The following is a 144,179-nucleotide window of genomic DNA, read 5'->3' on the forward strand; positions in this document are numbered from 1 at the left end:
ACTTTCATCTTTGACTAGCCGCATGGGTACCCTCTCCAGTTGTCGGACTCCAACCTGGTTACCATGATCCATTCACATGAACTCCAGGCTGCACTACTGCAACTTATCATCATCCATGTGCCCTGGAAAACAATGCACCTGGTGCACCGCACAGCAAGTCCTTCTGCTGAGCAAGAAAGGTCACCATGAGCCCATCCACTCAGGGCTCTGGTCTCCGCCCTGCTCGCCTTGAACTACAGAGTCCAGTTCGAGGTCTCAGCCCTGATATTCAAAACCCTCCATGAAACTAACTGGAGCCATTTGAGTAATAGCCTCTTGCTCTGCAACCCTGGCCTCTGACAATAGCTACATGCCACCAAAACCACCAAATGGTCAATTAGCAAGGGAGTATGGGACACAGATCTTTCACCAGAGCCTGAGCTAGACTACAGGGCTCCCTAGCACATGAAACAAGAATGAGTGTGGGCCTAAACCACCTTCAGAAGGAAAGGCAAGAACCTCATTTCAGCATGGCTTTCCCTCAATAAACAGTCCTCATGCACTGAGACACACAAACACACCCTCTCCCACATCCAAGCTAGTCCTACTATTTCTCTAGCAGCCAGGTGCACAGGTCCTACAGAGATGGAGGGGGGGGGGAAAAAAGACTAAATTGTTCAGGACTCCCTTACACAGCACCAGACGGAGCTTAGAAGTTAGGAAGTCTTATCTCAATGCTGTTGCTGCTTCTGTTCACGAAGGGGGTGCAGGGAAAGATGGCTGGGCCCCAGCCCGTTAATTAATAACTTGCTATTGACCAATTACTGAGCAGGGCTGGCCTTCCACTAACAATCCAATGGATCGCATTGCCAGCCTGGTTTGAGAGAAATGGAAAATGTGGCTCCATGTGGCTTGTGGGCTAAATGGGATGTTGACCATCTTTCACCGTAGAACCGCCCGTGATATTGCGACTCAAGGCTCAGAGAAAGGCACCACCAATGCTAAAGGTGGACCAGAATCAGTTCTGGAATAGCACCAAAGGTGAAATTCACTCCTGTGCAGAGAACAGCTGTCACGTTGGTCATGAGACCCAACGCACCAGGGACTGAACCAGGGACCTCTAGAGTAAAGGCACAAGCTGCTACAGCTGGAGATAAAGACCAAGGCTCCATGCCTGGGGGCTGGAACAGCTCATCCCCTTGGCGGTTTGGCGCAGAGGGAGGCCTGTAACCCACACTCATCAGGGGGTTAGGGCAGCCAGAGGCCCAACCATCGATCCTTCAACCCTCCAGGGTGAACTGGTGCACAGGCTTCGCGCTGCCCCTCTGCACAGGGTGGATTTCATCCCCTCTGCTTAAACTAGGAAACCATTATCAGGAAAGAGAGCGCAAGATGCATATGGGGCAGTTACCAAGGGAAAACACTAGGAGTTTCCTCCGTCCTCCAAGTTACTTTCTACTAAGAATGGTGGAAGAGGTGGCATGAAAGTACTTCTGAGGTTTGCCATAGCGAATAATGGGAGCTGAAAAGGTCTGGAGAAAAGGGAAAAAAAACAAAACCCCAAGACACCTCCTCACCCCACCAGCACCCTTGCAACATCCCTCCCATTAGAGAAGAGATGGAGCTTAGTTATAATAAAGATAAAAGGGGATCCTTTCTTGAGGCTGCTAGATACACAGGGTATGCCTACACTACATTGTAAACCCAGCTCAGTGTTCAGGCTTGCCACGTCCATACTAGAGCGTCCACACTGCATTGGTAACCAGGGTTTACAGTTGCTGGACCTGGATCTCACAGCCATGTTAACACATCCATACTGTATTACACAGACCTTCTGACTCAGATCGGTGGCTTGCCCTGCATCCACACTGCAAAGTGACAGGGCTTGGACTTGAGGGCTCTGACTCTGCTCCTCTCCCAATAGAGTGTTAGGACCTGGGTGAGATCAATGTGTGTGGACAGAAGGGGAGCAAGGGCTCAAACCTGAATCAGGCCTGGACTTAGTGTGCAGTGTAAACATACCCTCAGGCCCTACGGTTCTCTCCAGCTCCTAGATGAACACTACCAGTGCTGCCTAGAGTCACAGCACAGGGTCTCTCTAAGCTCTGGCCTGGATTAGGAACTCACTGAAGGTCTGCTGGCCTAACTCACAGCAACCATGAATAGGAACCGAGTCAAGGTCAAGGTCTCAGTCTATCTTCAAGGCACTGATTGGCCTGGACCCAGGATAGCCTAACGCTCTGGGATGAAGAACATGGTCAACAACTTTATTCTTAAGGTAAAATGGAACCATCTACAATAAAGGTAAAAGCTTGCCTGTGCCGGAGACTGAGCTTTCTTGGGGGTTGGAACAAATTCCCCCAGGAACGAAGGGCCATCACACACCTCACTATCTTCCATTTCAAATGCAAGGCACATTTCAGCAACCTGTCTTCTCCAATATAAACACAGAGCTGTGTGCAAGTTTTTTTTTTTTGTTTGATTGTTTTTAAAGAAAAAACCTAGCAAAACAAACCAATCCACTGCACACAGAATTCTTCCTTCGGAGAAAGGATAAAAGAAACATGTAACAGATGCTAGTCACATCACTTAAGGCATTACTGGAAGGCATTCAGATACTACTGTGATACGTGCAGGATAAGAACCTCTTCAGAATAGAACAAAACAAATTGGTGCTTGAAGACAGAGAAGCTTTACTAACATGCTAGAAGCATCTCCATGGACCAGCAGACACTCAGGGAACACAGTTTAAGAAGCTCTGATCTAACCTGTTTTCTGAGATGGCACATGCACCGCAGATGCAGACTTGTAGTAATTTACCAAGATGAATCAGTCTGGTCACTGTCAGTCCTACAGTGTCTTTTGCTGGTAACATAAAAAAAGTTATCAGCCTTGCCAGATGGAGCACAAGTAGGCGTAGGGTTTACATAGTCCAATTCCCCATGTAGTTGTAGTTGAACAATACTACATAGCATCATGATGCTCTAATCATTAGTGTAGGAATACTGAGACCCCATGGCATCATAGGTTCAAATGTCATCAGGGTCAGCTGCATCCTTCAATCTCTTTGTGAGTGCATTAGAATTCAGAAATGACCTTGACAAATTGGAGAATTGGTCTGAAATCAACAAGATGAAATTCAATAAAGGCAAGTGAAAAGTACTTCACTTAGGATGAAAAAAAATCAAATGCACAACTGCAAAACCGGGAATAAGTGGCTTGGTGGTAATTCCACTTATAAGGATCTGGGGGTTATAAATTGGAAGGATCACAAATTGAATATGAGCCAACAATGTAATGTAGTTGCAAAAAAGGCTAATATGATTCTGGGGTGTATTAATAGGAGTGTTGCATGTTAGACATAAGAGGTAGCTATCCAACTCTACTCAGTCCTGGTGAGGTCTCAGTTGGAGTAAGGTTCCAGAACTGGACACCGACACTTCAGGAAAGAGTTGGACAAATTGGAGACAGGCCAGAGGAAAGCAACAAATCTGATAAAAGATTTTGAAAACCTGACCTGAGGAAAGGTTAAAAAATGGGCCTATTTAGTCTTGAGAAAAGAAGACTAAGGGGAGACCTGATAATGGTCTTCAAAAATGTTAAGGACTTTTATAAAGAGGACTGCGATCAACTGTTCTCCAAGTCCACTGAAGGTAGAACAAGAGGATTCTCTGCAGCTTGGGGTCTTCAAAACCACAATTTGAGGACTTCAATAAATCAGACATAGGTTAGGGGTTTGTTACAGGAGTGGGTGGGTGAGATTCTGTGGCCTGCGTTGTGCAGGAGGTCAGACTAGATGATCATAATGGTCCCTTCTGACCTTAAAGTCTATGAGTCTATGAGAAGTGATGGGCTTAATCTGCAGCAAGGGAGATGTAGGACAGACATTAAGAAAAACTTTCTATCAGGATAGTAAAGCTCTGGAACAGGCTTCCAAGGGAGGTTGTGGAATCCTCCTCACTGGAGGTTTTTAAGAACAGGCTGGTCTACGTTTACCCAGTCCTGCCTTTGCACAGGGGGCTGGATTTGATGACTTCTTGAGGTCCCTCCCAGCCCTACATTTCTAGGATTTTGTGTCCCCATGGGAACTGCTGGGTGCTGGAGACGTTTTGTGGTCACCTAACATTTATATTGCAATAGCACCTAGGGGCCAACTGGATTGGACCCCTCCCCTGTGCTGGGTGCTGTACTGAGTAAACAACAGCTCCTGTCTCAGGGAACTTCACCTGCTAAGAGACTAGATACAACTGGTGGATGGGGCACAGGCAGGCTGGGGTGAGAGAGACGAGCTAACACAAACAAGAGGATGTGCTGCAATTCTTCGCCAAATAGGAGCCGCAATCACAGCTCATCAACTGCCTCGCTGATACCTTTTTGATTATCTGGCCTTTATGGAGGTGCCCACCTGAGAGCCGAGCTCTTCTAAAAAAAGACATCTAGCCCGAAATGGGGATGCTGAGCACGTGAGAAACCTCTCCCCTCCCTTTAGAGATTTGTGTGCTGTCCAGTTTTGTATCTGCTAATTAAAAAAAACCTGGAGAGTGATGACTTCTACAGAATCCAGTGAGGTTTTTCAGGCTGGAAGAAGCAGGATCCCACCCGAGTACCCACAGCACCTCCCCACCGCAGATGGCCCTGCCCCCAGCACTCACAGTACCCCCCAGACTGCCGCCCTCAACATCTGCACCCCCCCCAGCACCTGCAATCCCCCCCACAAGCACCTGCAGCATTCCCAAGTTTTAGTCAGGGGTATATAGTACAAGTCATGGACAGGTCACAGGCCATGAATTTATGTTTTTCCCCCCATGACTTTTACTAAAAATATCCATGACTAAAACGTAGCCTTAGGCATCAGTTATGAAAGTTAAAAAAAAGAAAAGTGGCTTAAAGCACCAGCGCCTCTTTCATCACAAATGAAGCCCTGCACACCACAGGTCTGAAAGGAAAACGGCATTTGGAGGAAAATCCTGGGCGAGAACCTGAATTCTTTTTAAAAGCGCTTCTCAAAATGTACAGTGTCCACATGCCTTCTGAGGGCGTGTCACGTCTACACTGCAGTTAGATACATGCAGGCAGCCCCTGTCAGCTGATGCAGGCTTGGGCTACAAGACTATAAAATTGGGGTGCAGGCTCAAACCAGAGCTGAACCTCTAAGGCCCCATGAGTGAGGGAGGGATAGCTCAGTGGTTTGAGCATTGGCCTGCTAAACCCAGAGTTGTGAGTTCAATCCTTTAGGGGACCATTTAGGGATCTGGGGCAAAAATCTGTCTGGGGATTGGTCCTGCTTCAAGCAGCAGATTGGACTAAATGACCTCCCAAGGTCCCTTCCAACCCTGGCATTCTGAGCCTGGCCTCTAGTCCAAGCCCAAATGTCTACACTGCAATTTCACAGTCCTGTAGCTCAGGTCTTCCAGGACGTACATCAACTCATTTAGATATTTGCCTAGTTTTACAACAGGCTACACAAAAAGCACTAGCAAAGTCAGAACAAAGTAAAATGTCATACAGACAGTGACTTGTTTATACTGCTCTATATACTATACACCAAAATGAAAGTACAATATTAATATGCCAATTGATTTTATAGCTATATGGTAAAATGAGAAAGGAAGCAATTTTTCAGTAATCGTGTGCTGGGACACTTTTGTATTTTATGTCTGATTTTATTAGCAAGTAGTTTAAGTGAGGTGAAACTTGTGGATACGCAAGACAAATCAGACTCCTGGAAGGGTGACAGTCTGCAGAAGAAAAGAGTAAAGTGGGGGGGGGGGGGAATTTGATAGCAGCCTTCAACTACCTGAAGGGGAGGAGTCCAAGGGGGATGGAGCTCGGCTGTTCTCAGTGGTGGCAGATGATCGAACAAGTAGTAATGGTCTCAAGTTGCAGTGGGGGAGGTCTAGGTTGGATATTAGGAAACTATTTCACTAGGAGGGTGGTCAAGCACTGGAATGGGTTACCTAGGGAAGTGGTGGAATCTCCTTCCTTAGAGGTTTTTAAGGTCAGGCTTGACAAAGCCCTGGCTAGGATGATTTAGTTGGGGGTTGGTCCTGCTTTGAGCAGGGGGTTGGACTAGATGACCTCGAGGTCCCTTCCAACCTTGATATTCTATGATTCTATGACTGTGGTTCATACCACCCAAACTCCATTTTAACACCCCATAGCAACCAGTTCACAAGGTGCCTTTCCTCCAGGTGGCATTGTGCTGGGAAATACCATGAATACATCTTTCATGCACCTATGAGTCTCAGAGCCATTAAAGGTTGAGATCCTCCTCTTTAAGGCCTAAATCCCATTGGGGTAGAAAATTCAGAAGTTGGCATTTAGTGCCAGGCTAGCTTTAGAAGTCTGGTTGAGGAACCCCACGAATAGACAAATATGTTAAGGGGAAAGTGGTCATCAGCCATCAGATAATCTGTGAACACAGCAGCAGGGTGAGTTACAAGTTCTTTTCCTCGCCTTAATGGGATCAGCTTTTCAAGTCCTTCTCCATTCAGTCAGTCAGTCTTGAAGCAGTTCCCTGGAAGTTCTGCAGCTAATCAAATCCTTTTGTATGCCATCGATCCATCTAGTTTTGGATCTTCCAACCCTTCTCAAATTTAAAAGTGGAGGGTAACAACCTATTTCCAAAATACTCTTCCAAACTCCTTTTCACATGCCCAAACCATCTAAACCCAAATTCCCTCAGGTTCTACAATTGGTACTTCCGTCAACATTTCATTAATTGCAAACATTTTCATTTCCACTTGATCCAAGAGCTGCTCTCATCTCTTCCTCAGTGCCCTGCGTTCAGGCCTGCACTCTTGTATGATTCTATCTACAGTCTTGTAGATCTTACTTTTCAGCTGGATAGGCATTCTCCTACAACAGATCACTCTGCTTGCTTCTCTCCATTTAATCCACAACTTTTCTGTTCTGCTTGCAAGTTCTTGCTTGAGCTCCAGCTTGTCCTGTACTATTGAACCAAGCTACTTTAACTTCTGTACCTTTGGTAGTGGCCAGCCCTCCAGACTTACTCTCATGGACTTCCTGCAAGTTATCATTGAATCCATAGGCCACATATATGCTTATTTCTGCTAACTTTTATGCCATTTGTTTCAATTATGCACCTCCATCTCTCTAAATAAAAATGAGAGATTGTTGTGTATTATTCACTTGGCTGAGGGATTTAGAGCAAGACAAAAGCAAATATGAGAGGGAATCATCTCACGTGAGGGCTTGGTTGGGACAGTATGGAGTATGTGCCTGTATGAGTCTTTGCTGTATTTTAACTTTCGGTAAGATGCACAGGAGATAAACTGGAGTCCAAGCAGATGTGCAAAGCTAATATCACCCAAGGGTCCAATCCTGCACAACCTTAACTCTCAGGGGTTAGCTCAAATGGGTGGGAGAACAGAATTAAACCTTAATGGACCCTTATGTCTTCTGATGTCCTAGGGGAGGGGCATCCAGCCTGTGGTCCTTGATGTTATAAATTGTTACCTTTGAGGGCTACCAGATTTAAAAAAAGAAGTGCTTCCTAAGCCATGCTCCGATTTTTAAACTGAAATGTTTGGCTCAGCCCCATCATTCCAGAAAGGGAGTAGGGCCTTCTAAACTCCATCCCACCCCTCCAGCCCCAAGAGCAGCTCGGACATGAGCTGGGAGCACCACGTAACTACTGCCCCTTCCTTGATATGGCTTTTCAACAGCTCCCCGATGGCCACCCATTGCATGGCAAGGGCAGCCTGAAACGAGTGGCAAATAGGAAAGAATCTGCCCCCAAAGGATGGGTTGTGGCCACTTGACCTCTTTTGAAAGGATCTGACACCACTGCACCAGCAGAGATGATATCAGACACCAGCCAGCCCAGGCAAAGAAAGGGGAACAGATGTCATGTATAATTTAAAATACATTTATTGTTTCATTTGTTCTGGCTTTTGTTATACAAAGATGTTAAATAACTTAAATACATTCTCAACAGTCACTCAGAATCAGATTTATACCTACAAGCTGTACATATGAGGTAGAGAAAAATAACTTAGGCTCCCATAAGACATTAAAAAAACCCAAAGAAAATACTAATCCTTCATATGTTAGTGTTCAGTCCCCCATCTCCCTTGCAAGAGGAAATGCCATTCTCAAGTGCACAAAACAAATCCTAGACTCCACATTCAGACCTCACAGGGAACCGTAGCAAAATGGGAAGGGAGGGGAGGGGAAGTCACGTGCAGAGTATAAAAAGGCTAGTTTGGGTTGTTGTTCTCCCCCCCCCCCCCCAAATGAAGACAGGAGAGCTGGCAAGGCTGGGATAAACCTAACAGGTAACCCAGCTTCCTGTTCATACCTCTTTGCAAATTCTGTTAAGTGCATTTCTCCAACTCCTTGAGACTAAGTGCTTCTACGCTCGTGACTGAACGGAGGCCAGCCCAGCATAACCCTACGAATACAGGATGCACAACGGGAGAGCGGGTCCTGGTAAGATAGTGACTTTTCAAAGCTTGGCTCTCGGGAAGCATTGAGCTGGGTGCATTTGAACACAGAGGGTGAGGGGATGCATTTGAACTGTATTTCCATGTATTGCATTAACTTAGGTTTTCCACTTAAGGTCTAGAGAAAGAATGATCCCTTTAAAATAAGAGCTAGCATAAAATGGCACCCAAGTTAAGGTGCTGTCTACATTTCTATTCTACTCCTCTCTACAAGCTTTGGAGCTATACAACTTCCCATCCAAGATACTCTTTCAGCTTTAACCTTTAGCGTTAGGCTAAGAAGTGACTGGAGGTTCAAGTGTTCCATATTGTGGACCCTTTTCCCTCTAGGGAGCTGGTCCAAATCTAGCCCCACGTTGTACTCTAAATCTAGTCACCAATTCAGCGATCTGGTAACCTACATGGAAGTAAATTAGTGTCTCAGCCCAGGTCCTCATGGACAGATGTCTACAGGCTCGCTCCTGCAAGGTGCCGAGCATCCTCCACCTCACACTGACATCAATAGGAGAGGAAGGCACTCAGCACCTCACAGGTGAAGCCCATTTTACAAAGCCACCCACCATGCATAAGCCAAGGACTGAATGGGTGAGGGAGACAAGAGACTTTCTGCATTAGCTATGAAGCTGCTGGAGATGAACAAACAGGGAAAGAAGCTAGCAATGGCATTGCCCGGGCTGCAGCTGTTCTGTGGGCTACTGAAAGGCCTCAACTCTCCTGGGAACATTTCACAAGCATTACAAAGTAGTGTTTGCAAGTGACCAATACCCTCTAAATGCTCCCTTCCAAGCAATGGCCCTTTAGACATCTTTTCCCTCATCAAGCTTGTACTCGGATACTTGGCAAAAAGGTGGAGAAATGGCTAATGCCCATGGCAAAAGTGGAGCAAATGAAAATAAGTTTGCAGGCCATCACCCTCCTGGTATTGCCTTACCGGAAGGAGTGTAGATGGCCGGCTGAGGACATACTAGGTGTTAAGTCTCCCTCATCCACGTTCCTTTCCAAAGGCGCTGACTACGGTAAGTCATGGCTTTTGACAACAGGTCCCTGACTCTATCCTTTGCCTCCAAGGAGGACTGCCAAGCATCCTTAGCTGCAATGGACAATTCCAGCCTCACATGCATGCCACTACTGAACTGAAGTTAGAGAGAGCTGTGTATGTTGGAGGCCAGAATTGGGTCCTGCATGTTTAAACCCTTCCATGGCTTCTCATTCTCCTCCCCGCCACCCCCCACTGCTTTCATAATAGCCACCGCTGCTGCTCCAACTAAAAAAAAAACCACAGGCAAAAGCCTCATTCATTTCAGGGACAGTGGTATTGGCCCTGAAATCGTTCTATTCCGCCCGCTACAGCGCAGATCTTAGAAGTTCAGTTGACAAAATTTTAGGTGTGGGCATCTGTAAACGTCTGCTTCCCTCCACCTCTGATCAGAAATTCTCGTTTCAGTTTGAGGGAAGGAACAGATGAACAAACACGGTCGTCACCTTAAGGTAAATACTACTGGGTTTGCCAAGGTAAGGCCTCTGAAGTTGGAAGAGAACAGTACTGTAACATTTAGGATTTGTTTTGTACTTCACATCCAATATATGGAAGTCAGTTGCAGAGTTCAGAAGCTTGTTAAAGATGATGGGTGCAACAATTATTTGTGTGGGATTTTTTATTTTTAGTAGAAAATCTAAGATAAAACAGCAAACGTTTTCAGTTTGCCTGGTTTACAAAAATATTATCTTTGACATAGCTAAATGCACAGCTCAAAAAAATATTTTTCCATCGGCTAACTTCTCTATGATAAAAAATTAAAATAAAGTTATATAAATAATGGTTGCACCCTTCCATTACCTTCCAAGTCTAGCTGGATCAGATAAAGAGAACCAGCCCTTAAACACCGGAAGGGGGAAGGGAAGGGGAAAGCAGAAAGCTGCCCATACACACACCTTGCCATCCCTCTCCAGTTATATCTGCTGCAAGGGTCCATTTTAGAAAGAAAAAAGCTTAAAAACTTTGCTTGCTTTGTAAAATGGCACCATGGCAGAGACAGGGTCCAATTCCGCTCTCATACCAGTTTTATAGAATGAGTCATTGCAATGAGTCATTGCAATGGAGTTACACTGGCACTGGCATAAGTGACAGCAAAACCAGCCCTTATGGAAAAGTAGAACTTAATATGGATGAAGCCAATAGATTCTCTAGAGGTTACTCTAAAAACCTTATCTTTATGTCCTATACAGGTTTTTTATTGAGCTACCCTATAGAGCAGCAGGGATATAATTCTCTGGCAAGTTCCATAAGATCATTTAAAAAAAACCTACAGAGAAGGGTTAGAGACTATTAAATTCTCTTTAGAGTTCAGAGGAATTTCTGTAAAGACACTACTGGATCCATCCTAATTAAGTTTGATAGGACCTTCCCATAAGGGAGAGACCTAATTTCCCACCCCCACCCCTCCGAATCCATTTATTTTCCAAAAATAAGGCAAACATTGGAAAACCCTGGAATTTAAAAAAACAAAACACAAGTGTGTATGTTATACCTCCTTAGGTCAAAAAGGCAAGTTCTCCTGATTTCAGGGTGTTAGTATATTTTATACACTGCCTATACATTTAATGCATGTGCCTCGCTACTATTTTAGTTATTTATAGTTTTGCTTAACCACAGGAGAATAAACCTTACTATTTACAATATATAACAGGAAAGTAATATCTCCAAATTAACATAAATACAATTTGTTTTTAAATACTTACAGAAAGCATCCAGGCTTCAGTGCGTGAATTATAATACACAGAAGAGCTCTTTCACTCAGTAGTTCATTCACTCTTTGCCTTTTACCTCTCTGCGATCGTTTAGTTTGCCTTATTGCCCCAGCCTCTCTCTCGCCATTGTCAAACACATTGCTTGGAAATCTACGCCATGTGCAAGCTACCCTATTGATGCGTCCCATCCACAACCCCCAAACTCTGTCAATTCCACACCCTCTCCATACATATATAGGGCCTCATTGTCCTCTGGCATTGATGAAGGCGTGGTGTTACCCCCGACAGGTCAATGCAGATGGATACACAGGTTAAAAGGAGGGAAAAAGTCAGGCCTCAGTTACAAAAAAATAAATGAAATCCAGCATGTAACTGTCCTGCGTTTTAAGTTTGTAGATAGGGGTCTGGACCCAGCAGCTCAGATCTAAAATTTCTCAAGTTTAGGGTATGTTTGGATCTGGGTTTAAGCCCCTTTGGAAAAAAAAGTGATATGAAAAAATTACTGCAATGAGTTTGCATCTGAGAGAGAGAGATTGGACATAATACCACATTGAAACCACAAGGTCCTTCTGAAAGGCTTTACAATAAATAAATGTTCATTCAATATTTATATATAGTTATGCATATATATCCACACTGACTAATATGTTTCTGTTCAGTCTATTTAATAAAACAAACCACCAGGTAAACTGCTTGTGTGCGACTTTCGACTGGCGCATCTGGCAGAAGTCGCAGAATCCTCCTTATACCTCGCATTCAATGCGTCGATGTGCATTTGCTACGCAGAGTCACCAGAAATGACAGCTGGTGCCCCAGAACTGTCTTCCCGCCCCCCCCTCCCCAGTGCACCCAATCTCCCGAAGTGTACAAAAAAAGCGCTACTATGTTTCGTTTTGCAGGATTGTAAAGCTATTTTTTTAAAAGGGAAAAAACACCTTCCCTCCCACACTCTTCCCCACCCCGCCACTCACCCACCCAGAAGAAAGTACACCAACAGGCCAGGCTGGACTGCTGTTATCTGTTGATTAGGAGAAGAGATCCTCTCCCAGTAGATGCACATAAACAGCTTAAATATTAGTGGCTACTATTTGAGAAGATGCTCCAATGATAGTCCCTCTTGGAAGGTCATATGGCTCGTTATGCAACCAACCATCTACTTTTCCTTGAAAACAAGAATTTTTTTTTTTGCTAGTCAACCTTCCTCCCTTGAAAGCCAGATATGGGTTATAAACTAGCGACAATCACTACTACTACTAGACAAAAAGACTGCTACCTCCCCCCACCCCGAAAAGCCCTCCACTCTCCAGTGTTTCCTTAGAAAGCTTCGTTAAGGCATTTACCAGCCGCTTCTGATCCCAGCAATGTTATATGACCAAAGAACATTGCCACATCAAGTACTACATTGTAAATATCCTCTTTAAAAAAAATGGCGGTTGTCATTAGTTCACAGCATTGGAGCTCTCTGCCATTGCATTCAGCTTTTCTCTCTGTCCACCCTTGGGTAGAGCCATATGTTGGCTAGGCATTTGGAATCCCATGGTTTGTTACCTTTAACAATATGGTTCTCAATCTAGTGGTTAAAAAAGCTTAAGGTCATAGGGTCTACATTTAGCTTGTGCCATGTTCTAGAATAAATGGAATGCTGACTAGTAAAATAAAATCTTTTCCTCTAAAAGGTCCGATCCAGTCCAGAACGGCTGCTATTCAACGTGAGCATCAAGTCAGCCTCGCCTTCCGAGAGGCAACGGAATTGATATGGTCATATGCCAGCTATCAAAAACAAATAGATATTTGAATTCAGCCTAGATAAGGCTAAAAAGAGTCCTCGTTTGGGTTTTTGAAGCAGCTGCCACAGGGTGATTCTAATCAACAAGAGATGAAAGAAATTAACCCTATACAAAACGAAAAGTGAAAGGTCTTCTAGTGGTTTTATTTTTTAAATTAAGACAGTGATCGTGCTAAAAAAACCTGCATCTGAAGAACATGTGAAGATGAGTGTCCAATCAGGCTGAAGGGGGGCAGCGGTGTCTTTGAACTCTTCCCAATCTTTTTGTTGTCTGCAACATGGCAAGCTGGAGGGACCCCAACATTGCTGAAGCTATGTTCATGGATCCAAAAAAAAAAAAAAAAAACAGACCCATTTTTGAGGGTAGCCCTTTGTCAGAGCTTTTTAGGCTAGATCTGCAGAAATTCCACTAGAGGAACAATTGGTGCTCTATGCTTAACCCACCCCCTATCTTTAGGGAGCCACAACGTTTCAAGGCAAAAAGATCCTAAGTCAGTTTATCTCATTCATTTGCTTGGCTGTCTGGACAGCCAGGATTGGTGAAATAATCAAAACCTCAAGAGAAGTGAGTGATCTATCAAGCTGATGGGTTCATGGACGGCTTTGGTGAGGGTCTACTGGTACCTAACCCCAATGTGACAGGCACTTATTTCCACACGGTTGGACCTCATGGTTAAAATTCAGTCTACAGAAAAAAACAAAACAAAAACAAAAAAAAGCAACACAGCTGGGTCACCTGTACCCTACAAAGTGCTTATGTCTCAACATAGCTTTCAGATCCTAGAATGTCAGTCAAACCCTGTTTGTCTCCATGTGTAGTTCTCATAGATCATAATCTCCCACCACCGAGGATCTCCATTAGACAGAGCATGCATTAGTCTTTGCAGGTATAAACTTCTTCTCTTTGAGTACACTGCTTGCACTCTACGTAGCAGCACCAGCGAACCTGGCACTGGCACGGCCGTGTGACCACCCTGCTCTGTGTGTTGTGACCTCGGCCGCAGCAAATGCTCTCGCAGTTCTTGTCCTTGTAACATTTCCTTCCTGAAGTCCCAGGCGAATACCTGCTCATCAGACAGAAACTAGGGGAATCGTCAATGTAGACAAGATCTGTAGTCCTTGGGATTTGATCGCTGTGGCCAGGGGCGGATTTCTTGGGTGGTGAGATGTCCCCTTCCCCCGTGGCCTCGTTGGTGGTGCTGCCCACTTTGAGTGACGTCTCATATTTCTGCTTCAGCTGCTTGCCGATCTCATGGAACGGAGAGAGCTGCCGCCAACAGGTTCGGACAGTGCAGGATCCGGACACACCATGGCACTTACAAGTAGTCTCCACACCAGCTTTGATGACCTGCAAATAGAAGAAAAAAGCCTAAGAGAGGCACTTATGGGAGCAGGAGAAATTTAACCACAGAGCAAACAGACAGTCTGCAGGTTACCCTGTGAAACCAGGAAATCAAGGCAATGCAAAAAGTGATCTCCTGGCTGGAGCAGGAACGTGGGGTGTGTACAGTTCTTTTCCTGGCTTTATCTCACTGATTTTAGCCAAGTCATTTAACTTCTGTATCTTAGGGTAGGTCTATACTTACCTGCCGGGTCGACACGTAGAGTTCGACTTCTCGGAGTTCGAACTATTGCGTCTAATCTAGACGCGATAGTTCGAACTCCGAACGCGCTCCCGTCGACTCCGGAACTCCACCGCCACGAACGGCGGTGGCAGAGTCAACGGGGGAGCCACGGACTTCGATCCCGCGGCATCTGGACGGGTGAGTAGTTTGAACTAAGGTAGTTAGAGTTCAGCTACGCTATTTGCATAGCTGAACTTGCGTACCTTAGTTCGACCCCCCCTCCCCCCAGTGTAGACCAGGGGTCAGTTTCCCTGGCCTCCCAGGGGAGTTGCAAATAAATATCTGAAGTGGTTAGCGATCCTGTGGTACTAACCTGGAGTTTTATTGTTACCCATTATATTTGCACAAGTAGATTTTTGAAGCTGGGATAATCAGGAGTTGTATATTGCAGTGGGATCATTCCTGTGTTGATGGTTAATATAATGTTCACCTTGCTTGTTATCATTCACCCTTCCGGGGTAAGTTACCAGAAGCTGCCAATGGCTAAGCAAAAAAAAAGTATTTCTTCATCTGGGTGGGTTAAATGTAATCCTTTGTTACAAGTCTTAGATTCGTACCTCTGGTAGCCCTCTGTTGGGTCAGAGTTCAGTTTTTCTACAGTGGTGGTCCACAGACCACCAGTGGTTTGCACATCACTTGATGGTCACGTTGTGCAGGCTTTCCTCCATTTCCAGTAACTACATTGCATTAAAGACAGCTAAACACTTTCTACCATTTAATCACAGGCAGATAAGCTATCATGAATAGAGGGGGAGCACCTACAGGAGTTGATGGCTACACTTCAAAAAAGAGTTTGAGCCTATAGTGCCAATTTCAGATGCGTCACTGACAGCAATTTTAGTGCGACGATGCCCATTTTGAGACAGACAGCCCAAATTGGCAGCATCTGGGAACACCAGAGAAGCAGCTCACTAGGTCTCAGACCATGCTACACACTGTCCTACTGGTAGGCATGAGGTTCTGGAGGGATTTAAGACCTAGTGCAGTGTCTTGTTCTCAGGAGGAGCATATGGCGAATGAGTTACTGTGTTTTGAAGCATGAGATGTAAAATCTGTAGCCCTCTCATTACGCTCCATGCTGAGGCCACTCAAAACTTCACGACTGGAATTCTGCCTCTGCTACAAACCTTCCTACTCCAGAAGCATAGGGTCCTCATCACTTGAGTGCACAGAACCGCATTAGCAGGCAGCACCTATGGAAACACAGCTGAGCAGTTCAGACTCCAGCGAGCAGATGCCAATAGTATACAGACACCAGTCAGGTGAGTGCGTCAACAGAACACCTTTGCATACAACTAACGTCAGAGGGTTCCCTCCAGTTCATGATCCTATTTTAGAGGTCAACAGCTCATCCAAAGAGCTGCCAGAACTTACAGCAAGAGGTCATGAGCGCATACGTTCTCACAAAGTATCACTGCTTACAGGCCAAGCACAGGCTTAATGATCCATGCTGTAATTTGCTATGAAACTGCAGGATGCCCCTTTGTTCTCGCCTCTCAAAAAGGCGAGGTTCAGATGGGAAAGCATAGAATACATTCGTGTATGTGAACACAATGATCTCACTGTCAGCCACAGAGCTGGGCCAATAACTGATTTTTTGGTTCACTGGCAGTTAAAAAAGTTTGCTTCGAGTCAAGCTGAAGCCAAAAATTTGGGGGAAGGAAGCAGAGGGTTAGATTCACAGGGGAAGTAGGCACCATTAACAAAATGGAGAAGGAGGAGAGGTCCCCCATCCCCATCCCCAAGAGCCCAGTGGTTAAGGCATTCATCTAGGATGCAAGACCCAGTTTGAATCCCTGCTCTGAAGTCAGAATTGGCCACTGTTGAGCACTGGGCTGGGTGGTGGAAAGGACTAAATGAACCATTTCAAGATTTCTGAACCTGGCCCCTTTCCCAAAGCAATTTTCCAAAAGAGACACCAATTGGCAAAATGTTTCGGTCAACCCAAATCAGCATTTTTCAGCGCAAAAAAAGGTTTCACCCAGCCCTAGTCAGCACATGAGGTTAATAATTCCCCTAGTCAATGCTACAGGCAAAAACCTACAGCCTTCAGAAGCAATTCTGCATGTCACCAGGCTATGTCATTACCTGTGCAGGGTCAGAGTCCCTCCCAATTATACAGTATATGGTACTCCATGGACCTCAATAGTGTTCTCAAAATCCGGTTGGTGTAAGAGGCCCATGGGTCCAAGCCTCAGTCTGAGTGATCCCAAATAGCAGGAACTATGAGGAAGTTGAGTGGGGTAGGAACAAAGGCCTTGCCTTTAATCCAGAAGCCGGTGGCTTCATACAAGAGACATATTAATGGAGCTGGATACTTGTTCTCTGTGCACATTGAGGTCATATGGAAAGAGCCATCATGAGGAGAACCTCCAGTCCTATCCCAAAGCACAAAGAGGCCCACTACAGATCAGTGGGATGCAGGATACACAGGGCCTATACCAGGGGTTCTCAGGACAAATTTTTTGGTGGCCTCAGAATGCAGCCACCAACTCTGCCTGGTGGCCACTCTCTCCCGTTTTCCTAAAACATTTAATTAGCTTTAGGGGGGCGGGGGGAAGTCAAATATGCACATCGAAATCATTGTCATGTATTTACTGCTCGCCAGTAAGTCTGCTTTGAGAAGTGATATTAGCAAACAGACAAGGATCACTTCTCAAAGCAGGGACTTCCTCAGCCCTGGCAAGCCTGGGGACAAATGAAGCCCTGGGGGAGGGCCAGGGGAGTTAGCGAGAGCTGGAGCCCGAAGCCCTGAGGCCAGAGCCCGCTGTCCTGCCGCTCCTGAGCAGAAGCCCAAAGCCTGAACCCCACTGCCCCGGGAAAGGGGTGGACTCACTAGGTGCCTGCTACACCAGCACTGTGCCTCAGGTGACTCTGGGGGAGCAGGGGCAACCCCTCCTGGCAGCCCCAGCAACCAACACTAAGGCAGGAAAGTGGGGGTGGGGGTGGGGGAGAGGAAACGACTTTGCCCTCCCAATCACAGTCTCAGCTGTGGCCAGAAGAAAAACCCCTGGTGGCCACATTTGAGAAACACTGGCCTATATGGTGTTTAGCCTCCACTCCACAGCAGAACCACCGTTTAAGCTCTTCTGGCCCTTCCAGGGATAGGATCTGACCCAGAGGACGACGGCAAGTGAGGCCAGGAATCAAAGGCCACTCGTTTGCAAAGGGTCTATGACTGAGTGGCAGAGCCATGAGCTTGCTATGCAGGTCTGCTGAAGACTTCGATGCACGAGGGACTTGCATTGCCTCTTTTGTCCTTTAGCATGCCCTGGAGGGGAGTGGGAGATGAAAGGGAGACTAGTTAGGCAAATCTTGGTGCCTCGTCCCACATAGTAAGTTATAGAGCGAGTCTATACAATCTTGTGACAAAAAAGGTCAGAATCATGATCATCATCATAATTATCCCCACTGTAGAGATGGGGAAACTGAGGCAGAGAGTGAAATTACTTATCCAAGTCGCCCAGCAGGCCATTGGCAGAGCCAGGAACAACCCAGGTCTCCTCAGTGGGAGTCCATTGCTCTACCCAGAGAGTCACAACCCTGGGGAAGCCAACTGCTTTCGAAAGAAGCCACAATTGCATGATTTCAATCCTCACAAAGGAGGGGCAGTTCCACTTGAGTCCTTCAAACTCAAAGTTGGGGGGGGTGAGAAGGAGGAGGCAGCTTAGAAGCCCTGCAAATTGAAACCAAAATAGACACCTTCGTATAGGGGTTTCGTGTCAGATTCTTCCCTTGTTTAAGCCTATTGACTTCCGTGGGGGTGCAAGGGTAGCGTTTGGCCTGGAGGAGAGTGTTTTTATTTCTTTACTCCAGTGTCCCAATCTTCCACCATTACGTTCTGTTGCTGTGGAAAGGCAGAAGTCAGAGAATGGAGACATTGGATGCAGAATATGATTTCTAAGCAGGGCTGGGGGAGGGGACAGACAGGAAAAAAAGACCGATCTATTTCCAAGGTGTTTGCACACCCATCAACCTAGGGAGTTCTCCCTGTTCCAGCTTTAATTTGTACATGGGTTGTTCTTACTTCCCGCACGTCAAAATAATTCAGAGCTAAGTAGGAGTAGGGGTTGGGCAACGGAAGGAATGTGTTTTCATAGGAGGTGGGGGCGGGAGGAAAGATGGCAAGCTGCAGGTGCTGCTGCATGAGTGGCCTGGTTTAACCGAAGAAGCCAGGAGGCAGCTGGTGCTCGGTGAACGCAAAGGAGAGAAGAATAAGGGCCAAGTTCTCAGCTGGAACAAAAAGCGCCATCGCTCCACTGACTGATTTATACAAGCAGAGGATCTGGGCCAATTTAAAGGCATTATTTACCAGACTGTCCCAGAGAGACTTCCTATTACTGGAGCCCGTGCACCTTAGAAAGGGCTCGCTAACCTGCTCCTCCACCCATCCTTTTACACAGGGAGGGTTGAGCCCTGCCACTTCTTTGGGGCTGCTGGGAAAACCAAGTGGGCACCTTAAATGGACAGTCGTGGGCCGCCTGTACTTTTCATGGATTGTAATAATTATATTTTTATAGTTCTAGTTCTTCCCCACCCACCCCAGAGGGCAATACAACGCCAATGCCACATTTTCCACTAGAGACTGTTTTTACTCTAAAACGGACAAGCAATAACCATCCCTTAAAATAGCAAAGCAGAACAGTCTGTTTCATAAGTTCCCTCCCGTAAAGGTACCACTGCTGAGCACTCTTCCTTGGGGCCATCTGGCTTTATTCAGTATCTTGAAATCCACCTTCACGTCCCCCTCCCGCCCATTATGGTGTCAGCCTATGTTCCAGTCCCACAACAGCAGACGACTGGCTCAAATCCATTTCCCCGACCAACGGGTTCTTAGTTACTTGGCAGCATGAATCCCAAGCACCACATGCAAATTTGCAATAGGTCATGGACTTGGGAGCTGGGGCCCGGCCCAATCCTGATATTACACAGTCATTTTTAGAAAGATGCTCCGCATCATACGGCCTTAAGTAAACCCCAGCCAACGGTCACACTTCATTCCTGTGACAGCCAAGACCTTCTCAAATGCAATCCAATAATACACAGTAGCATTCAAACAAGTGACGGGTTACAGAGAGCGATGTGTTACTGCTTACAGTGCTCGGCCGGGCCAGCTTGGTTAGAAGCTGTTACACGCTATGTGCCAAACTGTCTAGCCAACTCTGCAAGAAATCCCACAACGTTAGACAAGAGCACACAGAACACATTTCAAAACACTAAGAGAGACCCTATGCTTGCTCTTGCTCTCCTGCAGTCACAAACTGGTTCTCCCCCGGCACCCCACTCCACCAGTGAAAACTGAAACAAGTTCTTATGCCTGACTTCATGCCCAGACCACCAGTGTGCCGGGCAAAGCCAACAAGAGAGGCTTCATAAGGTCCGCACTGCAGTCACTTCGTGCTCCTGGATCAAACTCCTGAGGCTGCTGGTTCTCCTCCTCGCGCCTACAACCCACTCCCTAGTGCTCCGGCAAGCTACCCAGTGTGTGAAACGATCTAACTCCGGCAGCACCTCACTGTTGACTTGGCTGGAGCCTAGGATCCTATATAAGAAGGTGGCTCTAAATACAGCTGGCATGGCCATTTCAAAAATGCTTGTTATGACACTGTTCATCCCATCTGATACTGCAAGTTTGACCACCTTGGCTCATCTCGCTGCCAGTGGCACTTGAGGAAATGCAAGACTGTAGGGTGCCCCCTAGGAGGACAGGCAAGTGCAAAGTAAAGTACTGTATGCAGGCTGCAAGCTCTCACTGCAGTGTCCAAGGTGGGAGGAGATTTAGTGTGTCTGGGTGAGGTTGTTTGTTTGATGGGGGCGGGGGCCGTTGGAGAAGGAACACGGCAGTTTATGAACCATAAGTATTAAAACCACCAGACAAACCTGGCAACATTGTCCTGATCTCCCTGCCAGCCCCACGGTTACCCACAGCCAGGACTACTCAGCCCTGGCGCAGGGTGGAAGCCAGCATCAAGTTTCCACTCCCCTGCTTTTAACGAGCACACCAGTTCCTCCGCTCCAGAACGGCGCATTTACACTGCCGGCGCATAACAGGGACACAGACTGAGCTCCCCATAAAAACGCCTCTTCTGGGGCTTGTGAAGACTCAAGAATCTTACAAGGTGGCTACAGTGAAAATCCTAGTGAGCTTCTTCCCGCAGCCACCCTCCTTCACTGCCATCAGTCACAATTCAGCTGCTCACGGAAGCCTTCGGAAAACCATTGTTTAGAGGTCTCGCCACACCGCGAGAGGTGGCCAGGAGAGAGCATCTGCTGGTGGACAGGTCTGTGTGGTGCTGAAGAATGCTTCATACATACTAGCTAGTCGAGCGGAAGCCTTGAGTCACCCACTTTGCCCCCATCCCGCACACAGACTTACTCTGATCTTGCATCTATCACTGGGGTCCTTTTACATCAGAAATATTTCAGCTGTGACACTATGGTGATGCAAGTTCACACAGCAGGTCAGAGCAAAACCAGGAACAGAAGCCCAGCCGCTCTATGCCCAGGCCTTTGCTTGACCTACTTGACTATACTGCCTTCAGCACCACTGGATTTACTTGTTTGGTGGGGTGAGGGGGGAGAAGAGACAAAAGGTTTAATAGGAGCTTTATCTCCTTCCTCTAAATCAGAGATGGGACACTGGGCAGGGCAGAGGTGGTGGAGCATTCTCTCTCTCTCTCTCCAGTGCTTGGCTGGCTGGTTCTTGCCCACATGTTCAGGGTCTAACTGATCATCCTATATGGGATCAGGGAGAAATATTCTCCCAGCTCAGACTGGAGTGGCCCTGGGACTTTTGCCTTCCTCTGCAGCATGTGGTTGCGGGTCACTTGCCAGTATCAAGTCAGCATCTCACTTAATCCCCTTTAAGGACGCATGGGAAGCTGATTAGGGTACAACACTTCAAGAATTTAGAGCATCTCTGTTGCTGTGAACAGAGCAAAGCCAAACTGATTAGCCAGCACTGGAGGACCCCACTTCCAACATACTCGGGGAGAGGGATCACAGCAGAGCATCACTATGCAGTGCAGCAGCGTAATCCTTCCCCACAACAGCAGCAACTGTAGCCTGTGCTTGGTAGCCAGCTAAAGCCCAGTCTAAAAAAATTAAATAAATCAGTTTGGGACACTCTGCAAACACGCTCAGTTCTAACCGAAACAGTGAGCACAGATCCCCATTCACCCCCCACTGAGCAATCAACCATTCAATGGTTTTAAGCCAGTTCCTGGAATTGTCTAAACTCGGGAGCTAGACACAGTCATGGGAATTCATGACAGTTTTATTCTTCGAGCCCACCCTGCAGCTCCCTTAACTCGGATCAATAACCTGCTCCTCACTTTTTTCCAGGTGCAGATTCAGACTTGTGTTCAGAGCAGGGAAAGGAAAATCCAAGTGGTACATGCTAACAGTACAGAACCTCCCTTTAGATGGTCATTCTAGAAACAACAACTGCATCCGTTCCCCCCTCTTTTTTACGAAAAGATCCAAACACATTCAATTTGAGACTTAAAAGAACGTAACCCAGCTTTAAAGCTGTGTTTTGCAGGGAAAGTTTAGCTTCAAGATTCTTCCTGGTTTGGTTAACTTTTGTAAGCACTTCTGAAGAGGAAAAACGCTATGTACGAGCTAAGTACTTTTCCTGATGGGATAACTTGGAAAGAATTCCAGTGGCAAGTTCATTTTCAGGCCTTCCTTTTCAGAATGTTTTTTGCAAGGCAAATCTGAACCTGGAAAAAACGAAAATGTGCGCTTGTAGCTTTCTGCCTGCAGTTGCCTTGCTAGCAGTTTGATTTGTGGGTATAGATCAGGTAATTAACCCTCTAGATGCCAGTATTTTGCATGAGCGATCTGTTGTGGATGGAAAAATGCAGGTACAATTTGCAGCCATACGTACCCCTAAAGAATTGGATATGCAACATGCTCGTGTCTCATGCCTTGACTTGTTGAAAGGAGGGATCACTACATATCCTTGTGTGTGTTTAGCATTAGAAGCCCTGCCTGACAGCTCTGGAGATGAAATCTCCTTGTCTGCAGGGAAGAGACAGGTAGAAAAAGGAAGGGTTGTGCAGCGATCTGGGCTGTGGGAGACCGGGCTCAAGTCCCTGCTCTATCAGACGTCCTATGTGACCTTGGATGCGTCACTTAGTCTCTCCGCCTCAGTTATCTTACAGATGGGGACAGTAGCACTTCACCCCCCTCAAAACGCAGTCTGATCAGATAGATGCTCCAGTGATTGGGGCCAGGGACAGTACCCCATAGAGGGACAGGCTAGACTTCCACCTCATGCCTGATATGGAGAGGTCACCTCAGGGGCAGGAGAGCTGACCAGCCCAACCATTCAGTCCTAGAGCTCCCTTCTGGTACTGACCCAATTCTTCTTTTTTGGCAGTTGCAATGGGGCCCAACCACACCCTTCATGCTGACAGCCAAAGCACGGCTATCCTTAGTTGCTATCAACTGGGGTCTGATGAACCCTGTGGGCCTCAAGGGGAAAATGGTGACCTGCTGCTAAAGCCACTTCCTCTAGTACAGCAGTCCCCCAAACTTTTCATGGTCATGCACCCCTCCCTTACCCTGATTGCACACCCCCCCAGGAACAGGGCCACAGCTCTTTGGGGTGGGCCTGCACGGTCACCGGGCCAAAGCTGGGGCCACAAACGGGCTGGTCTGGGGTCAGGAACCGAACCGTGGCCAGGGGCTGAGGCCGGAAGCAGAACTGTGGCTGGGTGGTGCTCCTGCCCTGATCTCTCACCCCCCACTTGCCCCCCCATGTTCCTCCATGCCCCTTAGGGGATATGCCCCACAGTTTGGGAGCCACTGCTCTAGTAGGATTCTCCCACCCCATTCCTGCCCTTACAAACATGAGCTGGGGTGGGGGTGGGGGGAAGTGATGCAGAGACCTGAAATAAGCTGGATCCATTTTATAGCCTTACAGTGGCTGGCTTGGGAAACGAGCCTTTAGTCGTCATATATAATCTCACCAGGCCAAAACCCCTCAACTGGCCTTTCAGGTTACTCCAAAATAAATTGAGGAAAACTTAAAATTACCGCATGAGGGGGGAACAAGTTCTTATAGATTTATTGTCTAAAAAGAGACTGGTCAGGGAGAATTCACTACTTTGCTGTTTTTTCTGCCTCCTTTGCTCTCTACACCCTCATCCTCCCTGGTGGAACAGGCCTTTGAATGCACCACCCTGCAGAGGCAGCTGACCATCACCCACAGTCCTGCACCCTTCAGCTCATTGGGAGGCAGGGAGAGAGGGCTGGGAACGATGGTCCTCCCCGGCTAGCTGCATCCCCTCTAGTAGTGCCCCTCAGACTGGTAAGGCATGCTTGACCAAACATGCCTCAGGAAAAAGGTCAGGCCTTTGTGGGATTACAGGAATTTAGCAACGCTCCAGAGAGAGAGTTGCAAAGTCATGTTTAATGATACTTTGCTGAGAAACATGGACAAAATTTAATTAAAACATCACTTACTCAAGCCCAGTGGAACTAATTGAGTGCTCTAACATTCTGACTTTTCATTAACGGGTTGCAAAAGAGGGGGTGAAGAGGGTGGTGGAAGAGCGTCCAGCCTCGCTTTGTAATAGAACTGAGCGGCTTCCACTTCGCTGCCAGCCATAGAGTTTTACTGAGTTGACTTCTTTCGGCAGGGGGTGGTGGGTGAGGAGAATAGCTGAGTGAGCTCGAGTAGATTTGGCAGAGGAAGGGAGATTGCTTTTTTAATAAGTGGGCTATTCAGAGCTCATGCTTCACAATAAGAGAGGATGCTGGAGAGGTCTGAAGTCTAATTACCTCATCCTCACACCAGACAAGCTTGCCCTTTCATTAGCAATTGAGGTCATGTGGGAAGCACTTTGCAAGGCTGAATGGGCATAACCGGCTCAGTGATGAGTTCAGCATTTGCGGGAAGTTACAGTCAACTCATCGAGGGTGTCAAGAAGAGAAGCCAGAACTTCTACCAAGAGACAAACTAGGATTTTTGTTTTTTTTAAATGGAGTGACAGAATAATACCACCTAGAGCTACATGGCGCGTTTGATAGCTTCTGTCCATGGAGAAGTTGCTCTGTTGACCGGAAGGAGGCTACAGTTTGTTGCCAGCCCAGTTCCCTTCTGCTGCATCTCAGGGCACCCATTATATATTCTGCCAGGACTGGGGAGTAACGTGCGGGGCGGGAGGGGACAATCCCTGCTGCTGAGAAGTGGGGAAAGACCATCAAATATTGTGCTGCACCTTTAACAGATTGTTCCAGTGCTGGTCCGGGGGGGTGGTGGGGGGGGAAGTATCTGGGTAGGGCTATCTCCTAAAGCGAGCTATTGGAGGAAGGAGTCTTCTTGCCCACCCCAAGCCAACCCAAAAGCAGGCTCTATGGTGCACTGCACTGATGCATCTGGTCTACACTGGTTTAACTAAACTGAGGCCTTTAAGCCAGGGCAACCCCTAGTGTGAACAGTTGTGGCCCAGCGTTTAGGGCCCTAGCCTGGGACTTGGAGACCGAAGTTCAATTCCCTGCTCAGCCATAGACTTCCTACGTGACCCTGGGCAAGTCACCGGCTTTCCAATCTGTAAAATGGGCATAACACCTCCTACAAGTGTTGAGGGGATAACTACATTAAAGACTGGGAGATGCTCAGATGCTACAGTAACAGAGATCCTACACGTACCTTAGATATTAAAAGGGAGCTTTATTGCAGTCTCTCAGGTTGGTTTGTACTAATTCCAATGAAGAGTTCCCTATTTTGAAACACAGGGGGATTCTCCCATTTCAATTGGTCTAGTTAAAAGTCAAGATGCCAACTGGTTTTCAGGCAGCCCTCCCCTCACAGCTATCGATTTAGCTTTCAGTGCTAGTCAATGGTTGGAGAATCTGGAGCACAAAAAGCCACGTCCAGTTTCTTTAGGAAGAGACGAAAAGGAGGTTGCCAAGAAATGTGACCTTGAACTGGATTAACCCTTTATCCTGCTACCTTCACAGAGGGGAATGCCAATAGAGAGGCTGCCAAAGCAGAGGGTTCCCACACTTCCCTCAACATGCACACCTAGCACTCCTTGTTATCCCTGGGAATTAATGCTCAGCTCTGCGTACAAGTGACAAGATGGACGCACGGAAAAAACAGGTTACAGAGAACGCTCCTTATTCTACCTGAAAGGACATCTACAGCCACCATACCAATGGGTTCAGCCACCAGGTTTCAGCACAGTTCGGCTTATTGTGGCCAAAACAGGGGTAGCATTGCTTCGCCAGCCAGAGTGAAGCAAACCAAGCCAAACAACAGACTCTTGTCTACCTCTTTGCCCCACCATCACTCAGCGATAACTGTAAACTATCCTGGCCACGTTAAGCTACATGCTTAATTATAGAAACGTAGGGCTGGAAGGGACCTCAAGGGGCCATCTAGTCCAGCCCCTTCTGTGAGGCAGGACCAAGTAAACCTAGACAATCCCCAACCGGTTTGTCCAAACTGTTCTTAAAAGCCCTCCATTGATGGGGATTCCACACTCTCCCTTGGAAGCCTATTCCAGAGTTTAGAGAGAGTTTAGCCTAATAGCTATGCTAAAATCTCCCTTGGTGCAGAAGGTGGGAAGCTTCTCACAAGAGCTCTGCAGGGGACATCTTAGTCCTGACAACAACAACACAGTGCAATTCTGTTCCCCCTGAGGGGAGGCGCTCATGCACCCTAGTAGTGGCCATGGTATTAACATCAAGAGATAGCCAGATGTTATCAAGTAAAGAAGATGGGGAGGGGAGACTTCCTCTGATTCCAATTCAGACCCAACTCTAGGGAGGTGAAAGGCAAAGTGAATTAACCCAGACCACCCCTTCACTGCCCCAAGAGCCGATTTCCACATGACCCAGATCGGGCAGCTGGAAGGAGCAATCTCTCACCTTCATGCCCACAAGGTTATTGTGAAAGTCCACCCTGGCTCGCAGGTCCTTGTTGGATTTCTTCCCTAGGAACTCCTTGACAAACTTGTTGCTGTACTTGAGGTTGTCACCACAGCCTCCCCACTGCCAGGCCTCTCGGTTTTCCAGATCGGGGGCCTCGTCGCAGGTGCAGCGCTCCATGCGCCCAGCACTGCAGGCCTTGGCCATGGCGTGGGTGAGCCCGGCCGAGGAAATGGCATAAAGGAAGGCTGTCTCCTTAAAACCTAGGAAGAAAGAGAAAGAGGATGGTGTTAACTGTGTCCAGCAAAGCAGTCCTGCCATAAAGTATCTCCAAAGGACTGGACTGAAGGGATTAAGTCATGCCAAAAGCATTACTCCATTTATACAACATGGGGAGAAATACTGGAGAATAGAACAGAGAACAATCTCTTTCCATGGCAGAGAAGTGAGGAGACGCAGGACAGATCAGAACTCACCCTGCAGCTCTCATCCTGTGTGGGGCTAAGGCTTTGTCTACACGTGAAAAAACTTTTGCTGGTGTAGCCATTCCAGCAAACCCTCCTAGTGTAGATGCAGTTTATACGGGCATTAAAAAAATAAAAAGGCTTCTGCTAGTATAGCTCACTCCAGTTCCTTAAGAAACAAGCTATGCTGGCAAAGACACTTTTATACCAGTATAAACTATCTACAGTAGGGCTTATACTGGCATAAGTATGTCAGTTAAAAATAAACAAAAAACCACTCATACCAGCATAGGTATGATGGTTAGAAATTTCTAAGTTTAGACTAGGCCTATGACTGAGTCAGAGGAAGGAGGAGGGAAAGTTTGTGGGGGAGCATCCGTGAAGATCCCCAGCCTCCAAAACCAGCAGAGGAACAAGTCAAAGCCATCATCATTAAGTAATCTACATACAACAAATTTGAGGTCAGCAAGAGCTTCATGGTCGTGATTGTGTTGCACAGCAGAACCACTTGCAGTTAAATGGTTACAATAGGGAATAGGAACAAGACTTTCTGCTCCAGAAGCACATGAGCGCAAGAAAACAATGAACTAGGTATATGTGAAAAGTGACAAAGAGTCCTGTGGCACCTTCTAGACTAACAAGTATTGGAGCATGAGCTTTCGTGGGTTATTATTCGTTATAAATATCCAAGACACGGTTGAGCAGGGAGGAGAGCGACCTACACAGTAGCCAGCCCATTACCAAAGGCACTGCCACATTTGAAAAGAAGTCTCTCGTAAGTCTTGTGTACGTACACACCCACACACACACACACACACACACACACACACACACAGTAGAGAGTATCAGAGGGGTAGCCGTGTTAGTCTGGTTCTGTAGAAGCAGACAAGAATGCTGCCACAGGAGTCTTTGCTGCTTACACAGTAGAGACTATCCATTTTACAGTCAAACAAACTGAGGCACAGACAGGTTAAGTGACCTGGCTTGAAATTACACAAGCTGATGAAGACAGAAATGGTTCCTAGGTTCCCTGCTATCAAGACAAAGCTACTAGTCTCCCTGAAGCTGTAGTAGCAGGAGAAGGCTTCAGGGAGACCAGTCTGCTGTCAGAGAGACAAGGTGGGAAGGAGGAAACTCGGGGGGGGGGGGGGGGAGAGAATGAGCCCTGGAAGGAGGGTGAACCCCAGAGGAATTGTGAGGAAAAAAACGTCTGAGAAGGCAGAAGCCCAGGGAAACAGCAGTAAGGAAGGAGACTGTAGGGGTTGGCTGCTGGTTATAGGGTCCCTGGGCTGGAACCCAGTGTAGAGGGTGGGCCTGGGATTCCCCTACCAGCCACTGGGAAGTTACACAGGACTGTTGGAGGTGCCTTCCATATGGTTGGTCCTGAGAAACTGATATTCTGGAAGTGGGGACCATGTATGACCTAGCCAGAGAGCTGAGCTGTGAAGAGAGCACTGAATTATGGGAAGAGACCACCATCACCACAGTAGAGTGGCCATCAGCAGGAGGCACCACATGGCAAGAAAGCTGCTGTGCCATGCCTAGCCAGGAGGTGCTCTTGTGGTGGGTGAACCCCATCACCCGTCATTTATTGCAGCCCAAACATCTCTACACAGGGCCATCCTCCCCCACCCCCAGACAAATGCAGAGGGGTATGGCACCTACTGAAACCCCCAGTTCCACACACTGCAAAATTCACTGGTACCAGGCAGGCTAGACTTTAGATGCGTTACAATACCCAACGTTCAAAAGGGTAGCAGCTGTCGCCCATGCCACATAATCATCACACAACCCCATGATTTGCCCCAAGTCAGACTTGCTCAAATCATGCCAGGGGTGCACAGTTGCCATAAGTGACACCCCCCCCTTCACACAGGAAAGATTGCGTATTACAGAACGGCCACTGACAAATGTAAAAAATAAATCAGTGGGAGCATTCAACACTCCATTATGGGCTCGTGGCAACTCTGTCCTGCTCACTTTCAGATGGGAACAGGTCAGAGGGTAATCTGGATTTGGCAGAGATTACTACGTTTGTAGGATGAAGCAGTGTGCTCCACCGGAGGGATTCCAGACTGCTCAGCTGCGTGTCATAGGCTCTACATAGCAAGAAGTGGTTCTCTTTAGATAGAGATAGAGGTGAGGGGAGTGCTTTTGGAGTAGGACATTGTGATCTCTGCAGTGAGGGCTATTGTAACCCACACATCGCCTGTGTGTGGTGCTCTGTCCCACCTAGTGGCACTGAGCCCACTTAGAGATTAATGAGTCTGCGACAGCCTTCACTAAGGACCATGTGGCTTTTATGCTCATGCAGTAGAGACTCATGCATTTAGCTCCAGAGGTCCCAGCTTCGATCCAGAGGTCTGTTGGTGTTACACTATAAAGTAAAGTAGTGAGAATTTGCAACAGTATTGTAACCCTTCTGCCAAGTGACGCCAGCAGCAACCAGGGCTGATTCAATATCTAGGAGCTCCTTTCCATTGATACAACACAAATGGCTTCAGCCCCCACCCAGTAACCTGGGAAAATTACACACCATCCCTGGATGCCTCTGAGAGGCAATACTGCCCCACTCACAAGCACAGACTGAGTGTAGAAAAGAAACTTAATAAAAGGAGGGAAGTAACTCAGCATTAAGTTGGGGAAACACCACAAACAGGGTTCATAAACACAAGCCATGAATCAGAGACCCACCCCACCAAGTTGGGCAGTGTCCTTTTCCCCTCAGGTTCTTAACTCCATCAACCCAGAAGTCCCTTTCACATGCTTGACCCTTCTCTGCACCCTACTCACAGTTGCTGTCCTTGGCCAGTGCAGACCCAGAATTCAGAAATGCATCTGCAGAGTTCACCTTCCCCCCACCCCCAGCATGGAGGGTAAAGAGGCATCTGACTTGCTCTGCTGGCCGGGCCACTCACTGGTCACTTTTGTCATGCCCCTCCACCAGCCAGTTGCTCATTCGCCTTCTGCCATTCTGCTGTGACCTCTGCACAATCAGTCTCAGTGATTTTCAAATCTTTTGCAGGCTGGGCAGAAACATTGCCCCATTTCAAGTGACTTCAGTTCTGATTGAGCAATTAACACAAGACTCCTAATTTAAGAGAAGCCTATTTAGTTGTTTTCTTAAGGGAAAAATACATTAAACCAGTCTAGAGAGAACCCCTAGGGGGGTTGTGCAGTTTCCTGACCAGAACACCAAAATTCCTGTCTTCACCGCTTTTACTTTCCCTGGGCTCTGAGATTCAAGTCCCTGCTTAATGAGGTCCTTTTAACTGAGGGTGCACCCTCTCATTTGGGACAGGTTAAGTAGTCCTGCTTTCCTACAAATAATTACAACATCGATAACCATATTTCAGCACCCCTGCATTCAGTACTAAGGTCATTTGTACTCAACACCAGCCAAAGTTGATCCTATGACAGCTGTAAGTGATATGTAAACAGAGCAGGAGCAAGCTATTTACATAAACACACCCACAGTCTCTTCCCCTCCCAGTTAGCTGTCAGGGAAGCATTCATTCAGACCCTGCAATAAAGCATGAAGCCCTTATTGGAACAGAAGATAAAATACATTCTGTGGCTAGAGATCCTGAAGGAAACGGCATCAGCCATCAGTGTTAAACAGCCAGCAATACATGTGCTAGAAAGGCAACAGGCATTTTTGCATCTGGGTTCTTGGCCTTGTCAATACAATGCTACCCTGGATACACAGCGAGTGCAACAGGCCCCAGATAAAATAGCCCAGGCTCTGTGCACTGCATGGAGTGTATCCAAACGCTGCCTGAAAATGAAATTTGTGAGAAGGGATAGTTTGTCTGGCATGCTGCCACGACAGCGCTTAGTGGCAAAACTTCAGCGTAAGCTTGCTCCTCTTAGGTCGATTTCACAACCAGCCATTAGGTATAATAGCTTATTCTCCACTTCTCCCTCCTCCATCCTTCGAGACTCAGATTCCCAATGCCCACCGGCCTGCGTATCATCTCACTCTCCGGCAGCTCAGCCAGTTCAGTCAAGTTCATGTGACATTTGGCTCTGGCCAGAATTAGAGCCATCTCTGCAGTGCACTATTTGATTGCACCAAGATATTTTGTAACAAGATAATAGGCTCTAAATCAATGCAGGCATTCTAACCTCAAGTGTCTGGAGAGCCTGCCATCCACGGCGATCCAGTTTCAGCCGTTTCCAGATCACTTGCAAGTCTCCAAAAAGGGCATCCAAAGAGGATAACAAATACACAGTTAAAGGGATTTTTTTTTTTATTGTTAAAAAAGGAGCACTTATCTGGAAGTTACAACTCAGTGATCAGGCATTTTTGGTGACCGAATGCAAGATACAGAGAAGACAGGCAAGTTTCTCTCCTCCTTCAAAGAGAAAGTAGTTCCAAGGAAGCGCGCACACAAAAAAAATCCCCATGCTTGCACATTTGAGTAACTGCAGATCACTAGATAACACACGTTCCCCTTGCCCCAGGGTAATGGCTCTTGCAACGCGGAGAGAGGAACCAAGAACTCCCCTTGTGGAGAAGTGAAAGATTCAAAGGGCCGCATGTTATGCTACAGGCACATCTGCAGGATTTATAACCTCTGCGGAGGGCAGAGAACTCCAAAGAAATAAAACATGGAACAACGAGGCAGCCGGCAGGCTACTGGAACCTGCAGGGTTGTCATTTGTTATGCCAAGCCATATTTTTAGGCAGGTAAAATTGAAGCACCTTTAATGTGGTAATGGCTGTCCAACAAGCCAGCTCTCAGCTAGAAGGAACAGGCTGTGGCCTCCAGGTGTCAGTATAAGAAAGAGCTTGTGTTCTGTAAGCTTGATTAACCAGGGGTAGTTCTGGCAAGTGGAGATGTTTTTAAACATCTTATAGCTCAGGTTCAGCGTCTAGGGTTTCATAGGACTTTCCTCATTCCACGCAGGCAAGGACAGACCATCAGTTTAGACCCAATGCTTCAAGTGATTACATTTTATACTACCTGAAGATGGTGCAGAGAGAAAGGAGTGTCTCGTGGTTAGAGCAGAGGCAATGCTGTGCCGTTTGTGTATGCATGGCACGTTGTATGCCCCATAGCTGGCCAGACCCACAGAACGATTCCATCTAGTCCCTGAACACGGTGACATCTTCTGCACAGAGTGACCTCACGTGCCCTGTATGTGCAAGGCCATGCTGCATGGAGGATGTCATTTTGCAAGCAAGTGTACTCAAAATGTCACAGCATACCCAGGGGCAGCTCCAGGCACCAGCGCTCTAAGCGCGTGCTGGGGCGGCAAGCCACGGGTGGCGCTCTGCCGGTTGCTGCTAGGGCAGCAGGCAGGGTGCCTTCGGCAGCTTGCCTGAGGAGGGTCCACTGGTCCCGTGGCTTCGGTGGACCTCCCACAGGCGTGCCTGCGGAGGGTCTGCTGGTCCCGCGGCTTCAGCTGAATCCACGGGACCAGCGGACCCTCCGTGCTTGGGGCGGCAAAATGTCTAGAGCCGCCCCTGAGCCAGTGTTTGAGTCAGGATGCCGGGGTTCCATTCCTAGCTCTCATTGATGGGATGACTTTCCCTTAATGTCTCTTGGGTCTCAATCTGGAAGATGGGTATAGCATTACTCAGCCACCTGAAAGGGATGCTGTGTGTCTAAAGTTAGTTTTTGCCTTTCCAGAGCCCCACTTTTCACCCAGGGATCTCTAAGCACTTTGCCTAGAAACACCATCTTATTTTCCATTAGGGAAACAGGAAGAGGGTTTTTGCCGCTTCCAACTAGCTTCACTTGTATGGAGTATTACAGTCAGACTTGGTTCCCGCCCTTCACACAGGGTTAGGTGAGTTACAAGACTCACCACCAATATTCACTCCCCTTTTCTGCTCTACAGAGCAGCTCAGAGACAGTGTAAAGTAACCATCCATATTGTCCTCAGCCTCGAACCATTCCAGGCCAGGGCAATTAGGGTCCATTGAAATGAAGCTTTTTCAACTTTTACTTTGCACTAGGACCTGGCAAAAGCTGAGACTCTGCATATCCTCTATGTCCCTTCATTAGTGCTTTGTTTCCCTGTCACAAAATAAAACAGTTCGGCACATCCTGCTCTTACGCCTTCATTTTAAGGAGAAGATTCAAAGCATTTTGGTCTGAAAGTTGAGTACTGTTTAGGCACCGCTCCAGGTTTCACAGTTTATTAAAAGTGTTTCTTCCCTTAAGGAGAAGTCTAGGGGCAGATTGGGGCAAATTCCACCCTCTGTTAAAACTCATGGGTTTAGAGACAGAGCAGAGGGCAGATAATTTAGCCCAATGAGTCCATCTGTGAAACTCCACTGAAGTCAATTGGTAGCTGGAGTGTAAGTGAGCATACAACTGGATCCATGGTTACCACATCCCCTTTGGTGACCCACCACGTTCTAGAGAACAGGGGCTCTCAACCTTTCCAGACTACTGTACCTCTTTCAGGAGTCTGATTTTTCTTGTGCACTCCCAAGTGTCACCTCACTTCAAAATGACTTGCTCACAAAACTCAGGCATAAGAACAACAGCTGTGTTCCCGTACACTACTGAAAAATTGCTGACTCATTTTTACCATACAATTATAAAATAATCAGTTGGAATGTAAATATTGTACTTACATTTCAGAGTATGGCATATAGAGCAGTATAAACAAGTCATTGTCTGTATGAAATTTATTTGTACTGACTTTGCTAATGTTTTTTGTTGACCTAGTTTTACAATAGGCTATATATCTAGAGGAGTTGATGTACCACTGGGGGCTTGCGGAGGTCTTCTACGGGTAAATGCACCCGTGACTGAAAACTATTGCTCTAGAAGGCCGAGCAAATCCCGCACTGGTCCCCCTCGCTTACCTCTCTTCAGCAGACTGGCTCTGTAGCGCCCCTCGAGGGTGCAGTTCCACCGTTCGAAGCGGAACTGGTACTGGCACTCCAGGGCACTCATGCTGATGGCCTCCACGAGGGTCTCGGCCACCCCTGGATCCCGCCTGCACATCCTGCGCTGCTTCTTCTCCAGCTTCAGGCGGTCGCACACTTTGTAATGGGCCTTGACGGCAGCTTCCTCCATTTCTGAAGTCAGAGGGAGGATGGTCAGAGGTTCATTCCCAGTCAGCCTGTGAAGAGACCAGGGCACAGGATTGGGGATGGGGGGTGGGGAGGAGAAAAAGAAAAAGGACTGGTCAGAAAACAGCTACCATGCTCACAAACTACATTCTAGCATCTCTAGCCGGTGCCAGCCACTGGCTGGAGACGCCCTGCCTCACAGAGTCAGGGGTGAAAGGAGAGATACACACAGAACATGGACTACATTATGGTTCTGCAATCATTGGGTTCTATGCAATGAACCACCCCCCTCTCATAACTCACCTACCTTTAGGCCTAGGCTCAGGTGATGCAGCCAAGAGACTTTAGTTTTCAGGTTTGTTACAATAAAATATATGGAGAAATACCTATCTCATAGAAATGGAAGGGACCTTGAAAAGTCATTGAGTCCAGTCCCCTGCCTGCCTTCACTAGCAGGACCAAGTACTGATTTTGCCTCAGATCCCTAAATGGCCCTCAAGGATTGAATTTACAATCCTGGTTTTAGCAGGCCAATGCTCAAACCATGATCTATCCCTCCCCTCCCAAAGTTCCTCTCAGTTAAAAGATTTGAGAGCTTTAAAAGGAGGGGGGGGAGAAGACTAGGTGTCCCATCTCCTTCAAGCATAAGGTCCTTGACTCGTACCATGTGCAACAAAAGAAGCCAGCCTACCGTTCCCGGTGTCGAGTGATGGGCTGCTGGACGCTGACCCGGCTGGCACCAGCCCTAGGGAGTAAAGAAGCTGCAGAAACATCTGCTGGAAGCATGAGCCGTTTGTTGGCTTTTCTACCAGTAACCAGCTCTCCTAGCTCTGCCCTCTTCCAGCCAGGTGCCAGGGCAGCCGGTCAATGGGAATCACTCTATGGTGTTTTAAGGGCCCTGAAGATGCATTTCCCCCAGCCAAGAAAGAAGAATTGCTAAAGCCAGAATGAAAAAAAAATACTGGAATGTTTCAGCCTTGCACAGACACAGAGTGCAGGGCTGGGGTGTTTTTACTCTGTTGGTTTCAGACTTCTAACAGGGCAAAAAATGGGAGGAGGGCAGCAAAGACAGGGCCATGAAAAAAAAATGGATCATCACTTCCAGAATTAAAAATAAGGTTCTAGAACCTTAAAAAAAGTTACACTTTTAATTTTTAGGAGGAATTCCATGTTATACACAGGGATTCTCCCTACCAAGCAGGCAATCAACCCCCAGCCAATAGCTGGAATGCTGGAACTCAAGGAAAGTGTGGGCCCCTTACTGAATGAGGGAGGCAACCTAGTGACAGAGCATGTGGAAAAAGCTAATGTACTCAATGATTTTTGCCTGTCTTCACAAACAAGGTCAGATCCCAGACTGCTGCACTGGGCAGCACAGCATGGGGAGAAGGTGACCAGCCCTCTGTGGAGAAAGAAGTGGTTCGGGACTATTTAAAAAAACTGGACGAGCACAAGTCCATGGGGCCGGATGCGCTGCATCTGAGGATGCTAAAGGAGTTGGAGGATGATATTGCAGAGCCATTGGCCATTATCTTTGAAAACTCATGGTGATCGGGGGAGGTCCCGGATGACTGGAAAAAGGCTAATGTAGTGCCCATCTTTAAAAAAGGGAAGGAGGAGGATCCAGGGAACTACAGGCCAGTCAGCCTCACCTCAGTCCCTGGAAAAATCATGGAGCAGGTCCTCAAGGAATCAATTCTGAAGCACTTAGAGGAGAGGAAAGTGATCAGGAACAGTCAGCATGGATTCACCAAGGGCAAGTCATGCCTGACTAACCTAATTGCCTTCTATGCGGAGATAACTGGGTCTGTGGATGAGGGGAATGAGTGGCTGTGTTATTCCTTGATTTTAGCAAAGCTGTTGATACGGTCTCCCACAGTATTTTTGTCCGCAAGTTAAAGTATGGGCTGGGTGAATGGACTACAAGGTGGATAGAAAGCTGGCTAGATTGTCGGGCTCAATGGGTAGTGATCAATAGCGCCATGTCTAGTTGGCAACTGGTTTCAAGTGGAGTGCCCCAAGGGTTGGTCTTGGGGCCGGTTTTGTTCAATATCTTCATTAATAATCTGGAGGATGGTGTGGACTGCACCCTCAGCAAGTTTGCAGATGAGACTAAACTGGGAGGAGTGGTAGATACACTGGAGGGTAGGGACAGGATACAGAGGGACCTAGACAAATTAGAGGACTGGGCCAAAAAGAAACCTGATGAGGTTCAACAAGGACAAGTGCAGAGTCCTGCACTTAGGACGGAAGAATCTCCATTCACTGTTACAGACTAGGGACCGAATGGCTAGGAAGCAGTTCTGCAGAAAAGGACCTAGGGGTTACAGGGGACGAGAAGCTGGATATGAGTCAGTGTGCCCTTGTTGCCAAGAAAGCCAATGGCATTTTGGGCTGTATAAGTAGGGGCATTGCCAGCAGATCGAGGGACGTGATCATTCCCCTCTATTCAACATTGGTGAAGCCTCACCTGGAGTACTGTGTTCAGATGGGCCTCCCCACTACAAGAAGGATGTGGAAAAATTGGAAAGAGTCCAGCGGAGGGCAACAAAAATGATTAGGGGGCTGGAGCACATGACTTATGAGGAGAGGCTGAGGGAACTGGGATTGTTAGTCTGCAGAAGAGAAGAGTGAGGGGAGGATTTGATAGCTGCTTTCAACTACCTGAAAGGGGGTTCCAAAGAGGATGGATCTAGACTGTTCAGTGGTACCAGATGACAGAACAAGGAGTAATGGGTTCAAGTTACAGTGGGGGAGGTTTAGGTTGGATATTAGGAAACACACTTTCACTAGGAGGGTGGTGAAGCACTGGAATGGGTTCCCTAGGGAGGTGGTGGAATCTCCTTCCTTAGAGGTTTAAGGTCGGGCTTGACAAAGCCCTGGCTGGGCTGATTTAGTTGGGAATTGGTCCCGCTTTGAGCAGTGGGTTGGACTAGATGACCTCCTGAGGTCCCTTCCAACCCTGATATTCTATGATTTCGTTACAAATAGATTTGTATTCCAAGTCCTGATCTGAGCCCCCACACCCAGCAGAGTGGACTGAAACATTAAATGCCACTTCATAGAAGTCAATGTTTCTGTGGAATTCAAAAACCCATTTTGTTTTAATTGTTTGTTTTGCTGATTGTTTATGGTTCTCCCCCCAAACTCTGGGGCACTTTTGAAGTATTGGGATTTTTAATGGCTAAAGGAAAAAGGGGATAAAAGAAATAAGGTGGCACTGAATTGTTTTTAATCACTGATATTTTTCACTTAAGTGTGTGAAAGTATTCAAAAAAGAAAAGCAGTTTTTCCACAAAGACAGTTTTTTTTAAACAAAGGTTTTTTTTAAAACCACTTTGTTTGGAAAGTTGACATCAGCTCTACTGCCACAGCTCATTAATTTGGATGCAGATAAAACACATGCTCAGGGCCCTTTAATTACCAAGGAAAAGGGGCATCTGACCTAACTGAGGCAGGGCTAGTTTACATGAACATGCAATATTTAAGCGCTGCAACAAATTCTATGGGCCATTCACCACGTGTATCCATCAGCACACTTGCCCGAACGGTTTGTTCCTTGACATTTCTACAGTTACTATTTCGGAGGCATGCACAAATCTAAGAGAAAAGAAAAATATGGAAGTGAGGGAGTATTTTCTAAATCCACAGTCAGTCTCCATTTCCTCATCTACTTGATCTGGAATCAGTGCAATATTCCAGAAGATTTACATTTCAAGGATTGTGCAACAGTTGGATACTACAGTGATGAGGGGGGACATACATATACATGGACTCTACAGCTAAGATTTTGTAAAAAGTGACCGGTGATTTTTGGTGCCTCAGTTTTCCAGTGCCCAACTTGACACCTTAATGAAAACAAATTGAGGGCTGGTGCTCAGCATCTTCTGAAAAGGAGGCCCATTCAAAGTGACTAGTTGAGAAAAAATAAAGATCCAGGCTCCTGAAATTAGTCACTTTTCAAAAAGCTCAGACTTTAAAGAAAGTACTGAGATAGCAACACTCCAAACCCTCAGAGTCAGTTCAGGCCTTTAGCAGTTGCTCGGGATTAGTGTCTGGAAAGCCAGAGAAATGGTAAAATATCAAAGCATTAAGTGGATCAGTTGTAACCTGACTGTTTTCACTGCTCTGTGCAAAGAGGCTATACAGGATGCTGTCAGAATTGACTATGGGGGCTTGCAGTTGATAGCCAAGGTGATAGGACAACTCTCATTCATAGGTTTCCACCATTGCCACTGGTTCCTGCTCACCCCCTTAATATTTTACAGAAAGGTGCCAGACTGACACCTCAGAAGATGGAGACTGTCCACCATCAAAGTATAACAGCTCATTAGCTCAGAGTCCTGACCATGGAAAGACCAGCTCTAGTGAGGAGTACTTTGATTTCAGCCTGCTTGCTGGCCCTTCTCTTTGCTCAGTAGCCCAGGCTTCGGCATCACTTCCTGCCATACCCTTCAGAAGTTACTTCTGACCTTAAGGGCTTGTCTACACTACAGAGGCTACAGCAGCACCATAGCTATAACCCTGCAGCATGCATGCTTTTTTCCAGCACTGGAGTAACTCCACCTCCTTAAGCAATGGTAGCTAGGCCAAGGGACGCTAGGTCTACACCTGGGGTTAGTTGGGCAGAGCCATGGGGTTTTGGGGTATAGATTTTTCTCCACATCCTTGAGCTACACCAACTTAAAATGTAAGTGGTGAACAGGCCTAAGCTTCAGAAAAAAATCCTCCCCCCCCCACCCCATTATGCTCAGTTCAGCAAGCAAAGACTCATCCAACAAGCATGATAAGCAAGTAATGGACATTTGTCACTCAACCCAGCTCCATGGCTTTTTTGGTTCAGGTCTGCTTGAGGCCAAAGCAAGAGAACAGGTTATAAAACCAAAGCACGTTTACAGGATCAGTAGCAGTTGCTGCTTCTTGGCCAACAAAGAACTCTCCCATTCAGGCAAAAAAAAAAGGGGGGGAGGGGAGAAAACAAGTAAAATGAAGTGTGCCTCTCCTAGCTGTTAAACAGAACCCTTCTTCCAGATGAAGAATTCCTGTGGAGCAAATGATGCAGAGTAATATGCATCTATGGCACAAGATCTATGCCCATTCCAGAAGGGGCACCAACCTAGCAGTATCAAGACTTTATTGTGACAATTCAAAGGGCCGAGGTGGCATTTTCAAAAGACACCCCCCCCCCCCCCAGGGAGAGTCCGTGCCTGTGCCTGAAACGCTGGCTTAGAGCTGCCACGGCATGGAACCCTTATAATCCCCCATCAAGCCCTTTTATGCAACCTAGGCTGAGTGAGGTCTTGTGAGGCCATGGTGTCAGAGTCTGATGCCCTCTCAGGTCCGCACACAGAGGCTGAGCTGTTCCTGCCAAAGAGTCCAGGGCTCTGTAGGGGTGAGGGAAGTGCAATTATCCCACCCTGCAAATCCTTGGCTTTGGTGATGAAAGTGCCACCTAGGAGGCTACATGTGATTGTGTTCTTTTGGCTTGAGGGGGCTGGGAGGGGAAAATGCCCATCCACTGAGGCCTGCATTGAGCCCCACTGCTTGTTTATCAATCAGGTGGCTCTAAGGAAATTACTTCTCCGCCCTGAGTGGGACGGTGGATCAGGCACTAGACTATGAGTCACAGACCTGGGTTCTATTCCCCGCTGCCTGCTGTGACACTGAGCAAGTCACTTCACCCTACTATGCCCCATCCCCTCCTTTGCCAGTCATGTATTTTTAGACTGGACTTGCTGTGCCCCTCTCTCCAGCACCTGGCACAATGGGGCCCCAATTTTGGTTGGGGCCTCTGAACAATAGAGATAATTCCAGCAAACAATCTAAGGTGCATTTGATGGTGGAGGCGTTCCCTGAGCAAACCCAGCTCCTCCCACGAGGTGGTTATTGTTGGTGGGAGTGGTTTCTAACACTGAAGGTGGACTTAGTCATGTTTCACCACTCAGTCCGCATCCAACTGCAAAATGGAGCTCTTAGTTGGGAGCCATTAAAACTAGTCTCTTCCTTTTTGAAAGAGATGCCGGCATTATACCCACTTAAAATATTGCAATAATCTGTTGGCAAGTGGTACTACCCTGGATGCTCAGTTGCGCCCAGCCCTACAAGGCAAAAAAAGTTTCCCTCCAAGATCAAATTGCAGTGATCCATGCTTTAATAGTCAAGATCCTGCCCTGCTCTCACTCAATCTTCCAGCTTAGTTTAGTGTGCCCCACATGGACAGCAGCAAAGTCCCTACGCAGCTCTGTGTTTGTGGCAATATGGATTTGCCTGAACCTCTAGATAGATGCTACCCCTCAATGAGCCCTGGTTTTAGTCAGGCCAAACCTTTAGTTCCCTACCTAGCAAGTTTTTTGGGGCAGGTTTTTTTTGGGTGATCAGTCCGAGCAGGATGAGAGGGGCAGGGTCTCTGCAGAAGCCAGCACGTGCACAAAATCAGGAGTTGCCTAAGCCCTGCCAGAGCCAAGCAGAGCCACATCACTGCAAGAAAATTGCTGTGCTACATCTACCTGGAATGCCAGGCCTGGTGAAATCCAGCATGCCGCTCTCCTCTTCCAAAGGATCTTTCAATGGTAAATCTGTACAACACTCCCCAATTGATATCTTCCCTTTTTACATGGCTACTTTGCCGGCAGTTCTACTGCCTGCACCAGCCCCTCTTTTCCTTCTGACCTTCTTTCTTCCAAAAATGCTTTGAGGAGCGAATCTACTGTATCCAGTATGAGTGTATGTCATGGCCCAAGGCATAGCCCAATGACTCAAGTGAAGGAAGCCAGATACTAGTTCCACAGAGTCCAGACTGATCATCATAGCTGATGTCTTTTTCCTTCCAGATTTCTGGCAATTCCAAATTGGGATTTTCCCCATAACTTTCCTACCTTGGGCCCACATCATGCCCCCTTCTACAAAGTAGAAACACCATGTGGAGCATAATGGGTCCAATTCCCCTCTGGGACAATTCCACATACTTCAATGGAGATTAATCTGGACATCGGTTTGATGCCTGGTCTAGTCTTTGACGGCCAGTAATTCATGAAGCAGTCACCACACTTTTTCCACTGGTCCAGTGCTTACAGAAAATATGACAGTGAATTGTAACCAGTTGGCTATTTAGAATCCATAAAGAGGAATCCAACATATAGCTCTGTTGTAGATCTCAAAGGTTCACAGAAGGTTTGTATTGGTAAAATGAAAAGTCATGGGGAACCTCCCATTAAGTTATTTCAGATTTCCAGAAGTATCCATGCAACTAGTGTGTTCAATAGATTCCAGCTTACAGAACAGGAGATGCGGATACCAGACTGTTGATGCTCAATCCAACTTGGACCAAAAAGCCACCAGGAAATCCATCACCACAAAAAGCAAGCAAGTCAAACTTCCACCATTCTCTGAACTTCAGCACAAGACTGAAGTCCCCCCCCTTTGGCTACCACAAAAAAAAACCCACCCACCCCTTACCCCCATGCCACAATAAGATTCCCTCCAAACCCCAGCCCAAATTTGTTGGCCTTCTGGGTGTCTCAGTGCAAGACAAGCACCATGCCTCAAGAGCATCCTGTCAGCAGCTCCCTCAGTTATAAACTAAGGGAGAGCTAGGTGGAAAATCCCTGCTGATTTCTCCCTGTGCCACACTACCACAGAAGGGGGCATTGCAGGTAGACAGATCCTAGGCCGCTTAGAGTTTATGGTGTTTGGTTCAGACCTCTAAAGCACCTATCTGGAAACTGGCAGCTACTGGTCTTTTCAACATTCTCTTGCCTCTAGTGTGGTTCATACCAGAGGTTGACCAGTTCCCTGCCACATGTCGGCTTTGGAACCGCTGATGCATTCTTCTGTTTTGCGATGATTACATTCATTCTCTCCTTTGGGAGCTTCTGGGTAGCTTGGCACCCAGAGCTCCCAGTGACCTAATTCCCCTGGAACAGACCATTTTGTTTGTAAGCGAGCTGGGTTTTGCCCCCCCCTTCATCCTCTCAGGAATGAGACAAACCATCCGCTAGATTTATGGAGGATTTTTACTCAACTTAAAACCTGCTGGTGAACTCTGGTGCCAGTGGAATGCGTGGGCCAGGGAGCTTTCACTCACAAATTTAAGACAGCATTAGCTTCACCCTCCGCAGTTAGTGCCAGGAGCTCTTCTCGCCTCAGACTTTCCTCTCACCCGCATTGGCCGTGCAGCTTCATGGATAACCCCCTCTCCACCCTCCCGGAGAATTCTTAGCAACCCAGGACTGTTAATTATTCTACTGACTACTTTTTTTGGCTTCGTGTCATTTCTTCTGGCGTGTGTCCCACTAGATCGTAGGCAAAGCGTAGCTGTGGAGTGTTGGTACAGGGAGGCATAAGAAGAAAGCAGTGGAAGGAGAGAAAAAAGGCTGGGGGGGGTTAACCCCTTCAGTGCCCCACTGTTGGGGACAGAGGCTCCAGAATTAGCTGCTATATTCAGCAGACCACGAAGGGGTGGGAGATAGCTGCAGCAGAAGCTAGGTCAAGAGACTGCTACAAGTTTGACAGTTCAAGTAATGGACATCCCCTCCTCTCTCCCTTTGAGTCAGCAAGAGAAGGCAAGGCTGATGTGAGGGTTGTGGCCAGAAATCTTATACACAAGAATGAGTAGTCATCACAGCAGCAGCAACAGTGTACAGCCATGGGCTAGGTTATCTGTTGGTGTATGCCAGTGCCTCGCCATTGACAACAATAGAATTACATCAATATAGCCCACTTGAGATTTTTAGCTCAAGAGCTTTCCATGCTTAGTAGTTTCATGTGTAAAATAAAGGCACTTGAAATTTCAGTTCTTCTCCAAAAGTGGCTATGCAGGACACAGCAGGTACAAAGGACATGAGCAAGGGTCCTTTAAAAAGACAGGCTAAAAATCCAACCCTCACCCTATCCAGGTCTGCACCCGGCATCTCTGGCCCACCCTCTACTTCACAAGACAGTGTTGATCCACTGTGCCTTGTGTAATGACACAAGCTTGCCCACAGCCGTGTGGACTTTACTGTTATAAACAAGTCTCTACTCACTCTGCAGGGCTAAGGAGGGTAATAATAATTGGAGATATACCTATCTCCTAGAACTGGATGGGGCCTTGAAAGGTCATTGAGTCCAGCCCCCTGCCTTCACGAGCAGGACCAAGTACTGATTTTTGTCCTAAGTGGCCCCCTCAAGGATTGAACTCACAACTGAGGGGTTTAGCAGGCCCATGCTCAAGCCACTGAGCTATCCCTCCCCTGAATGACTGACTTACCCACAGATGCTTTACGATTCCTTTCTTGCTCTGCGTGATGAGAGGACTGGGAGTCAGAAGACCTAGGTTCTTTTTCTAATCTTTGCTACCTATTCACTGGGTGACCTTGGATAAGCCACCTCATCTGTAAATGAGTTGCCCCCACTTTAGTCACCTGTTGAGGTGCTAGGTGTTGCCTATGGTTATTTTCACATGGCCCTCCTGTTAATAAGCAATATTAAGGACACAGCCAAAGGGTTTTTGGTTATTAGGACCCGGTTGCTACCGAGACACTAGTTTATAGCGGAGTGACTGCTACTTGGATTACAGAATACACTGGATTTAGGCACGATAATGGTGGCAGTTCTGCTCTAATTTCCAAAATATTTCTCTACGAATCAAGCTAGCCCTCAATTCTTCAGGACATGGGCACCTGTGGCACAGTGCCAATAATTCGCGCAGCATGCCATGTGTTAATGTCAGTCTTGTCTGTCCGCTCCGGTGCCAAAGAACACATCTGACTTTGTAATGAATCACTCATTTGTCTCCCCAACACCTCAGCCAGCCTTTTGTTAAGCCTTGCCTCCCAAATCTAACAGTTCTGTGATGGATGTTATGCAAAGCACTGGCCTCTCCCTCCCCCCAAGTCCTGCACAGCCAATAAATCCTGCTTTCGTTCAGATGCAGAGAGAGTTATATAGCCCTGGATACGCCAAAGATTTGCGGAGGGAAGACTCCTTGTGGCAAAAGGCAGTTTCCTTAATCGCCCAGAGATATTAAGTAGTGTGTTTAAAGCACAAAATAAAGGTTTATGGTAACATGGAAGTCTCAAGCTTTGGCTCTTGATGCTTATTTGAATCTTCCACAAAAGCAAAGTTAGACACAGGAGCTTTCTAAGCTAGTACCCCTGGTTTTGGTGGGGCAAGAAATACTTCGAGAACAGCCTCTCTTCTTTATTTGGCACTTGTGTTTCACAAGCGGAGATGAGAGATAAGACTCAGTAGGGTTCGTCCAAATATTTCATAATCAGAAAAGGTTTTCACTTTGTGTGCACAGCTGAGAGAAGGTGCATTAGTTCCCATCCCACCCCAGCAGCTCCAAACAATTCACCCATCCCCATTTTATAGTCCACAGCTATCACATCGTAGAGTATTCGGGTGGTTGGGCAGTTTGACACATCATCTGCTCTATTTTGGGAGCAGTTTACAGCTCTGCAATTCCTCTGCTGCACAACAGCGATAGCTATTTCACTCAGCCACTGGCTTTAATGTCATATTATCTTGGAGGCAGGTTTAAAAACTGAACAGGTGAAAAAACAAATTTATCGGGAGAAATCAGGATGCATGAACGGGGATTATGCCTCTGGGATGGTACAGGCTTTTCTTACTGAACCGGAGAAGGGAATGGGTTACAAGTGCAGTGGCTGGTTCTGTCCTTAGTTAGGAGATGAGGAAATTAAGAGGCTCTGATACCCCTTCAAGGGAGACTGGTGTATTTACATGCTTTTGAAGCTAATCACAGTGGAAGCATTACTACTAACAATTGTATATAACAAGTGATATGCACCCTACTGTTTCTGGGCAAGCGCTGCCTAAGCAAAGCCAATTTAGTCAATGGAGCTACAGATTAATAACTGAAGACCTGGCCCACTGCTCTAAGAGATTCCCTCATTAGGTTAAGTATCTGCAGGAGTTTTCTTGGGGGCCAGTCCTGGATTGTGAAATGAACTCACTCAGGAACTAAGGACCATTGAAGCCAAAAGTTGTGAGGGCTTCAAGTGTAAGGTGCATTTCAACCTGCCTTCTCTAACAAAGAGCAGCATTACACTAAAAAAACCCTATCAAGACACCACTTCAGTGTACACACAATCCTCCGCATAGAAAGATAAGGAAAGTATGAACTCTGACAGACTAGGGAGAAGGTGGGCAAGGCGATCTCTTATTAGACCAACTTCTGTTGGTGAAAGACAAGCTTTTGAGCTATACAGAGCTGAAGAAAGACACGCTTTTGATGGAACCTTTCACCAACAGAAGTTGGTCCATTAAAAAGAAAATTTCACCCACCTTATCTATCTAGTATCCTGGGACTGACACAGCTACAGCCACACTGCAAACAATGTGACAAGATATTCACCACAGTTCTTAATCCACTACTGGAAGGTGCTCACCTACTCTGGTCATGAGGGTGGTGTAAGCCTATATACACGAATCCATTTGCAGCCTTCTGGACAAGTAGCAGGGGAGTCAATCTGAGCCAGGGAGGAGAGCAATGGATAAGTGGCTCTTGAACTGCCCTGTGGTTTAACTTTTGGTGTTGCTTTCCTCCTTCAACCCAAGAGGTGTCAAGTGCTTTGTGTTGCGTGCAGTCTTCCTTCCAAATGACGGATGTGGAGTTCAGCAGAGTGTCTTAGCTAGGGCTCCCAATCCTAAAGGTGAATAACGTAGCTGAAGTCGATGTATCTTAGATCGACTCACTGCAGTGAGTCAACAGCTGACACTCCCCCATCAACTCTGCCTCTCGCTCCAGTGGAGTACCTGAGTCAACGGGAGAGCGCTCGATTTATTGCGTCTAGACTGGATGTGATAAATTGACCCCTGCTGGATTGATTGCTGCCGGCCGGATCAGCAGGCAGCATAGACAAGCCCGACGTAGCAGCAAAATGTAGGAGGACATACCAGCCCATGACCTGCCCCCCACCCCCATAAGTCTGATGGAACTGAGCAGCTTACAAGAACCCCATGTGCAGCTTTAACAGGGATAGTCACCTGTGTAGAGGGGCAGTGATATTTGAACAGATATACACTGATGAGCTAGAGAAACATGGATTGCTGTGGGGTTGGGTGTGGGCACTCTCACTCATGGGATCATGGCAACTAGAGTGAGACCAAATCAGATCCAGACCTGAGCTTACGTTAAGTCCTGCACAGCCAAACAGATGGATGCAAGGCAACATCAAGACCCTGATTCAGCCAAGGTGCTTGAGCACATGCCCTGCTTTAAGCATACCAGTAGCTCCACTGACTGGACCGAGTTCCATGCCTCAAAGGCAAAGGGAGGTGAAAATTTGCCAAGGCCCCTCCACCAAGTCCATGGTGGAAAGCTTGGTACTGAAGAAGGGAGTCCTCCTTACCCCTGGATCCTGGCTGTCACCACAAGAAACCACTCCTGCCCTTCACTGCCCTCCTCAGGTAAGAAAGTAAGGAATGTGGTTGATGTGTTAAGCTATTTCCTGTGCAACCTTGGGCATGTCACCTATGGTAGGACATTCAAGAGAGGGTGAGTGCTTGCAGCTGAACTGGTCATGGACTTCAATGGGAGCTGCTGTGCTCAGCATGTTTGGAGGGGTGGGGGAGGGAAGAAAAAAATAATCATTCCCTCCACCCCATCTGTAAAATAGGATAACACTCCCTTTTGTCTCTCAAAGATCTAAACAGGGATCTCTTTGGGGGCAGGGGCTGTTGCTTACTTGGCAGGTTCGTACAAAGAGCCCCAGTTTCAATCAGGGCCTGTGAGTGGAATGAACAAATTGAGGCTGCCGAGTGTCTCCGCGCTTAGCAGTTGCGCAGTACTTTATAAGCTCACAGCACTTTACACAGATTAGTCAAAATAAAAAGATCTATTATCCAAAATCATGCAGACCAGTGTATTAAGACAAACATTTCCTTCCTGTATTGATTGTATATCCAGTGTATTAAGTTAACATCCACCCCACAAAAAAAAGAAAAGAATCAACCGAGTGTTAAACATAGCAAGTTCCAATCAGATTAGGGAAAACACTTTAAGAAGATCTTAACAAGTGGACAGTGGACATTTACATAATTAGCTTGCTACTTGTAAATTCCTTCAGTGGTGCCAATGGCAGATTTTCACCCCCTAAAATAGCCCAAAGCTGTTGATTCAGGAACTGTTGCCATCCCAAATTAGATCAACCCAAATACAGAGGCCACAAGGTGGTTTTGTTACATCAAGATTATGAGTTGAATGGGCTGTGTGTGTCAATTGGAAGGGGTGAGACTGCAGATGAGAAAGCCCTATCACAATGTTACCCATGATCCACCCCAACACAGGATTGTTCCTTATAGTTGTCTGAAACTATTTACAGTATGGTCCATCTGCTACTTCTTACAGTGAGGTTCTACCCTACAGAAACTGCCCCCGCCCCCCAGGGGGGAAGCCAGCAACATGCATTGTGGGAGTTCATGTTTCGCTCTCACTCACTTTGCAACAATCTGCCCCTGCAGTTGCCAGCCCCATAAATGCACCAAGTTGTGTCCCTTCCATCACACCTCCATCTAGAGGTGCTCGGCAGGCCAAACCAGGCCTCTGGCTACACCCATGTTACCTCATGTCCTGGAAGGCATGACTTGAAGGCAACCTGTGCAGATATAGCTTGGGCCCACAGGTCACACAATTATCATTGAACGATTAGATTAAAAACAAAAAACCAAACCACCACTTGCACATGGATTTCTAAATCAAAATTCCACATGCACAATGAGATCCAGTGAACATTAAACCACACAACGCCACTTCTACAGACTTTTTTTTAAAGTGTCTAGTCCAATAGCTTTGAGAAGTGTCCTCAGTCCCATGCAGGGCTTCTGTTTTAGTTATATGCCCTGGGGAACAAATCTAGAACATTCTTAAACTAGTACACCTTTAGAATACGCCCCCCCTCCCCCATCACCACCCATTTAGAAGGTGAGCCAAAAAGCTATAGTAGGATTTCAGAGTGGCCATGTCAAAGGAAGAGGGGATCGCTACACCTGGAGTCAGATTCTGAACCTCAGTACAGGTGTGCAACTCCCAGTGAAGTCATTGGAGTTGTACATTCTCTTACAAAAGAGAAGAATTTGGCCCATTGTCAACAAGACAAGAGGAGACCTCCTGAGCTAGTTAATCCAATCTGCTGCATAAAATGAGAACTCTCCTCCTTCCTGAGCCTGACCAGGGCATCATTGCCCATAAGACGTTGGTAGAGACTAACTGGGGACTGCAGATATAAAAGCATGAGCTTCTACTGCTTCAGCAAACGGTTCTACAGCTCAAGAGATGGTAGCAAACATAAGTTTGCGGCTCAGCTGCTAGAGGGAGACAAGGAACTAAAAATTAATCCACATAAATCCCTTGATGCCATTTCTCCAATACCCAGCTCTACAACAGATACCGTGTACAGCTAGAGTAGTCCAGTCAGCTACTGCAATCTGATATGGCATTTCACTTGCCTTCTGAACTTGTCACTGCTGCGTGCTGTTGGACAGCTACCAACATTCCCCCTCCTTTCAGTCATGTGGAAGGTAGAATTCTCCCACTCCTCCCCCAAGCTAGTAAGGGACAAGTGACAAGGAATCTAGGCAGGCTGGAGACAGTGGCAGGAATTCAGATTAGATTCTACCATGCATCTAGGGACAAATTCAAAAGAGGGAAAAACCTGGAAAGCTGTAATGCCAAAAAGGAATAAGTCAGAAGCCATAACAAACTGAAAGCAGTGAAACAATCCCCCTCCTGAAAACAAATCCACAAAATTTATCCTCCTGCATGGACTAGGATGACAAGACCTGGAACACAGCATTCAGTTCAACACCAGAAAAAAAAAATGCTAGAGTATTCAGAGGAAAGAGGTCAAGGGGCTGGAGATAGCCAGGGAAGGCTGAACTATATGTATAGCTGGCTAACTGATGAGTTAGGAGGGTGTTGATGCATAATGGTAGAGCAAGGGTGTAAATACAAATTGAGGGAGAAAATTAGAAATTGAACAAATTTTAGCTAAACAAAAACCAGGTGGAGGATACTGTGAGTTTATAAAAAGGCCACAAGTGGTGGAAGCTTCATTGTTTTATGACAAAGTGCACCTATTTAATTTGAGAAGTTGATGCGCCAGAGTTCCATTACAATGCTCCTTTAGCACCAAGGCCCTCTTCTCTGGCTATATCCATCACTAGTCACCTTCTGTCTTGTGCTTTGCAGTCATAAAATCATAGATTATTAGGGTTGGAAAGGACTTCGAGATCCAGTCCAACCCCCTGCTCAAAGCAGGACCAATCCCCAAACAGCCCCCTCAAGGATTGAACTCACAACCCTAGGTTTAGCAGGCCAATGCTCAAACCACTGAGCTATCCCTTCCCAACTGGTGTTCAGTGAGTCTGCCCCATCTTTGTTTCTCCTTCCTGAAATAGTTCTTGGAATTGCTCAGATCTTCCAAGGACCATAACTCATTGGGTGCCTCTTAGCCTCAATGTAAGAAGTCCTCCAACATTCTTTACCCTGCTCCCCAAGCTAGAGAGTTGAGTTGCAAGTCTGACCACCTCAAAGCACTGTACACGTACCCCACCCTTGTAATCACAGATCAAGCACAGCAGCTCCTCAACCAACCACTTTGCCCATTTTCTATCTGCTAGAGTGATGTTGGTTTTCCAGGTGGAGAAAGGGACCCATCAGAGCAGAAGCTTACTTATATTAGATCACCATCCACGCATCTGCTGAATCCATAGCAAGTCTACACAAATCTATTCCTCCAGTCAATTAATTCAAGCACAAAACAAAAATAGCCCCTTAGACTTGTGATTTCCCAGCCCACTACAGTTTCTGGTGAACTATATCCAAGTTTATTTAGTGTTTACACCTTCAACTATGGACCTGCGATTCTGTTTTCACTTGCCCTGATGAGAAGTGGGAGCAACTTCACTGAACTAATGTGGGTTTAATAAAGGAGAATCGGGCCACCTAACTCTAGAGATGAAAGGAGCCATCTATTGTAGTGTCTTCTGAGTTAAGCAAGAACATAGCCAAGTTGGAGAACTTTCAGCTAAATAAAAAAAAGTGTCTACATTTCCAGAAAGAACAAGAGTACTTGTGGCACCTTAGAGATAAAAGGAATTTGAGCATAAGCTTTCATGAACTAAAACCCATGCAGTGGAAGATAAAGTAGGAATCTCACACAGACACTGAAAAAAATGGGTGTTGCCATACCAACTGTAACGAGGGTGATTAATTGGTATGGCAACACCCATATTTTCATGTTCTCTATCATATATTTTCCTACTGTGTCTTCCACTGCATGCATCCGATGAAGTGGGTTTTAGCCCACGAAAGCTTATGCTCAAATAAATGTTAGTCTAAGGTGCCACAAGTACTCCTGTTCTTTTTGCTTGGTACTGAAAAGACGGTTACTCACCGTTGTAACTGTTCGAGATGTGTTGCTCCTATCCATTCCAGTTAGGTGTGCGCACGCTGCGTGCACGGCTCTTCGGAACATTTTTACCCTAGCAACACCGGCGGGCCGGCTAGGCGCCCCCTGGAGTGGCACCACTATAGCGCTAGATATATACCCCAGCCGGCCCGTCCGCTCCTCAGTTCCTTCTTGCCGGCTACTCCGACAGTGGGGAAGGAGGGCGGGTCTGGAATGGATAGGAGCAACACATCTCGAAGAACAGTTACAACGGTGAGTAACCGTCTTTTCTTTGAGTGATTGCTCCTATGCATTCCAGTTAAGTGATTCCCAAGCCTTACCTAGGCAGTGGGGTCAGAGTGAGACGTGGCAAAGTGTAAGACTGCGGAGCTGAAGGCTGCATCGTCTCTGGATTGCTGCACCAACGCGTAGTGGGAAGCAAAGGTGTGGACAGAAGACCAGGTGGCCGCTCTACAGATGTCCTGGATGGGGACATGGGCCAGGAAGGCGGCAGACGAGGCGTGCGCTCTCGTAGAGTGAGCGGTGAGACGGTTAGCTGGCACACAAGCCAGCTCGTAGCATGTTCTGATACATGCAGTGACCCAGGCGGAAATCCTCTGAGAGGAGACTGGCTTGCCTTTCATGCGCTCCGCAACTGCTACGAACAGTTGGGGCGAACGCCGGAAGGATTTTGTTCGTTGTATGTAGAAAGCAAGGGCCCTGCGGACGTCCAGAGTGTGCAGCTGTTGTTCCCGACTCGAGGCATGCGGCTTCGGGAAAAAACAGGAAGGAAAATGTCCTGGTTTAAATGGAAGGCCGACACCACCTTAGGAAGGAAGTCCGGGTGTGGCCGAAGCTGAACCTTGTCTGCATGAAAGATGGTGTACGGTGGACCGGCCATCAGGGCATGGAGCTCGGAAACTCGCCTTGCTGAGGTTATGGCGACGAGGAAAGCTGTTTTCCACGAGAGATGGAGCAGCGAACATGTGGCCAAGGGCTCAAAGGGGGCTCTCATGAGCCTGGCCAAAACCAGATTCAGATCCTAGGGTGGAGTAGGACGTCGCACTGGCGGGAACAAGCGATCTAGGCCTTTGAGGAAGCGGGAAACCGTCGGATTGGAGAAGATGGACCGGTGACCGACGGGCGGCCTGAAGGTGGATATGGCCGCTAGGTGCACCTTCAACGATGGGACCACGAGACCTTGCTCCTTAAGTGACCAGAGGTAGTCCAGGATCATTGGTATGGGGACAACGAACGGATTCAGGTCTCTCTGATCGCACCAGATTGCGAATCGCTTCCACTTCGAGAGGTAAGTCGCGCGAGTGGAGGGCTTCCTGCTCTCTAGCAGGACTCGCTGGACCGCCACTGAACAAACGCGCTCCGTGTGGGTCAACCACTCAGGCACCAGGCTGTAAGATGGAGGGACTGCAGGCCCGGGTGGCGGAGCCTGCCGAAGTCCTGCGTTATCAGGTCCGGCCACAAGGGGAGAGGGATGGGATCTTGTACGGAGAGCTCGAGCAGCAGAGTATACCAGTGCTGTCTCGGCCAGGCTGGAGCGACAAGTATGAGGCGGGCCCTGTCCTTCCGAAGCTTGAGGAGCACCCGATGTACGAGCGGGAACGGAGGGAAGGCATATAGGAGGTGACCCGACCAGGAGCAGAGGAATGCGTCTGACAGGGAGCCCGGGGCGCGACCCTGGTACGAACAGAACTGGTGGCACTTCCTGTTCTCCCTGGAGGCAAACAGGTCTATCCGGGGAAACCCCCACCTCCGGAAAATTGCCAAGGTGAGCTAGGGAAGTGGAGGACAAACGAGCACTCCACTGTTCCAACTGGCCATCACGGGGGGGGAAGAAGGAACTGAGGAGCGGACGGGCCGGCTGGGGTATATATCTAGCGCTATAGCGGCGCCACTCCAGGGGGCGCCCAGTCGGCCCGCCGGTGTTGCTAGGGTAAAAATGTTCCAAAGAGCCGTGCACGCGCGGCGCACACACCTAACTGGAATGCATAGGAGCAATCACTCTAAGAAGAAGTCAGGCTTACTGGCCTGTAATTGCTGGGTCATCTCTGGAGCCCTTTTTAAAAATTGGCATCATATTAGCTCTCCTCCAGCCATCTGGTACAGAAGCAGATTTAAAGTGATAGGTTACAGACAGTTTGCAGTCCTGCAATTCCATATTTCAGTTCCTTCAGAACTCTTGGGTGAATACAATCTGGTCCTGGTAACTTATTACTGTTTAGTTTATCAATTTTATTCCAAAACACCTCTAATGACACCTCAATCTGGGACAGTTCCTCAGATTGGGACATATATAGAATTATGTAACTTTTTTAAAGTGGGAGAAAGGTAGAATCTATTGAGGACAAATTCCTATAATTCCTGATGTCAGTCTAGCTTGCTATGTCCTACTGAGAATTCAAAACAGCTATGAAAGGGCCCTGTGCAACCAGGAAATACACTAGTCTGCAGCCTGCACGTTCCTAAGCCAAAAAAAATCAGTAGGATTTACAGTGGTTACCAATTAATTCCACTGTTCTGAATTGACATCAAGGAACTGTTACAGGACCTTGGCCCAAGTAAGCCTCCAGAAGTCCATCTCCAGAAAGAGGTAAATAGAAAATAAGTTGCGTTATTGAAACTGAAGGTAGGTTGACACTATGTCCTGGTCTTCACTCAAGAGTCAGTTTGACCAATCTGCATCACTCAGGGGTGTGAAAAAATCTACACCCTTGAGGTGTAGTTAAGCAGACTGAACCCCTGGTGTAAACGGAGCTAAGCTGATGGAAGGATCCCTCTGTCAACCTAGCCACCAACTCTCAGGGAGGTGGATTCTCTACAGCAGTGGAAGAACCCCTCCCATTAGCATAGTGAATGTCTACACTGGTACAGCTGCAGTATTTCGAGTGTAGACAAGCCCTAAAAAGGCAAAAGGTTTAATGTTCACTAGTAGTCTTGCTATTATCCATTTAAATTGCAGAATCTGAAAGTTCCACTCCAGAAGCCCTTCTGGAAGGAGACTGTTGCTGTCATAAGCTTGGTCTTCAGAAAGCTCAGTAGAGGTAGAGATTACCACCTTGTTATTCTTCAGGGTCATCTTATTCCAGTGCATGACAAGGGTGAGGGTTACATTCTCCAGAGAGCAAACCAAATCATTTACAGGGTGTTCCCCCTCACCACATCTCCCAAGGTGGGACAGGTCTAGATCCTGGGATGAAAGGACCTGAATGGGGTCAGGCTCAAGTTCACACGGTCAGGCTTTCCTCACGCACTAAGCCATTACAGAGTCCCCACCTCCACTCTATGGATTCCAGCTGGCTCCTTTCTTACAAAAGCAGGTCATTATGCAGCTGGAGTTGAGGTCAGTAGTGGGACAACAGGACATACCTGATGAAGTAAGGGGAGCCACAGTTTAGTGTTCCCAGTCAGATTGCAGCTTCATCTCCAAGTTCAAGTGTCTCTCTCTCTCTCCTTTGACCCTCATTGGATTCCTTTTTGTACACCATACTTGAAGATTGCTACCTACATAGATGCTAGTTGAATCACTCAATTAGTTCAGTGCTTGTAATCTTAACACTCCAACCCAATGGAGATTCTATTCACCTTTGTTTCCCCCACCCCACCCGCCATAGTCAAGGCTATTTCACAGCAGTCCCTATGGAGCTGGGTTGGTGACAGATGTTAAAGGTGACAAGGAGGGGATGGGGGGAAGTCAGGAGGAGTGATGATTGCCACTTCGTTACCCACTAGGTTCCTCTGGAGTTAGGGAGAGTGGGGTGGAGAGAAATAAAGTCTTACTTCAGCTACAGTCAGGAGGGAACCTCAAGATCACACAGACCACTTCTGTGCATGCACATCCCAAGGGGTCATAGGAGTCAGTTGCTGCCTACAGAGGTAACGTCAGGAAGACGGGAAATAGAGTTCTTAAAAAGTGTTGTGACATCAATGAAGGAGTCAGCCACAGGGCTCTGTACTCTATCACTCTGTCCTGCACAGTAGATACTGGTGCTTAAGATGTCCCCATACTGTTCCACTGCTCTGCTTCAGCTCTGGAAGGGCCATCTCCAGACACAAGTGGTTCAGTTTTCTCCCTGCTATGCAATGAGTAGCAATTAAAATGGCTGCATCTCCCTTCATATGCTCTCCAGTATCGTACAGAGGACTTGGCTCAGGAGGGAACTGGAGGCTGACTGCACAGGAGCAGCAGGCTGGAGGTACCAACCTGGGAGCTGGTTGCTGAGACCAGACAACTTGGGAGCTGGGAATGAAAGGCCAAGCAGCAATCTGTTGCTGGCAAGGGGGGCCAATCTTTGCCCCTGGGTTTCTACCTATCGTGGCTGCCTATAGGTAGGGGATCCATGTAAATGTAGCCACATGGGACAGACGAGAGGCACTGAGCGCTGCGGTGCTCTGAAGTGTCTCTTTGACCGAGAAGTTGGTCCAGTAAGATTACTTCACCCACCTGGTCCCAGCATAAGAAAGACACACAGCTACAACAATGCTGCAAAATGAACATTTATGGCACTATTGTTTATAGTAACTGAAGAGCTTCAGAAGCTTTGAGCACAAACAAAAATAGTCACCCTGGCAACTATGTGTGAACATGACCATATTTACCCACCCATTTCTGTACTGCCTAGTCCCACCAAGGAATTTCAACCCCTGAAGCCAAAAGCTGCTTAAACCACGCTATACACATGGTCAAGAAAGTTGACCAAGTTACAAGAACAATTCTTGAAGCTTGAATAAAGAGACAGCCCACAAAATGTAACCTCATCCACCCCTTGGCCACCATTGAGGTGTTGCTTATTCATGGATGGGGGCGATGTAGCAGATGCCTCAAAAGATTACCGTCATTGCTTTGCAACAATCACCCTGTAGAGGCGATTCAAGGCTCCAGGTGAGGGCAACAATGGAATGTTTGATTTACTTGTTCCCAAGGTCTGTTACCGTCTCTCTGGCATGTTGTGCCCACAGTGGGCTCTTTAGAAACGTGAAAAGTTTGAGTGAAGCAAACTGTAGGTTTGTTCCCAGAAAAAGCCTGTGAACTGCCAGCTGCTCCTATGACCACCCAAACGGTCCACATATTTCTTAAATGGTGCTGAATTAAGTACAGGAACTGAGATATCATGAGGGAAGAGATGGGAGATTGGAAAGTTAGAACTACTGGCCAAAGAAACCTCAGTTCTGGCGAGGGTGACCGTATTTCCCCATGCTGAATACAGGACACCTGGCAAAATTACTCACATTCAAGCAAGTTCAACAGCAAATCAGAACTATGCAGTACAAACATTCAAATTAACATTAAGTTGACTGAGCCGGTGTTAAAAAGAAACACTATGTAGTTGGATTCATTTTATTTACCTTCTTATCTTTAAGGCTTTAGGGTTCACACAGGGATAGGTCACACACACAGGTGACCACCTGACCCAACCCTCCCTGCCTGGTGCTCTCCACCCTCCATGCCTGGCTGGGCCCCTGGGACAGACTCACCTCTCCTGGTACCACATCTTCCCAAGGCAAAATGTGGGGGGCACATAGCACCCCCCTTACCCCCTCCCACAGATTTCTGCCAGGGTTCACACCAGACTGACCAGCAGCTGCCTTTCAGCACAGTGCAGGAAGGAAGGGACAGGAGCTGCTTCCAGCTTCAGGGGAGGGATGACCTGGACAGTCTCTTTGCAGAGCTCTTCTCTTCCCCCTCTCCCAACCCACTCCCCTGTGGCTGGAAGTGGCTTGTCCCTTCCTGCCTGCACAATGTCAAAAGGCAACTAACAATTCCAGGCTGCGGGCAGCCACGGACATAACCCAGTCACCTCCTGTCCCCTGGCTATAGCGTGGGCAGGAAGGGGTTAAGCTCTAAGGATGCCTTGTGCACCAGGGCCCAGGGAACCGGACTGCAGGGGCATCAGAGAACCAGCCAGAGAGGTAGCTCAGCAGGGGAGGGTGCCTAGGGGATGGAGCAGTCCCATGCTCCTTGGGGGCAGGACCCAGGGTGGGGGAGAGAGGTGGGTGAAGAGGGTGTCTCTGGGGAGCTGCTGTGGAGGGGCACAAACAGGCTGGAAATAGCTTCCCCCGCCACTCCAGAGCATAGCCAAGGGGCAGAGAGACTTCCTGTGAGGCTTTGGCACATACAGGGCTCAGCTCCCCCTAGTCAGCCCCCAGGCTGGAGGGTCTTGGGCTTTTCCAGGCGCCAGCCCAGCCAGAGGCAGTGGGGGAAGGAAGGAGCCTGCCGGCCAGGCTGAGCACTCTGACCAGGGGCTGGTTCACCACTCAGCACTGGGAGCAGGGTGTGCCCTGTGGGGTGGGGTGAAGGGGCTGCATGTCAAGGGCCAGTGTGGGGGCAGCAGAGGTGACACGTAACCAGCTGCTGCCTGGCATCTGCCTGCGCTTATGAGCCACCGCAGCTCGCAGCCAGTGCCGGCCGGAAACAGGATGGGGCCCTGCTGACAGAGCCAGCACGCGGCGGGGACTGTGCTGACAGACCAGCACGGGGAGCGGCTGGCCCTGTGTGCTGCAGCTTTGCCTCTCCACCAGCCTTGCACACTCACCCCCATCTTCAGCTGCCAGAGCACTGCCACTCACCGGTGGTAGGTGGGCCACTGGCAAGCAGGGATCCTGCCAGTACTGATGTCGAGGGAGACAAAAAAAAGGGACAATTTCCCCCTTTTTAAAAGAAAAAGTCAGGACACCTGCAGGAGGGCTTAAATATGGGACTGTCCCTTTAAAAACAGGACATCTGGCCATTCTAGTTCTGGCAGGCTAAAGCAGCAGTAGCAAGGAGGATTGCAGACATTTCAGTCACAGGTTTTAACACTTTGTTTCTCAACGGCTTTGCTGCCACCTACCCTTTGAACATCGAAACCGAGTGCTACTGAATAACCTCACTGTCAGTTCTGGTGACAGCCCACCTGCAAGGAATTTTGAATGTTGTTAACAGGCAGGCTGTCCTACCCAGGCAGCTGTCTCTAGAGCACAGGGGAGGTGGGTGGCTGGATTTTTCAGTAGTATCATTGCAACAGATGGGATCTATCAGGAAACTCAGCCTCCTTATGGAAAGGGCTACTCTGAAAACCTCAGTCTTTTCATTTTTGACCCCTCACATCGCAGCCATCGTCTTAGGGGACATGGTATGTCTCTAGTGAGACTTCAGACCTGCATCTCAGAAGATGCTTCTGAATTTAAACCCCTGCCAAGATTAGGAAGAGAAAAGTCTCCCACAGCATCACATGCCAACCTCTCTCCCAGATTTAGAGAGGTGGTTTCCACAGGCATTGTTCCATAAGAATGGTTTAGCTTTTTTGGAGGGGGGGTGGGGGTGGCGGGGGAAGAGAAGGAGAAGTATACTGGAGGCTGATTGTGAGAAACAGCTGAAGTTTAAGTTAGACCCCACACCCATACCTGACAGGATTCTCCCCACTCCCCTTAAAAAAAAAAAAAAAACTTACTGAAAGACTGAAGAGGAATGAAGTCCCATTCCCTCACTCCAGCTGTCTGAAGCAAAGAGCCAGAGTCGGTGTCACCAGTACTTTGAATGTGTAAACCACAAGGGCTAACCACTAAACAAGTGAGGAGGGCTCCTTTTCATGGCATCTCCACTTGCAGTTTATTTGGGATACCTGGCTCACGAGGGGCCCGGTGTGGTTATTGGAGCACTCTTACTTTACTCCAGTGAAACTGTCCCTGCTGCCCCTGATTTAAGATTAAGTGGCAAAGCAAGTAGCATGGTCAAAAGGATGCATGCAGGACTGAGGAGAGTGGAGGGGGGGGGAGAAGAGACGGACAGAAATAGCATGGGAATGCAGGAGGAGAGAGACTGAGCACCTCCCCCCCCAAAAAAAACCCACAACACACCCCCAGTTAAATGTTAGGCACTGCTTCAGTATGGGGGCTTGGAAATTTCTACAAATGTACCTGAGTGTCTGACTACCTTGTCCACACCTAGATGTGCATGAACAGCCGGGGGTGGGGGTGGGGGCTGGAAAAATCTACTGAACTTGCAGTAGGCAGATTACTGCCTATAAATGTTTTACACAAGTCTGCTTGGGGGTTAGGAACTGCATGGGAGCTTATTTCACTACTGCTTTAGCCCCTCCATGCTTGCTATACAGCCTTCGGTAGGTCATCGCCCTGTGAGGGTAGCGGTAGTTATCATATAACTCCCTACCCACAAAAAAAAAAAAAAAAAACCACACACACCACACAACTTAGTGTGTTCCACAGACTCCAGTAGATGGAAAACACTCGGCACTTGCAGAGTACATATGTTATTCTCCGCACTACAGGCCAGTCATTTTGACCCTAGATTTGTACCAAGTGGTTTTCTTTCAGAGAAATTCCCATCTCTTTAATCCCTCATGCCTGACTCCTCTACCAATCAAATTTGTGACAAATTGAGGATTGGTCCAAATTTCAGATCATGCCAGCTGCTTTTGTATGATTGCAGTTTCCACCTACGGCCTTTAAAATGAAGCAAGGATCAAGCCTTCTGACAAAACCCGACCCAAAACTGTTTGTAATGGAACTGGAAAGATTCAGCCCTGCACATGCCCAATGTGTTTCTAGAGCATTCCCTATTTACTGGGCATTACTGCCTGGCAGTGGAGGAGCGTGGAGGCAAGATAGAACAGGATGCTTCATCTTTAAAAGCACTTTTGGTGGTCATAAAGTCCCAGCTCTACAATGCTGGGCTGGAAATACTGCCCAGATGGACCTAAACGGCAAAATCCAATTTAGACCACCACCAAGTTAGTAAAACTTTGTGCCAGAGAACCTGTTATGTAAAGCCTCTTGCTGGTCATTATGGCCTGGGGCGGCTCCAGGCACCAGCACTCCAAGCGTGTGCCTGGGGCGGCAAGCCACAGGGGCGCTTTGCTGGTCGCCGCGAGGGTGGCAGGCAGGTTGCCTTCGGTGGCATGCCTGCAGAGGGTCCACTGGTCCCACGGCTTCGGCGGACCTCCCGCAGGCTGCCGCCGAATCCGTGGGGACCGGGGACCTCCCGCAGGCAAGCCGCCAAAGGCAGCCTGCCTACCATGCTTGGGGCGGCAAAATACCTAGAGCTGCCCCTGATTATGGCCCTTCTGGTTCCAGATGGAATTTGCCAAGTACAGCAGCATGAAGCTGGAAGGTAACAAAACTAGACCAAGTTTTGATTTTGCTTCTAGAGCGTGCTTTCAAGCCCTTCTCATTTTGATCAGAACTGGTTCTTCCACTACTAACAATCCACATGGCTGCTGTTTGATCTACGTATTGCCATGCAAGCCCAGTGGTTTTATCTGGTAGATATACAAGGAAAGGAGGAGTACATCTGTGTGTATTCACGCTAGTTAAAGTTTCCTGTGTGGTTCAGCCAGTTGTGCCTACAGGTATGTTTATTTCACTACTTTAGCAAACCAGCAGACTTTTTAATGGAACTGTTGATATTTTTCCTGGCTGGAATTCCTGGCTAGGCTCGGCAGCGTACAACTGAAGTTCATTCCTAGCTACAGTCTGAAACTATTCTCCTCATGGGACTGAAGAGAATTGAAGGTTTCCATTGCATCGGTCAGATTTCCTCCTTCATCCTTCACATTCAAGATATCTAAATAAAGGATCTCAGGCAGTTGACAGTAGCTCTTGCATAAGCCAAGGCTTTGCTTTAACACCAGGCACACTGGACATTCATCTCCATCATTGCAGCCATATGTGGTGCCGTAAGAAGGTACATTGCTACACCCCAGCAGATGAAGCTCTAAGCATAAGGCTTGATGCAAGGCCAAATACCTTGGGACAAGGTTAGCGGGGGAAGATTCCAGCTTTGTTAGCTTAGGCCACATGATCAATAGATCATTCTTTTGGTATTTTTCTTGGCATTCCTTTAGATGCTGCAATGGGAACAGTAGCTCCAGTCTGCAAGCAGCATGCTTCTGTTTTGCAAGGTATAGAGAGAGGGTACTACTACCAGCAAGACATTTATATTCCAGTATCACTCAGAGGTCTCAAAGATCAGAGACCTATGCAAGCTACATTAGATATGCATAATACAAGGTCCTGATCCAGAGAGCTGAAAGACTTCAGTACACAAGAGAATTCTCCCTTTACAAGAGATTAAGTAACTTGCCGGAGGTCACACAGATTGTGGCAGAGCCAGGAACTAAACCCAGATCTCCAGAGTCCCATTGCAGGGTCTTAAGTGAGGAAGGATAGTCTGATCTAAACTTGCCTTCCCTGAAACAAAGTGAGACGAGACCTCGTGTTAACTATTGACCAAGTACAACCCATCAGCGACAGTCTCTTAAAAAAGGCCAACGGGGTATGCATGCACATATCCTCTGGGGTCTTAGAGAGTGTCACCTGGCGAGACAGTAGGATGACTCAAGCAGTCTGATTGCTAGATCCTGCCTTTGTTGAGAACAAAAAAGGACAGCTGGTGCAAGGCAGTAACAGGCTGAGACAATGCGGTCCTACAGAACAAGTGCCGGATTTGTTCTTGCTGCAGGAGGTGGTTTTTGCTCTAGCCTGCAGTGCCTTCATGCCAAGTAGTGCATAGAACCATAGATCAGGCTTCCAATGGGTATCGGTCTTGGAATTCTTTACTGATTCTGGGGGAAGCTTCAAAGCTCCCATCCTAGACCTCTGAGGAGCAGGCAAATGCCTAACTCACCCATTCTATAGCCACGATGTCATGAGGTGCTTCATTGATGGTCCAGGCCACAAGAGTGGCACCTGGCCAGGAATGTAGACAGTGGCTGGGGATTTCTGCACTCATTGCTGAGAAGAGGCTAGTTTCATACACTTGGTGACACCACGCTGGTCTTGCAATTACACATACATGTACGTTTAAAGATAAAGTTCTAATCTTGGCTACACCTACAACTCCCATTGACATAGGTGGGAGCTTCATGGACATATGGTAGATAAGGGCAGAATTTACCCCTCAGAGATAACCCCTCAGAATACCAAGACCCTAAAGCTTCGGGTACCAGTAGAGTTGGTGTGTACAACAAGAAGCAGCCACTAATGTAGGCATTTGCTCAAAGTAAGTGCCTACAAGATCAGTGTCAGATTCCTTTAGAGACACACACTTGCTATGTGCCTGAGTTTTGAGACCAGTCTGTGCAAGAATGCAAGTTGCAGCCCGCTCCTCTTTCCTAGCTCTGAGAACCTCTCCTCCACCCAAGCCTGTGGGCTAGTACATAACCAGTCAGGAGACATTTCTCAAGGGCACATGCTCACTCTCAATGGATTCTTCACCCTGGGCAATTTGTAGTGCACTGGACTGTGAGGACTATCTGGGGAGAAATGAGAAAGATGCTGTTATGCTGCACTGCCAGAGCAACTCACTCAAACCCTTGTTTGGTCCAGGGCTTTGGAGCTGTGCTCTGGCTCTGCTCCAGGCAAAATCCTGCAGCTTCACGGCTCTGGCTCTGCTCCAGAGCCCTGGTTTGGTCCATCTTATGCTCCCCCTAGAAGGGTTCTTTCACCTCTGTCCTGGCCCACACAGACCGTCTAATGAGATTTTGGATCCCTAGGGTCAACATACAAGACTGATTGTTTGAATAAGTACTACCAGCTCAAAGCCAGGGAAGAACTTGCTAACTTGACTGCATGCTACCTTTGAGCCCAAATGCAACAGCTGTTTTATAGAAGGGATCTCGTTGGGCCAAGCTAGAGTGGTGTATTGGGAGGGGTTATGTTGCCTGTGGGCTGTCTGGGATCTGCCTGCAATTATGCAAGGCACGCACTGGGGGGAAATGGGGAGAAAGACTCTCCAGGTAGCTCCCAGCAGTTTTGCCACAGAGCTTGTGCCCAGAGGAGATTTCCCCACTGACAGTGGCTAGAAAGCCTTTGACTGTAGGGGTGTGCAGAGGACTGTGGGAATAGAATCAGGCTGGTGAGTTTGCTGTGTCTTTAGAGACCTGGCCTTTTATTTGAGCATTAGGATAGATGTGCCTGAAGTAGAGGCACAACCAGTGAGTTTTTAAAGGCAGCTTCTTTTTTTAAATGCAACATTTGTTTGCATGGAGCACCCATCCCTTCAAGGCATGGCTGAGTCATGAGAAACTGAACTAGAGGGGTTCACAGAGCAGAATCAACACCTTGAATGGCAAATGGAAGTAGACAGAAGGTAGTAAAAGCAGTGGAGACCAGAGAGACTCTCAGCAGCTCACACTAAGTTCAGCATCTTGCAAATATCAGGCTGTAAAACAACTCAGTACAACTTGGACTAAGTGTACTCAAGCCCAGGAGATGACAACAACTAAGCACTCTTATGGGGAATAGTCTTGTATATTTTCCTACTACCGTTCCTGCTCAGGCATCAGCTACCACTCATTCATTTCAACAAATGCACCATAAGAATGGCCATACTGGGTCAGACTAGTGGTCCATCTAGCCCAATATCCAGTCTTTGACAGTGGCTTTGTAGGAAATTAACAGAACAGGTAATCAAGTGATCCATCCCTGTCACCCATTCCCAGCTTCTAGCAAACAGAGGCTAGGGACACCATCCCTGCCCATCCTGACTAATAGCCATTGATGGACCTCTCCTCCATGAACTTCTCGTTCCTTTTTGCACTCAGTTATAATCTTGGCCTTCACAATGCCCTATAGCAATGAGTTCCACAGGTTGACTGTGCTTTGTATGATGAAATACTTCCTTTTGTTTGTTTTAAGCTTGCTGCCTATTAGTCTCATTGGATGACCCCTAGTTCTTGTGTGATAAGGAGTAACAAATACTTCATTTACTTTCTCCACACCAGTCATGATTTTATAGACCTCCATCATATCCCTTCTTAGTTGTCTCTTTTCCAAGATGAAGTCTCAGCGTTATGCTCTCCTCATATGGTCTCAGACAGAGCTGGGGAATATTAAACTTGTGAATCTTTTATACACCTGATCAGCAACAGAAACAGCCATAAATAATGCACCTCATGAAGATGGAACTGGAAGTGTCTGACTGGTGCTTAGCCTAACAGGTGTCCCTACGAAATGCATGAGTTGAGTCAACTCAACCCAGGCACAAAGTTAACAAACAGCTGAAATCAGTGGGAGCCTCTACTTATGCCAGGTTAGAATGACCAACAGATTGAGGTGGGGATACTGAGAGGTGGGGTTATTTCAGGAATGTCTAAGATACAGGAGCACAAATTCCACCCATTCACAAGAGGACTTGTGGCTAAATCACTGAGGCACTTTAGAAAGTTCAAGTGCTCCCTCTCAGACTTTTCTAGTCCAGAACATCAGAATGCCATGGCTTAGGTCTACCTCCCTTGGTAGATGTGCTATAGTACACATTCCACAGTTCTTTGAAGGACATAGCAGGACTAAATTGTCTCCTAAGCTCCTGAATGACCTTGAGATAGTACCTCCAAGGATGGAGCATGCACATAGCTTCTCATATCCTTCCACATCAGTGGTGGGACAGTCATTACATAACCACCCAACAGGTCTAGTATAACTTCAGTTTTTGGAGTCTTCTGGTACAGCCTTCCCCCTGCCCCCCAGTTTAAGGAAGCATTTTTGCAGCAGCTACTCATTTATCAAAAGGAGTTTAATTCCAGTCTTCCCTAGATACTTACCCATCCAGCACAGCTACAAGATAAGTCAAAGAAAACAGACCAACATGACTTTTCTTCCAGTCTCTTCTTGTAAGAGCTGATGAATGAGCAATATAGACTTCTAATGAAGACTTGCTACACTTAATCTAAAGAAGATTGACTTGGGATCTGTGTAGTAATACTGTAAGGTTTACTAGTATGATCTGTCCCATCATGGAAGGTGATGCAGTGGGTGCATTCCAAGTCAGTACAAATGAAGAGTTTTAACACCAGATCTATTCCAGTTTACACATGCTCATGGAAGAGCTATTATGTATTATATGCAGTACAGTGTTGCCCATTTGCAACCCATGGGAAAGGTGAAGTATATTTAAAATATTCCCCTCACCTCTCAAGTTTTTGTAAAGAGAGCTCCCCACCCTTGACTCTTCTGGAAGAACGATTTAATATTAGAAGCAAAAGCAAAGAACCACACGTCAGAAAGTTGTTTTGACCATTTCAAATATGAAGTTGTTTGCAACAGCTATATAAAAAGCTACTCTGATTTTTTCATCTGGCAGAGCAAGTCCCTTGAGTTTAGCCAATATGTTTATCTATGTAAAGTCATGAAATACTCCCTGTTCTAGTTACTACTTTGCACTGTGCTGCTACCATAAGGAGTAGAGCTTACTGTGGTAGATTTTTAACCAAGATCAGCTTTAGATCCAGAATCTGACCCTTGCTGGATGAAGATTGCACTTGGGGACTGCATGAGTATGAAGTCAAGTAGTTTTTTTTTATTTTGCAGTCTTAATTTTAGACGTAAAAGGGAGTTCTATTACAGAACTGCATTTTGTAGAGACATGAAAGCTCATTTTGCAGCATCTTTGACATTAAAAAAGAATGAGATGCAGAACTAAATGATTTCTGACTAGGATAGCTTGATCTATTTTAGACACTGGAATAGTTCGTTAGCACTTGGTTTTATCACTTTCCTGTGATCTATATTAAACAAAAAACACGTAAGGCTATCTAAAGAGAGAAACTTATGAGGACTGTCAGGATCTCCAAACCAGTCTAGTTCCCATAGACTCCTTTGAAAATCCTGGTCTAAAAAATATGTAGGCTAACACTTTACCCCTTCCATTGAAAATCAAAATTCAGCCTTTAAGCTTTTAGCCTCGCAAGTGAAGGTTTGTTTTAAACCAAGACAGTTGCATTTAAGATCTTTAGCTTTTCTCCCATACTCCACTGGCTTGGGTTCCATTTGAATTGGACTAGTTGTCCAGCAGTGGGTTCTGACAGATCAGGATGAGTAAGTGGACATGTGTGTATATTGGCTGGTTGTAACCAAGGCTACCGAATGCTCTGTATTTGGTAGGGGTACAGTTAGAGCACATCACAAGGTCTCTGCCACAGAGGGGGAATAGTTAAAAGCTGCTTCTTGAATTCAGCCAGGTCAAGGCCTACAATTTGGGAACTGGAGATCATGGTTTGTTGACCGTATCCATTAAAAAAAGCCCACGCACATGCACCCCACTCACTTTAAAGGGGTGAAGAAGCTACTATTCCAGCTCAGGACCAAACTAAATGCTTCCTCATTTACTCCCATGAAATGTGAGAAGAAAAGCAGAGTCTTGAACTGATGTCCCATGTAGAAAAGGGACTAGAGACTCTCACCCTTCCCCAGTTCCCTCTTCTGCTACTTTTGATTGTGGTCATTGTTTGGATTCCAAGACCACACATTTGGGTCTGGAGGACTGAGACCTCTATGGACCACGGGGACCATTAAAAGGTGCCATGGGCGTGTTAAACAGCATAGAGGGGTGTTAGACCCACACTCCTGGCCAGATTTCAATTTCAGGAATTACATTCTACCTATGTAAATTCCAGCTGTAGATTCAACTGGATACAGTATTCTTCACAGCTAATTTTTCTAAACAGCTGCTGTGTTTCACTCTGGAGAAAGATGAAACAAGTGCCATAATCTATGGCACAGTCAGGCCTGTACTTTTGACTAGTCCATAGCCTATACCACAGTTGAAGAACCTGCAGCATAGGCAACACCTTGAGTATATGCACCACTTTCCCCTAGATCACCCTACCATCCAGGGTCAGCTGCAGAAATTCCCTACATGGAAAGGCAATATTAGGATAGAATTTAAAGTATGTTTCCATTGTGTCTCCAGTTGCCAAAGTCAAACAAAACTAAGGATTCTATTTCTTTATTACCCAAGGTGCTATAATGAAGAGAATTATGCAAGTATCCAGACCAGGGGTAGGTAACCTATGGCACACATGCCAAAGGCAGCATGTGAGCAGATTTTCAGTGGCACTCACACTGCCTGGGTCCTGGCCACTGGTCTGGGGGGCTCTACATTTTAATTTAATGTTAAATGAAGCTTCTTAAACATTTTTAAAAACCTTATTTACTTTGTGAACAACAATAGTTTAATTATAGAAAGACCTTCTAAAAATTTAAAATGTATTACTGGCACACGAAACCTTAAATTAGAGTGAATAAATGAAGACTCAGCACACCACTTCTGAAAGCTTGCTGACCCCTGATCCAGACAGTAGTCTCTTATCAAGTGGTCCCACAGAAGTCATGAGTACCAGTATCAGGCAATACTCAAAACGAAACAGCAAGTGCTTCGTGGCCTGCCAGGACAAAAATGCTTATGGACCAGTAAGTGGTTCTGAACACTGGAGTGGACCCTGAGGGAAAAAAGTCACTCCACATTGCAGCTTGCAGGAGAAGCACCAAAGGTGGGCGTAGGACATCCCCTGGGATGTAGAAGGAGAGTTAGCCTGCATCTGGGACAAGAGAAGGCATTCGTGAGTGGAAAGTGCTTGTTGTGCTGGCTTGTGACCCAGCCAGCCTGCCCAGACTCCAGAGGTAGTTATAATCCACATGTAGAGTACAGATTGGCAAGGTTTATGAAGAACACTGGGGGTCTGTCAAGATGGCCCACGACTGACAGTTGTTACATAATGTTATTACCTTGTCTTATCAAGTGTTTGCAATGGGACCCCACACACACCTTCCTACTCACCTGCAGTAGCGTGGCACACATGACTGGCCTTAATGATCTGTCACCCAAACAGGACACTGCTAATCTCATTATCTGTTACTTTGGAGGCCAATCATGCAAAGTCCACAAGGATTCCCTGAATCTTATCGTAACATCTACCCTACAAAAAGTGGAGGAGCAAAATAACCCAAAGCTTTTGAGCTACAAGAAAAATGGAGGGGGAAAATGAAGTGCAATGCCTTCTTGGGGATTTTCCTTTTAGCTTTGGGCTGCTCCAAGCTACCCCTCCTCCACTATGAAAAAAGGTTTGAGAAAAGTTTGGCACATCCTATGCAGCTCGTCTAAGTGCTCTTCGTATTCAGGAAGCAAATATCTTTAAACAAATCACTCATGGAAGAGAAGAAGCCAATCTGTAGGAGATGCCTTCATATGGTATGCACCACTGTCTGTAGTTGTGTTCTGCCTTACAATGCCCTTCACCCTGGCAGTTGTGTTCTCCTTTCCTGAGGTGTGTTCCAAATCACTGAAAAAAAAATCTAGGTTCTTAAGAGAACAAGGCCTGTCTCACATTAGCAGAGAAAGCCTGTTAGATCAATTTGGGAGACTCTGGTACTACAGTGATTCAGGCCAATTAAGAGCCTAGATCGGGGTTCAGCAACCTTTCAGAAGTGGCGTGCTGAGTCTGCATTTATTCACTCTGATTTAAGGTTTTGCATACCAGTAATACATGTTAACGTTTTTAGAAGGTCTCTTTCTGCAAGTCTATAATATATAAACTATTGTATGTAAAGTAAATAAGGTTTTTAAAATGTTTAAGAAGCTTCATTTAAAATGAAATGAAAATGCAGAGCCCCCCAGACTGGTGGCCAGGACCTGGGCAGTGAGAGTGCCACTGAAAATCAGTTCGCGTGCTGCCTTCGGCACACATGCCATAGGTTGCCTACCCCTGGCCTAGATTGATCTAGTCACCTAGTTTACCCTAAGGGTCTAGTACAGGATTGTTTCCTATAGCATGTTCTCTAGGCCAGGAGTTCTCACCACCTTTTTTTTCTGACCCTCTCCCGCCCCTCCCAACAAGCCATAAAAAAAACTTCACAGCTCACCTATGCCACAACATATAAAAGCCAGGACCAGCAGTGCAATTGCCTGGGGCCCCATACTACACAGAGGCCCCCAGGAAGCTAAGTTTCTCTGGCTTTGGCTTCAGCCCCAGATGAAAGGGCTCAGGGCCCCAGCTTCAGACCCATGTGGTGGGACTTCAGCTTTCTGCCCTGGGCCCAGGCAAGTCTAACACTGGCCCTGCTTGGCAGGCCCCTCTGAAACCCACTCGCAGGCACCCAGGTGTCTCCAGACCTCTGGTTGAGAGCCACTGCTCTAGACTTTACGAAGTCAGTCAGAGCCGGCTCTAGGGTTTGACACCCCAAGCAGCAAAAGAAAAAAAAAGCCGCAATCACAATCAGCGGCAGCTCCACCACACAGCTTCATTATTTGGCGGCAGGTCCTTCCCTCCGAGAGGGACTGAGGGGCCTTGCTGCCGAAGAGCCGAACATGCCATCCCTCTTCATTAGCTGCCCCAGCACCTGCTTGCTGCACTGGTGCCTGGAGCCAGCCCTGTCAGTCATACAGATACAGGAGAGGAAGACTTCCCCTCCCCCCTTCCCTTGGCAGACTCCTCTTCTGTCATCACAGGTCTTTCTCCCCTACCCAGTGTCCATAGAACCATAGGACTGGAAGGGACCTTGAGGTCATGAAGTCCAGTGCCCTGCTCTCATGGCAGGACTAAGTATTATCTAGACCACCCCCGACAGGTGTTTGTCTAACCTGCTCTTAAAAACCTCCAGTGACAGATTCCACAACCTCCCTAAGCAATTTGTTCCAGTGCTTAACCACCCTGACAGTTGGGAATTTTTTCTAATGTCCAACCAAAATCTCCCTTGCTGCAATTTAAGCCCATTGCTTCTTGTCCTATCCTCAGAGGTTAAGAACAATTTTTCACCCACGTCCTTGGAGCAGCCTTTTAAGTACTTGAAAAAACACTAGCATGTCCCGCCTCAGTCTTCTGCTCTAGACTAAAAAAAATCCATTTTTTCCAATCTTGAAAGATCCAGATCTTTCTAGGTCATGTTTTCTAGACCTTTAACCATTTTTGTTCTCCTCTGGACTGCCTCCAGTTTGTCCACATCTTTCCTGAAATGTGGCACCCGGAACTGGACACAATACTCCAGCTGAGTCCCTATCAGCACAGAGTAGACTATTCTCTTTAAAGACAGTTAAGTACTCTTGGAATAAACTTTAGGCTTCCTTGGGCCACCACCATATATTCTTTCCATCTCTAGTGTCTCAGTTCAGACTTGTCTGGGCACCACACCACCACCACTCCAAGAACAAGGTTTGTGACCAGTCACTTCCAATCTAATCTCACACTGAGCACATCAGTTGACAAACACCTGCTTTTCCTCCCCCAAGTGGATGAGATTTGAGATTAAAGGGACAGGAGTCATGAGATCCAAGTTTCAATCTGCTACAGATCTGTCCGACTTGAGGCAAATCAACAGCTTATGCCTTTTCCTTCTGTTACATGATACTGTTGACCCGCCTTTGTAAAACGCTTTGAGTTTCATGGACAGAGCACTGTATAACCAGGGGACTACAAACACTGTCCTGGCAATTCTAGCAATTAAGATTCTTCTCCAGCATGTACACACTGCAAGAAACTGCGATGAACTAAGATCAGGAAGAGACAGGCTATATTTTTCTTCCCTCCTTTCTTCCCCTCCTCCCATGCCATCACTGTTCAGCTACTCTACAATTCAATGGATTGGTCTCATGGATCCAGAGAAGAAAATTAAGGAGCCCCCTGTATTGTGTTCCCACCATCAACCTACTGCATTCTAGAGGGACACTCATCATCCTTGGTAGGCCAGCCTGCTACTTCTGCAGTCTCTGCTTTGCAGGCAGGCAGACACCAGTGTTACTGCATGCTGACACAATCTCATTAACATGTAACCATGAACAATTCCTGTCCCAGTGGTGCCAATTACTGGGAAGGCCACCCATTTGGAACCACCGAATTCTTTCCCTGAAACAATTAGTTTGGGTGGAATGTGGGGGGTGGGGGAGAAGAGAAGGCATCATCCACAGCTGTCTCAATTCCTTTTCGGATTGCGGAACAGAGAAGCCAAGTTTGGAGCTCCAGCATGACATCTGTTTTACACGGCCGCCTGCAGTTCACCCCTCTCTGCATGGAGACTTTAAAGAGTCGCTATGGAGATGTTTAAGGCTCCTAGGAAAGGCTCCACAGAGAAGCGAAGTCTGTTTTAACGGCCAAAAGAGGGGTATTGCCACTTAGGGGCGGGTGCTGAAGGCCAAGCTAGATTCGCACTAGACACCTTGGTGCTTTAAAAGCAGCTGCTGTTGACAGGACGAGGCAGATTCTGCTCTGCTACACTGGTGTAAATCCCAGGAATGCTGGAAGAGGGTATATGTTGGTTAATCCAGTACAGATCTAGGAGCAGAATTTGACCTACAGAAGTTCCCCTGGAGATTAGGGCCTTAGTGCAGTTTTCACTTTAGTCTCATACCTACGTGAGGAGTCTCACAGGAGATCTTGGCAAGGGAGCTGATCAACTTTCTGACTTGGGCCAAAGGGAGTCAGCACAGCCCATGCTGCCTAGCAGGGGAAAGAAAAACATGCATGTGATTGATTTTTAAGAGCCACCTAGAGCCCTGCTGGGTGTCTTTTCACCCAGGCTCTGGCTTGTAAGCCAGAAGCACTTCCTTTCTCAATAGCAGGGGTGCCCGTACTAAAGAGCGCAGTGCACCCAAGTGTACACACACACACACACACACACACTAAATCAGGCATTGTTGTGGATTAACAAGGACCATGAACCCAGTTATTGAATATTCTTCTGAGTGTAAGAAGCCTCAGTGAGCATGATCTCTGCTTTAGTCCTCTTAAAGAACAATGAAGAGATTAGCAGCAGATGCTAATCATTTGCAGGGCTCTAAACAAACAGAAAAGATGCTTAATTTACATAAGCAAACTTCATTTTGCACAGCAAAATCCCCAGGACCTGGGATGCTCACCTAGCATGATGGAACAGCTGGCATTCCCCCCCCCCCGAAGATGCTTAAGAATAATCAAGCCCAAGTCTGGAGAATTCAAGTAGCAACACAAACAGCCCCTCTGCTCAGCAATGCAAGAATTTCCTGAGACTAAGAAGGGAATCTGGAATTAAGCCGGGCACAGTGGACACCACACATCTCTCTTGACCCAGGTTATTAGTTTTGAAGTGCATATAATCTAAACTGACCGTTGGTGGCTGGCTTTAGAAAAGGCTACTCCTAACAGCTGCAATAGACTACCTGTTCCACTACAGCATTAGCACTGCGTGGTTTAAACAGATCTCGGAACAATCCCCATCTGGCATTGAGAGTAGAGCCAGAATGCAAATGCTTAGTGTCATCTGCTATTTTAGATGATGCACAATGTAGTTTGCGGAAGGCACAAACTTCCGTGCGCTCGCAGGACTGCAGGACCCTTACCACAAAACCCTCACAAAATGAGAGGTCTTCTCTCACAAAGCTAGCCCAGGAGCAAAGAGTAAACAGCATGGGTTTGGGAAGGGAGCATGCAAGCTGCAGTGTTTTGAGAAGTTTGCCAGACCACAGAGCAAGACAATAGACATGTCTTACTGGAAGAAGAAACCTCAGCTCCCCAGTGAGTGGTTTAACTAATGGATTGTGTGGCTCAAGGTGCTGGAGTATACAAATCCCAGAGACTGAATCTAGATTTGCTATTAGATTTCAAGTTCGTTTACTGGACTGGCTCTCCCAATCCCACTCCACCCTGCACCCTCTACCCATTACAAGCTGATCCCATTTCAAACAGCTTCTTTGAAAAAGACAAGAAATAACCCCACAATGCTTCCCCCAGCCACTGGAAGTGGAACTACACCACAATTAACAGAGCATGAAAGACTTAACTGCCCAGACTGCTTCAGTGTCTGAACTCAAATTTCTCTACCGAGATGAGTTGATCTTGCCACTATGAGGTTTTAGCCCAGTGACTGATACGGGAAGCCAAGCCAGCAGCAATTCTAGATAGATCTATTGATAAAAGGGAAAGCCAAGTCTTCAGTAGGAGACAGAGGTAAAGCAGGAGAAGAAACCAAGTTGGGGTGGAAAATGTACTTTTTCCTCCTTTCATACATTTAGCTTTAAACGCCAATTCAGAATATTGAGAGAATGGATCCTCCCAGAGAAAAGGACAAAAAAAGAACTCCCACGCAAAAAAAAAGCAAACTTTCCCATGAACATATTCTATTTTCTTTGAGAACAGGATACACCTGCACGTCTCCTCCAGTCAATTCCCCTCCACGCCACAGGCTTCATTAATGGGTTGACGGAACCCTCTGCTGGTGCAACTGTGAAACTGCAGGCAAAGCAACGTCTTCAGACTTGGGGAAGACGTAACAGGTGACACGATGCAGGCAAGTCGCGGGTGGACCCAGGGTAGCAGCACACCAAAGCCACACTGCAAGAGAAAGGACCAAGAGCCTTGGTCCTAGAGGCGCAATGTAGCCAAGGAAAAGGTGTATTCCAGGAGAGCAGTGAAGAAAGCACACGCCAGAAAAGCCATGCGCTTGCTGCAGAACAGGAACCAGTCTTGTGCCTTGTAAGCTTAAGCAAACTAAGCCGCATGCAAGAAGTTGTAAACTGGGGAGGGATAGCTCAATGGTTTGAGCATTGGCCTGCTAAACCCAGGGTTGTGAGTTCAATCCTTGAGGGGGCCATTTGGGGATATCTGAGGCAAAAAGTTGGATGATTTAATTGGGGATTGGTCCTGCTTTGAGCAGGGGGTTGGACTAGATGATCTCTTCCAACCCTGATATTCTATGAACATCAAACCAAAACCCCACACTTCCTGTCTCACTTTTCCTTTACCTGCAGACTAGAATGGGTTTTGCAAACACTGGAAAGCTTTCTGATCCTTGGTATATGCTAAAGAGAGAAGAGTTGTCAATACATTTCCTTTAAGAGAGAAAGCTAAGAAAATAGAGCCAGAATAATTGAACCAGGCAAATCTGGTGTGTTTAAATCAGAAAACTATACCCATTCAAAAGCTACGTTAAAAGCCCACATGCACACTTTGAGACTAGTCCTGAGATTTGGGGGGGGAGAGAATACTTGTTCTTGCTGTTCTTTGATTTCCTGTCCAAAAAGCACAGTTATAGGAGGTGCATAATAGCAACGATCTACACTTTCAATAGAACAGCGAGCCAGGAAAAAAAACAAGGATTTGAGTTATTTTTCTATAAAATAATTTGTAAACATCTGGATTTTGCAAGTGTGTTTTATGGTCATTAACCTGGTGGGGGAGAGCTATGGTTTCTTGGGGGCGGGGGGAGAACAGAGGAGAATTTATCCCTTAAGGAGGCTTCTCATGATGTACTGCAAGTTTAGACAACTGAACAACAAAACCACACCTAGCAGAGTGTGCAAATCCTTTACCATCCTCCAGATTCCAAAGCAATCACTCCCTCTCACAGAGAGACATTCGGTTTTCCCGGCTACTGCCAATTTTCTTCAGTCACGTTTTGTTTGTGAAAATAAAGAGTAACCTGATTTCAAAGATACCTGGCCCCTAAACAGAATAGCTATGGAGACAAGAACAGCAGGATCCCTAGGACAGACATACAAACGTGCCTTTTGCCATTGTATAATGTGCCCTTAAGTTGCACTGTATGCAGAAAGAGAGGGAAGGGGGTGGGGGAGGGTGGACCACAAACATAAGAAAAATATCAGCTTGGAGACTACACTGTTCCCCACCGCTAAACATTACAGGAAAGACAAAATAAGACTCCAGAATCAGCACAATTTTTTTTTAAATAAACCCCAGTTAAAATGATCTCAGTCAGTCTGCCCAGCCTACAGGGAGAGGAGATTCAAAGCAGACGCCAAATACAAGAGCCATGAATACAGAGCTGCAGTTACTATAAGAAATAGGGAGTGGGGGGGGGGGGGAGTGAAATCCCACTTAAAACACAAACAAACAGCTCCCAAGCAACAACCTGCAGCTTCTAGACTCCCAGTGATTAATGACAACGTGGAATTCAAGAAGAGAAGCAACGTGCTGCGCCCGGTTTCCAGAGGCTTGACAACAAGCAAGGTTACTGGGGCCGAGTGACTCCACCAGAAGCAGAGTTTGGCAGCAGCCAACACTACATTGCGGGGGGAGGAGGCGGAGGCGAGGTCTGATTTGGGTCCCTTTCACGCACCCCTAGTTCTCTCCCCGCTGGTCTGTGCGGACTGATCACGCAGCCACACTCCGCCGGCTCCCAGCGCTGGCCCCCGGCTCGCACCCGCCAGCTGAGCTCAATTCCAAGAACTGGCAGAGTGGATCAACCACAGTCAAGTGTTGGGAGAACGGGCTCCCAAGGGCCGCAGCATCTCGGCGCGGGGTGCCCAGATGTGGGCTAGATCGCTAGCCTCGACCCACCCCAGGCGGTCAGGAAGGGGGGGCACTGACACCGGCCTTACACCGGGCCGGAGAAGGAGCATCCTCGCCCTGGAGGGGGCAGAGGTGGGGGCTACCCCCGTGTGATCAGCACTTTGCAGACCGCCCCAGCACGCCCAGGGCAGCGCGCCCCCAGCCTGGTACAGGGGGCAGCTGCAGGGCGCAGAGGGTGCGGGGGACTCGACCATGGAGGGAGGTGCCCCGGCCCGAAGGAGGAGACGGGAGGGTCCCGGGGCGCCGCTGCCGAGCAGGGGGGCGGGGGGTGCAAGGTGCAGCGAGGGGAGTTCACGGCGCACACGGGCTATGGGCGAGACGCGCAGGGCTGCGAGCGCCAGGGGCACCGGGAGGGTGCGGGGAGGGGTGGCTGCGTGCCGCCGGGGGTGGCGGGGTAGGGCACGGGGCGCACTGAGGTGAGGGTGCAGGGGGAGATGCTTTGGGAGCGGACTGCGGTGGGGAAAGTGGGGGTGCAGGGGAAGCTGCCTTGGGGCACCGGGTGAAGCTGCCGCGGGGGAAGCGGGGGTGCAGGGCGCACTGAGGTAGGGGTGCAGGGGAGCTGCCGGGGAAGCTATATGGGGTGCCGGATGAAGCTGCCTTGGATGAAGTGGGGAAACTACATGGGGTGCAGGGAGCTACCTTGGGGAAGTGGGGGTGTAGGGTGCACTGAGCTGGGGTGCCGGATGAAACTGCCTTGGGGGAAGGGGGGAAGCTGCAGGGGGAGCTGCCTTGGCGGAAGGGGGGTGCAGGGCGCACTGAGGTGCGGTGCCGGATGAAGCTGCCTTGGGGGAAGTGGGGTGCAGGGCGCACTGAGGTGGGGTGCCAGATGAAACTCCCTTGGGGGAAAGGGGGAAGATGCAGGGGGAGCTGCCTTGGGGGGAAGTGGGGTGCAGGGCGCGCTGAGGTGCGGTTTGGGGGAAGGGGGGTGCAGGGCGCACTGAGGTGCGGTGCCAGATGAAGCCGCCTTGGGGGGAAGTGGGGTGCAGGGCGCGCTGAGGTGGGGTGCCGGATGAAGCTGCCTTGGGGGAAGGGGGAAGATGCAGGGGGTGCAGGGGGAGCTGCCTTGGGGGGAAGTGGGGTGCAGGGCGCGCTGAGGTGCGGTGCCGGATGAAGCCGCCTTGGGGGAAGTGGGGGCGCCGCTCCGGGGCCGGGGCGCCCGGCGGACCTACCCGAAGTAGGCGGCGGAGGGTCCCGGGGCGCCGCCCAGCAGCACTAGGAGCGCGCAGGAGGAGAGCCATCCCAGAAGGAGGTGTCCATCCAGCATTTTGCTGCAGCACTAGGGCTGATCATCTCGTTTCCCCGCAGAGCCCGATGAGGCTCCGGCTGCCCGAGCCGCCTTCTTATAGCCTGGGAGGCAGCGAGTGCCCAGCCGGGAGCGGGGCGGGGCCGCTCCCACGGGCCACGCCCACACGCCGTGAGGGCTCTGCGGGGAGGGGCGGGGACGACTGAGGAGGGGCGTGGTTAGGAGCTCAGGCTCCGCCCCCAGCAGAGGCCGGCACATGGGACTGTGAGGGGCGGGCTGGGCGCAGCTGCAACAGGGCAGGCTGGAACTCACAGGGAAAGAGGCAGGCAGCTATAGCGATCGAGGCACGGAGTGCGTGTGCGTGTAAGAAGAGAGAGCCTGTGCATGAGTGTGAGAATCAGCTGTGTGAGCGCGATTGTGCACACGAGCGTGAGAATGAAGCTCATGGCTGCGATTGTGCTCAGAAGCATGAGCATTGTGTGCATGAGCATGAGAATCAGCTGCATGAGCGTGATTGTGCGCATGAGAGTGTGGAGTGTGCATGTATGCCTGACTGTGACTGCAGGAGTGAGCGAGACATGTGAAAGTGTGACTGGGCTTGAATGCATGCATGACTGAGCATGTGGAACTTGTGCAGGAGCTTCACTGTGCTGGTGTGTCTGTCGAGCCTGAATGAATGGGGTATGTGAGTTTGTGGACATGCGAGTGTATAGAGTGTGTGTGAATAAGTGAGAGTCGGAGGAAACATGCATATGTGAATAAACATGAATGACCAGGAGTGTGTAGTGGATGAGTGTGAATGAGAGGCAAAGAATGAACACATGTATGTGAATGAATGTTTTGGTGTAGTAAGAAGTATAAGGTCCAGGGACGTGGGGGTTATACTTCAGTGGATTTGTTTTTCCGTGTGTAAAATGCACCTCTTGCAACCTCCAGGTGCATATGATATAAAAACTATCAAAATAAAATAATCATAAAATTGTCAGCATGTCAATTAAAAAGAAATTCCTTGAGACCTAAATAGAAAAGTCTTTCTGGCATTCCCAACTTTTTTGGGCCACTAGACACATTTAACCAGACTAAAATCTTGATCCTATATAGATTCATAGAGTCCAAAGCCAGAAGGGACCATTGTGATCATCTAGTCTGTCCTCCTTTATTACACAGGCCAGAGAACTTCCCCAAAATAATTCCTAGAGCAGATCATTTAGAAAAACATCCAAGCTTGATTTAAGAATCTATCACAACCCTAGGTCAATTGTGCCAATGGTTCATTACTTTCATGGTTAAAAATGTACACCTTATTTCCAGTGTGAATTGGTCTGTCTTCAGCTTCCGGCTACAGGATCGTGTTATATCTTTCTCTGCTAGATTGATGAGCTCATTATTAAATATTTGTTCCCCTTGTAGATACTAATAGACTATAATCAAGTCACCTCTTAATCTTCTCTTTGTTATGCTAACTAGATTGAGCTCTTGGAGTCTATCACTATAAGGCAGGTTTTCTAATCCTTTAATCATTCTGCAGGTCTTCTCTGAACCCTCTCCAATTTATCAACCTCCTTCTTGAATTGTGAGCACCAGCACTGGACACGATATTCCAGCAGCCGTCACTCCAGTGCCAATTACAGAGGTAAAGTAACCTCTCTACTCCTACTCGAGAGTCTCCTATATGTGCATCCCAGGATCGCATTAGCTCTTTTGGCTACAGAGTTACACTGGGAACTCATGTTCCACTGATTATCCGCCATGACCCCCAAATCTTTTTCAGAGCCACTGTTTCCCAGGATAGAGTCTCCCAACCCTGTAAGTATGGCCTGCATTCCTTGTGCCTAGAGATATGCATTTACATTTAGCTGGTTTAAAAGACATGTTGTTTCCTTTCGCCCAGTTTATCAAGTGATACAGATCAGACCTAGCCTCTTCATTATTTACCGCTTCCTCAGTTTTGGTGTCATCTGAAAACTTTACCACTAATTAATTTATGTTTATGAGTGTATATGAGAGAGCATGCACACAAGGATGTGCGTATGTGCACAAACTGCTATATAGTAAAGGAGCGGGAAACTTTCCAGGAAATTGTATAGATCTACATTAAATACTTGCTGTGCCAGCTAATGCCCACCTCATATCCAGTAGTGCTGAGCAGTTTAACTAGCCCCTTCATGTCCAGACTGCGGTTTGCAGTTAACCTGAAAAACAGAAGACAGACAAAACTCCCAAACCCTGAAATTTATCTGTCATGAGATTTCTGAATTGGAACTCCCATGAGAAAAGTTTTGCTTCTTCTCCCATGCCCTGGGAGCATGTATGTTTCAGGTGGTTGATTCACACCTGAGTGAGGGGCTCCATGCACAGCTACTGGCAAGGGGATTCCACTCTGTCCCTTTCCTGTTCCTCTCATGCCTCAGCCACTCTCCCTGGGCAAATCCGTACGCCCAAGCCTGCACTGTTTACCCTTGACCTTAGTTCTTCTCTGGAGTGCCCCTCGGGGGTGTTACCATGAAGACAGGTGCTTTGAAAAGGGAGCTGGCCGAGTGTGAGCCTAGAGGGAAGCATTTCCATGCAAACAGCACATACTAATGGCCAGCCAAATCCTGCCTCCACAGGGACTCAAGAAGAGGGCTCTTAAGGAGCAAGCAGCATCAGCATAGCATTGACCACAGCAACCAAGCCTTGCCTCCATTTACAGCTTTTTGTAGGGATTACATGATGGCCACCACTTTGGATAACATACCAAGGACTGAACCAGGGACCTCCAGAGCTGAAAACACACATCTCTATAGCTTGAGCTAAAGACCCGGGGTGGGGGCATTTCCAAGCTCCACCCACAAAATAAGCTCCACCCACAAGATATGACCTCCAGTGGATGATGCCGACGTTCAGGCTATGATTATGCATGCTCTTGTATAGATTTTCAGACTATAATCCTCAATTCTCCTTCTTTACATGCTTGGATGAGCAGTAAAATAGTTAATCCCTTAAGGGTCAACATTGTTAGCATCACATATCTGAGTTGGAACTCACTGAGATGAAGGGTGCAGGTTACGCTTCTCAGTTATTGTTTCAGGTTCTTCAAACACCGGCAGATGTCTCTGTGTCAGTTACACTCAGCTCGTGTTTTCAAGGCTCTTTCAGCAGCTAGATACTTTTTAGGACAATGAAAGGTTAAATACTGGAGAATAAAAAGGCAATATGAAAAAGGTACCAGTATGCCATATCAGCTGCATATGACCCATATCGTCTGTCGATCGGACACAGATGAGGACATGTAATATACTTGCCAAGATTACATACCTCCTCTGGACGAAGGAAGCTTGTCCCCAGCAGTTCAAACCCTGGACAAATCCCCAGGTGACAGCTGCCATCTTAACTGATACACCAGGATTGACCCACACAGACCTCCAGAGGTGAAGGCATGAGTATCTACACAACTTGAGTAAAAGACCCAAGCTGTCAAGCTAAGAGCTGAAACAGACCTATATCTTCTGGGGATTGAGCACAGAGCCGGACACTAACGCTCTGACTCTGACCAGTAGGTTACACTCATACATGACAAAACACCCAAAATCACAAAGCTTGCATCTAAGTCAGGAGTTCTGGGATGGCTGTGTTTGCGCAGCCTCCATGCCCCTGGATACTTTGAGGACAGGCTAGGTCAGAGGTAGATAAGTGGGGAAAGTCTTCAGGGGCACTTCAGTCCCAGGCCAGTCCCTTGGCAGATTCAGAAGCTAGTCAGGCTCACTCTCCCTTCCTATTAATTATGCACCCGTTTGTCATTTCCACCTGGGAATCTACACACACACACCTTCCAGGTTTTGAGCTTTTCCTAACACCAGCTCTGCTTTGCAGATCTCAGCTGGTTTTCCAGTGTATTTCAGAGAAGATCAAGTTCAGATGGCATTTCACCTAGCTGGAGACACCACAGAGAGCAAAAAATATTTCCAAAGTGTCATGGAACCTTCTATGACCCAGTGTTCCATCTCCCCTGGTTAGCTAAATAAACTCAAGACAGTTGCCACCCAGCTGAGCTCTACCCACCTCCAGTTCTACATGGACAAGTTCAGGGCAGCCCAGGTTCCCTGGCCAATTGCAACATGCAGAACCAGCAGGAGCGCCACCAGCTTTTTTGCCACCCTAAGCAACAGAAGGTCCCACCCCTGAAATACCACCAACAACCAGGGCAGCCGAAGATCTGGCCACGGCCCCCCAAATGTTAGTGCCCTAGGTCACCTAATGGGTTGCGCCGGCCCTGAGAACCAGGCAGCAGTTTTACCCTGGGCCCCAGCAGGGAGTCATTTCTTAAGGAAAGCCTGTGCTGGTGGCACCCATAGAATAGAATATCAGGGTTGGAAGGGACCTCATCTAGTCCAACTTCCTGTTTAAAGCAGGACCAATCCCCAGATCCCTAAATGGCCCCCTCAAGGATTGAGCTTATAATCCTGGGTTTAGCAGGTCAATGCTCAAACCACTATACTGCATGAGCCTCTGCTTCCACAGTGCTGCTGACCTCTCACCATTTAAATGAGCGAGATCTGCACAAAATAGCTGACATTTAAAAAAACTACGAGTGGAGTTGCAAATGTGTCTTTGTGCGGGTTGGCACAAATCCTTCAACCGATGGACAAGATGCTTTAAAAACCATCCTCCATCTTCATCCCAAATAGGAGCAAGATAAGGCAACAGGCTTGTATGTTTGAGAGAGATTCCAATAGTGGAGAGGAATGATAATCTACAGGGCCAATCAGTGCAAATAGCAAGAATGCTTGGAAAGGTGGAGTGGCCTTAACGTCTCGCTCTTGAAGCTGAGTAAGGAAATGAAGCTGATTCACTTTGAAGTCCAGACTGCATGTGATTCTTTTATGAATGAGACAACAAAGGGAATTTTCAGGAGTTGCAAAACAGGGGCTGACAACAAGATTCCTTCTTTTGGGAGGCAGGTGAAAAGCACATGCAAGGAAGGTGCCTACAACTTTGCCCAAACTAATGTCTTTTCTGACTGAATACTCTGCTGAATGCTTAGGTGGTGGATTTGCATTGTTCTCATGATCACTTGCTGATCTAAGCCATCTATTGGATCCCTTTCCTGTATTAAAAAAGGAAGTATATAATGATTTCAATATAGCACATAACAGTGTCACAACATTATATTTGGTGAGTCTAACCACTGATGAATACAGTTAGGGTGCATTGTATGCACCACACATACAGAGAGCATGAATGGTGCCATTCTGAAACAGACCTGTGGCTAGCCAGGTTTTTCTAAGTATCACTGCTCTAGGAAGTTGCAGTCCAAAGCGAAATGCAGGTCTTCCTGTTCCCGTCTCAGCACCTATAGGACACTCATTTGAGCAGGTCTGACATTCCACCCAGCAGAGGGCACCGCTGCATAGACCTATGACAGGGCATTAAGAGAGGTGTTGCCAGCAGTTATAACAACCAACAGCCATTTTTTAAAGCCTTTTAATTGATAGTGTTTTGCAGAATTTCAGTGGGCGTGAAACAGTCTGCCTGAAACAAATAGACGGAGCAAACAACCACTCCACATTTCAAGAAAGAGCATTTTAAGAAAAAAACGTACACACTTACAACAACATCTAAACCCGCGAATAGTGCTGCTAAGGAATTAAAAAGATAAATAACCAATACTTTATCACTGGAATAATGGACTGGAGCTAGAAGGCTCTGTGGAGAATGACTGGGACAAAGGCATGGAACTTGGTCGACCCGCCAGTGGTGAATTCAATTATTTGTAATGTGCTAGCTAGTGTGTGTGTGTGTATATACATACTTCCGCCTGTCATATGCCAATGGCGAAGAATCACAGAGTCATTTTCTTCTAACACTGAACAAGGAACTTTATTAGAAAAAAGGAAACAGTCCTATCTGGGAAGTGACCCTGTTCCCAGTCTGCTTCAGTGTAGTTCGAGCTTCTGCCTAGAATCTTCCCCTACCCACCCCTTTGGTCTCACTTCCTACTTCACAGAGCACATATCCTACGGCCCTCCACTGAATGGAACGGCAGCTCTTTTCAGTTATTTGCGGAGGTGAAAGTAAGCCGGTCCGGTCCGGTGTACCGGCAAGAGCCAGTACGCCGTGCTGGACCGCACTGGCTTCCACGGTGGGGATTGAAAGGGCTTTAATTTGCCCACAGCCCCCTCTTCAGCTGGGAGCCCCTGGTTGATTTAATGGCCCTGGGTCTCCCAGCCACAGCTGGTGCCCCAGGGCCTTCAAATCTTGAGAGGCCCCACCTCTTCTGGATGAGGCCACGCCTCTTCCGGACGAGGCCACACACCCTCAGGACTCCGGCAGTACTGGTAAGTCCTGTAAGTTACTTTCACCCCTGATTATTTGTGATCGCTGTTTAGAGGTCTGCCCCGAAGAGGATAAGCCATTGTCCCATCTGCCCCTTACAGGCCAGACTTCGCCTTCCAAAATGGGGGGTGATATTTGATCTCTGCAACCAGGTCCTTACACAACAACAGCAGCTGCTTCACAGGCTATAGGAGCCCTGTTAGATCACAGGGAATGACCAGGGTGACTTCAAGTTTTCCCTCTCTGTGACTCGTGAGTCAGCTCGCAGGCTCCTGGCTCAGCCAGTGCAGATCCAGTTGCAGGATCGAAGCGATTTTTTCTTCCCATCTTGCCTCTTTTGCTAAATGAACCCTTGACTTGCTCCATTTTACTGCATGAAACTTGAGCTGATCTACCATTTTTAAACATTATCTTGAACTTCCATCCTTTTATTTTCCCTTCCTGTTTCATTCCTTTCCCCTTGGTTTATTTGTCATCACGCTCACCCGAAACATTCTCTCTTTCTGAAGGCATTTCCTGGCAGAAACCAAAGTGCCAACCACTCAGCTCTTACCAGTGGCCACTCAGCCAGAGCTCTGACAGCGTGAACCAAACCTAACTGATTCAATGACTAAAGCTCAATGGGGGGGGGGGGGGGGTTGAGTCATAGAAGTCAGAGCAAAGGGAAATACCTATGAGGTCACGTCGTTCATCCCCCGTTGCCAGTCCGGTATGATTTCCTACAGTATATTTAGTATTAAGTTCCAGTTTGCAATGACTTTAGCGGTGCAGTCCAGTGAGGGGTGGAGAGGGCTAGTTACCCCAAGAAGCCCTGAGCTGTCAGCTCCTGCCCTGACACAGATTCCCTCTGAGGCAAATCACTCACACTTCCCTTCCTCAGTTTCCCCAGCTGGAAAATAGAGATTAGTTATCTACCTCATGCTGTGTTTGAGGTGTCAATGAGCCCACACGTGCCAAATGAGGAATTATTTTAAAGTTATTAGTGTTTATTCCACAATCTAATGGAGCTTAATGGCTATTAGCCAGGATGGGTAAGGAATGGTGTCCCTAGCCTCTGTTTGTCAGAGGGTGGTGATGGACGGCAGGAGAGAGATCACTTGATCATTACCTGTTAGGTTCAGTCCCTCTGGGGCACCTGGCATTGGCCACTGTCAGTAGACAGGATACTGGGCGGGATGGACCTTTGGTCTGACCCAGTACGGCCATTCTTATGTTCACTGTTAGGAATTTTCTCCCTGCTCTTCATCCTATATCTGTTTGCTTATTTTCACCCCGTGACGCCTGCTCATACCCGTGAACAATTGCTCCCTCCAGGGTGTTTCCACTATTCAAATATTCATAGACAGGTATTGATGGGGGAAAGGTTCTCTGTTCTTTTCCAGCAGCAATCAGCCAGATCTGCATAGCTAAGAATTCCCCCAGTGCAGAGAGCTCTGAGCTGGCGCAAAGCCAGCATATCATACTTCTGGGCTGCACCTCCCTGTATACGCACTCAGTGCCAAGGGTAGGGAGGTCTGAGGAGGGACCCAGTGAGTATGTGCTGTGCTCCAGTTATACCCACCTGGTGTACAGTCCCTAAGGGACCAGTGCCAGCTGGGGTAAGTTAGAGTAGTAGCCAAGCTTTTCTAGCCTGTGCCCGGGCTGAAGATGATGCATGTCTGCCCTGAGAATCAGGGAGTTGTAAGTGGCTACCTTGCATCACCTTCCCCAGATGCTCCAACCTCTTCAATCTCAGCAGTCACTCCTCTCATCTGCCCTCCCCACCTCCCATTGAAATTCACCATCATGAAGCACTTAAAACCCCCTATTTTAAGGACTTTCAGTGGTGCATTGGGTTTTATGCAAGCCCTCCACACAGGAGCGAATGTCACCTTCTGTGCCAATTCCAGGATCCCCCACCCTCTTTACGCCTGGGGAGGGGACCGCAGGGAACCCTGCCAAAGTCGATCCAGAGGGCACAATCTGATCCTCCAGTTGTGTCAACCCAGCTTTTTGGCTTGTTCTTCTGCCGCCAGTAACAACGCACAGAGCCTGAGCTGATCTCATCTGCACAGGGGTAAGTGGGATCAGGCCTATCTGGTGTACATAACATGGACAAAGCAACATGGAGTCTAAGTCATTTTGCAAGCGCCTCATTCACACAACCTCAAAGCATAAGAGGTTTGACCATCCCTAATGTGCACCATGGAACCACTTTCTCTCTCCTTACCAGCCTTAACAGCAGCTGTTACTGGGTGAATATTAGGCCACATCCAAAGAGGCTTAACAACTGGGTGGTGCTCCTAAATGAGCGTCTGTTCCACAGTTGTTAAACCTCATTAAATGTTGCTGACAAGCAATCACTATTCCTAGCACACCATAATGGACTATCTCAGATCCCTTCCCAGTGTTGCAAGCTCTTCCCATTTTAACCCAAGCCTCCCGACAATTCGGGTTTTTCTTAAAGCCCCAGTTCCTGGAGTCAGACAGTGAGGTGAGGTTTCTGGGGGGTTTTTAGAGTCTGAAATGTCTCCCTCTCATGATTGCTGAGAAAGGCTTGAAAATGTGAATTAGGAGGCAAATAGAGAGAACCTAAAAGTTTTTAGGCTCGTGATTTTTAAGCCAATCTCATTTTAGGGGGGTGGGGGGCGATGGTCTGACTCATGATTTGTGAACAGCTGTTTACAATGTTGTTTTCGTGATGCACCACAGAAAGGGGGATGTTACTGGGTTCCCCAAAGATGCTCTGGAATGGCGCACACCTTGCATTCATGGAGTCTGGGGTGAGGGGAGTATGACCTTTGAGAACTCTCAGCTTTTCCATCCTGGTTTCTAACCTTTCATATCAGCTATATCTCAGAAAGGACAGTTCTCCGCCTTAAGGCCAGTCATGTGCATCACGTGTCTTAAGATGAGACCATCGGCTTGAAAATTTATCAGTTGGGTTTTTGGCTTTTTTAATGAGTTCAGGGTCATCCTGCACCTTTCCCTGGGTGTACACAGGCTCCAAAGGAAGGAACACAAAATCCATCCCAAGGCTTAGCTGCTTCCAGGAGTCCTCCTCAAGGACCACTCAGCTCACACCCTAGGTCCTCTCCTTCTAAAGAGCTAATCCCCATCTCCTTTATAGCCAAGTGGGGAAATAGAGCTATCTGCAGTTGTGAGCCAGCAGTATACACTTAATGCTTCCCAGCAAGGTCAACACCTGCTGAAAGGGCAGGGAACCAGGCAAACACTGATGGTCTGTCACATGTGCAAAGTAAACAGTTAAAAAAAGTAGAGGATACATTTTTTTTCTCTAATACTTATCAGTTATTATAAGCCCTGATCCTACATGAGATCCACTAGCATGGGCCCCTGTGCTCATGCAGAGCCACAATTCAGTCAATTGAACTTCACACTTCTACAGGAGTTTACGCTATCAAACCCAGTTACAGGATCAGGGCCTTTTGCAGGACTGGTAACAGCGGAAGGCAAGATATTTTGACACAGAAGTCTGATTTTAGTGTGTCCTGTTAACTGTTATTACAGTGTATTACTACGAACCTTAGTTTACTAAAAGCAAATAGATTTTAAAGCCCTAGTTACTTTTCACCATTAGTCTGGTTTACAGTACGTATGCATTCAGGGTGCAGGCTGATCTGCAGTAATAAGCCTAGTAATAAGTACTTTGCACCTATATAGATCAAAGTGAATTACAAACCTTAACTTGTTTAGTCTGAGATGATCTCTAGCCAGTTTCACTTCTGATCCTTGTGACCTGCCACAAGCTGTTGTGTTTGGTCCCCTGCCGCGCTGTCCTCCCAGCCCAGCAAAGAACCAGTCTGCCCAGGCCACTTCTTTAATACCCCAACAGCTTTCAGCCAAACTCCAAAATAAAACAGTTCAACGTCGATCCAACAGCTAAACAATTCTCCTGCCCCGGGGCTTCCTTGCCAGAGCCTCCGTGGTTCTTAACAGCTCTTCCCCTCCCTTGAGCTTTCAGCCTTTATAGGAATCCGGCGCTCAGCACTTGACCCCTTGCAAACCACCAGTCCCCAACCTATTCTTAACAGGGCTTTCTACCTCTGAACAGGGCGGGCTGGCCCCAGGCTCCTCCAGCGGCAGCCCCATGTCACCCAGCACTGCAGCACATGCTCAGAGTTAAGCACCTGCCTAAAACACTTTACCGAACCCCGGCCTTCGGGGTCAGCCACTGCAGGAGGGCGTTCGGTTTGGTTTGTACAAGCTGCTTTCCGTTTTTCTTTAATAAATCACAAAAACCTAAACTCAAGCCCTAAGCTGCTTGACACCCCTTGGCAAAGCAACGCTTCCTGCTGGTGCATAACGAAAGCTGGACCTCGGCTCTTCGGCCCGGAACCACGTCCCACAGAAGCAGGGCCGGCTCCTGGCACCAGCGAAGGAAGCAGGTGCCTGGGGCAGCCAATAGAAAGGGGCGGCACGTCCATCCGTGATTGGGGCGGCGCGTCCGGCTCTTTGGTGGCAATTCGGCAGCGGGGCCTTCACTCCCCTTCTTCTTCTTCAGCAGCACTTCGGCGACGGGCCCTTCACTCCCCCTCTTCTTCTTCAGCAGCACTTCGGCGACGGGCCCTTCACTCCCCCTCTTCTTCTTCGGCAGCACTTCGGCAGCAGCTCAATCAGTTTTGTTTTTTTTAATTTGCCACTTAGGCTGTGGCTACACTTAGCACTTCAAAGCGCTGCCGCGGTAGCGCTGCCGCGGCAGCGCTTTGAAGCACTAAGTGTAGTCAAAGCACCAGCGCTGGGAGAAAGCTCTCCCAGCGCTGTCCGTACTCCACCTCCCTGTGGGGAATAACGGACAGCGCTGGGAGCCGCGCTCCCAGCGCTGGGGCTTTGACCGCACTGGCGCTTTGCAGCGCCGCAATTTGCAGCGCTGGAGAGGGTGTGTTTTCACACCCTGCTGCAGCGCTGCAAATTTGTAAGTGTAGCCAAGCCCTTGGAGTGGCAAAAAGCTGGAGCCAGCCCTGCACAGAAGTCAACAGGAGTCTGTCCTTTGTAGGGTGACCAGATGTCCTGATTTTATAGGGATGGGCCCAATTTTTGGGTCTTTTTCTTATATAGGCTCCTATTACCCCTCACCCCCGTCCCGATTTTTCACACTTGCTGTCTGGTCACCCTAGTCCTTTGACTGTGATGGACGACACCGAGCTGATCCAAAGCCTGTTCCCTTGGATGAGCTCAGATCAGGGCTTTTATTGGTTTGGGCCCTGATCTTCCGGAGACTTATGCTCATGCTTAACTCATGCTCCAGAGGGAATGAACAGAACAGGTCGTCACCAAGTGATCCGTTCCTGGGCGACAGGGGATGGCTCCCTTGGTGATGACCTGTTCTGTTCATTCCCTCTGGGGCACTTGGCATTGGCCACTGTTGGAAGACAGGATACTGGGCTAGATGGACCTTTGGTCTGACCCCGTAGGGCCGTTCTTATGTTTAAGCACCTGGGTAATCCCAGTGAAGTCAGCGAGACAGCTCCTGCCTTTAAAGTTAAATAGGTGCACAAGTCGTTGCGGGACGGGGATCTTAATTAGCACTTTCTATGGGCCCAAACCTTCAAACAACCCTTATTAGACATAAGGAGTTAACTCCTCTGGGAGTTAGGCACCTTAATACCTTTAAAAATCTAGCCCAGAATGCTTACAACTGTGATTAGCCTCATAGCAAGATTGGGTCCTGATTAGCTTTGTCGTGTTCGGTGGCTTGAGAAAATAATGTTTTGTTCGTTCTAGAAAGCCTCCTGGGGCCTGGGAGGTTCCAATCCAGCTGAGTATTTAAGCAAGTAAGAAATGCTACTGATTTCAATGGGGTGAAGCAGGCAGCTGAACATTGTGCTGGGCTGGGGCCTTAATGTGTTTCTGTTCCAGCCCAATAAAAATAAAACACATATTTACAGGAAAGTCTCTAAGGATGCCCATTGCTTCACTCACCCACAAGAGTGACAGTTGCCCCGGCAACCTGTACCTCTATCTTAAGGTCACCCACCTTACCTGTATATCTGTTATTGATAGCACGACCAAGGCAGGGGTCACCGGCCTTGAAAACATATGAAACAAGCTAAGTGAAGGACATGCCATAGCCCCACAAAGGAAAGGAAAAGAGAAGTGGAAAAATGAGTGCAGAGGGTGGGAGGGGGAGGTAGAGCAATAAATAAATTAAAAAAACCCAAAAGAATCGAAATTGCCAGACAGGGTGAGATACATGGTCCAGCTAGGCCGTTATCCCATCTCGGACAGTGGGCAGCACCAGATGCTTCAGACTGAGGAGCAAGGAACCCCATAATGGAATAACCTGCAGTGATGGGGTTAATATGGGCCTGAGAGGCCAATTCACCAGTCTGGGTGCACCTGGAAGGTGGGCTAGGCCTAACTGGAAATAGGGCTGCCAGGTGTCTGGTTTTTGACTGGAATACCCGGTCGAAAAGGAACCCTGGTGACTCCGGTCAGTACTGCTGACCAGGCCGTTAAAAGTCCAGTTGGCGGCACAGTGGGGTGCAAGCTCCCTACCCAGCTCCCAGAAGCATCTGGCACATTCGGCTCCTAGGTTCAGGGGTGGCCACAGAGGCTCCATGTGCTGTCCCCAGACCTAGCGCCGGCTCCACAGCTCCTGTTGGCTGGGAACCATGCCAATGGGAGCTGTGGGGCGGTGCCTGTGGGCAGGATAGCACGTGGAGCTGGAGGGACATGCCAGTTGCTTCCTGAGAGCTGCCTGAGGTAAGCACCATCTGGAGCCCACACCCCAACACCATCCCAGCTCAAAGCCCCCTCCTGCACCCCAAAGCCCTCACCATGGCCCCACCCCAGAGCTCGTACCCCCAGCCAGAGCCCTCACCCCGTCCAACACTCCAAACCCCTGCCCTCAGCCCGGAGCCCCCTCCCGCACTCCAAACCCCTCATCCCTGACCACACACCACAGCCTCCACCCTGAGCCGGAGCCCTCACACCCCCACACTCTGAACCCCTCGAACCTCCCCTCAGTCCAGAGCCCACACCCCCTTCCACACCCAGCCCCTGCCCCAGCCCTGAGCCCCCTCCTGCACTCTGAACCCCTTGGCCCAAGCCTCCTCCTGCACGCCAAACCCCTCATGCCCAGCCCCACCCCAGAGCCCTCACCTCCACCCAGAGCCTTCACCCCCTCCTGCTCCCAACCCCCGCCCCAACCTGGTGAAAATGAGCAAGTGAGAGTGGGGGAGAGTGAGCGACGGAGGGAGGGGGGATAGAGTGAGCAGGGGGTGGGGCCCAATTAGAAATAAAGCCCAGCTGCGTGAGGCCCAGTGAGGAAAGGACCCGGGAAGGAGAAGGGGGAAGTGCCCTCTCTCTAGAAAGCAACCTGAAAGGAAACTGAGAGGGAGAAGGGGGGGAAAAAGGCCAGAGATGCTCCTCTAGGGGTGATCTGGAAGCCTGTCTGATAAGTTAGAGCCAGCTGGAAAGCTTGAGTAAGAGGAGGAGTGTGCAGCTCCTGGGATTGATCAAAGCACAGAGGAGGAAATGCAGTAGCAGCAATCGACGCACACCTGCCCTGAGCTGACTGGCTTCTGAGCCCAGCCGGACCGAAGGTTTGGTGTGTGTGTGTTTTTGCTGGACTTTGACAAAGGACTCTATGACCCTAGAAGGGGCTGGACACTGTAAAGTGGTCTGGTTGGATGGCCAGGACACTCTTATGGCTGGAGTAGGTCAAAAGAAGGTGGGGGAAACCGAGGCAAAGTCCCACAGCCAGTCAGATGGGGGCAGCAACTTTGCCCCCTCTGCCCACAGGAGAAGTTCCTTCATATTGCTGGTAAGTTAGCTGCATTACGCCATGCAGTGTGGATTTATGTACATTTTTGATCCAATCTAATAGAATTGTGGAAGCTTTCATTTGTTCTAGAAACATCTAGTCCTTTCATTGAATTCTTCTGAGGTCTCTGCCACAGTAATTTCACAGTGTGGTGAGTTCCCCTGGTTAATTATGCACCACGTAAAACAAAGAAACACACTCTTTTTTTAATCAGTTCTTATTTTCTTACCTCACTTTCACCGGATGTCCTCTTGTACTTGTGTCATGAGAGAGGGCAGGTAGCAGTACCTGATTTACCGTCTATAGACCAGGCGTGATTTGTATATGTATGTGGGGGAGTGAGGGAGAATGGAATGTGTGTCATGCTGGGATTGTATAGATTGTACATGTGTATATCTGCCCTGAGAGGCGAGAGCGGATTTTGTGTATCTGTTATTATTCATTATTATGCAGCTCTCTCATTGGCTTCAGTGGGAGTGGAGACTTCTCCATCTCCCTTAACCAACTGTCTCTGGAAGGGAGTGATAGACTTGGCCTGGGAGTGCTGAGTTTTGGTTAGCTGGACTGACTTGTGGGAGTGGAGACTGGAGAACTCTTAGAAAGCACTCTGGGTCAGGGCTCGGGTGGCAACCACTTCATTGCAGGATCTCCCCTTCCTTCCATGCTCTGCATGTTAAATAGATGCATTTATTTGAACAAGGGGGAAACTGCCCCTCCCTAGTTCACCTCCCCCCCACACACACAGCTTCAAACTTCAAAGCTGGAAGAAGGAGATGTCTTTCAAGGAGCTCTGGGCAGCTCCTCCTCTGACACTGTTTAAAAGCAACCAAATTAAGTGGAAATGCTTGTAGCAGAACCACCTTCCCACATCCACTGCTTCTGCTCAAGTCAGCTGGCTTAGCTAGCAGGCCTGTCCTACACATCCTGAGGTGTACCGGATCCAGCCAAGAGATCTGGCTTCTGGTCGGCTGCAAAAGAGCCAGAAACAAACTGAGGGAAAATATTTTTGCTGTCACATTATCAAGCCCACCCACCGAATACGTGTGGAGTATTTTCCAAGGCTGCTGAAAACTCTTCGCTCTCAGAGAGAGGGCAATTTCGGTCATGTTGTTTCTCTTCATCCCTTCCGGGCTAATCGAGCTGCTCTTTGGTGGGCTTGTTTTAAGTGGGCGTGAAACATACAAATGTCTCGGATGCACCAGTCTTGTGCTGGTGCCTGGGAATCTAGCCCTGGGTCTGTGAATTGCGTGGGTCCTAGTCACTGTAGTCCATTGACTGTGTGCCAATCACAATTATGATATCAGAGGGAGGAATCATGCTTGCCCGCTCCATGGATATGCAAGAACTGGTCCCCTCCCGTTCTTCTACAAACCAGCCTCTGCACCACCCCTCCCCTTTGGGTACAATGATGATGCCCCGCTAATGCTCTCTTGGGCTTAGGTGCTGCCAAGGGAGAGCCATTCACGCATACCACAGCCCCCAGGCATGCCAGGGCGCTGCAGAGGTTCTAACAGCTCCCTGAGCTCCTGGTGCACCTCGATCTTCACCTGTCCTCTGGCTGCAGCCAGCATGGGGCCCAGAGGGAGAAATGAGCCCAAAACAAACCCTTATCCCAGTTCACCTGAGCTTTGTGGAAGCTCTGTTCTGGATCCAATCTCTGCCACCAGTTCCTCTGTCACGAGGAGAATCTCACTTAATCAATTCCTCAGGCACTGAGGCACCTTGGTCCCTTCTGATCTCTGACTGTGGCACCTAACAGTCTAGTACCCTTTTGGCTGTAATAGTTTGGTCTAATTTTGATGTGGTTCAGGCTGCTGGTGTTGGGTGATGGTGGTGGCCTATGTTATACCAGAGGTCAGACTAGATGGTTACAGTGATCGCTTCTGAATATTAATTTATTATCAAGCCAGATCTGCTATTCTGGGCTTTTGATTTGTAGCATTTAAGTCCAGAACACCAGATCTGAATATTCATTTCTTATCAATCCAGAAGGGACGACTGTGACCATCTAGTCTGCATAACACAGGCCACAGGACTTCCCTGAATTAGAGTTCATAGAGTTCATAGACTTTAAGGTCAGAAGGGACCATTATGATCATCTAGTCTGACCTCCTGCACAGCACAGACCACAGAATCTCACCCACCCACTCCTGTAACAAACCTGTGTCTGAGCTACTGAAGTCCTCAACTTGTGGTTTAAAGACTTCAAGTTGCAGAGAACCTTCCAGCAAATGACCCGTGCCCCATACTGCAGAGGAAGGTGAAAACCCCCCAGGGCCTCTGCCAATCTGCCCTGGAGGAAAATTCCTTCCCGACCCCAAATAAGGCGATCAGCTAAACCCTGAGCATGTGGGCAAGACTCACCAGCCAGACACCCAGGAAAGAATTCTCTGTAGTAACTCAGATCCCACCCCATCTAGTGTCCCATCACAGGCCATTTGGCATATTTACCGCTAATAGTCAAAGATCAATTAATTGCCAAAATTAGGCTATCCCATCATCCCTTCCCCTCTATAAACTTATCAAGCTTAGTCTTGAAGCCAGATATGTCTTTTGCCCCCACTGCTCCCCTTGGAAGGCTGTTCCAGAACCTCACTCCTCTGATGGTTAGAAACCTTCGTCTAATTTCAAGTCTAAACTTTCTGATGGCCAGTTTATATCCATTTGTTCTTGTGTCCACATTGGTACTGAGCTTAAATAATTCCTCTCCCTCCCTGATATTTATCCCTCTGATATATTTATAGAGAGCAATCATATCTCCCCTCAGCCTTCTTTTGGTTAGGCTAACCAATTAATGTGTTTGAACTAGACAATATGTCTTAGCAAGTTATTGGATCTTGATTGAAAAGTTGCCGGTCCTGGAGAATCCACCACGGCCCTTGGTAAATTGGTCCAATGGTTAGGCATACATTTTTGAGTGAGTATTTCCAGTCTGAACTTGTCTAGTTTCTACTTCTAGATTGAAGGCACCATTATAAGCATCTCCACATAGGGAACAAATATTGAACAGATGAATTACATCACCCAATAACTTTTTCTTTTGTTAAATTAAATGGCTTGAGCTCCTGGAGTCTGTCACTATAAGGCATTTTCTAATCCTTTAATCATTCTTGTGGCTCTTCTCTGAACCGTCTCCAATGTATCAACCTTTTTCTTGAATTGTGGGCACCAGAACTGGACACAGTATGCCAGCTGAGATCACACCAGTGCCAAATACAGAGGTAACACAACCTCTCAAAGTTCCCCTGGTGATGCATCCAAGAATCACATTAGCTCTTTTGGACACAGCATCACACTGGGAGCTCACGTTCAGCTGATTATCTACCATGGCAAAAGGAACAGAAACAAAGAAGGGAGGAATGGTCCGAGAAGAGGAAGGAAAGGGAACATGAAAGGAGACAGAGGAGGGTTTTTTTTTTGTCAAAAGAGGAGAAGGAGGAGAGAAGAGGGATCTTTCTTTATAAAATATATCAAATACCAGGGAAGGAGGAAGGAGAGGAATTAGGGTCAGCTTCAGTGCAGTGGGAACACGGGATATAAATTGTCAAAAAATTCAGAAAATTTAAAATTTAGGCTAGAAATTAGACTATTTCTAACAGGACTGGAATACTGGAACAGGGAACACAGGGGGAAGGTGGGAAGAAGGACTCCAAGACTAAGCTAGATAAGTTTATGATATGGAGGATATGAGAGATGATGATTAGATTAGTCAATAAATTAATAATTAAGTGCCACACAGTAAAAAGTACAAATCAATGATATATTATTTATTCTTTTTTTCCAGAGGGAGGGTATGTGAGAGGAGAGTCTCATGCTCGGGGTTCAGCTGACCGCCATATTGGGGTTTGGGAGGGAATTTTTCCAGGGGGGAGAGATTGGCTGCCTGGAGGTTTTTTTTTTTCCTCCTCCCTGGGGGGGCAGGGGTCGCTTGCTAATGGAGTGGGGAGATCGGCTAATGTGGCCTGCATCTTGCAGGAGGTCAGACTAGATGATCATATTGGTCCCTTCTGATCTATGATTCTATGATTCTATGGCCCCCGAATCTTTTTTAGACTCCCTGCTTCCCAGGTGGGGTTTTTAATTCAATCAAAGCAAGGGGAAAATGGGGAAGAGAATATTTAGGGAAATCCGTAGTTCTATCCCAGCCTAGGGTTGCTGGTGACCAGCTGTGTGTTTGGTGACCAGGGTGAAAAGAGTTCTAACAGGAACTAGTCAGGCAGTCATTCATGTTGGTATTAACACTAACCTGCACTTCTAGGACCTGCTGTAAACCACTGCTGTGTGTTACACGTCTCCTCCTGTGCTGATCCATGGAGGATGAGTCTCTTACAGCCGCAGACAGGGCTCTCACACTCAAGCAGCTCACGTTTCTAGGTCTGGATGTCCCCAGTGAGTCAGCCAAGAGGGCAGGTGTCACAATGGCAACTTTAAGGAATAATTAGACATCCAGCACCTTGGGGCTTAGTGTAGGTGATGCCTACAGCTAGGATGACCAGAAGTCCCGATAAAGTTGGGACCGTCCCGATATTTAACCCTTTGTCCCACGTCCCGATCAATGTACGATCTGGATGCCATTTGTCCCGATATTCAGGTAAGGAGGCGAGCGGGAGGGAGGCGCTGACCCTGTGGGTGGTCCGGGGATGGAGCATCCACAGGGAAAAATTGCAGCCAAGCTTCCCCCTCCTTGCCTCCTTCTCTTCCCCCTGCCCCCGGCATGCCACATCCTTGCTCCTCCCCCTCTGCAGCGCTTCCCGCCACCTAACAGCTGTTTGGTGGTGCTTAGCGCTTTCCAGGAGGGAGGGGGAGGAGCGGGGACGTGGCACATTCAGGGAAGGAGGCGGAGAAGAGGCAGGACAGGGGCAGGGACTTGGGGGAAGGGGGTGGAATGGGGGCGGGGCGAGGGCAGGGCAGAGGCAGGGGGTGGGTGAGCACCCACCCGGCAGAGGGGAAGTCGGTGCCGTAGGGGTGAGTGGCGGGCCGGGGGGTGAAGAGGCGAGCGGTGGGTGGGGGACTGAGGAGGGACGCAGCAAGCCAGCGGCAGGCCGGGGGATGAGGAAGGGCACGGTGGCAGGGAGCAGGAGGGGAGGGGACAGGACCTGGGGCAGAGTGGAGGCGGAGCCTGGGAGGAGCGGGGGTTGACTGTGGGCGGGGCTGATGGCACCCCAGTGTGTCCCGATATTTTACTGTCGTGATCTGGTCACTCTACCTACAGCAACCATCCTCTCTGAGGATTGAGCTCAGCATCTCCAGAGAGACAACACTAGCTGCCACTGCTTAGCATAAAGGGTCAAGTTTCTAGCTACCACATGCAGCAGCTGCATTGCCTGTGCCTCAGGCACAAAGGGGTGCACTTACCATCTATAGCAGTGGGGTTACCTACGTGCACTGGACAGAGGATGCTTGACTGGAGGTTGAAACAGCAACACTTCAAGCGAACAGTGGGGTGTTGTCATGCACCTAGTTTTCCATTAGGGGGTGAGGGCTGAGCTCAGGCCTTCACGAGCGAAGAGCAGAAGCTTCTATTTCTTGAGCTAAAGATTTACTTTTGCTTGCTGGCAGCTGTAATGGTCACTTTGTGCCTGATCCACCGAGAATACCACATGGCTCACTAAGCAGCGAGTTACCTTTGGCTCATTAGCAATTCTGTCCAGATTAATGGGCCCTTGTATTACCTATGGACCCTGTCTTCTGCTTTAAAACCTAGAGAGTCATGTCAGGAGGCAGCAGCCATCTGCAAGGGGATTGGTGATCTACAGCAAGACATACAACGCAAGCTCTGACTTTCACACGCATTGAGTATTACTGGGCACTGTTTTTCCCCTTGCATTGTTAAGCACATTTCATTGCATAACAAATCCCCATTGCAAGTCTCTGGGGCTGTCTGCCCAGCTTTCTAGATGGTAGGGGCCAATGACATTACTTTATATAGAAACCCTTCATCCAAGGGTCTCATCCCTGGCCTCAGACTGTAATTTACAGGCTCAGGGCATAATCTTGGTGCTTCCACAGAGGCTATAGGGAAGAGATTCCTGTTCTCACCCCTATGGGATGGTGGCAGAGTTGCTCCATAGCCATTATTGCTGCCTTAGGGATGCAGCAACCTCTTTGTGAGCCAAAACGCATGGCCCCTTGGCCAGAGGATCCATTAAAGCAAAGATCCTCTTGCTTCATTCCTGGTCTTCTCCATCCCCATCATGTGCTGGGTGCAATGACCCCCCATAGGAAAGAACTCAGTGAGTCATGTCATATTCGCAGCATAACAGAAGTTAGATAAAATCAAAAAGACATAGCAACATAACACTTGGGATTTTAGAATCAAGAACCCCAAAACAGACAAAGCAGGCTGCTCCCCCAAAACAGAGACCCAACTCAGCTCATGCTGCTGGAGCCCCAGATTCCACGTTTCTCGACAGAGCCTCCTAGCCTTCAAACAGGACTAGGAAACCCCTTACACACTTGAAGAGGGAGCTTGTAATTTTAACTTTTCCATACACCACACAGCATGGCTCTGTGGCTCAAGGGGGAAAAGGGCAGCATCTGGCCCTTTTTAATCCTCACATCTGAGATGTAGCTGCATCTCTTTTTATACATTGGGAAACTGAAGCACTAAGATAAGCGACTTGCCCAATATTGCAGAGCTGGAATGGAACCGAGATGTCTTTTTATTCCCTATGTTGCACTCTAACTACAGGATACAGCAAAGTAATTAAATTCCTAGAAACATACAGCCTCCATGACCTCAGCTACCTGATTACTTCATTAGGTAGATGTCATAGGTGTTTCATAGCACCCCCTGATAGCCAAGCACAAGACTGCTAGTGCTATCTACCTCAGTTGAGTCTCCTCAACTCTCCCCCCCCCCAGTCCATGCTGAAGATCTGGCCTAGCCCTCCAACCAACTCTCACCAAACATAACCCCTTCCAGGGTACCACAAAACTCAACTAAAAAGTCCCCACCAAAGAAAAAGTTCCTGCTGCCCTTCAGGGCTTCTCCTTAGCCTACCCTCAGGGCCCTGTTCCAACCCCTTTCTAGCCTCCGTGCCTTGTGTCCACCCTAGCTTCAGTATAGCCCCTAGAATCCCAGGGTGCTTCATTGATCTGCCTATTCTTTCAGCTGCAAACTGAGCTCACACTCGGGCCTTTTATAAGGCCCAGATGTCCATTCATCTGTCTCCTGACCCTCCTTAGTCTCACCCCTCAGGCTGGGAAGTAGCTAATTATGGCCCAGGTGCTGCGGGTCCCATCTCCCCTCAAAGGGGCCAGTCACTCTGTGACAGACTATGAGTGTTGTGTGGGCAGCTGAGCGAGGTGAAATTGACGCAGTATGACTTCAAGCATCGAATGGCACTCTCAAGTCTCAAGGCATGAATTGCTTCCATCGGATCATAGAATATCAAGGTTGGAAGGGACCTCAGGAGGTCATCTAGTCCAACCCCCTGCTCAAAGCAGGACCAATTCCCAACTAAATCATCCCAGCCAGGGCTTTGTCAAGCCTGACCTTAAAAACCTCTAAGGAAGGAGATTCCACCACCTCCCTAGGTATGTCTGACCAGTATGGACCATGCACTTTCAGCAGCTTTGCGCTATGCGGCACAGAGCAAAATTGCATTGCCGCTACAGCTGGCTTGAATCTCTGGCTTCTTGGATACCTGCAAGTCTCAGCTTGTTGGGGAACTCCCTGGTGAATAAGTCCAGGGACTCACTAGCTTCACTGTCTATGCACAGCTATGCCAGATCAAAAGGTAAATCAGAGTGGAAGAGAGCCCCAGAGAACTGCTCAGATGGGCTAGGGATGAGTGCCTCTTGGAGGGAAGTAAAGGCAGCCTACCCACATGGACATGTTGGACTATATCCAGGATGGGTGGCTCAGGGGATTGGCAGAGCCAATTTGCCTCTAGGTCCGTAATTCAAATCTAGCCTAAATCAGCAGGGACTGGGAATTACTATCATTTGCTGGCTCCTGTGTGAAATAAATGGCTGGTTTCAGTCCAGTGCCCAAATGCAGACAGCAGCCTCTGCACAAAATCTGATCCACACTATCACCCAGCACGGGGGTCTCATTACAACGGGTTGAGAGATGCCCCAGCATGCAGGAAACTTGTGCTGCTCCTGTTTGATAGGTAAGAAAAATACTTCAGTCTCTAGGGCTAGTAACATAGCACCTCTCATGGGCATAGGAGTCGTAGCAAAGGGGCATACCAGGAATTTGGCACTAACAGCCCAATCAAGGTCTCACTGCAGTCCATGGTTGGGCTCTGCTGATTTCAGTGAGATAAGGTTTTATCCTAAATGAGCAAGATGCATTTAAAAAGAGCCCTGTATTCCTGAACTTGATGGATCAAAGTCAATGAAGAAACTTGCAACAAGCAGAGAAGACTAGGGGCCAGATTCTGATCTTGGAAATCCACTGTAAGTGTGTAAAAACAGGCTAGCAAATTGGAGGCGACTCAGACATTGGCTGTGTTAAGGGGATATGAAGGGATCGGCTCAAATTGGTAGAGACCAAAACTGACTGACAGTTTGGGGTGTTTTAGATATCTTACATTCAATGTCTTGGTCTCAGACTAGCTCTCATGGGCAGGGCCGGCTCCAGGCACCAGCATTCCAAGCAGGTGCTTTGGGCGGCAATCTGCAAGGGGCAGCAGTCCGTGAGCAGGCACGCCAGAGGCGGCAGCGCCAGCTTCTATGTCCAGCTGAAGACAGAAGCTGCCGCCGAATTGCCGCCGCCGCGAAAACGCGCATGCCACCCTAACGGCACACGGACTGCCCCCGCCGTCCGCGGCAGCAATTTGGCACGCTGCTTGGGGCGGCAAAAACAGCAGAGCCAGCCCTGCTCTTGGGGCAGGCATCCATACCACAAACCCCCTCTACTACTGGCAGTCTAAGTAGAGAGGCCAAAGAATGATTGCGCACAAAGCCACGTTAACCTCTCATCCCTACAGATGGTCTTTTCAGATGAGGTTTGAGGCACGTTTGGATCAGTCTGGGGTGTGGAGTTGGTTGAAATTTTTCAACCAAAAACTGGGGAGAGGGAGTTGTAATTCTCAATGAGAACCTGACAGAGGGGTTGGCCCCTGAAAGAGAAATGGGACCAGCCGTACCTGTGACACACTTAGCTCACCTCCCCAGGAGAAAATGAGCAATGTCACATGACGGGCAGATCATGTGATTAAATCAGGCCTTTGAAGTGTAGGAGAATCATGTGGCGAACTCGGAGAGTCAAGAATGACTCCAGGTTAAAAGCCTTGAGCATCACAGCTCGATCGCATGTAAGGAGCACCTCAAAGAAGCCCAGGCAGGACTGACATGAGAACACATCCCCTTGGGGGCTAGGACCAGTTTGAGATTGGGGGGGAAGACTTTTGTGTTCCATGTCTATTGTGAGGTTTTCTTTTGATGACTTAGCCAGAGGGCCTAGTTATTTCTCCACCCAAACCAGAATAGGAGGCCATCAGCGGGTCTGGGCTGACGGAGGAGAAACTTAAAGCCGTGGTTAGCCTGTAGCCAGATGGGGTAGCTGGCCCTGTTAAAGGAAAATCTTGAAATGAATCAAAATAAGAACTTTTGTTTTGGTTTGAATTGAAACTATTCAGTTTTTTGAAAACTGGGAAACTTTTTTTTCCCCCTCCCTCTTTGCCTTTCCTGATGCTGAATGCTGTGGAGTAGATACTGCCTAAAAGTGTTGTTTATATCCCTTTTTTTCCCACTCTGTAATTCTTCAAAGCTTCCCTAACTCTGGAAAAGTGACAAAGCAGCACATTCACAAAGTTAAAGAACCTTTGAGAAGTTACAGAATGGGAAGGAGCAGGGGAGAAGACCCTGAGTGGTGGTCACTTTATGCAATAGCAAAAATGGGGAACATTTAATTCTGAAAATTCAACACGCGTTGCAGGGGCAGGAGGGAGCGTTGCATTTTGATTCCAGCAGAATGGAGACAATGAAATACCAGATATTTCATGACCTTATTTTTCTTAGCTTCAACTCTAGTCTGGAGGAAGCTGGCACTGCCACCGGGGGTGCTGTATCTGCCATAAGGAGGGGACTGAGACCTTTTCTCTTCCCTCCAGGGCTACCATTCCGGTGACTTTCTCCAGCCCTCCTCTAGTTTTGAAATTAAGCAAATTAAGAAAACATTCAGTGGCAATGAGATGACTCAAAGGAATAACAGCCAATGAAATGAACCTAGGAAAAAGGCCAGCAGGCTTAGAATCGGAAATGGAGGGCTGGAAGGGACCTCGAGAGGTCATCTAGTCCAGCCCCTGTGTTGAGGCAGGACCAAGTAAACCTACATCGTCCCTGACAGGTGATTGTCCAGCCTGTTCTTAGAAACCTCCAGTGATGAGAATTCCACAACCTCTCTTGGTAACCTGTTCCATAGCTTAACTAACCTTTATAGTTACGATTTTCCTGATATCTAACTGAAATCTTTCTTGCTGAAGATCAAGCCCATTACTTGTCCTACCTTCAGTGGACATAGAAACCAACAGATCACCATCCTCTATAACAGCTCTTTACATATCTGGAGGCTATTATCAAGTTCCCCCTCAATCTTCTTTTCTCAAGACTAAATATAGCCAATTATTTTAGTCTTTCCTCAGAGGTCAGGTTTTCTAAATCTGTGATAATTTTTGTTACTCTCCTCTGGACTGTCTCCAATTTTGTTACTCTCCTCTGGATTGTCCACATCTTTCCTACAGTGTGGCACCCAGCATTGGACACAGTTCTGCACCTGAGGCTTCACCTGTGCTGAATATTTCCAATGGTTACCTCCCATGTCTTGCATTCAACTGTCCTGTTAATGCACCCCAGAATATTAGCCTCTTCAGCAATCGCATCACATTGACTCATAATCACTTTGTGATCCACTATAACCCGCAGATCCTCTTCAGCAGGGCTATCACCTAGACAGTTGGTCCCCATTTTGTAGTTGGGCAGTTGATCTTTTTCCCCTTCTCAAGTGAAATACTTTGCACTTGTCTTTATTGAATTTCATCTTTTTTATTTCAGACCCACTTTCCAATTTGTCCAGGTTGTTTTGAATTCTAATGCTGTCCTCCAAAATGCTTGCAGCCCATCCCAGCTTGGTGTCATCCTTAAATATTATAAGCATGCTCTCCACTCCATTATCTAAGTCGTTAATGAAAACATTGATGAGTACTGGATCCAGGATTGACCCCCGTGGGACCATCCCATTTTGTTAGTGAACCATTGATAACCACTCCTTGAGTATGATCTTCCAACCAGTTGTGCATCCACCTTATAGTAACTTCATGTATACCCCACTTCCCTAGCTTGCTTAGGAGATTATCATGTGGGACCATGTCAAAAGGCTTACTAAAATAGAGAGAGATCATCCTTTGAGGGAAGGGAAAGGATCGCCCATGGAGAGCAAAGACACTAAAGCCATGTGCGGAGGTTGTTTGTGCGTATTTGTAGATGTTTGGAAGGAGTTGTCTGGTTGGAATACTAATAAATACAAACCCAGAGGAAGGGCCAGTAAACAAGTTTGAGGGAGGAGGGGGCATGATCTTGTGGGTTAAGTCTTCAGCCTGGGAGACCTGGCTTCAATTCCCAGTTGTTCCTCCAAGTTCCTCCAACCTTGGCCACACATATGCCTTGGTTTCCTGGCTGTAAAATGAGATGTTGATTCTGTCTTGCCTATTTAGATTGCAAGTCCTTCAGGGGAAGGATTGTTTCTTGCTATGTGTCTGTACAGTGCTTGGCCAATAGGCCCCTATTCTCTGTGTAGGCCTCTAGGTGCTGTTGTAAGAAATCAAAATTATAATAATGCCAGGCTAAGCTAAAACTTGGGTATATGGTAAACAGGAATAACGCTACCAACCTCAGTGGAGAAGCACTAGCTTATAGCTGATCTCACTATCTCAATGGGCGTCTGGACTTTAAATACCTCTTAAGGGGTTGAGCCCAACTCTGATTCTATTGAAGTCAAAGGGAATCTTACCATTGACTAAAACAGGAGAACGGTTAAGCCAATGCAGAGCCTTTGAAACTCCGAGCTCTAAACATTAGGTCATAGTAGAGAGGACTGTTCCATGGGTTCCAAAGATTAGGCTTAGGCGCTCCTAGGTGTGATAGTTTGTAGCTCGGTCTTGCTCAGCGCTGAGCAATCCATCCAAAGTTGACGTTATGTTCTAAAGGCCAAGTATTCACAGGTCTCTAGGTGCGTAAGTGAGATTTTCAAAAGCACCTCATGTCTATTGATTTCAGTGGGTGGTGGGATTTTTTTTAAGTCCATGAGAGTTAGGCACCTAGTGAGATTTTTCAGAAGTGCTTATCTGCATCTCTAGGTGCCTAAATACTTTTGACACTCTGGCTATAAGACCTTTTGAGTATCGCACACTGTAATGATGGGTCTGATTGTTCCACCTAGAGTTACTCACTGGTCCAATATTATCAGGACCACCAAGATGTTCTCAAGATCCCACATCCCATGTGCAGGACAGTCACAGCCGAACATAATTTCAGGGGGACCCGTGAAACACAGTTGGGTTGCCTTGCTGTCATGTTGGCTGGTCATTGCATGGTGCCATGACATGTTGAACCAACCTAGTGCGACACATCCTAGGGGTACCCAGGGTTGTGAGGCACCTCACTACCACCTGCCCTTAGCATTAGGGAGTCTTGTCTATGCCTGCTGTGGATCTGTTCCCTGAAGCCACCGGACTCTGGCAACACAAGTGCTGCCTGCCAGGCCTCTGCAGGCTTTGGTCTCTCTGTACAGGTTAGCGATAGGCACACTCCAACCCTTGAGACCTCCAAGCAACCCTCTGCAGGGTCCAGCCCCTGTTCCACTGGACGCTTTCAGAACTCTTTGATCTGCTACTGCCAAAGGAATAGTACACCCCAGTTTGTAAGATTCAACTCTGGAGCATCACTTTGCTTAACCCCCAGCCCTTATTATTCTTTCCAAGATATGGATATAAGTTTAGCAAAGAACAGAGATTCAAGTTAGTGAGTAAGGACAATGGAAACAAAGGGTGACATGTAAAACAAAATCACAACGTGCTTTCTAGATCCTAAACTTAACTAACATGGCATTCGCTTGTCTGCCCCAAGCTTGTGGGAAAGCTTTCCTCAGCATTTTGAACTGGTTTGATTGAGACCCCGTCTCATAAGATCAAGCCCGTTGGCAGCCTGTCATCCCAGACTGAAGGCATAATGAGGGGTTGATCTGTACCCAAAGTATAGTTCAAAAGTTCATTCTTACCACTAAATAGGATTAACTCCTGCAGTTTTTTTTTTTCTCCAGCTCCTTTCATCTATTGATTAGTCTTTGGTTCAGACAGTAAATAGTGTCCACTGTAAACCATACAATGCTCAATTGGCATATGACCAGCTAGAATGAGATAAGCATCTCTTCCCCTGTGCCTGCCAAGGGGTATGCAGATTATCTTCTGGGGACCTGTCTTAACTCACAGACCTAGAGTACGCAATCTTTAATGTGTGTATGTGGATATACACACAACTCTTCAGGTATTTTCTGTACATACATCTTGCAATGATTACAATGACCAGCATGGCACAGACTTTCGTTAGAGAACTTGATGAACCCAAGGAAGGTCCTTGAGTCACACACAGTCACTTCAATGTGGTGGTGTCATAAATCGGTCTTCAGAGGTGATAACTCCAGTTACCTGTGCTTTCGAATGCAAGGCTCAGAGGTAGATGGCAGGTCATAGTAATGAGCACAAGATAATTGAGTATGCACAGAGCAAGGAGACAAGACCAGTTGATTGACTGGGAGTAAGTTTGACAGGGATGGCAAAGGAAGAAATCTTAAAGGGCCTAGATCAGCAGAGCATGGCTAGTTACCAGAGTTGGGCAGGAATTGGGTATTCTGTTTTGTGGGAAATTCTATGATTTTGAAAATTTGTTAACCCTGAAGCAGAATGAAAAGCACTTCAAAATTCTCACTAAACAAAATTCGAAAAATTCGTGTTGGGTCAGTCGAAACACGACTCTTCAATACAATTGAAATCTTCAGTTTTGACTCTGACCTTCTTAAAAATGAACATCTCCGTGAATTTCACTGTGAATAGCCATCTTCAAAAACTCAAACTGTTGAACCAGGACACTTTGACATCATCAAAACACTTTTTTTTTTTTTGGACAAAATTGTCAATCTCACTTTGGAAACACTTCAGTTTTTATAAAAATGTATTTTTCATCTAAAACTGCTTTGATAAATTTCCAGCTGGCTCACCCACCTTGGAGTGGAGTGATTAACTTGGCCACATGAGGCCCAGTGGGAGTTTTCTCAGTGACTTTAAAAGAGCAGGGGTAGACTCTCTTTTGAGATTGCTTAGTTCTGACATGGTACATGTACAGCCTCAATAACTAAACAAATAATGCAACATTTCCTCATATCCGTGACACTGCACAGTCATTGACTGACTGTAAACGTGGGGTGTATACTGAGTGACAGCTGTTAATAAGCTAGAGGAAAATTGGACATAAATCCAGCAAGAGCCACTTCAGCGACAAAGTCAATTTATATATAAATGTTCCAGATGTTTCCACCAATTTTTAAATTGCAGCCTGATTTTGATCCTCTGGAGTATTTAGGAAAATGTGTGGAACCATGCATACCTGCATCTGACTGGCTAACAGTTGGGTCAACCAGTGTGATTCTTACGTAACAATTGCATGGGTTGGTGACATCAGATGGAAAACTTGGGGTGCCTTTTTTGTATTGAACCCATTGTCTAGCAAACTAGAAGTCCTTCCTATTTGGTTAATGGGTCAGCAAACTGTGTTGCTTTAATGGTTAATCATTTACCTGCTTTGTTAAACAAGTAAACCCACTCAGATAATGTTCTGTGCCTGCAAAGCATGTGAGACTGAATTCGCAGCTGGGATCAGGGAAAGTGATTGAGACAGTAAGAAGAAGAGGATAAAAATCAGACTTTTTTTTGAAATGGTGGAAACATCTGGAGAACTTATTTCTGTAATTACACGCAGACTATGGCAAACCATTTTCCTAAATGCAAACTAAGATCAAGCTGCTCTATCTCCACGGGCCCATCTAATGCCACCCAAATGAATGTCTGCATGTTGGCTTGGAACCTTCATTCCAACAACTTGTACCTGACTAGCTGTGGAGAGGGTCATGATTTCATAGCGGTTCAGGAATTCATGGTCTTTGTCAGTGTAACGGTTCAGGGCAACTACACTTGTATTTTCCGTTTGTGGTCCAGCAAGGGAGGGCTCTCCAGGCTCCCAGCTCCTCAGCCATCACCTCTCTTGTGCTGAAACCTGTGTCTGTCTCTCTCTCTCTTCTGACCGGGGTCTCTCCAGACTGCACAGTTCCCTGACTATACTGTGAATTCCCCAGCAAGTCAGACTGCCTAAGCAGGCCTGCTTTGCTTTCTCCTCAGCAGCCATAAACCGTGTAATTGCCCCCAGTTAGAAGTCATCACACCGCCTTTTCTAAGTGCATTTATTTTTAAGGTGAAAGCATTACAGAAAAAATGTATTAAACAATAACAGAACCTGCAGGCATACGAGTGATCTTACCAGAGATCACCCCAACTCCAGGCAGGGCTTCAGCAGGTGATCAGTCCACAGAAAACCCACTGTGCGGGGTTTGAAGGTTAAAAGCTCCTAACACTTGTTAAGTTCAGAACAAGCACCCCCATGAATCTGAGTGTCATTTCTTTATGCCATTTGGATCTTTGGTGTTGGGACCCTGAGAACAGATCATTAGCAGACAGTCATCGTCCTCTCAAACTATAGCTTCAAAGGGCTGGGTTTTTGCATAACCGGAGGTGGGTGGTTGGAGGGGGGTGCTTGTATTCACCTCCCCTTAGATATTTCCCAAGAAATTCACTTTGCAGGTGTTGTCCCAAGAGTTCATTCTAATCTACCACAATGTTCAGTTTATGCCTTTGATCATGCAGGTCCCCAATACTACATAATCTTTGCATTTAACACAATGGACTCCAAAACTAAAATCTATTAACTAAGATCTCCCAAAGACACTGCAGTAAATTGCCATATATGTCAGTCGGTACCTCTTGTTGCGGCTGTTTGGAGTCTACGGTTGTCCGAAGGGGTAGGACTCAAAACACAGGTCCCTTAACTTTTGAGTAGCTGTGCTGCAGTTTGATCTAGCAGTGGGATATGGGACTGGAAGTCAGGGGACCTGAGTGCTAATCCTAAATGCCACTTACTTTTAGTGTGACCTTGGGTAAGCCACTCAATTAGCCATTTTAACAGCTCCATTACTTTAAATACAGATTGGATTACTTTCTAAAAGATGTTCTCTCAATCAGTACAGCCAGTGACACTAATGAAGTAAAGCCAGGGTGACACCATGGTTGTGAGCCAAACTTGTCTCTGTTCATTTTGATCTTTCTTTGCCCTATAACTAAGAAATATCAGGTAATTAAAATTGTACCTAAGTGACTTTGGCACCAACGCCCTATTTTTAAAAGTGATTTAGGCATAAAGGAACTTAAATTCCATTAAGGCTTCTAAGTGCCCAAGGCGCAGTTTCTCAAACGTATTTAGGTGTCTGACTCCCTTTGGATTTCAGTGGGAGTTCAGTGCCTAAATACCTTCTGAAGCTCTGCATCCAAGTTCATTTCTGAAAATGGGACTTGGACTCTTAACCCACACCAGGTGTGGTTGAAGATTTTTACCTGACGATTATCGCATTTGGGGAAGCTCTTATGCCATGAAAATTAAATTTAACCCTTTCCTCTTACTTCTCTCCACTTGGTATATTCAATGACTCTCCTATCAGCCCAGTGGTCATCTTCTCAAACTACACCCAGGAAACACCGCGGCATCAGACGTTGCCACCGAGTGAAAAGTTGAAGACGTGCCTCGGACGATAGTCCGGATGACAAATGTTCAGAGGAAATCTCGAAACACTTGGGTCTCCATACAGTCACACTTCAAGTCCACTCTGGCACAATAGTTCACTGATCCCATTGGCTGAATGTCAGCACACACAAAGTTAGCATTGGCACTTCAGAGCGTTCTATGAAGATGTAGTGTTTGTTCCTGTGCTGCAAGTACTCTGTTAGCTAGGAAGTGCTTCTAGCATTTTAGAAGGCAGGTGGCAAACTTTGAAGTGAATGTCTCCAGGGTTGGAGAGGGAAGCTAACAACTTGGCCTCCCCAGCTTTCTTTGTTGCCAAGCAGCGAGTACTGTCCCTGCAAGAGGACGGGAAAAGAACATGGTTTTGAGCTGAGAGCAAAGGATCAAGGGTGGAAGCAACAAAGCTGGAGACATTTTTTAGCCTTTGTCTTCACTGGGGGGAGGAGCTGGTGCAGGGTGGGGGAAGGTGTGCTGTTAGTTTGAGTTAAAATCCCAGTGATGATAAGGCAGCTTGTAGTCTTCTCGGCTCTTTGAGCTCAGATCAAGTGAATTAGTAGATACGGTTTAAACCCTTGACTCCCTTAAGAGTTTAATTCAAGTGAAAACTGAAAACTGCCTACTCTTTATTAGGATGTTTAACTCCTGTTAGTTAAATAGAGATAAGAACTTAACTGCATCCTAATGAAGATGCACCCTTACAAGGGGGATACTAAGATGAAATGGAGGCTGTTGTAAATAATGAGTTAATGTAGATTTAGATACTGTGCCTGCCTTTGAGTCCTCTGACATTTTGGGGTTTTTAAAAAAAATTAAGAAAATTGTATTACAATCCCATTTTTCTCTCCCCTGGTGCAAAGACGGAGGAAACTGGGAAACTGAGAAGACACAAGCTGTCCAATGCACCCAGTAAACCACGGTCTCCCCATTATACTTAGGCTTGGAAAGATAAGACTTTTATCAGTAAACACTGATTTCACTGTATGCACAAACTATGAGAACAGATTTCCAGTGATAATAGAAATTTACAGATAAACAAAGTAAGAAAAATGCTTGAACTCATTAGTGTGATTTTTAAGGTTATTTACTTGATATATCTGGACATATGATGACAATTTGCACTTTAACCATTGGAAAGCTTTAACTTTTTGAATCCCAACATCTATGGTCACTAAGTAATTGTCAGTCGCCCTCATAACTGAAAATTTCAAGTGAATTAAAATTGGGAAAAAATTGCTTAAAACCCATAACTTTGCACAACCGTGAAAACTGAAATAATTTTTAAAATAAACGGCAATGTTATCTACTGAAATTATAAGAAAATCAAATTTTTCCAAGTCTAGTGCTACTGATTGTAGGTGTTATTCAGAACAATGGTAGGTAGAAGTTTCAGACAAAGGTTGGAGTTCACAGTGTTCCTTTAAAATGTGGGTTTTATTTGGAATTGTGACTTTTTAAAAGTAGTATTTAGGAGTTCCCCAGTACCTGTTTCAGTGATTTCTCCCCCCACCCCCATCAACTATGCTGTTTTTACAAATAAAACCATGTCTTGTTAGTTAAGAAACAAAACTTCCAGCTTGGCAAATTCTGCTGGGCTTTGTGTCAAGCTTGGTTCATTCTTTCTCATTCACCATCACCAGTAAAGGCAGTGCAGACCAAAATAAACCCTCCGTTACACCCCATTGTCTCATAGACTCATAGACTTTAAGGTCAGAAGGGACCATTATGATCATCTAGTCTGACCTGCACAATGCAGGCCACAGAATCTCACCCACCCACTCCTGTAACAAACCCCTAACCTATGTCTGAGTTATTGAAGTCCTCAAATTGTGGTTTGAAGACCTCAAGCTGCAGAGAATCCTCCAGCAAGTGACCCGTGCTCCATGCTGCAGAGGAAGGCGAAAAACCTCCAGGGCCTCTGCCAATCTGCCCTGGAGGAAAATTCCTTCCCGACCCCAAATATGGCTATCAGATAAACCCTGAGCATGTGGGCAAGACTCACCAGCCAGCACCCAGGAAAGAATTCTCTGTAGTAACTCAGATCCCACCCCATCTAACATCCCATCACAGACCACTGGGCATACTTACCTGCTCATAATCAAAGATCAGTTGCCAAATTAATTGCCAAAATTAGGCTATCCCATCAAACCATCCCCTCCGTAAACGTATCAAGCTTAGTCCCCTTGGAAGGCTGTTCCAGAACTTCACTCCTCTAATGGTTAGAAACCATCTCCAGTCATCCCCCTCCCTCCTCCACCCCCAAGTAAGCCTTATTGCAACAACATTGTCTTTAACATGAAACAATCATAGAATCATAGAATCTCAGGGTTGGAAGGGACCTCAGGAGGTATCTAGTCCAACCCCCTGCTCCAAGCAGGACCAATCCCCAATGCTGTTGATGATGCACAAAAATGAATAAAGTCCAGCTACTTCTCCCATTGCTGGAGTGGTAAAAATTAGTCTGTAATCTGGCCCCTCCATTCACATCTGATGGATAAGATGCTGACACTCTTACATAGTCACTTTACAAAGCAAAATCTCATTATAAAACACTGGCCAATGGTGCTTAAAGAGGGGCCAATGGTCTTGTGAGTTGAAGCTCTGTCTCAAACTTTATGTGACCTTGGGCAAGTCAGCTAGTCTATATGGTGCCTTCGCACCAGCAGGGGTGTACGTTCTACTGCACGTCGACCAGCCTGTGTGAACCCTGCTGGTGTGCAGTTTTGATTAAGTTTTCATCAGGAAGGTTTCCTGGGTCTAGGGCTCTATGGTACTGGCATGGGAGACCTATGTTCAAGTCCCTGCTTTGCCTGTTTCAAGGGGGAGGTGGAACACTTTGCTCTGAGTTGGGTAGAATAGGGTCTTGACGCTGGGTGTGCCCAGACAATGCTCTGACTCACCAGAGCGTGAGAATCTTCACACACACATATCAGAAGTGGCCAAAGAACCCTGGTCCCTAAGAAACTTCCTGCACTGCAACGTTCAGATTTTGATCCAAACTATATATCGTGACTATTCTATTAGCTAGGGAAAGGTTCAGTTTTCCTTCCAAGGTGGCATGAAGCTCATGTCGAACGCTCACATGTTACTGCCAAACAGAATTGCCATCCCGCAGCCAGCTCTGATAACTCTGTCTTGTCCCTTCGCCTGTGCCACAACTCACAGAATCCCAGTCTTTCACTTACTGTTTCTTCTCTCCAAGGGGGAGGGGAGAGTCGGTATGTAGCTCACAGTTGACTTTCAGTTCTGTCCTTCCTATATTTGCCTTTTCAGTTCAATGTCTGGCTGCCTGTAGGCATGGAATTAGGAACACTGGCTGATGCATACACCGCAGACAATGAGCAACGGTGCCCTAGTCCAACAGGTTGCCCGGTAACAGGGTCACACCACAACACTCGCTGTGTGTATAGTCTCACAGGGCTGTTGGTTCGGTGGGGGAAATGTTTGTCCAGCATTCTGACTTTCACACTGGACAATTTTTCCCCCGGTGGGACTCTCATTTCCCGCCCCCTGCCCACCACTCAAAGGAAAATGATATTATCCCAGATGTGGGGGGAGAGGGAAATAAGCACAAATCTTTGCCAGGTCACACTAATAATGAAACCAAGTTCTTATATGATGTTTTTCATCAGTAGATCACAAAGCGCTTTACAAAGGTCAGTATTGTGAGCCCCACTTTACAGATGGGGAAACTGAGGCACGGGCAGGAAGTGATTTGTCCATAGTCACCTGACAGGCCAGTGGCAGAGCCAGGAGTAGAAGCCAGAGTCTCAAGTCCCCGACCAGTGCTCTAGCCATTAGGCACCACTTCACTGGGGCTATTCCTCACAACAGTCTGGATTTCTCTTCAGAGAAGTCCATGGAGTTATTCCGATTAGAAGCAGTGTAAATGGAACGAGCCTTGGCCCTCTGTCTCTTCATCTGAAGTACTAGCATTGAAAGGGTTGCCGTGTCCACATTCTCAACGGTGAACTGAAATCCTTTCCAAATGATAATGGGCCGACTTCTTCCTGCAGATACGTGTGACGCTCCCCAGTGTAAACAGTGGGTGCTGCCTGGAACTGGGCAGTTCTCTACCAAAGTAATGGTCCCATGAAGCCAGAATAACCAGCCAGCGGACAATATCCCCGGCACTGGAGTTCCCAGCTGGGAGAGAGCTGGCATGGCTGGTTCCACATCACCTCCTGCTCACAGCCCTCAGTACAGAGCCGGGGCGAGGAGCACCCTTCCGTTTCAGTGATCCCAGCCTGCTGGGACAGCCCCCGAGGGCCAATGCACCTGATGCCAATTAGAGCAGCCCTGGGGGTACGTTGAGTTGTGCTGGGGTCCAAATTGGATCAGGGAGCACAAGGGTGGCTGAGAACCACCTCTCTATCTGCTCCCCAATGTATTGAAAAGCAGATTTGTGCCTTTGCTGAATAAATAGTTACGTCTGTAGAACTGCCTGAAATCCTCAATAGGGTTGGGTTGATTCTGATCAGAGTTTGTTATTTCGATTCCAGTAGCTTCCAAATTGCACTCAATGCTTTCCAAACAGTGGGGATTGCCAGGTCCTTCTGAGCCTGATCCTGGCAGAAATCAGGAGCAGCTTCACAGAAGGCACTAGTTAGATCTTTGGAGCAGGGGCCATCTTCCTGTTCTGTGTTTGTACCGCACCTAGGGCAATGGGGTGCTGGTCCATGGCTGGGACTCCTAATCACTATGGTAAAATAAATAAAAGGGTGCAGAACAGGTGTGAGATCAGCATCAGGCTCAACATTTTTAAACCAAGGGTGAAATTTACCCCTGTTCAGGGTGTTGTGTATCTCCTAGACCCCACATTCTAGGGTTAAAAAGGGGCTTCATGTGATACAAAGGGTCTTTCACAAATCCTCTGCCCTGGGATGACTTTCACCCCAAAACCACCCTGGGCCTAATTCTCCACCAGCCTCCCGCTCGTGTTGTCATTTACACCAGTGCCAAGTGAATGTAAAGTGATCTGGCCACGTTGCACGTCCCTAAGTGACTGCGCTAGGGACAAAGCCGGGTAGAACCGGAGCCCGGGTTCCCTCTGTCGCTGGGTCCCCATTTTGTGTGTGTGTGTGTGTGTGTGTGTGCGCATGCCAACCACCCATAGCCTGTAAATCATTGTCAACGCACACACATATTAGGCCATAGTTCAGGGACTAACTAATGAAGCATCCCCTCTCAAACATGGCATCACAGCCATGATTTATACCCTGGGGGCTCTCCGCTGCCTCTGCAGAACAATCCAAAGGAGATCCCTGCTGCTTACCTAGTTCTGAAGTCGTAGGATCCAAGATGCATTTGACTAGAGCTGGTCAGAAAACGTCCAGCGGAACCGGCTGCCGTCAGAAAATGCCATTTCATCAAAACTGAGCCCTGGTGCGGGAACACGGCGATTTGGGTGACCTTTTGGAGCAATTCAAAACAAATGGTTCTGACCTTCTCCTTTCAAGAACACCAACCTGTTTAATTTTTAAAAAAGTACAGTACAAATATTTTATTTCAACTTTATCCTTTTGATTCATTTCATGTTGACTTTTAGAGAGAGTAATATTACACTCAAATAAATGTTTTATGATCAGAATGCCCTTACCTTCTCGAAATGAAACTGATATTTTTTTTAATTGCAAGTCTATAGGAAGTTGTTCTTTTGGGGGTTGTGTTCGGTGGTTTTGGTCCCAGGTTGCAACAAACACAAATGTCAAAAGTGTCAGAATTTCATGTGCAACGGAAATTCCATTTCCTGGCCAGCTGTACATTTGCCTAGGGTGACCAGATGTCCCAATTTTATAGGGACTGTCCCGATTTGGGTGGCTTTTTCGTATAGAGGCACCTATTACCCCACCCCCACCGCCACCCCCATCCCGATTTTTCACATTTACCGTCTGGTCACCCTACGTTTACCCCACACAACTACCCTCATGCAACAAGATAGGTTGAGGAGCATGTCTGGGGACTGGGCTTGTTAATTTTAAATGTGAACCTTTCTGTGCTGTTGATTTGGGCAGCAGTAATGAAAAGGGGGTGTTCCAGGGTGGCTGCTTATTGAGCAACCCTTCGTGGCCAGGAGGTGCTTTTCAGGTACCCTGCCCCTGTCAGCTCCCATTTGCAGGCCCCTTAAACATGCAATAGAGACGCTCTTGGGGCTAAGCATACCCTCACCCAGGGGCTGGTTTAATAACAGAAACTGTTCAAACAATCCTCAGAGTCCCCCAAATAAAGTCTGCCACTCAGGCCCTGCTGGGCAGTACGTTCTGCAGTGTCTAGCATCAGAGGGTACCCCCAGGCAGAAACGTAACCTTAGGGTGACCAGACAGCAAATGTGAAAAATCGGGACAGGGTGGGGGCTAATAGGAGCCTATATAAGAAAAAGACCCAAAAATCAAGACTGTCCCTATAAAATCAGGCTATCTGGCCACCCTGTTAGTAATGCAGCAAACAGACAGATCAGTGGCCCAGAATCACCATGGTCCTAGGTTCTAGTCCTGCTTGGTCTTATGTGTTGGGGGCATAGGTTCAGTACCTTGCTTTACTACAGACTTTGTGTGTGACCTTAGGCAACTAATTTATCTGTGTACCTCAGTTTCCTATCTGTAAAATGGAGAGAAGGGTATTTTCCTACTTAATAGGAATGTTGTGAAGGTAAATACCTTAGAGATTGTGAGGTGCAGTGCTACTAGGATGATAGGAAACTGAAGTGAGAGAAAGGGACACTTGCATTAAAGGAAGGAATCACACAGCATCTTAAACTTCCTGCATGAGTAACTTTTGTGTGTCCCCAATTTTGGGTGGTTGCCACACCTTGCACCCCCCATCCAAGCCTTGGCAATTTGTGAGGGACAGTGGGGACCTGCAGCTTCCAGATGTATCTTTTCGGAACAAGCACAAAGTTTGTTTTCCTGACACCAGTTGTTTTAAATGGTTTAGTTACTTGATTATCCTCCCAATTCTTTGTTTTAAAGGGGACTCCGGCCTAAAGAGTATAAGGAAGGAAGGGTATATTGCAGACATGGTGCTCCAGTGTTATCCCAGGATTAATTAGCCACAGGAAATAGTTTTAGCTGATGGGTAACAACCCTTCTACAGTAGCTAAAACAATTCACATTCTTCATGGAATATGAAGTTTGCAAAATTTATCAGTGCAAGAAGGGAGAAAAATCTTTATTCTAGTGCATCCTGTTGACTTCAGTGGAATTACCCACATGAGAAAGAGTTTACAGGCTCTAACCCTTATTTAGGACAATCCCCAGGGGTATCACTTGCAGTAAAGGGGCAATTTAATGGGGCAAAGGTTGGGTCTGTATATGGATGGAAAGCATCCATCATCAACTGGGACAAATCTTCCCCTTGGCATAGCTAATTACCAGACCCCATGCTCTGGGCAGAGATGGTTGAATATTTTTTATCTGCCAAGGAAAATCAACTTTTGTTTATTTACAAAAACTGATTTTTTTTTGTGTTTTGTTTTCAGACTAAACCCTTTCCTTTTTTTGCAGTTGGAAATTTTCGGTTTTCCAAAACAAATCAAAAAATTTCAAGCAAAGAGACTTTCCAGGACAAATTTAATTTTGTTGAAAAGCCCATCTTCCATAGGAAATATATTTCAAGCAGCCCTGGTCTTGGGGCAGAGAAAAACAGTTTTCTCTTACTTTATCTATGTGTGATACGCTTTTAAAACCTGCAAATGTATATATGCATTGTCACATACATACAACCTACCCCTGCTCTAAATTCTGACCCTTTAAGAACAGGTATTCTGGGACTTGTAGTTCCCTGGAGGAATTACATGATTGTAAACTACAGCAAACCCTGATGGGAAAGGGGGCCTGGTTATAAAAGAGTTGCCTATTGTTTGGAACAATGGAGGTGTAGCGGGGTGGACCTCTGCTCCTGCCCTGAAGGGTTAAAAACCGCCCTGGGAGGGGGCTGTGGCTGGAGAAAGCAGCCTTTAGGCTGGGCTGATTGGGGGAAGTGGCTGCAGCTGGGGCCATGCCCCAAACAGACTCAGCTGGCCCTATAAAGGCAGAGAAGCCAGGGGCAGACAGGAGTCTTCCTCTGCCTGTAGAGGGTGAAGGTCCTGGCTGCAGAAAGCTAGACACAGGGTACCTGAGTGAAGCAGGGCTGGGGAAAGGCAGAGCAGCTGGGGAGCTCCAGCCTGGAAAGCCCCAGGCTGCGGCGTAGCATTGGGCCAACAGGTACTGGGGGTTGCAGAGGGCAGCCTAGGGGTAGGCCAAGGCAGCAGGTCCAAACCCAACCTTGCCAGTGATGAGTTGGCTGACACTGCAGTCTGCCCCAGGACGTGGGGCTAGACAATGACTGAGGCAAGGTGGGGATAGTGGGTGGGGGTTTCCCAGGGAGGGGAGACCTTGAGAGAAAGAGGTTACTGCCAGCGGGCAGCACCCCAGGTAAAAGGGCACTGGGTCCAGGGAGGGACACGGGGGCCAGAAGACAGGTGGCTCACCGGCCTGCAGAGGGCACTCTGGAGCTGGAACGAGCTAATTCCCAGAAGTAACCAGCAGGAGGCGCTGCAGGGGTGTGTCTGCCGTGCTACAGGAGGATGGTGGGCAATGAGTTGGCAGACGAAATGGCAAAAAAAATACTCACAGACATGAGCAAGTTTATTTAGAAATCCCTTTCAGTAAACTGGAGTTTAAAAATCTAATTTAAAAATGAGTTAAGAGAGGAATGGCAGGAAATATGGGCAAAAGAAACGAGGGAAAGGATCCATTAAATATGCCCAAGAGTTGAAAATGCTGATATACTCCAAGGCCCTTCGAGAAGACTGAAATGGCTCTAGTTAGAATTTTAACTGGCAATTGTGGATTGAATAGTAATGTATTTCCAATAAACATAAAGGTGGATTATGTGGCACGTGCAAGGTACAGGAAACAACTGATCATCTTCTGTGGGAGTGTAAAGCATTTACCATTGAAAAGGGGTATTTATAAGAAAAACTTTGAGGCCTTAAATTATCAATTTTTTTTGCTTTAACACCTAGTAAGAGCATCAGGAAAATGGGGCTCTATTTTTTTTTAAAAAGCAATTTTTCAATTTATTAAGAACATTGGGAAAGACTTTCATTGCTGAATTATATATGGCGTTCAGTGCTTGGCAGTCATACACTCAGCAAGTGGGTCTGCTTTGCCATAAAACGCAAGCAGCAGAAGAGCAATGGAAGGTGTAGGAGAGTTTTAGTTAGGGGTAGGAAAGTCTTGATGAAAAAGCTGTAGTGATGGCTTGAGGCTGAAAACCCGCAGGGTTCAAGACCTAGGTCAATGGTAGGTATCTTCCTGATGGGAGCAGAGCCCGGGAGGGGATGGGTTGAAGAAGCTTGTGAGGCCTGGAGACAGGATGGAGAATGACCCTGGGGAGGTGTGAAAGAAAAGGCCTGGGGCTTGTCTCTGTTCTTGTTTAGGGGCCCTGGACTTGGATTTCCAGAGAGGGTGGGAGGAAGGACGCTCTTCCTCCCCTGCAACCAAGGAGGATCTTGCCTGGGAAAGGCAGAAGGATTATCTGATGGAAGCTTTTATGGTTTGGCTTCTTGTTCCTCCCCGGAAGGGAAGGACTCTTCCATTGGTTGGCGGGCCAAGTCACCAACTTCCTGAGACCCAGAAAGAGTGAGGGGAGAGACTGGTTTCGATGAGCTCTAAAGGCAAACACGCTTAGAACAAATATTGGGTGTGCTGTGTGGCTGAGTAGACATGGCTGTGTGATCTGCCTGATGCCAGGACATAAGATATACTGTTACACTCATAATATAAAAACTGTACACATCTTCCTGTTTCACTCTTCTCCTGCCCACCTCTTTGTGTGTCAGTCATCTCAGACCCTTCAGGGCAGGAACTGAGTCTCGGCATGTGTTTGTGGAGGGCCTGATCCCAGCTGGAGCCTTTGGGAAGTGCCACCATACATGTACTGATGGCAAAAGTTCCAGAGGAACAATTTGAATTGACTGGACCACACACATTCTGCCAGTGAGGTCTGTTGGCTTGTGGCATAGCCTCCCAAGGGAAGCCCCATCGTCAGAGCAATGGTGCATTGATCCCCGGGAAACGGAGAGACCTGGTGTGTCGTCTCATCCTATCTCAGTCCTATGACTGTCTGATTGATACAGTGCCTAGGAACAAGATCTCCTGATGCTGCCCTGCGCCAGCCCCTTACTGCAAGTTCTGACCTTCTGTGGAGGGGAATCCTGGACTGTGGAGGGTTTGTGTGATGTGGGTAACTATCCATGAACTCAGTTGCCACCCAGACTCTCTCACAGCTGTGACTGAAGCCAGCGTTTGAACCATCGGAGGCTCTGCTCTCCCCACTCCTGCTGGGGTATGGTGTCACCTGGTTAATGATACCATTGGTAGGGTTGTTTGCCTTTCCTTCTGCATCATTTGATCTCTGGCTAATACAGGTCAGTATTTCAAAGTGGTGTCCTCTGGATTCACTGCTGACCCTGAATGCAATCTGAGAGCAACTTCTTTTGCTTTCACCCCAAAATCACTACTTGCTCTTATAAATTTAGCTTCTGGCTCAGAAGTGTCATAATTACACTTGGGGGTTAACTGCCGTTCAGATGAATGGAAGTGGGGGCAATTTACCTCTATCTTAGAGCTCTTCCAGGCTGCTTGCAGACTCAGATGAGACTGTCTCAGTCGGCACTCACTTCACGTTCAGAAGGTCTCATTGGTTATACGGATTAGATGCTTATTACTAACCACGAAACAAAGCTTGCATTCTGCAGAAGCTGAACACATGCCGCAAGCAAGTGAGATCTGGCCACAAGCCGGCTGTTTGACACCACTGCCTTGGAGGTACTGCTCCCCCCACCCAAGCATGGATGCAGAAGATGAGTTTGACAGTCAAATAAGGCAGCTGGTTGGATGCTTTGGTGCTATTGGATGGGGAGGTGCTTGGAAAACGGCCCTGGCATCCTTCAGCATGACAGAGCTCTTCTCTCCAGCGGCTGTCTGCATGTGTGCTGAGGCAGTCAAGGAAAGCCCTGCTTCCTCCCCTGAAGGCACAGTGCTGCTTTCCTGGACTGTTTCATGGGGAAGGCCTCCCAGACGCCTATGGAAAAAAAAATAGTTGAGCTCTTTGACGGAACAGGAGGTGGAAGGGAAGTTCAGATTTGGTCCTGTGTCTCTGTCAGTCCCATGAGGAGAGATCTCTGACCTTGATCCAACTGCGTTCCATGGATACTTAGGAATGGTTCACCCACCCACTGAAGAGAAGCACCAGGGCTCTGCAGGCAGAGCTGGCTACAGCTTTTTTGCTGCCCCAAGTGGTGAGTAGGGGGGGAGCTGCGTCGGCGGCAGCTCAATCATGCCACTCCATTCTTCTGCGGCGATTCAATGGCTCGTCCTTCGCTCCCTCTCTTCCTCTTCAGCGGCACTTCGGCCGAAGCTCAAAGAAGAAGAGAGAGACTGAGGGACCTGCCGCCCCTTTCCATTGGCCACCCCAAGCACCTGCTTCCTGCGCTGGTGCCTGGAGCCGGCCCTGTCTGCAGGCACCTGAGATGAAAGGGACCAATTTCTGTGGCCAGGCCATTAGCAGAGGTGCTGCGTTAACAAAGAAATAAACGGCTCCACCTACTGGTCAAATAACTGGTCAAATAACTCATACACTGCATAGCGTGCTCAATATTTGTTCTAAGCGTGTTTGCCTTTAGATCCCATTGAAGCAGGGGAAGGTGACTATTAAACAGTCCCCTCCCTTATCTTGATGGCGAAACGTGCTCGGAAAAGTCCATCAGCGTAAGCGTGTCCATATCTGACTCCTTCGTTTGGTGGCTGTTCAAATACAGACACAGGTGGTGATAGCAGCAGCAGCAGCCTGCAAAGAGAGCCACCTTTGCAGCAGGTCTTACCCATGCCAAGTGACACAAGCTTGTAATGAATTGTGTTTTCATGTTCTTGCCCCTTTAAGAAAGCTGGGCTATTTGAAAGGGGGGGCAGTGCTGGACAGCAGAGCTGGAAAAGCAATCAGTGGCGTTATAGACTCTGTGGTTGTCTTAAAACTGTTCTACAGATGCCATGAGCTGAGGAGGAGTGAATGTAAGGGCCTGGGGCCAAATCCATCCCTCGTGCAACTGAAATGAGTGGCACTGCCCCAAGTGAGGGTAGCCCATTGCCCATCAGCCTGGACACTGGCTCTGGAACAATTTTTGGCGCAACCAGATGGGAAAACCCAAGCAGCCGAGAGACGGCTTCTGAGACCGCTGAGCTCATGCAGCGCCACTGAAGTCCATTAGTGGCACCCAGCGGAGGCCCAAGACCTGAGTGGCAGCACAGATGGTGCAGAATGGCTGCTCCATTCCGCATCATGACTCCAGCAAGCCTCCATCGCACCTGGCACACGCTGGCTTCCGCGTTGGTAACCTCAGCAGACAGGCCAAGGAATGGACTGGAAAAGGACTGTCTCACCCACCTCTCCAGCTGGTGGCTCCAGGGCAGAGCTGTCGAACCATCCCCTTTCACCACCATAAAGTGTGCCTCAAGCCAGCCTTAACCGTGATGTCTCCAAGGGGGAAGATCCAGGTGCAGGCTCGTTCCTTATGTAGGATCCAGAGTGACCTTCCAAAGCCCTGGTCACAGGCCAGCCCTGCATAAAGCTACACGTGTGTTCTGACTAATCCAGCAACTTGCCAGGCCCTCGGCGGTTCTCCAGGAATAGCTTTCCCTGGGCTCAGGGGCCCGTGCTACCAGCTCTGTTGAGAAACTCCACTAGATCTGAGCCAATGCACCTGTTGCTGGAAGGGGCTGTCGTGGAGAGGCAATGCCACCTAGTGGCAGGAAATTCATTTCCCCTAGATCTGCCGACTTGCATGGTACGGGGCCTGGAGCTCTGTTTTCTGAAGTCCATTCGGGGGGCGGGGAGAGAACATAGCGATAACCCACCGCAGGCCACGCATGCTCTGAGCACATCTTGATTTGTTACACTACAGCCACTTTATGCCACTCTAGCAGTGTAAGGAGGCCTTACGCTGAGGATACATCAGTCCTATACCAGTGCCCTGTGGGGAGAAGGTGATCAAGGGCTTGATGCCAACTCTGTTTTTAGCCTTTGGCATAAAGGGTGGGGCAGGGGTGTGGTCATATGGCATTACACTGTGGGTATTCTCTGTTTCCCAGGGCCTATACAAAGCAGAAGTGTAAGCTAAAGAAGCCCTGAGGCTGCTCTGATTTACGCCTGAAGAAAAGGCATGAGAAGGTAATTTAAATCCACTTTTGCTCCTCCCCAACCTCCTTCCCTGCTCCAAGTGCAGTGATGAAGTTGGAATTCAGGGTGCCAAGTAGCTTCTGGGGTTCAGGGCACTCAGCCCTTCCAAAGGCAGCACAGCACCTCCAGGATCATGCCATCCTAAGGATGAAAATGCTGCTGTATTGCCAAGGTCTCCAGTTTAAATCACTTCTCCTCACAACCCAAACATTGAGGGAGTGGTGAAATGCCACAGACTTCGAGCAATCTGGATTCCTTAATAAACTGGGCACACGCAATAATGTGTTTTAATACTGCTAAGTGTAAATGTATATATCTAGGAACAAAGAATGCAGGCCGTACTTACAGGGTGGGGTACTCTATCCTGGGAAGCAGTAATTCTGGAAAAGATTTGGGGGTGGTTATGGAGAACCAGCTGAACATGAGCTCCCAATGTGGCACTGTGGCCAAAAAGGCAAATACAATCTTTCTCGGTATAAACAGGAATCTCGAGTAGGAGCAGAGAGGTTATTTTACCTCTGTATTTGACACTGGTGCGCCTGCAGCTGGAATACTGTGTCCAGTTCTGGTGTCCAGAATTCAGGAAGAAGGCTGATGAATTGGAGAGGGTTCAGAGACGACTGCTACAGAATGCTACAGACTAGGGACCAAATGGCTAGGTAGCAGTTCTGCAGAAAAGGACCTAGAGGTTACAGTGGACGAGAAGCTGGATATGAGTCAACAGTGTGCCCTTGTTGCCAAGAAGGCTAACGGGATTTTAGGCTGTATAAGTAGGGGCATTGCCAGCAGATCGAGGGACGTGATCATTCCCCTCTATTCGACACTGGTGAGGCCTCATCTGGAGTACTGTGTCCGGTTTTGGGCCCCACACTACAGGAAGGATGTGGAAAACTTGGAAAGAGTCCAGCGGAGGGCAACAAAAATGATTAGTGGGCTGGAACACATGACTTATGAGGAGAGGATGAGGAAACTGGGATTGTTTAGTCTGCAGAAGGAAAGAATGAGGGGGGATTTGATAGCTGCTTTCAGCTACCTGAAAGGAGGTTCCAAAGAGGATGGATCTAGACTGTTCTCAGTGGTAGCAGATGACAGAACAAGGACCAATGGTCTCAAGTTGCAGTGAGGGAGGTTTAGGTTGGATATTAGGAAAAACTTTTTCACTCAGAGAGTGGTGAAGCACTGGAATGGGTTACTTAGGGAGGTGGTGGAATCTCCTTCCTTAGAGGTTTTTAAGGTCAGGCTTGACAAAGCCCTGGCTGGGATGATTTAGTTGGGGATTGGTCCTGCTTTGAGCAGGGGGTTGGACTAGATGACTTCCTGAGGTCCCTTCCAACCCTGATATTCTATGAAGACCTATGAGAATGATTAAAGGATTAGAAAACCTGCCTTATAGTGATAGACTCAAGAAGCTCCATCTGTTTAGCTTAATAAGGAGCAGGATGAAGGGGTGACTTAATCAGTCTATAAATACATACATGAGGAACAAATATTTAATAATGGAACAAATATTTAATATTTCAGTCTAGCAGAGGGAGGTCTAACAGGATCCAATGGCTGGAGGTTGAAGCTAGACGAATTCAGACTGGAAATAAGGTATAAATTTTTAACAATGAGGGTAATTAACCATTGGAACAGTTTACTAAGTGTCATAGTGGATTCTCCATCTCTGGCCATCTTTTTCAATCAGGATTGGATGTTTTTCTCGAAGACCTGCTCTAGGGATTATTGTGGGAAGTTCTCTGGCCTGTGAGTACAGGAGGTCAGACTAGATGATCACAGTGCTCCCTTCTGGCCCTGGAATTTATGAATCCCTTTGCCCTATAGGTGGCTTTAAAAAAAAAAATCCGTTTTTTAAAACAAATCTAGCGTGGGTGAAAGTTGCCACGTTAGCAGCCCTGGAATGTGAATCTCTGGCTATCTGCAGTAGGTACATAGCAATAGAAGAGTCCCTCCTGCTGTCCTGCTGACAAGATCTAACCTGACCCGCAGAGGCTGCTTCTGAATGTAGATGAGGCTACGTCTACACTTAAACCATGACAGCAGCATAGCTACAGCATTGCATCTGCACCACTGTAGCCCCTCAGTGTAGACACTCACTACAGTGGCTGGTGGGGATCTCCAGTCACTGTAGTTAATCCGCCTCCATAAGAGGCGACAACTAGGCCGACAGAAAAATTCTTCTGTTGACCTACTGCTATATGTGCTGGGAGCAATGTGGATTTCTCAAACCCCTGAGCGATGCAGCTGGATCGACCTAACTTTTTAGTGTAGACCTGGCCTCTGTCTAAATACCCATTCACTCCTTCTCCTTTCTACTGAGACTGGCACCAGGAGTGCCAATTAGTGCCAGTGGCTTATGTGATGGGAAAATTAAAAGTATACTGAGACCTGTTAAGACAACTAATAGTAATGACTGTCACTTGCTGATAACTTGAGCTGCAGTGACTCCAGTATGAATTTGCACATAAGAATGACCAGACTGGGTCAGACTAATGGTCCATCTAGCCCAGTATCCTGTCTTCCGACAGAGGCCAATGCCAGGGGCTTCAGAGGGAACGAACAGAACAGGCAACCCTCAGGAGATCCATCCCCTGTCATCTGCTTCTGGCAGTCAGAGGCTAGGGACACCCAGAGCATATCATAGGGCAATGCTGCACTCCAAATTAATCTCTCTTTTGAGGTATGAGTGAGCCCTTGCTCACTCATGTATGGCTATCATGTATCTCAAGCTACATGGGAGGCCTTGCATGAGCCCTCTGTGCTCCGGTGGGTTTCACCTCCTGAGAATTCTAGTTCTGCAGCAATTTCAGAAAAGGCCAAGCAAGATAGGAGAAACCAAGCTTCTTTCAGAATACTGTTAACGGCTACATCAACACTAGGTGGCAGTACAAGTTCACATTTGACAATGTCTGCAGGAAGGGTTGCCTCTAACATGGGTTGATACCTTTGGAATTTGGACTTCTGAGTTCACTCATCTTTTCTGTGCCAGCCCTGCTGGACCACAGAAGTAGAACAGGACACAGGCTGAGTCACTTCCCTGGTCAATCATCTGCTTGACTCTAGTCCTCAGTTAATTCTGGGTCCAAAGAAAGTAGGATGATCCCTGATCCACCTTTTCTTCCTCTCCTCCCACAAAGCTGGAACCAAGGGTGAGATTAATCAAACAAAGGAAACAGACAACACAGCACAATTCAATCAAGATCTAAAATAAGACCAGGCTTCAGGCCACTTCAAGCTAACCACCACAGGAGGGGCTGGTTTAGAGGGTTGGTTATTGACTCCTATGTGTTTTGCCACTAGGCCACGGGTTCAAATCCAGCTTAGGAATGAGCTTTGCTAACTCTCATCTCACCTCTCTTTGAAATGGGTGGGTGGTCTCCCACATAGCAATTGGTGCTAATTAGACTCCTTGTTGGTAATTAGTTGTATGACAGTAGCATTCTAGCCACTGAACATATCCATAGTAAGAGTCTGTACCTCAAAGAACACATGATCTAAATAGACAAGACAAAGGGGGCTGGGCAAGGGAGGGGATGCAGAGGCAAAGTGAGTTGGTCAAGATGTTTCAGCGAGGGCTGAGCAGGGAACAGAATTTAGTTTTCCTGAGCCCCAACCCCGTGCTGGATTTATTGGGGTTTTTAATAGTCTGGTTCCATCATCCCAGGCATGCATATACTTGCTACAGCAGCAGTGAGGCCAAGGTATACACTTGAATCCAGCCTCCATTGTGGTGTCCGGATCTAGGGTTGAGCTCCTAGCCAGCTAGCACATGGGCACTTGATGGATACATTTTTTTACATCTTTGGCCTTTACGTGGGATGCTGCAAACTAACAATGCGACCCACCTTGGCAGCTGTCAGGGAGCAGGCCAGCTAGGACCTGCTCCCTGATGAACTGCGCTGCTGGGCAACCCGTGACCCCAGCTGCACCACCTTAGAACCGGCAGAATGGCCACAGGCCCTGATGGGCTGCTGGTTGTGCAGCCTGGCTCATAAACTGGGCCCCCACAGCAGAGCAGCGGCTGCTCAACGTGTACCAAGCCCACATCTGCCCTTGCCCCTGTTCCAGTCCCTGCCCCTGCTTTGTTCCAGCTCTGCTCCCCTCCGCCTTCAGATTTCTGGCTTCGATCCCCGGCCCTTCCTCTGCTTCCTGATTCTGGTTTTACCCTCAGCTCTGGCATTTGTCTCTGTCCCTCCAGTACTGCCCCTCATCTTGTTTCCTGGACACTGCCTGCCCTGGACCCAGCTCTAACTGGTAGGCCAAACTCTCGCTTCCACCACTAGGTCTGACTGCCCGGTTAGCCAGAGCCACGGATAATGCCTAGATGGATGCACATGGAACACCTTGGCTAGGGGTTGGGGAATTCTGACTTTCCAATCAGAGCTAACTGTGGCGTAAGCATCTGTCCACTAGACATTGGACTGAGTCACCAATTCGTATTTCAGGGACTCCTAGCACTCCTCACGTGCTAATAACTTCTGATCGCCTCTGGGCTGGACTCAAACCGAACAGCTAGAGATGAGAGACATCCCTGCCATCAGGAAGACTCCTAGCCCCTCCTCGCCTCCCCTGGAATTACTGAGATGTCTCTGCAGCGATGGAGACACATGTAAAGCGTCAACGAATGCACTAAAGAGACACAGGAGCAAATTCAGCACCCACAGCCAAAGTAAAATGGAGTTGTACCCATTTTCACCAGGGCTGAACTTAGCCCATAATAGACCCTCCAGCTGGGCATGACAAGCAAAAAACCTTTGATCCTTCTCAATTTAACTCCTTCAATAGATTTGAAAGGAGGAAAACCAAACCCTTGCGTTCAGTCCACAGCCTATAGAATCCGTGACCACAACGTATCACTGAGGCCAATAGCTTAGTTGGATTGAGAAAGGCACTAGACATTTTTTATGAATGGAGTGGTGATGTCACTAGAATATTAGATATTATTTTCTATGCAGTGCAAGAATATCTGGAGACAACAGTATTAACAATAATCAAGAAGTTAGGCAGGGATCTAATTCTTCTCTTGTTTTGGGGCCTTTAGGCAACTTCTAATCATTTGGGGGGTGGGGAAGAGCCGGAAAGAAACTTTCCTTGGGGACAAGTTATCCCATAACTGCCTCCTGCAGAGTTTCTTCCTCTGAAGTAGCTACTGCTAGCTACTGCGCTTGGTGGATAATTGATCTAATCTAGTATGGCAATTCTTATGCAGACTGTAGTGCGGGCAATCATGTTTAACATGTGATATACATGATTGCAAACTGCAGTGTAGATAAACCCTTGGATATCAATGTTTACTTGGGAAGTCAAAGCTTTGTTGTTCTGTTCACCTCTTTGTGTAAGCTGTGTGTGTAAACACGCACATATCTGAACCTGCTCCGGATCTAGGGCTGTATGCTTATCCAGAGTTCTCGTCCGTGTCGCCCACTGGAGCTCTGCTATACTTTATTACCTCCAGGAGCCTCAGCTGTGACAACCAAGTATTTGTGGTGGTAAGAGGGGGGTTAGCTAAAGAGAGACAATAGCTGTTCTTTGGGTCGGAGCCTGCAAGGCATGATGTGACTGGGCGGTCATTGTTATGGGAGTGCCTAGAGGTCTCAGCTGAGATCAGGGCCTCCTTGTGCTAGGCACCGTATGGACACATAGTAAGAGACAGCGCCTGCCCCCAAAGAACTGAGAGTCTAGATAGACAAGGCAGAGGAAGTATCAATATCCCTGTTTTTCAGCCACGTCCAGACTGTGATCTTGAGGGCGAACCACTTACCCAGTCTGGTAGCAGATCTAAGAACTGGACCCAGATCCCCTGACTTCCAACCTGGTCTCTTAATTACAAGACCGGTCCTTCCCAGAAACCAGCCTTCCAGTAGTTCACCACAGACACTTGCAGGATCTAATACATTCCCATATACTACACTTATCTTGTGCAACAATTGGGTTCTCCCTGGCACTAAGGCTTTCAGGGCACCGCTGCAGCCAAAGCTGCTCTGGAGGACTCAGTGAGGCTGGCAAAAGTAAAAGAATGGCTTCCTGATACCATGAAGGAGTGGAGTCCAGTGGAAGATTCCAGTACTGGACACGGGGAGGGGATTGCTTGGTAAGGAAGCCGGAGGACCAGATGAAGCCGATTGTCTCTGTGACTCTGAGTGCATGCAGGTCACTCCGCAATGTTAATGACAAGGGTGGTGGTTTGGAGCTGAGCCATGATCCCCAGGCTCGTTTCACTGCTGATTTGTGCGAGCGCTGAGCTGCAAGTATGGATGGAGTGCAGTCCCTGCAGATCTCTTGGGGGCGGGGGGAGTGCAGAAAGGATGAGCCCACATGAACCTGGCTTCCTCCTCTCTCTTCCTGGGACCCTGTCGAATCACCTGGCTGGATCTCTGTGCTTTTGGAAGGGTGGGGGAGCAGCAGAGAAAGGGGAACTCCTCCCTGTGAAATCCAGTCAGGAGTTATTTATGCCTGAAGTCCCTCTAGCAGCTCATTGGGGAATGGCCCAATGGAGACACATGGAGAAGCAGGCCCTCAGTGAAGATGGTTTTACCTGGACCATGCTAGGACATCCTTTCCTCACCAATCAATGGGGTCAGGAGGCTGCACCTGCAGCCCCATCATGCCCCCCTGTCACGGAGTGTGGGGGCATCATGGCCCTGCACCCCCCACTTCCTGCAATTTACTGTGACTCTCAGCCAACCAGTAAAACAGAAGGTTTATTAGATGACAAGACACAGTCCCAAGCAGGGCTTGTAGGTACAACCAGGACCCCTCAGCCAGGTCCCTCTGGGGGGCAGGGAGCTTAGACCCCAGACTTGGGGTTCCCTGCCTCTTCCCAGCCAGCCCAAAACTGAAACCAAAACCCCCTCCAGTAGGCTCTCTCCTCCTCCTACTCTCCCCCTCCCCCTTTGTCCAGTTTCCCAGGCAAAGGTGTCAACTCGCCCCACCCTCTTCCTGGCTCAGGTTACAGGCTCAAGTACCGTCCCTCACCTAAAGTCACCCCCTACTCTCCCATCCCCCACGCAGACAGTTCCAGTAAAACTAGGCGACATTCCCAGGTCAATCCACCCCACTCCCTATTGCATCACCCTCCCCACCCCCCGACCTTCCCTCAGGTGAGGTAATGATTGCCTTCTGCCTCTCTCCCAGGTGGGCGTCTCTGTGGTAGAGGATCTACTTCTAAGGCCATCTTCATTTGGTTGGGTCTTTTAATGGCTTCTCCATGATGCTGTGAGTTGGGTCTTGTAGGACAACTGAGGATTCTGTGATCCCATCACGGGAGGCAGCAAGTCCAGAGGTCTCCACAATCAAGGCCAAACCATGTTACATGTTGGGGCATGTGTCCACTTGTCAGGGATGATCTAGATAATACATAGTCCTGCCATGAGTGCAGGGGACTAAACTAGATGACCTCTCGAGGTCCCTTCCAGTTCTATGATTCCATGACTGTATGGACAGTAAAAAGTCCTCCCCCTTGTTCTAACCATGACTAGTAGCTGTTCCATGGATTTATTTAATAAAGTCATGTGGGATTTTGTTTGTTTGTTTTTTAGCCAAAAATGGCTGAGAATTTAAAAATGGAACGGTAACAGACGGTAAAATTGACATGATCTGCATGCCCTCTTTATATTTATTTTGAAAGATGTTATACCTTATTTTTGTTACCTTTTTTTTTAGCTAATGTGAGATATGAAGGGAATGTGTTGTTGTTTTTTCTTGGCATATCACCGGTGATGATTGAACGTGGTGATATTCCAGGCAAAAAGAGCCCCCAGCCACATTGCTGTTTCCATCCCATCACAGACTCAACAGACGTTCTAGGCTTCAGCTGGACAATCCTGGAATCGTATTATACAGACTAGGTATCCACTGGTGTCCAAACACGAGCACTGAACACGGCCACCATCTGGTAAGACTTTGGCACCATTGAATCTGGGCAAAATCCTAACCCGGACTCAGTTCTCAGCCTGGTAGAGGTAGTGCAGCATCAGTACTGAGGTGGATGCTGGCTTAGAGCGTGCCCTCGACACCCACAGCTGCTCATTTCTAGTGTGGTAGTGCCTAAGCTAAGATCAGGGCCCCGTGGTGCTAGGCTCCTTACATGCAAACAGTAAGTTACAGTTCCTGCCATGGAGCTTCCTGCTTAAACAGACAATACTAAGGGTGGGAGAGAGGAAGGATTCTCCCTGCTGTACCGGTGAGAACCAAAGAACAGAGAATAAGTGACTTGCCCAGGGTCCCACAATGAGTCTGTGGCAGAAATGAGAACTGAATCCAGATCTAAGTCCTAGTCCAGCCCCTTAACCCTTTGCCCTGTTTGAGTCCAGTCTGGCACACAGACCAGATTACACCACACAGACTGTAATCTCCCTGGGTCAGAGTAGTTGTCTTTGCTATGTGCTTATACAACGCCTAACACGATGGAGTCTTGATCTTTGACTGGGATTTCGAACTGCTGCTCTAATACAAATGAATAATTGTCTGGGCTCAGACCCTAGCCTACAATTCTCAAACACAGATACCAAGCTGCTGAGCCTGGGAAAAGAAATCGAACTCCTCACCCTCACCTAAATTGAGTGTCTCCATGATCAAGCACCACCTTGCTGGTCCATCTCAAGTTCCAACAGCCCACCATAAGCCAGCCCCAGATTCAAGTGCATCTCTCCACAAAGCCCAAAAGCAATCAGTTTTCCATGGCTTGGAGTCTTGCTCCAAATGTCCCGCCCAACCCTGATTCTAAACCACTTTACTCAGTATTCAGAATGACCCATTGCTTTCCTGTGTGCTGTATATAAAACTTCCATGTAAATGTTTTTCATTTGACCCCTGCTAATTCTTGGACTCCGTGTGGCAATGAGTTCCACAGGTAAATTATTTATTGTATAGAAAAGCATTTCCTTTTATCTGTCTTAATCTTGTTGCCTTTTAATTTCATTGGGCGTCCCCTTGTCCTAGTACCATAAGGCAGGGCAAATTATAGCTCCTGACTTATTTTGAACCCATTCATTATGTTGTATACCTCTTAGTCATCTCTAAGCTATGAAGCCCTAATATTTTTAATCTCTTCCTTCCCCCACCCCGCTTTTTCTTGAGATGGTACGATCTCAATTGAACACAGTATTTAAGATGTACCATCGGGTCATATCGAGATAATTTTCAGCATTATTTTTTATTCCTTTCTAAACATAGTCTATGGTCTTGTTTGCTTTATGGTCCCCTGCTGCACATTCAGCTGGCCACAGATGCCCAGATTTTTTTATAGTGTGGTTAATCAATGTATGCTAACTGCTAAGATTCTTCCAACGTGCATCACCTTGTGCTTGCCTGCATTGAATTTCTTCTGCCTGTCGACTGGATAACTGCCGAGCGTAGCTCTCTCCTCCTGAAGCACCTCAAGTCTTGGCTAGCCTGAATAAATTTGTCATCTCTGACTTTCACTGCTTTGTTGTTTGCCGTCTCCTTTAGGTTATTAATAAACGTTAAACACGTGTCCTTGGGGCTCCCCACTCCTTAACCCTCTTTTGTAATGAAAATTGACCCTTTTTCTCCCCAACGTAGAAGTTCCTGTAGGAGAACCTCCATCCTCCATGTTCTTCTTACTTCTTCCCTGTTCTCTCCGCATTGCAGAATGGCCAGGTCCCTCAGCAGAGACTAGAATTCCCTTCCGTTTTACTCCTCACTCTCTTAGAAAATGAGCTGCTGTTGTATCTCCATCATCTCTGCCCAGTTTTCCCTGTAGTCTCTGCTTCTGCACTGTCTGGCACCTCCTCAGCCTTCATGGGGCTCTAAAGAATCCATTGATTTCTGAACAGACCATCCAGTGCTCTTTACTCCACGGAGCTGCGGCCCTTGGGCCCTAGCAGTCTGGATACACTCTGGTGCCTTTGCTATAGGATCTCACCTACCCATCTCCAGGAATTTGCCAGCAAGCTTTGAAAACACGTCCTTCCTCCTCGGCCTCAGGGTCGGTAAGTGGCATGAGGACAAAGCCCCCTCAGGGAAATGGCGTGTGGTCTCCTCCATCCACAAATGGAAACGTTCCAAAGACCTCAGAGGGAGTAGATCCTAGTGTCACTTCAGCTCAGTTGTCCTGTAAATGATTAACTGCTGGAACTGAGTAAAGCTGTCTTCACTCTCTAGGCGCCTGACACAGACCCAATGGAGATCATAGCTGTGAAATGTTGCTTGGCAGTAGCGGTGGGTGGACCCTGCTGGAAGGCTCAGATTAGGGTTGGTTCAGACAAGGTCTGTTATGTTTGGATGCTAATGCAAAGCCGGCCTGGAACTTTTCACTTCCTTCTTTCTCTCCTCTCAAACCAGACAGCTTCTAATTCCTTCCCCCTCCCAATCTGCCTCCCATACATGTCCAAGAGACCTCCTGAGCCCCTCTCTTTTATCTGAATACAAGTAAGGCTCAGAGCTTCAGCCCTCCCCAGATCCCTCTACCCCTGCAGTGCCCCTTGCCTACCTTTCACATTCTGTGATGGGATGGAGAATGGGCTGGTACCTTCTCTTCGGGGGACTCTCCAGCTGCTTAGTTGAAGTCTCTTGCTCTGGGGCTTCCTGGGGTCAGACATCCCAGAATGCAACCTCCTCTGAATGTGAGGAGGCTTCAAAGCTTGTAAGGTCTGAAGGCTCGGCAGAGAGTGCCAGAGCTGGATTTTGACCATTATAGTGGGCCAGTAACATGGGGCAAAATCAGACCAGACAAAGCTACCAAAACTTCATATCCCTGGGGAATTCCCCTGTCTTATGGACATGCCACCCCACTGAGAAGAGGCGGAAATACTGCTATAATAGTTGGTCCCAGTGCCACAGATTGAGAAGGACAAGCTGTATTTGCGTTGGCTGGGATATGTGATAACTTGCGTCTTGTGGGAACTGGGGACTTCTTTTGTCACTGCCCTGGGGTAGGACTGCAGCACGGGTTCCTCCATCCTCTTTCCCCTTACCCAGAACCAGTGTGTGTCTGAGGAGTGAGTTATGTTTCATTAGGGCACAATCTCATCCGTCTTCTTCCCCCTCGCAGAGCTGGCTCTATATAGGAGCTTAGGGGAATACGGTCAGGTCCCACCTTGACTCTCGAGTGGTGGATGGAGCCAGGAACGTACTGGAATGGCTTGCATTGGCCCTAACACAAAGGGGACGTGTGCAAAATATAACACTGACCTAAAATGAAAACGTTCAGTGCCTTGGGCTGAGGTTCCACCCAATGCTCGTTTTCCCTCTGAACAAGTTTGCCTAACACTGCTGACTATTCCTGCTTCTCCCTACCTGTACACTATCCCCGTGTGTTTCTGAAGGCCATATTGACACGCCTCTTGATGTTTGGTGTTTTTCTTAAAGCCCCAGCTTCTGGAGTCTTTGCTTTTTTATAAAAACACATTTCTAGACTTTATGGTTGCAGAGAACATTCCCAGCATATCCTAAAGGTTCAAAAATCAGGAGGCAGACAACCACCCCACACACCCAAATCTACGTGTTTTCTTAAAATTTCGGGAACTTTTGGGACCTGCCCTATGATGGGAGGGGTAGCTCAGTGGTTTGAGCATTGGCCTGCTAAACCCAGGCTTGTAAATTCAATCTCTGAGGGGGCCATTTAGGGATCTAGGGCAAAAATCTGTCTGAGGATTGGTTCTGCTTTGAACAGCGGGTTGGACTAGATGACCTCCTGAGGTCCCTTCCAACCCTGATCTTCTATGACCCTGCCATGTCTGGATGCTGTGGACTGGCAGCAATGTAAAGGGTTTATTTCCAGAATGCCTTCAGGCTTGGAATGGCACTGCTTTGGAGTGCAGGTGAGACAACCTGCCTCCACGGGGCACAGGACATGGCAGAAGAGGCAGGGGGAGTTTGGAATGGGAGTTCAGCTAGGATTGGCCCATCAATGGAGCTTTCCTAGCAGATGAGCTGCAGGGCCTTATTTTAGCCGTTATCCAGGCGCTAAGTTTTGCTAGGCACTGTTGCAGGTAACAGGAGTCTGAACTTGGACCTCCAGCAGACTGGGGTTTCAAATCAAAACCTCACCCAGGCCTTGTCTTTAGCCTGATCCCAGCTTTGGGGAGGAAGTTGCTGGAAGAGCTGATCCCCAGCCCAGCCTGTGGTGACTGGGTCTGAACCGGAACCCCAGTTCTCAACACCCCCCAAATCCTGATCTGGGCCTTGAACCAATGACTTAAATGCTCAGCTACTCACACTGTGACTAGGAGGCCCATGCTCATCCCAGCGAGTCCCCTGCTGTTTCCCAAACACCTGTCACGTGCTGTGCTGAGGAGGCGGTAGGGTTAGGAATTCCTTTCTTCTTTTGGTGGGGGAAGATTAGATGTCAATACTGTCCCCAGCCATTGGACCTATTCATTCCTTGTGGGCTCTCTCAGGTGCCCAGAGAGATGGTGAGCAGTGACTTGCAACCCCAGAGCTGGGTACCCAGGAGATCGGCCAACTCGGTGCAGCTGTCAGGAACCTCGCTGCCAGGTCTGCTATCCAGAGATTAAAGCTGCCCCCCCCCCCTCATTGAAAACCCCTGGAGAGGGCAGTACTATTACCACTACTGCCCTTCCCTGGGACTCATGTCCAGACCCTTCACCTATGCGGGTGAATCAAGCCCTATATCTTGCTGGAAGATTCTCTGCACCTTGAAGTATGTAACCCATGATTTGTGGGCTTCAGTGGCTCAGACACAGGTTTGATACAGGAGTGGGTGGGTGAGATTCTGTGGCCTGAGTTGTGAAGGAGATCAGATTATCATAATGGTCCCGTCTGACCTTAAGGTCTATGATTCTATAAGAATGATGCTACCCTTTCCCCCCCAGTATCGCCCACCTCTCTCCAATATAGAGCTCAGCAATTGCTGAATTTTACATGGCTGCTGGGAAAGGTTGCGACCTCTTTGGGTCTAAGCTTGCGTTCCTTTCACAGGCACCCCACACTCTCGCAAAGCCAGTGGGACCCAGCCCCGCCATTTCTACTCAGTCCTTGTGTGGACCACATCCCCCACCATAGTCCATGGGAGTTCTGCCTGCCTGAGGGCTACTGGATCTAGCACAATATGGCTTCCAACCTACGAGTAACTCCACACGGAGCTGTAATGGGGCAGAGTTCTTCTAAGCGACTTATTTTCTCGCCTTCCCCCCACAAAAAAATAAAATTATACAGGGCTGCTCTCCTTCATCCTAGAGCATCAGGCTGAACACAATGGGAGCCAATGGATTTTGCTATGGATTTACGCCGCTGAAACAGAAGGTAGAAACTTGCCTATTTCTCCATCCTTTTTTTAAAAAAAAAAAAAGCTTTAAACGATCTTCCTGTCGCTTCTAAGTTCCCAGGACTCTAAAAACCAGTCTTTTTAAACCAGCGCAATGAACAGGTTGATACTCCGGAATGGATTTGCTTCTCTCCTGTAAATTTGAAGATATTACTCACCCAAAGTGATGCAGCCACAGGTGTTTCTGTTCCATTACATCATTCTGCTCCACACCCTGACTTTTATGGGAGATCCATCCTGACGCATCTGCACAGCGCCTTGCGCAGGGGGGGTCCTGACCTTTGGGTGAGGCCTCTAACCACTAATGTGCAAATAAATAAGAGGCGGCAGTGGTCAGTGAGTTGCATGTGCCGGTGTGTGCAAACAATGCCCGGCGCCTTGTAGCGTCACCATTGCCCGGCGCCTTGTAGCATCACGTTCACCAGTGCCAAGGGGTCGTAAAAACACGACTGTTCAGATCTAGCAGCATTTTACATTCATTTTGCCTGGGAGTAACTGAGGGCCCGAGGTGCAGTGCAGCAAAGAATCTGCAGGAGGCGCTTGCTTGCACCAAGTCAGCTTGCCGGAACAAAAGGCCAGGCAGGTGGCCACCCCACAACTACATTAAGACATCATAACTTTGACTAATTTGCAAACAGTCTGAAAGGACATCCTCCCTCCCCCCAAAAGGGAGAGCTGTCTCTTTAAACCCTGAGGATATGACCTCTTGTCCTCTCTGTTTGTAAAAAAAAAAGAGAGAGAGAGAGAGAAAGCGAGAGAAAGTCAGACTGCTGCCTTGTTAAACTCTCCCCACTTTTGTGATGAAAATGGGGGGGAACCATTGTTATTCCTCCAGCTTCTGTTTTCTCTTTTTGTCATTCATGCTCTGGGTCCTTTCTGTTTATTTATTGACTCAGATCCCTTGTCAACACAACCTGCTTCTAGGGTATTTTAACACCTTTTTTACTTTCTTCCAAATCTGCATTCTCCCCCCCACTCACCGCCCCCCCCCCCAGATACAAAACAGATGAGAAGCTTTGTTCTCCATTTCCCTTCCTCTTGGACAGGCCCTTGTTCCATCCTCAGACTTTATTCACCATATGCCAGGGATGAGTGATTTTTGATGAGTGTGTTAAATAACACTTGATTATTAATTATTATTATTATTTTTAGCATCATCCACATGGCAAAGCTCAGGCAAATAGCTCTGAGGCCTGATTCTCCTCTCCTCTCTACAAGTTGGTGGAGTCTTGGGCTCATTTTAGCCGGGCTTGTCAATTTCATGACAACTTGGCAAGGCTGCTATTAAATATAAATGGTCTTAAAGAAATCCAGGGCCAGACGTTCATCTCATGTATAACTTTGCTTACTGTCTTTTTGTCCCAAGTTTGTTCAGCACCTGCTCCGTGACTATTAACCAATGTGGTAACACTAGCTGGCAATCTGGCCCCCAGCCTTTAAATTCTGTCCATCTTTCCTGGTTGGTCTTATCAATTCCTCTCAGTGGGATGTGCTCTATGGATACAGAGAAGAGACTCCAGTCTCTGGCTTTCAAGCTAAAGCCTTTTAGCAGCATGAAAATTCCTGCTTTAAAAATATATCATACTGCAAAGGCAGGATTGGGCCTCAAATTTCAATCTCTTGATAAAATGTCACTTTGGTACCAAGGAAATAATATGTTGGTTGAATTCATAAAAAGGACAAAATTCTGAGCCAAAGGGGGGTTTATTTTTTTTTAATCCATTTTTGCCAGTTTAAGACCAAATGGGGCAAGCTTTTCTTTTTGAAAAGTTTGTGGCATATAATAGGAATGGTTTGAAACAGGGGTTCTCAAATTGGGGGTTGGGACCCCGCAGGGGGTCACCATGTTATTACATGGGGGGGGTCGCGAGCTGTCAGCCTCCACCCCAAACCCTGCTTTGCCTCCAGCATTTATAATGGTGTTAAATATATATAAAAAAGTGGTTTTAATGTATAAGGGGGGGTCACACTCAGAGGCTTCCTGTGTGAAAGGGGTCACCAGGACAAAAGTCTGAGAAGCCCTGGTTTAGAACCTCTAGAGTTTCTTGCTTTTCTTGATTTCATAAGGAAGTCTCCATTTCATATAAAACACCCTGGTCTTGTCTTAGTTTTTTCCCAAAGTGTCACCCAAAATTATGCTTACTAAAAATACAAGGGCAAAAAAGGATAAATTAAGAGCCAGATCCTGTATTTAGGGTTGTCAGTTTTGGCTGGATATATTCCTAGAGATTTCATCACAGGACAAAAGATTAATCTTTAATTAAAGGTTATAATTCCTGGAGACTCCAGGCCAATCCTGGAGGGTTGGCAGCCCTGCCTGTAGTCCTTAGGCTGGATTTAGGCCGGAATACTCACTGACTTCAGTAAAATCTTGCCTAATGCCCCAATCCTGCAACTACATATATAATGGGCATCAGTGCTATTGATTTCATGTTCAATACTCCCTGTAATAAGCACTAAGAGTTCGCAGGATCGGGGCCTAAGAGAGGAAACCCTTGGCCCAAAAAATGTTTGCATGGGAGAGAATAGGTGGGTGACTGTTGCTCTGCTTAAACAGATTTCATATAGGTTCAACTCTTTAGGGTACGTCCAGACTGTGATAAAAGATGGCTGCAGCTGGCCTGGGTCAGCTGACTCACAGAGCTCGGGCTGCGGGGCTGTAAGACTGCAGTGTAGACACTCGGGTTCTGCAGGCCCAGCCAGCTGACCTGGGCTTTGAGACTATGTGCTGAGGTTTTTTTATCTCAGTATGGACATATCCTTAGAGATTGAGACTGCATACGCGTGCACATAAGTACGCCGACCCACGCGAAAGGTCCCACTGAAATCAATTGGCCTAGTCACAGGAGCAGTTACTCGTGTATGTAAGTGCAGGATCAGGCCCTCGACAATGACCTTTGAGCTTGGTCTTGCATTCTTTCCTTGGGCAAAACTTCCTGTGGCGTCAATTTGCCTGAGTCAGGCCTGAAGAATCTATATACGTTGAAATACACAACATGTTGGTATTTGCATTCCCAGGTGTCGGACTCCTAAGCATGAGTTTTGCTGGACTGGAGCCAGAGTGCTCAGGATTGAGCCCCTGTTGGTCAGATCCTTCAGCTTTTATGCAGGTTCAACTCCCCTGGCAATCTAGAATTTTGAATCTGCAAAGAAGTGACTTCTCCAGGGCAGGCCCTTTAACTGTATTTCAGTAGATCAGTGCTGGGGAATAAGGGGTGCAATCCTGCAAAGCTTTGTAAACTCGCTTAGCAAGCAAACATCCTCAGGCCCCCCTGTGACGCAGCCATGAATGTGAAGGCTCTTCTCCATCTCTGGGTAACACAGATTCTTCTTAGTCCTTATCGGCTGCGTGACCATGAAAAGGAGGGAACCACACATGGGACGACCTGGACCCCGTTATGTATCAGTTCACTTTCTGTGCCATTTGTTTCCTTCCCACTTTGTTTTCTCGCTGAACCACTAGGGGAGCCAAAGTTACACCAGGTACAGTCCTGTCTCTCCTATACACAAGAGCGAGCAAACTGCTGATTCCAGTTGGCAAAGAGGGGACATGCCCAGGGTCACACCACAGTTCAGTGGCAGAGCCAGGAATAACCTCCCCCGCCCCCCAGACTCACAATCGGGGTGCTAGCCACTAGCATACACTGCCTTTCTCCACTGCCTTTTTGCTTCGTTCATTCAGGCCACAGCACCTCCTTGGCATGCCAAGCATAAGGGCCAGGCAAGTGGGGCTGGTAAGCATGTGAGAGAGAAGTTTATAATCCTTCTTCTTCCACTCCTCCACCCCTGCAAGATAACAGTGGCCCTTCCAGGCAAGAGCTCCAGAACTGGAGAGGGAGGGATAGTTCAGTGGTTTGAGCATTGGCTCGCTAGGGCTATGAGGTCAATCCCTGAGGGAGCCACTTAGGGATGTGGGGCAAAAATCTGTCTGGGGATTGGTCCTGCTTTAGGCAGGTGGTTGGACTAGATACCTCCTGAGGTCCCTTCCACCCTTGGCATTTTATGATTCTATGGAGCTCCACACAAACTGTCCCCTCAGCCTTATGAGTGAGATGATCTACAGGGAAATGCAGAGGGTCTGACACTTTGCATAGGGCGGAGCATGTGTCTCAAAATGATGGCTTTCTGGACCCATAGTTCCATACAGTGAAAAGGCCATGCCACTACCAGCCCCTTGTGGTACCAAACTCTTCCCCCTTGGGGGGACATCACCTCAGGATCTCTGGGCAGGTCACCATACAGAACTTCCCCTCAGCAGTGCTTGCCCCTAGAAGGGGCCTTTCCGTTGTTTTTATGTAAATACGGTGGAGGGAGACCAGCAACGCTGACATTTTCCCACATCCCATCTGGCAGTGACATCAAATAATCTTACACAATTCAAGCCATTTACCTAAGAACTCCCTGGCCAGATGCTCAGCTGGTGTCAATACATGCAGCTCGATAGAAGTCAACAGGGCTATGCATGCTTATGCCCTGAGGATCTAGCCCTGAGTGTGCACTGGGGCTATTAAGTTCTACCAGCAGCATCTTACATTTGATAGCAGATACTCGAAGAGCCCGGCTCATTATAATACATGTGTGTTAAAAAACCCTTTCCAGCACCAATGCCAACTTGCACAGCCTCTACTTCCTCACTACAGGACAGACTTATACAGTAAATCCAGCCGGTCATAGCGAGCTGGTGGAGGAGGCACTGGCATGGGCAGCAAGAGATGTGGCGTCGATTTGCAGGTCTACCATTGGTTTGCACTGAGGTCCAGTCGCGTAACCGTTCCCTGCCTTCATTTTCCCATCTCTACAATGGGGAGAATACTACTCACTGACCTATTAATTATGTTACTGTAGCACCCAGGCCCCAGCCAAGGCTGGGATCTAAGCACCGTACAAATGCAAAATAGGAGTCAGCCCTTGCCCCGAAGAGCTCCCCAGACTAAACATGGGAGGGCAAACAAAGGGGAAGGGACTTGCCTGGCATCACACAGCCACTCAATGGCTGACTCAGGAATGGAACCCAGGTCTCTTGGAGCCAGCGCCAGTGTGGATGCTCGCTCTTGTTGTGAGGATTAAGTGAATGCTCGTGATGTGCTCTGAGCTCTTGGCTGGAGGATGCTGCTGAAAGGCAAAGTTTCCTTGATTTACTCCAAGTCCTCTCCAGGGACGAGCTGGGTTTGGGGGGCAAAGGAGGGTAAGAGAAGTGATGCTGCAGGGTGTTTCTCACCCATGTGGCAGCCACCTTCGTTGGCCGGTCAGTGGGTCGGTCTGCCTGCCTTCCTGTCAGGCTATCTTCTTGGCAGCCCCGAATAGCTCTTCTCTGCCCCCTGTGCCCATGGTTCTTTAGTTCCTTGCAGTGAAAGTGGAGCCTTTTCAACTACAGTACAGCTCAGTTTATCTGGGCTCTGACAGAATCTCCCTGTGTCACTCAGAGTAGGGACCATCTTCTAAGTTCTGTTCCCCCCTTACCCATAGGAGGGGTGCCCACAGATTTCAATAGAGCATTTTCTTGAATGAACAGGATTGGACCTAGTTACACTGACTATCTGATCCCTTGGCTATGGAGGCTGGGTCATGACCTCCGTTTCCACCACCACCTCCTCCTCCTGCCAGTCAAGCAATGAAGGCTCCAGTGACCATGGTACCTTTCATCAGAAGATTTCAGACACTAAGGAACTCATTCTTGCAGCATGCCCTGGAAGACAGGTAAATATTTATGTTCTCATTTTACAGAGAGGGGAAACTGAGGCAGTGAGCCGCTCAGGGCTTACTCCTGCTCCCATTGAAATCTGTAGCAAAACCGGCAGTGCCTACAGGGGTGCAAGATCTGGCCCATAAATGACTTCCTCAAGGTGGCAAAAGGAAGGCTGTTGGGACAGACCCTCAGCTGGTGCAAATCGGTGTTGCTCTATTGACTTTGATGCCTGATTTACACCAGCTGGAGGTCTGGTTCCTGTCTCCTGTATTTTAACCACCGCCAACATTCTCCCCCATCCGCACCCTGCGCTATTTACAAAATAATAATACTAATGCCTTCCAGCAAGGAGTCTAAGGCTACCCTGAATTACAGCAACTAGCGGCCTGATCCTACCTACATTTACTCCTTTTGGTAGCCCCATTGCAGGGAGTAATTCCCTGAAAATCAATGGGGCTAAGCACAACCTGAGTAAAGATTAGCAGGTGACTCTTTGCAGGATCGGGCCCTAAGAGGACCAAAGATGGGCAGAAAACACAGCAAATTACCATGATACAAATGATCCTAAGTCAGTGAAGCCAATGGAGACTATGCCAATGACTCCAATCAACCACAGAATCAGGTCCTAGAGAGATTGCTGGATCAGCTAGGCTAGTGTTAATTGGCTATAACCAATCCACTGCAGCATAATTAATGATCCTAACCACTATTGCCAAGGATAGGGATGGATATTATTTTCCATTAGCTGATTTAGGCATAGCGAATTATCATCAAAGCATCTTGGAAAAATCATACCCATTCTGGTGGGCTTAGGATGAGGCATCCTGCAGGAATGAAAATCACTTGAGCTGGGACTAAGCCATAGCCTCTCTGCAGGTTGTGGTGGGGCTGTTAACACCTGGCCAAGCATTTGTCTGTAAGACTGCCAGGAAAGCTTCGTTTCTTGGATCAAGCCCTTACAAAGAGTGGCCAAATTCAGAACATCAGGGTTGGAAGGGACCTCAGAAGGTATCTAGTCCAACCCCTGCTTAAAGCTGTACCAATCCCCAGGCAGATCAGATTTTTGCCCCAGACCCCTAAACAGCAGGGGCAGCTCTAGGAATCCCGCCGCCCCAAGTAGGGCGGCGCGCCGCAGGGCACGCTGGTGGTTGCCGGTCCCGTGGCTCCTCTTGCAGACATGCCTGCGGAGGTTTCGCTGGTCCCGCAGCTCCGCTGGCACACCTGCGGGAGGTCCACCCGAGCCGCAGGACCAGCGAACCCTCCGCAGTCATGACTGCAGGAGGTCCGCGGGAGCCGCCTACCAGCAAAATGCCACCCCAAGGACACACTTGGAGCCAGCCCTGCTAAACGGCCCCCTCCAGGATTGAACTCGCAACCCTGGGTTTAAGCAGACCAATGCTCAAACCACTGAGCTACCTGTTCCTCCTTAGGAGCTTGCTCTGATAGGATTATTTGAGGGCTCAGACAGCACTACCCCACCCAGGGTGCAATGAAAAAGACCTGGGGTAGGAAATAAAAGCAGGGCTGTAAAATAAGCCACAGCTGCCTGGTAAAGGAACAAGATCCACTTCTTGGCTATTGTATGTATTTACTGGGCCCATGACAAAGCTGGAGCTGTCTCCATCCTCCCTAAAAAGCGGCTGAAGTTGTATCTTCAGGTCGATTCTGGTGGGACCCTGGTGATATTTCCCAGGCGGTGTGGCCTCCCTTTAAAGCCCTCCAAGGGACAAGGGTCTGGGCCTCGGGGGCGATTTGCTAAGCCCCACCAGCCATCCACTTCCAGGCTGTCACTTGGCGAGATCTCCCGGCGCTGGGGGCACAAGGGGAAGGCGTGTGAGCCTCCGAGGCCGCCCTGTGAGCAACCCCCCTGGCAAAGACCGAGAAATCCCCTCCTCTGAACGCCCCAGCGCTCGGTTCTTTCCCGCACGGCTGTAATTGGGTGGGATTTTCGCTAAGACGCAGGGAAAGTCCTTAAGGTTGGGGGGGTTTCCACCCCCTCCCCTCCAACTCTCTCTCTCTCCTTCTTTCTTTCTAGTCCCACCTTGGGCAATGCGCTTCCTTTCCTCCCCCAGCCTCTTTGGCTCCGGAGCCCTCCGAGGAGGCGCGATTGGGGAGGGGGGAATTAATACAACACAGCACAATACAACCGAGGCATCAGGCCGACAGCGCATCCGTTCCTGCTCCTGGAAGGAAACCGCATCGAATCCAGTTGGGCTGCAGGAACGTGATGGGTTCTAGCAACATTGGCCAGATCGCCTCGGTTTCCGGTCACCTCTTCTCATTCCTTGGCAGGGTGGGAACAAAGATCCTTCCCCCCACCCCACAACAAAATAATAAGGGGAGTATGAAAGGCCCGAGCCTTGCAAAGTTCCAGGGGCCGGGATCAGGCTCGTTACAAACTCCCCAGAATGTGGTACCTGTCAGGTTTAGCTTCAGCGGGATTTATTCCATGTATTTTAAATAAATAAATACATATTTTCCCTTTAGACTGGGTGTCCGTATCGGGGGAACTGTATCTGCAAACCTGGATAAAAGGGGAAATTAAAGTTTGGTTTAAACCGACACACGATCCGACCCCTCCTCCGAAACAATCATGGCATAAGAATCGGATCTTGGTTGTCTCTTTCATCAGCGGCTGAGAAACTCTGCCCGTCGAGCCGCTCTTTCAGTGTTACCTTCGCCTCTCTCTCTGCTCACACACGGGAAATGCCCGTGGACTAGCAAAGTGATCGTTACTATTCCGCATTCAAACCAACAGCTGGTTGCGCTTCTCCACTTCGGTCCCACCTACCCGAGCCCTTCACGGCAAGATGGGAGCCGGATGTCTGACGCGTTGTCTCAAATTCAGCTGTTTTTAAACAATGTTTTCCAAACCCGCAAGAAACCTGGCCACCTTTCCCATTTCTGGCAGCTACCGCTTTTTATTATTATTATTATTATTATTGTATTCCTGTTGCAGGAAAAACAGTTGGTTTCATTCAGCTTCCATGCAACCCCCCCTCCTCATGACATACATTGTTTCAAGCTACAATTAAACAAACTAGATCATTTATTAATCCTCGCTTGGGGTTGATCTGATGGGTGAAGTCGTTTGAAGCCACGTGCTGGCTAAATTGACTATGCGAATCTTTTCAATAATTAGGGGGCTCCCTAGGCAGGTTTGCATGAGAGGGGGTTGGTTTCCTAGCCCCGAGGTCTGCACTGCCGCTCTGGGATGGTGGGAAGTGTGTGTGTGTGTAAAAATTCTCTTTTTTTAAAAAAGGCAAAAAGAAAGTTTCTCAAAAGTTCGTTCAAAGTCTCAGCCGGCCGCTGCGAGGAAAAGGAGATTTATGATGAAGACAAGAGGGTAAAAAAAGACCAGACCGAGCAAGTGAAAACAAACAAACAAACACACACACACACCCAAAAAATAACCTCACCGATTTATGTGTTTTTGCATTTTAGTAGCTTCTACCCAGGGAGTGAAATCCGGGCAGGTTGTTATAGCTACCCTAATCCACAGGGGTCCCCCCCACGTCTATTTAAACCCCCTAAATCTTCCTCCCCCTTTTAAAAACTACATTTTATCTCTGGCTTGTGGGCCAACGTGCCCCTAATGAGTATTAAAACACTATCTTCTCGCAATTAGCTCATTCCTGCCTTCCCGCTCCTGATTGACAGAGCAAGCAGAAGCATCAGAATTTTCCCTTTGGCAATAAGTGCTGATTGGGTCCTTCTAAAGAGAGCTACTTCCAACTTTTTTTTTTTTTAATATTTGCCTTCAGTGTCTTGGCTGAGAGAAGAGTTTTTTACCTCTGCGATTTTTTTTTTCTCGAGAGGAGTTGGGGAAGGAAGAGAGAGGATTATTTACCTGCTTGGGCTGAGCTACTTTGATTTGATTTGGTTTTTTATTATTATTATTATTTTATTTTATTCAAACAATCCTCGTAAAGCAGAAGAAAGGAAAGTGTTGGCAACTCTGGTTGAATAAAAAAACAACAACAACACCCCAAACTTTTCATTAACTTTTGGCGATGGGCTGTTTTGGATATTTGCTGTTTCTTTGTGGGTTGAGTCGAGCTCTGTCAAGTTACCCAATCTGGTGGTAAGTTTGATTCTTCTGTTTTTTCTATTTAAAAGGATATCCCCCCCCCCCTTCTGCTTTTCCGCAACTCCTGCTTTTTATGACGACTTGAAATTCTCCATTCGTTGCCACTTAGCTTAAGAAGTGGAATTGTTCCAATCCCGGAAAGTTGTTTTTAGAATCCGCATTTCACCTCTTTTATTTAAACATTCGCTTTGTTTATTATGACTGGGTTATACCTGCTCTCTCGTCAGTTCTCCTGTAAAGGAGAGGGAGAGAGATCGAAAGTTATTTTTTTAAAGTGCTTTGATCCTCTCCTGCGAAGAACAAAAGGCACTGACTGAATTAAAGAGATAATGATACAAGCTGACATGAGTATTTCAAGGTGATTTTGAGCTAGTCAGGTGGAAGGAAGGGGGGGCGGGTTGGAGGTTGAAAACATTTTTCCCCCTCGCTTTAAAGAATATTAAAAAAAAATATCAAACAAACAAGCAGTAGGTAAGACCGGATTGAACAACCTGGACTAGTTATGTAAAGAAAAGACAGAGAATTGGTGAGCGCAAGGACCGGGACAGATTTCTCGATAAGAGACTTTTATATGATGCAGATGATATTGTATATTATGGGATGGGTCAAATGCTGTTCCCGCCGCCTCTGGAAACTTGGAAGTTATGGGCCAGATTCGGAACTTAGGGGATAAATCTGAATGGGTCTGGTGGAAGCCGGAGCAGAATCGGGCCCTGTGGGTTATTCGCTCTGCAGGGTGGAAAGGACAGCAGGGCTAGGGAATGCCACCTTGGCCACACACCGCCGTCCAAAAGAAATAGCCGGGTCATTGGGAGGCGAAAAGGGACATCTCCCTTCGACAGGCAGGCTGTGCAAAGGGACAGACCCCAATCGCTTCCAGCGCTCTGCTCCTCGCCTCCCCTGGCAAGAGCAGCCGGAAAGCGGGGAGCGAGCACACCCAGGCAGGCGCTTGCTGCGGTGCCTGGCTCCTTGCAACCCCGATAACCCCCTTATTAAAAAGCAAAGCTCCCCCCGCTACCAGGGACTTCCAGTCTGCGAGGTGGAAACAACCCACAGCGTTTTCCTCTGAAGCTGGGGCGAGGTTATCCCTATCGAGTCCCCCTTTTCATGTTAAAACATAGGATTGATAACATGGAGGGCGGACGAAGCCCAAGAGGCGGATTCAATCTTAGATTCCCCGTGAAGCTGTCGGGAACAGATCTGTCCCCCTCTCTTTCTAGTTTCGCCTGAATTTCGCCTTTTTCTCTCCGTTGCTTTTGAGCTCTCAGTTGCTGTAGAGAGGGAGGCGAAATAGATCAGATGCACGAAAGA

At 47.7% G+C, this 144,179-nt stretch overlaps 2 protein-coding genes across 2 annotated transcripts in view; one reads left to right on the forward strand and one right to left on the reverse strand.

Moving 5' to 3' along the window:
* Nucleotides 1–7,854: 7,854 nt before the first annotated feature.
* On the reverse strand, nt 7,855–75,775 carry WNT9A (Wnt family member 9A). Its single transcript, XM_039527812.1, has 4 exons — nt 75,624–75,775; nt 33,786–34,045; nt 26,493–26,755; nt 7,855–14,329 (listed from the first exon to the last, which is right to left on the reverse strand). Exons 1-4 carry the CDS (start codon nt 75,716–75,718, stop codon nt 13,856–13,858), a joined length of 1,092 nt encoding a protein of 363 aa, XP_039383746.1. The 5' UTR covers nt 75,719–75,775; the 3' UTR covers nt 7,855–13,855.
* Nucleotides 75,776–142,063: 66,288 nt separating this feature from the next.
* The window catches only part of WNT3A (Wnt family member 3A), a 117,791-nt gene continuing 115,675 nt past the window's right edge, over nt 142,064–144,179 (forward strand). The window contains exon 1 of the mRNA XM_039524734.1: nt 142,064–142,862. Coding sequence (XP_039380668.1) covers nt 142,792–142,862 — 71 coding nt within the window. The 5' untranslated portion in view covers nt 142,064–142,791. The remainder of the gene's footprint in view (nt 142,863–144,179) is intronic.

This window comes from Mauremys reevesii, linkage group 2 (assembly GCF_016161935.1).
Source record: "Mauremys reevesii isolate NIE-2019 linkage group 2, ASM1616193v1, whole genome shotgun sequence".
NCBI classification, from domain to species: domain Eukaryota; kingdom Metazoa; phylum Chordata; order Testudines; family Geoemydidae; genus Mauremys; species Mauremys reevesii.

What these genes read in the sequence shown, in the direction of transcription:
- WNT9A (XM_039527812.1), bottom strand. Translation starts at nt 75,718, where the DNA reads ATGCTGGATGGACACCTCCTTCTGGGATGGCTCTCCTCCTGCGCGCTC. An exon ending in CCCTCCGCCGCCTACTTCGG is followed by an intron (nt 34,046 to 75,623) that starts GTAGGTCCGCCG and finishes GTCTCTTCACAG; the next exon opens with GCTGACTGGGAATGAACCTC. An exon ending in AGCCAGTCTGCTGAAGAGAG is followed by an intron (nt 26,756 to 33,785) that starts GTAAGCGAGGGG and finishes CTTTCTTCCTAG; the next exon opens with GTTTTAAGGAGACAGCCTTC.